At 26.3% G+C, this 125,189-nt stretch overlaps 3 protein-coding genes across 3 annotated transcripts; all 3 read left to right on the top strand.

Moving 5' to 3' along the window:
• The first annotated feature begins 30,800 nt into the window (after positions 1 to 30,800).
• LOC145833447 (sushi, von Willebrand factor type A, EGF and pentraxin domain-containing protein 1-like) lies at positions 30,801 to 52,278 on the top strand. Its single transcript, XM_082940622.1, has 11 exons — positions 30,801 to 30,837; positions 31,120 to 31,250; positions 31,375 to 31,526; positions 34,382 to 34,634; positions 34,864 to 34,985; positions 35,596 to 35,677; positions 37,836 to 38,030; positions 39,524 to 39,728; positions 51,168 to 51,320; positions 51,740 to 51,867; positions 52,160 to 52,278. Exons 2-11 carry the CDS (start codon positions 31,196 to 31,198, stop codon positions 52,276 to 52,278), a joined length of 1,464 nt encoding a protein of 487 aa, XP_082796748.1. The 5' UTR covers positions 30,801 to 30,837; positions 31,120 to 31,195.
• Positions 52,279 to 55,477: 3,199 nt separating this feature from the next.
• On the top strand, positions 55,478 to 84,606 carry LOC145833445 (sushi, von Willebrand factor type A, EGF and pentraxin domain-containing protein 1-like). The gene is made up of 24 exons (XM_082940621.1): positions 55,478 to 55,560; positions 56,242 to 56,348; positions 56,602 to 56,769; positions 56,935 to 57,111; positions 57,774 to 57,902; positions 58,069 to 58,230; positions 67,342 to 67,451; positions 68,184 to 68,337; positions 68,550 to 68,735; positions 68,950 to 69,086; positions 74,496 to 74,659; positions 75,416 to 75,552; positions 75,881 to 76,022; positions 76,211 to 76,306; positions 77,087 to 77,298; positions 77,486 to 77,711; positions 78,238 to 78,350; positions 79,323 to 79,409; positions 79,531 to 79,680; positions 79,816 to 79,941; positions 82,534 to 82,831; positions 83,221 to 83,560; positions 83,731 to 83,890; positions 84,386 to 84,606. The coding sequence occupies exons 1-24, from the start codon at positions 55,478 to 55,480 to the stop codon at positions 84,604 to 84,606; spliced, it is 3,885 nt and encodes a 1,294-aa protein (XP_082796747.1).
• Positions 84,607 to 89,518: 4,912 nt separating this feature from the next.
• LOC145833444 (sushi, von Willebrand factor type A, EGF and pentraxin domain-containing protein 1-like) lies at positions 89,519 to 116,722 on the top strand. Its single transcript, XM_082940620.1, has 34 exons — positions 89,519 to 90,030; positions 90,185 to 90,357; positions 90,703 to 91,045; positions 91,287 to 91,443; positions 91,672 to 91,800; positions 92,079 to 92,229; positions 95,313 to 95,480; positions 97,408 to 97,653; positions 97,905 to 98,085; positions 99,332 to 99,456; positions 99,791 to 100,025; positions 100,173 to 100,297; positions 100,536 to 100,709; positions 100,806 to 100,921; positions 101,285 to 101,446; positions 103,510 to 103,633; positions 103,741 to 103,966; positions 107,681 to 107,802; positions 107,872 to 107,978; positions 108,206 to 108,370; positions 108,669 to 108,780; positions 109,547 to 109,775; positions 110,128 to 110,255; positions 110,452 to 110,649; positions 111,062 to 111,180; positions 111,599 to 111,814; positions 112,375 to 112,496; positions 112,617 to 112,738; positions 112,848 to 112,974; positions 113,336 to 113,505; positions 113,739 to 113,914; positions 115,519 to 115,657; positions 116,046 to 116,237; positions 116,541 to 116,722. Exons 1-34 carry the CDS (start codon positions 89,519 to 89,521, stop codon positions 116,657 to 116,659), a joined length of 5,910 nt encoding a protein of 1,969 aa, XP_082796746.1. The 3' UTR covers positions 116,660 to 116,722.
• Positions 116,723 to 125,189: the final 8,467 nt, after the last annotated feature.

The raw sequence follows: 125,189 nt of genomic DNA, 5'->3' as shown, positions 1-125,189 counted from the left end.
AATTCGGGATATTATTATGGGAATCTTGTCAGGTAAATATTACAACTTGAAATTTGTTTTATTAGATAAAACACAAATTTGTATATTAGATACATTTGCGATGATGGTTATCATCCGAAAGGAAAAGATACAATAGTTTGCCAATCTGATCAAAGTTACAATTCAACTGACTTCAAATGCTATCCTAATAGATGCGTAAATCCACCTTTATTAAAATATGGAGATTTTAAGTTAATAAACAGAGCAATGGCAAATGTTAGTTTTATAAGTTTATGTATTTTAGCTTTGAATTCAAATCTACAATTAAAAGCTACTGTTTTATTGTAAGTTATAATCCGTCAAACTTATTAAACAATTTTGAAATATCTAGTTTAAAACTAACAAAAAAAGCTAAAGATGTTGTATATTATAGTATTTAGTTTATTAACTTAGTATTTTTAACCTATTGCTAAATGATGATATTTAAATTTATCTCTATAGAAAATAAAGTCTTAGTACCACATTGTAAGTCTTAATTAACTTACTAGTTTCAAATATATATAAATTTTCAAAAGTTACAGTTTAAATAATAACAAGCAGCATAAAAGTTTTAACGTTTTATTTTTTCCTTTAATAAGATTTTTTTTTGGATAGCAAAATATTTAACAACAGGGGAAACTATTTTAATATGTTGTACTACGAGCGTTCTTAATTATATTTTCGTTTCGCTGTCTTTGACAGTAACTTTTTATGAAGTCAATTAGTATAAAAAAAACTTTTTAAATTATGCACATGTATAATATTTATGGATATACGTAAGTAGTATATTCTTTGATTCGCAATTAAAATGCTTTTTAAGTCGAGCAAGTTTGAATACTTTATTATTTGTTACAATTATACATTAATTTTTAAAAATTAAAATATTTAATAGCTTTTGCCAAGCTGGTAAATGAACAAGTTTAACGCTAGCTTCTAAGTATCTGAAACAAAAGATTAGACTATTTTGTAGAAAAACAATTTTTATAGTCTTATTTACAAAAAAAAATGCTTTTGAATAAAAAAGAGAACTTTATTAAATAGCTTGTTATAAATTGAAAAAATCTTTTTTGCAGAAGTATAGTTATGCAAATTATGTCTATGGAGATGTTATAGAATACAGTTGTGACAAGGGTTTTTATATAGTTAGTGAAAACAACCGAAGTAAATGTGGTTTATCCGGGCATTGGTCTGATAATAATATCATAAAGTGCAAACCAGTCATTTGCCAAATTGAAACACCTGAAAATTCTGTTTACACGTAACTACTGTTCTTGATAACTTGATTTTCCTTAACACTTTTTTAGTTAAAATTTTTAATTTGTGGTCGCACCTTCAAATGTGCAATGTTTCTAAAATTTTAGAGGCAAATAAAGTTTTCAATAATAACAGTAGGTAGCACAAGGACGTATATTAGTTAGATATGTTAGTTGAACTTTAACTTTAAAGGTATAGTTTTATCAAACTCTAATCATACTAAGTTTAGTATAAATTTGTAAAAAACTAAAAATATATGAGATTTAAAGTTTTAATTTAGAAAAAATAAGTGTCACAGCCAGTTATAACGTTAATAGTAACTGTTTTTTTATTTCAGTTTTAAAAAATTCATAAATAAGTAGGTGACTTTATGAAATTTTATGCGTTTTAGTTTGAGTCTTGACACATTTAGACATCGAAGAACCTAAATATTGTTCTTAACTAATTATGTTTAAAATATAATAACAATCAAAAACAAAGTTATAAATCCCAAAAAAAAGTAACTAAATATTTTGATATACTTTGTTTATCACTAAGTTGCATAAATATAGTTTGTTACAGATTAAATTCGAAACAATAAATAAAAAGCAATATAAAACAAATGAAGTTTCTTGACGTAAATAAAAAACTTAGCTTGTTGATAAGTTTTTATTGAAAAGTTATTTGAAAAAGAAATTCTTTTGCAGTCTATTAAGTTTAAAATTATATAGTTTTAATTATAAGATTTTAATTATCGTGTTCATTTAATAATAAACAGGACTATTATAAAGACTTTTTTTAGAAAAACTGGTTTAAAATTGTATTTTCTCCTTTTTAGGATATCACAGGCTTCAAGTATCTAGATAAGAAACTAGTTAAAGTTAAAATTTCTAATAGATAGTAATATTGTTTTATAGCAGAATTGTTTAGAAAAAAAAAAACTTGTTGTTATACTTTTTTAATACATTCTTAATTAAAAAATCACAAACTTAACGTGAAACTCAAGCCTTTCCTCAACTAAAAGTTAAAGAAAAGCAATAAAACGAAAGAATTTTAAATTTAAGTATTTCTTCGAAAAGTACTTTTTCATACATTTGAATAACTTTTTTATAGCTTTTAGAGTTATTATAACGCAAATATTTATATAGTTACTATTGTTTTGCTACACAGTATTACTGTGCCTTTTATAAGAAAATTTAAAAACTAACTTTGAATAATAATAGCTTTTTTTAAGGTTTAAAATAAATGTAAAAAACTTTAAATTTGAGCATTAAAATGTCTTTTGAATTATATAAAATTAAAATTGTATAAACATATCAAAAGTGTTTATATATATAACATTAAGTTTTTAAATTAAAAAAATAGTAAGTTGTATTTATAAAACAAATATTAATATGATACAGTCATTTAAATTAATCAAAGAAGGAGTAAGAAAAAAAAAACCTTGTCAGAATAATTTTAAACTGCTTTTTAAACTTTTATAGTAAGTTGTTAAGTTTGAATGAAAAAATAAATAAAGACTATTTATGTATCAATGAAAATTCAATTAGTATTTTTATGTCCTGAATTAGATGTTAAAAGGTATACGTGGTGTGTGACTCGATAACTATAAAATTCTTTTTGCATCAAGGCCTAGGACCAAATATTTTGAGCGTTTTTTTTTTCATTCAATATACTACATACAATAGCTTTTTTTATGTTACAAACATACAACTTTAAAAAAATAAAATAGTTTTCCTTTATAATATTTTTCTTATTCTTTAAAACTAACAAAACATTTTGGAACTATTATATTGATGGGTAAAATTCCTTTTGTAGTTTCAAATTTTAATTTTTTAATAAAAGTTGTAGTTACTATAAAATTACAAAAAAAAACTGAGTCTTACAAAATATTTAAACTTCAACCTAATTTAAATTTTTAGTTTAATAGCCAGTGAATATGGTGATGGTAATGTTTATAGAAGTGTGTTAATGTACAGTTGCATTAAAGGATATAAAGTAAATGTTGAATATAATCGAAGTAGAATTTGTCAAGCAGATGGTACTTGGTCTGGTAAGTACATTTTTCTTTAGTCTTTTCATCAATTAAATTAATTAATAGTTTTTAGTAAAACGGTTTACTTTTAAAACTTATTTCTTTCACAGTAGTTATATAAGTTTTAAATTACTTTAAGGTAACCCTACTATATGCGAGCTCGTTGTTTGTGGAAAGCCACTACCTTCAAAACATAGTTTCCATATTCCTGAAAAATCTTTGTTTTATGGGGAAACAGCAACTTACCGATGTGCTACTGGATTTGAGTCAAAAAATGAGGCAGTTGTTACAGTAAGTTGACTTTTGTGATCATTATAATCTTCTACTTTTACTGCTAGACTGTGTTGGTCAGATAATATAGTCAGCTCGAATTACTTGATTGAGTTTATTCACTAGCACCAAAACTTATTAACCTGTATGTTAACGGGTAAAGATTAGCGTGCTAAGTAATTGAGTTTCTTGCTAGTAATACTAAAAGTCGGTTTCAAGGATTAGTACTTCTGATATCCTTGACTCCTGATAGCCCTTGACAAGACATTAAAAGGTATCCGAGTGGTGTGCGACTCAATAACCGAAAGGTGTTTCGTACACCAGACTCTAGGACTAAATATTTTGAACGCTTTTTTGTTCAATGAACTAAAAAATTTAAATAAACTAGAGACAAATGATTTAAATTTAATTTACAACCTTAATATAGTTTTGGTTACAAATAATTAACTTACAAAAATTTGAGACCTAATTTAATTAAAATATTTTTATTAAGCAAACTAGTAAAATATTTGTCAGTTAACCCTTATCAATTATTTTTGTTAGCAACTAATTATAAAATTAAATTTTGAGTAAGTGAACAGTTTTAGGTTTGATTAGAAATTACTTAATTAATAAATTAAGCTAAGTTAAGCATAATTAGTAAGAGATAGATTAACAGTTTATACTTACATTAGTACAAATTAATTAGTAATTTACTAAGATAAACATACGTACTAAAGAAAAAAAAACAATAGATAAAACAAAACAAGCGACAAACTAGATAAAACATTTATAAAAAAGGGTGGATCAAATCATACCAATTCGGTAATCCACAACCGTTTGGTAGGCTGAGACTTTTTCGTCCTATTAGGACTCATCAATTAAGTCACAACCGAAAATCCTGTAGTCGTAAATCTACAAAAAGTTTATATATGCAAGCATTATAGGCTATTAGGGCGGTTTTAGCTATTAGGGGACAATAAATAAAATGTTTGTAAATAAGTAAATGGTAAATAACTAGAAAATGGTTGAAATAGTTTAAATTTTTTTCTAATTTTCTTTTAAAACTAGTGTGTCAAAAAAGAATTTATTAACTAGTTCTAACTTGTGCATAAAGTTTTTTTTAAGTTTTATTATAATTTAAAAAATAAACAATAGCTAATCGATATTTCTAAAAATTATTTTAAAAAGCCCTGAACTTTTTTTAAAAGTTTTAAATAACTCAGAATTTAGCAAGTTTATATACAGCCCTACATCTTAAATAGTATTTTAATTTATTATACACTGTCTAGCAGGAAAATAAAATGTTAAAAATTAAATAATAAAAATAATAAATACAAATTACTTTTTACTACACTCAAATTTAATTTTTATTTAACGTTTTTTTTGTAGAAAGCTTTTAAACTAAAAGTCAAAAAAAAAAAGTTACACGTCACATTTTTGTTTAAAAGAAAATTGTTATTACATTATTTGCACTATTTTATGTAAAAATATTAATGTTTAAGAAGTTTTAAGTACAATAACCTATAGTACTTAAACAACAAATATTTTATATCTACTAAAATAAATAACTGTTAGTGTCAAGAATCTGGAGAGTTTACAAAAGCTCCAGTTTGCACTGCTATCAGCTGTGGGCCTCCACCTGTAGTGAAAAATTCAAAAAATGCTGTTATAGAAGATATGTATGCTATAAACTCATACAAATCCAATGTAACTTATATATGTGCTCAAGGATACTATCTTGATGGACCTGAGAAACTAGTTTGCTTAGAGTATGGAGACTATGAAGAACTTGGTACAGGTCAAATAACGTTTTTTTTATATTGCAGCTTTCAAATTCTGTTGTTATGTTTCATATTTCAGTAAATAACAAATATTGTTATAGTGAAGTTTAAATATTGTTATAAATAATTTTTTTATTTAGTTTATTTATAAACTGTATTTGTTAATCAAAACGTATTTAAGATTTTTTTAGTTTCTAAATTAAAGTAATTCTGTATTTATGTTTTTTTAAATTTTAATAAGTAGATTTGCATATTTAAATTAAAAAATATTTACTTATTAAATTCTTTCAAGACTTTTTAATGCAAACTCGGTTTCTAACTCAGTTTTTTTTTTGATAAATTAAAACATATAATAGTAGAAAATACATTTTATTTACTTATAAAAACTTAATTGTGCAATAGTATAATGTTTCTGATACAAGAAAATTTTTAGTTAATAACCATGAGTTTTATTAGGCAAAGTTACTGCATGAATAGCATTGAAAGTTTGTGTATGTTCTTATTAATGACCTGACTATCAGCACAATATAGTTTAGGTCGATTAATTAAGTATTGTTGTTGTTATTACAAAAGTTTTATTTTAACCAAGAACGTTTTGTTAACCTAATTTTTTAGTATAATAAAAACAACAATTTAGTACTCAAATACTTTATTTATTTGCAGTGTTTCATTGCTAAAAATTCATGAATAGCTCTATGGCGTCTGTAAAATATTAATATACAATTTAAAAAGTTTGAAAAATTATGTGTTTGTACATTTAATATATTTATTATAAATATTTATTTGTAAGTATGTTACCCATGAATTTTGTACTTCTTAAATGGTTTAAAATATTACTCATTATCAAATAGGGTCACAATAAGTACTAACTTATCAATACTAGATGCTATTTTATATAAACTGGTCACAAAAATTGAGCAAATGAGTATAAAAAAAAATACTGTTATAAAAACTATTATTCACAAACACAAAATACTTACGAGTATAAACAAAATCCAAAATAAAAGAACTTCAAATGATGTGAGAAATATAAAAAACTTAAACATTAAATTAACAACACGTATATATTGTTAATTAAAAATTAATCAATAACCACTTATTGAACACAAATAATTGATTTATTTGAGTTTAATAGTTATCTCTTGACTCTAAGTTATTTACTTTAGCTGGATTTTCTCACAACTGCCTTTCAAATTGTGTCAGCCGTATTTATATTGCTATTTTACATATCATTGCAGATGAAAATTTTGCATCAAACAATGTGCAAGTTGCATCAGAAATGATATCTGTACAAGTTAAAATATTCTCTTTACTCGCAAACTTATAAAAATAGAAAAGCAAGTGAAGCCGATATTTCATTAGTCTACTCTGTAATGATTACAGTAAATAATCAAGCTGTAAGATTTTATCAATCAGTGGATAACTAGATTAAAACATATAATTTAAGATTTTTTTAAAAAGCTTTGTAGTTCTATGGTGGTAAGAACCTGCTAAAGGTATAACATTTTGAAGTGGAAGTATAGAAAATTAATTTATAAAACTACAAAAATGTTCTTAACAAAAAATAGTTTATAAACAATAACAAACTAGAATTCAAAAATTATGCAATGAATATTATAAAAAGTTTTAATTTTATGTAAATTTAAAGAGAAAGTTAGGTCACACGATACATTAAACAACTGTTATAAAAAAGCATAAAAAATATTAATTAACACCTTTATACTGGCTCAGATAGCTATTTAGATCTTCAATAAATCTACACTAAAATGCATTACAAAGAAAATTAAATTAAACTCGGAATGAAATACTGTCATATTAAGCATATATATTATGAGATAGTAACTTAAATTATAAAATATAGATGAATTAATAGAAAAAAAGTATGTTAACATTATTTGAACATGATTAAAACCACGGTTTATTTGTTTGTTTGAATAGGGTTGTATATAGTTAAATTAATATGTCTGAAGCAGATATAAGAAGTGTCCTTGAAAACATTAAAGTTAGCAGAGCCACAAAGAGAGCCTGATACGACTTAGTAGAAAAAATGATATTAACATGAACTAAAGATTTTACCAGTAAACTTGAGTATTTTGAAATGAAGTATTCAGTAAATGCAGAAATATCAAATAACTCAGTTATAAAATAACATGACATTGTTAGTAACATCGACATTAAGTTGAAATTAGTAACAGAAAAAATAAATGCTGAAGCTGAAAGAAAATTAAAAGAAAAAAAGCTTTAAATATCATATTTCTTTAATATTCCTTAAAATTGTATAAGTTCATCAGTTTACACAATTAAAAATGCTAAAAAATACCTCAACGTAATTCAAGATAAATTAGGCTCTAACAAGTTGACGAAGGTTGAGCTAGATACTTTATACCAAGAAGGGTAAATACAATAGCAATAAAACAAGACAAATTATTCAGAAATACTGTACTGCTGCAAAACATTAACTTTAAAAACTGTATAGAAGAAGAAAATTACTCGTATCATAACTCTATACTAAACCCTTAGCCAAAGTGCAGGATCTCTGCACAGTTTTTTTTCTGAGAACAAGCAACGAACGCATCGCTAGTGCTTTGCTGCACAGGAAGTTTGTTGTTGAAAACCATAATGTCTGTCTACTAAATCTGTGTTGTGTAATCCCTTTGTCATTTGCAAGTAACAAATAAAAAGCTTACATGTTGCAATTAATAGGTGTTAAAAGCTAACTGATTATATTAACAATTGACACTCTGTTACCAACATTTGTCTTTGTAATGTATTCTGTATAGTTGAGTATACCAATGATGTGAGATCGTCATCCATGTCTTATTTTAGTTGATAAAGGGCGACTAAAACTATCATTGTCGTTAGCTAGATTTTTTGTTTTATTAAATGTATTATTTCAAAAAAAAACTTGATGTTGAAAAAAAAAATTGTTTTATAATTTTAGGCAGGTTAAAACCTCCCAGATGTCTACCAAAGCAATGTGAAAAGCCACCTGGAATCAGTCACTCAACTTTTGAACTATCTGATATAAGTTTAGGTTATGTATTTGGAAATAATGTCAAGTTAGTAAAAATTTTACAACACAAATATAACTAAATATTAACTAGATAGTTAATTTTAATTGATTTTCTAGATATACATGTAATAAAGGGTTTCACTCAATTGGTAGAGACACAATTGTATGTCAATCAAACCAAAGTTATAGTCTCACTAATTTCGAATGCGTTGCAAATTCTTGTGATAATCCACCATTTTTGCAGTATGGTAGCTTCAAGTTAGAGAAAAATTCAATACATCAAATGAAGGTTGTATTAAATGCTAAATAAGCATATTTTAAATCAAGTAATTCTTAGAAATAGAGTATTTTTATTTGAATGCCTGAATGCTACTTTATAAAACATCAGTAGTAATTATTTAAGATTTTATTGTAAAAACAAAAAAAAAAACTAATATCAAACAGAGTACTACTGGATACTTGTATGGTGATACACTGAGGTTTACTTGTGATGTAGGATTTTTTTTAAGTTTAGGAACAAGTTATCATTCAATAAGTTGTGATTTAAACGGTTACTGGACAGATAATCAAACAATGCCTACCTGTATGCCAGTAGTTTGTAAAATCGAAAGTATTCTAAATGGACGCTATGAGTTAGTTGAATAAGAACCGTTTTTATTTATAAATCTGTTATCTAGATTTATGTATAAAGACTATGATAACAATTTTTTATAACTAAAAATTTTGACACAGCACATTTTTAACTAAATCTTATTTAGTTTAATTTATTACTAGGATACTACAAGGGAAATTCGGTCAAAATAATGTGTACAAAAGTCTAATTACTTATGAATGCAACGAAGGCTATAAATTTAAACATGATTCGTTGCCAATACGAACTTGTCAATCGGATGGAAAATACACAGGCTTATTCTTGTTTTGCTTTTTACTTAATTATTATATGATAAAATCATATTTCTAATTTACTTATTGTCTTTAAAAAAATATTAATATAATCGTTAAAGTTCTTAACATCAGCGAATGGAAGTAAATACATATTTCACAGCAATATTTAGCTCAATCACTGTATAAATAATTTTCGTAGTTGGAGTCTATAACTTGCAGTTGATTGGGAACTTAAATTGTTTATTTAGCAACTAAAATCATTAAAAAATAGTATTAAAATTTTACAAATTTAATTATGAAAAGAGTTTAAAAAAAAGTTGTTTATTTTTAAAATTTATAATCAATTAGTCTAATAATTAAAAACCTATTGAACAAAAATAAATAGGTCAGTTACCACAGTGTGACTTAATTTTGTGTGGAGTAGCTCCAGATGTCGAACATTCTAGTCATGTTCCAAAAAATGTTGTCATATCCTTTAACCAAACTGTTTTTTATTCTTGCAATAAGGGTTTTAAACTAAATGGCGAAAATTCTACAAAGGTTAAAAGCATGTCAAGTTTATAATTTACTATAAAAATGTCTAACTTCTAATTTCAACTTCATATTTTTTAGTTAACTACCTGTAATTTAAGTATAGTTTTATTCAGTGCCAGCAATCAGGAGAGTTTACAAAACTTCCAGTTTGTACACCTATTAGCTGTGGAGAGCCACCAACAGTAAAGTATGCAGCAGAATTAAGTATTGAAAATAAGTATTTTATAAATTCTTACAAAACAACTATTTCATTTGCATGCATTGAAGGGTATTATCTTGAAGGTAACAAAAAATTGACATGTATGTCAAATGGAATGTATGGTGATATAGAAACTGGTAAGCTTTAAAATCACCACATAATTAATACCAAGTACCTTTGATTGAAAAAGATTGAAAACACTAATATTTTTATACAAAATAATGTGCTCATAAAATTTATTTGGTTTTCGAAGTTTAAATTTTAAACTGATACTTATGTATTTTTTACACATGCGTTATGAGCATTCACATTTATGTAAGTTTTAGTAATATAAATTAAAAAAGGTATAAATCAAAGAGCAATATACAAAAAAAAAAATACTGGTACGTTTTAAATTTTTTTACTAAAACTAGGTAAAGTTTCTAATGATCCTAAGTGTCTTCCAAAGTTGTGTAAAAAGCCTCCAGCTGTGAAAAATTCAGAATTTAAGTTGATCGAAAAAGAAAAGGGATTCATTTTTGGAAGCACTATTAAGTTTGTTTAGTTGTTTATAAACAGCTTTTTATCAAACTTTGTAGTCAACTTTATACTTGTAAAAAAATAAAGTACTTTTTTTTAACAGGTACATTTGCAATAAGGGGTTTTACCCGGAAGGAGAAAACACAGTTGTTTGTTTATCAAATCAAACTTATCGCTTTACAGAGTTTTACTGCAATCCTAACATGTGTCAAGATCCTCTTAATTTAAAATATGGAAGCTATAAATTAAAAAAAAATTTGCATGTAAGTTTCAATTATGTTTTTAACTATATAAATAATTAAAAATTAACTTATAATTTTCTTTACATATTTTATCAAAAGTTTTACCACTAGTACTGCTTGTATTGTTTAAAAGAGCAAACTCCTGCTTTTCTTATATGTAATCTAGATTATTGTTAGATCTATGTTTACTTATAAGCTATAGCATTTAAAGCAGCGTTTCCTAAATTAATTATCATTAATGATTAGGAAAAGTTTTCAAAAGTTTTGGTAAAAATTTGAAAAAAAATTGTCTGGAAAAAATTTATAATACAATTGTCCCTCCCCCCTTTGTTAGACATCGCTCGTAACTAGTTATTCAATAATTTGGAAAACCCTGATATAGTTAAATAATGTAATATTTAAAAGCATGTTGGTTTGATGTACTAACAAAAATCAGGGTCTAAGTGGAGAAAGTTTCATATATGGAGATGTAGTCGCTTATAAATGTAACAAAGGGTTGTTACTATCAGGTGATTCTGAGACTATCTGCCAGTCATCGGGAGATTGGTCTATAAAAGAACAAAATTGTATACCTGTTACTTGCGATCTACCAGATGTACCTAATGCAAAGCTAAAGTAATTTTTAAAGTTAATTGTATAACGGTTTTATTAAGTATTTTAATTAAGAATAACATGTGCATTCTAGCATACAATTTAGTATTTTCACTTAAATGTCAGCAACTAAGTTTTTTTACCTTTTGATATTGTGCTTGTATCTTTCGAGGATCTGAGTTTTGAATTTACAGTGTTAAAAATGGTGAGTATGGTGTTGGCACGGTTTATGGAAGTAACGTAACATATAAGTGTAATGATGGGTACAAATTAAAAGATGAGTCAAGTACAGTCAGAAAATGCCAAAATGATGGTACCTGGTCTGGTAAGTAAAAAAATATTAAAAACAATCTCAATAAAAAAACTATAACAGGTACACAGTGAGCCCTAATTGAATTAAACTGGAAATAGGGAATACAATTTTTTATGAAAATAATGTTTGTAAATATTCTCAATATTAAATTTTTTTTTAACCTATAACTCTATCTATTGAATTTTAAAATTGAATTAGTGTAGTAACTCTATAAAACGTTTTCGCTCTATAAATATTTTGTTTTCAAAATAGGTTTATTTTAAAGTTATAAAAGAAACAATTCAAATTTTATTTCAAATACTTTTTTGTGACAGCTTTGAAATCTCTAGTAGATGTAAAATTTAAAATTTTATGATTAAAAAGATCTCAATCTACTTAATTTTATTAATAAAAGTTCAATAAAGGATATATGTGCTGTCGCATCATCTAAAACAGTATATGGAAAGCATAAATAATTCTTAAATAGAAAAGTTGCTTTTAAAGACATCTACATTATTATAATCTACAACATCAAAGAACTATTTTGATATAAACATTTATGTTTTCTGAGATAGCGGGTTTTTCACAACCTTCGAAGGTTTACTAAGTTAAAGACAAAAAGAATTGATTTTGCAAAAAATAACTTTTTAGAAATTAAACTATTAGTAAAAATCATTAAACAAAACTTTAAAATATAATTATGAAACTATGAAAAGTGAATTAAGTCTTTTTAGTTTAAATTAACTTTAAAAGATTTAATGGTTTTTTCATGGTTCATTTTTTTAAATTTTGAAGACATCTACTTTTTTTTATGCAAAAACACTTCAAATTGCCTCACGCCAACTGGCATAAATTTTGTTGCAAACGGAATTTTATAAATTTGTTTAATAGTATATACACTAAAATTTTGGTTTCTGACTTTAAGTTTTTAAAGATTTTTTTTCTCTCTAGTTATGGGTACACTGTGAGGTAGTAAGCTTAAAAGTTACATTAACTATATTTATCGTTGTTTGAAAGTGGCTTAAAGATTTGTTCGACAGGCATACTTCCAGTTTGTGAACTTGTAACATGTGGTAAACCTCATGCCGTTAAACACTCTTCTTATCAACCGGTAGAAAATATAGTATATGGAAATACAGCTACATACGACTGTGATGAGGGTTTTCAAAGTAATAACATCATGACTGTTTGGGTTAGTATTTAAGTTGTTTTGTTGATGTAATAAAAATCTGAATTCTATGCATCTGCTTTCGAAAAAAACTCAACAATTTATTTTGAATATATCTTAATATTCATAAAAATCTAACTAAAATAAAGTGTTTTCTATAGACATTTTAAAATATTATAACTTACTGTATAAAATAAATTTTGGTTGTTTGAAGATGAAATACATTAATAAAGACCATACAACTATAGTGTAATATATCTTAACAGTGTCAGGAATCCGGTAACTTTACTGATTTACCACATTGCAAGCCAATTAAGTGTTCGTCTATACCGTTAGTCGAACATATTTTAGAAATAAACAATGTAGACAAATATGGAAGCAACTCATACCTATCTACTACATCTTATGTATGTGCAGAAGGATATTATTTGAAAGGAGCTAAAATACTAACATGTATGTCTAATGGAATGTTTGGAAATGTTACCACAGGTAGTAATTTCATCATTATCATAGTTTTTTTTTTTACATTTCTTTTAGTAGCTCAATTTTAATGAAAAATTTATTAATGTACATAGGATATTTGTTACTTTTGTTAGTTTGATTTTAAAACATTAAAAAAAAGTTTCAATAGCAAAAAAAAAAAAAACGTTTAGAAATTTCATGGTTTTATTTGAAAACGATCTTGTTATAAATATTTAATTTATATATATATTATTTTGTGTTTTAGGTGAAATTTTAGCCCCTCCTAAATGTTTGCCAAAATTGTGTGCACCTCCCTTAGTTTTAGATCATTCAACAAGTAAAATTTTAGAAGAAAGTGCTGACTACACATACCTAAGTTTGGTTAAGTAAGTCATTTAAGTCATGTTAGTTATTCGCGAGTTTTGTAAAGTATTGCGTTTTACAAAAAAAAATCCTATAAAAAACATATTTTATAGATATACTTGCAATGAAGGCTTCCACTCTGAGGGAAACGACACAGTTTTTTGTCAATCAGATCAAACTTACAGCTCTACTAACTTTAAGTGCTTACCCAATAGTTGTAAAAAAGTTCCTAGCATTTCACACTCCAACTTTGTATTAAAAAAAAAATTAATACATGGTATAAAGGTGAAACTGAATAACATTTTACAAACTATTCAAAATATAAAATTAGGCGTTTTCTAATAATGATCCTAGGAAAACAAGTTCACTTGACTATAAAATAAAAGAATTTTTAACAGTACTATTTGTTTATTACACTAAAACATGTTTCTGTGTGTTAACAAGTTGACGCACTTCAACTGAGCTCTGTAAAAAATAAATACTGTAAGGAAAGAATAAAAGCTAAACTAGGTGTAAATATGTGTTTATTAAAAGTAAGAAAGAATACTATATATTATTGTATCCAATATTTTTTTTAACAGTTTATTACTAACAAAAAAATGTTTCACTCCTATACTTGCATATAGGAGATCCTCAGTTGTTGTAAATAGGTCTGAAAAAGTTTTTTTGAACAAAATAAATGGAAGTAAAATAAAAATAAAAACTAATGGTTTAAAAATAAAAAAAAATCTTAAATATACTAAACTTGAGTAAAAATTTTTTTAATTTATGTTACGCTTTTAAGAATTTTGTTGGTAAGATAGACTAGAAAAAAACTATAATGCTATATACGTTTAAAACTTGACTCACATTGAAGTTAGTTGTCAGAAAAAAACACAAATAGAATACTAAACACAACATTTGCAATTGATAATGTTATAAACTCACTGTTGAAACTTAAGGATCAACATTTCTAACTTCGATTTATGACGTAACTATATTGTTGTTTAAATTAGCGCACAATTTGAACTAATATACTTTAGCTACAAATTTAAAAAACTTTTTGTTAAATTGCCTTTTTGAATAAAGATTATGTAATCAAAAGTTTTAATTTGGTTTCGTGTTTTGGTGTAAAAAAAAAGAAAACAATTTTTACATGGGCGATAAAAACTCTTTACAATTACAAATAATTTAACTTACTAATCAACGGGTGCTAGTTTAAGTTTTAAAGCAGAGCTTTTGGAAATGTGGACAGTTTGCAAATAGTTCGTACCTCTTATTTAAGTTGACTTTTTTCTTAGCATTGGCCATCTCTATTTTTTCTAAAATACAGGTTTTGCAGATGCTATGTATGCTTTTAATTTCCCCAATGTGGTGAAGGATGCTCCATTTTATGTCGTAGGTGATTTTTTAATGTTTCAAATGCCAAATGTATTTTGCTAGTTCGGTCCCGTTATCTTTATAATTTTTGAAACTGTTGTTGTGGTTGTACCAGCTATTTTTAAAAGTGTTTCCGGTCGAGCCAATATAATAATTTATTTCCTTTGGAGATGTTATCGTAGCTTTGTAGATAACATTTTTTTTAAACAATTGTTTTCCAAGGGGCATGAGTTTTTTGATCGGCAGTTGCAGGATGGGGTTTTAGTGGTGACGTTTTGTTCATCGGTTTTGTTGGTTTTATTTAGAGTTTTCTTGATATGTTTTGGTATTATTACCTTAATATTGCTCATACAGCTGTAAGAGAGTTTACAGTTATTTTTTTGTCTCTGTAAACTGTCTCACTGCTGTATGAGCAATATTAAGGCAATAATACAAAAACATATCAAGAAAACTCTAAATAAAACCAACAAAACCGAAGAACAAAACGTCACCACTAAAACCCCATCCTGCAACTGCCGATCAAAAAACTTATGCCCCTTGGATAACAATTGTATAATAAAAAATGTAATTTACAAAGCTACGATAACATCTCCAAAGGAAATAAATTATTATATTGGCTCGACCGGAAACACTTTTAAAAATAGCTGGTACAACCACAACAACAGTTTCAAAAATTATAAAGATAACGGGACAGAACTAGCAAAATACATTTGGCATTTGAAACATTAAAAAATCACCTACGACATAAAAAGGAGCATCCTTCACCACATGGGGGAAATTAAAAGCATACATAGCATCTGCAAAACCTGTATTTTAGAAAAAATAGAGATGGCCAATGCTAAGAAAAAAGTCAACTTAAATAAGAGGTACGAACTATTTGCAAACTGTCCACATTTCCAAAAGCTCTGCTTTAAAACTTAAACTAGCACCCGTTGATTAGTAAGTTAAATTATTTGTAATTGTAAAGAGTTTTTATCGCCCATGTAAAAATTGTTTTCTTTTTTTTTTACACCAAAACACGAAACCAAATTAAAACTTTTGATTACATAATCTTTATTCAATAAGGCAATTTAACAAAAAGTTTTTTAAATTTGTAGCTAAAGTATATTAGTTCAAATTGTGCGCTAATTTAAACAACAATATAGTTACGTCATAAATCGAAGTTAGAAATGTTGATCCTTAAGTTTCAACAGTGAGTTTATAACATTAGCAATTGCAAATGTTGTGTTTAGTATTCTATTTGTGTTTTTTTCTGACAACTAACTTCAATGTGAGTCAAGTTTTAAACGTATATAGCATTATAGAGTTTTTTCTAGTCTATCTTACCAACAAAATTCTTAAAAGCGTAACATAAACTAAAAAAAATTTTACTCAAGTTTAGTATATTTAAGATTTTTTTTTATTTTTAAACCATTAGTTTTTATATTTATTTTGTTCAAAAAAACTTTTTCAGACCTATTTACAACAACTGAGGATCTCCTATATGCAAGTATAGGAGTGAAGCATTCTTTTGTTAGTAATAAACTGTTAAAAAAAATATTGGATATAAATCTCCTTAAAGACATTTAAGTCGAGAACTTTAAATTGTTTAATTTAAAACAAGTTACATTAATATATTATTGTAGATGAATGGTTAATAATAGATACAATACAATTAATTATAAGAGCGTTATATTGTGACGTAATTATTGGATATTTTTTTACTTTTAACAACTATTTAATCTTTTGAATCAGTAATTCTTGAACTTTCATGTGCGTGCTTTACATTATGATTTTTTTTTTGTTTTTCAACTTTACTTTATCTAATTTAGACTTAGTAATTACAAATATTATATAGCATTATAACAGTCGGATATAACAATATATATTTTATCGATTGTTAACCATTAATCTACAATAATATATAAAATTTATATTTATTTTTGTAAAACACACGTATATACCTACTTTAGCTTCTATTCTTTCTTACAGTATTCAGTATTTAATTTTTTTACAGAGCTCCGTTGAAGTATGTTAACTTGTTATATGATATAAAGCATAAAAAGGATAACAATTAAATAAATTCAAATTTTTTTTAAATATTATAACAACAGCATTAAGATTGAATTAAAAACATTTAAAATAAATAAAAAACATTTTTCTTGCATACAAATTTGTTTTTTGTTTTATGTAAGCACAATTGTTGAGTATAAACTGTTACATTTAGCTTTTAAAAACTAAACTAGAGTGAAAACGAGTTTTTGTATGGTGACATAGTTGAGGTTACTTGCAATGAAGGATTTACTTTCAGTTCAAATACGAAACACTTTTTAATTAGTTGTGATTCTAAAGGATTTTGGTCAAGTATTGGACAAATTCCTACTTGTGAACCTAAAGTTTGTGAAATTGAATCCACACAGCATGCTAGACACGAGTGAGTTTAAAATAATAGTTTTTTTGATGAATATTAAGGAACTAATAATTTTATTCATTAATAAGTTTGAAAAGAGCAGTAGGACATCAATAAGGTACACACTTTAAGAGGTACGAACTAAATCTCAAAAATAAGTGTATTCAAAAATAAATGTTATTTTATTGGACGAATGAAGGTAAACGAATAAAAACATGGTTTTAAAATCATATAAATCAAGCAAAGTCTGTTTAGATCGAAATCTTTAGAAAAAAAGGGATATATTAGCTATTATTTGGTGTGAAAACATTAATTTTTCTCAAAACTGTAAGGTACAGATTTCACAAAGGTATGTACTTTTGTCTAGGTTCAAAAGGCGTACCCTATTGATGTCCCTACTGTAGTAGAAAACAAATAATTTTTAGTAGGTTTGTACGAGGAGTGTTGTAAAATTGTAATTCAGTGTTAATAAATTTCTATAAAATTTGTTAAAAATTGTTTAAATTATTAGAATTCTACAAGGGAAATATGGAAGAAAAAATGTTTTTCAAAGTGTGGTTACTTATGAGTGCAACAAAGGGTACACATTTTCAGAAGATTCGCTTCCGTTAAGAACTTGTCAGGCAAATGGAAAATATACAGGTAAAAAAAAAATTGAAACTTTACTTGATTAAGATTTTTAAAACTAGTTTTTTTTATTGTTATACTGGCTAAATTTTTACTTTATATCATGTTAAAATCTGTAGTTTTAATAATTATTAACAAAGCAGCGAGATGAAGACAGCATGTAATTTTTTTTTTCTAATGTATAATTAATTTACAATTTACCTAAAATGTTTTATTTTTAGGAGCTCCTCCTGTTTGCCGAAAAATTGTTTGCGGAAGTCCATCGAATTCAAAACATGTAACAACAACTTCAGTTAATAAAAAAATTTCGTACGGAGAAACTGCTACTTACAAGTGTGAAAACGGTTTTAAAAGTAATGACAGCATGATTGTTACAGTAAGTGTGAAAATCGCCTGTATTTTTTTGGATATCTAAAGTTTTATTAAAAATATAATTATTAGTATAAAAAATTATATTAATATTTTTCATTTGCTAAACTTAAATTTAAAAACTTAAGTAGTCGAATATGATGACTATGTAATTAGTAATTACTTTTTAAAATCGTTTTAGTGTCAAGAATCTGGTCAGTTTACAAAAATACCAGTATGTACTGCTATTAGCTGTGGAGAAGCCCCTTTGAGTTCTCATTCTAGTATTGAATACAGCAATGAATATGGCGCTTATACCTATATGACTAGAGCAAAGTATATTTGCAACACTGGGTATTACCCCGTAGGAGACAGAGTTCTGATATGTTTTTCAAACGGAAAGTATAGAAGTGCAAGCAACAGTAAGAAAGAAATAATAAGTAATTTATATAACATTACAATTGAAGAAATTATCTGTTTTATCTGAGCTAAAAGCAGCTCATTAGCACGTATTTGCATCGCATTAAAAAAATATATGTTAATTGCTTTAAGTAATGTAGCTGGTTTTTATTGTATATAAATGTACAAGTAAAGAAAAATTTTAGGTAATTCTTCAACTCCTCCGTCTTGTTTACCAAAGTCATGCACCTTACCTTTAGTTATTAAACACGCTACGTATAGACTTTCAAGTGGTAGAAAGAAACCTGTATATGGTGACATTGTAAAGTAAAAAATATATAACACTTATTTCAAAATTCTGAGGTTCTAAAGCAACTCATTTTTAAGGTACACATGCAATTTAGGCTTCAACCCTAAGGGAGATAATACAGTTGTTTGTCAATCTGATCAAACATACAACAAAACAAAGTTTAGATGTTTCCCTAACAAGTGTAAAAATCCACCATTGTTACAGTATGGTAGCTTTAAATTAAAAGAAAGGATGTTCAAAGAAGTATGATTTGAAAAAAAATATATTGTTTAACTTCTAGTATTTTATTTATATGTAATAAAATAATTGTACTATAAAAATAGGTAGGTGTTTGTTTTTCATTTAAAAGTTAGTACGTCAATAAAATTTCTTAAACATTTAAATGTTATACCAATTACTTATTCTACAAGAGTTTTTATCTTGCACTTTTTTGATAACAGTATATATTTTTACTATAGAATTACACTTATGCTGATTATGTTTATGACGACATTGTAGAATATACATGTAAAACTGGATTTTTTGCAAATCATAAAAATAACCAGTTGATATGTAATTCATCCGGCAAATGGTCCGACATTAATAATTTGAAATGTACACCAGTATCATGCCCCATAAAACCATATAAACATTCTACGTATACGTAAGTAATTTTTTTTTCTTAAGTTATAAACTTTTACATACTAAAAAGTAAAGTTTTAATACTTCTTTTCTGTATTATTAATTAATATTAAATTATGAATTTAGTAAAAAAAATTCTGATTTTTTACCAAAAAAAAAAAAGGTTAAAGGATGGTAAATATGGTATCGGTCCTATATATGGAAGTATTATAACCTACCGATGTAACAAAGGGTATAAATTAAGTAATAGTTCAGAATCTTTTAAAATTTGTCAGTCTAATGGTACCTGGTCTGGTTAGTTTAATATTATAACACTTTTTTTATTTTAGTACATTTATACATAATTTCATGGTTTTATAAAAATTAATAATTTTACTTTAGGAGTTGAACTTTATTGTGCTTTAGTCGAATGCGGTAAACAACCTGCAGTAGAACATGCTATATCAACTACTAATCATCGTGGAGTACATTTTTTTAACAGTACTATTTATTACAGTTGTAATGAGGGTTTCGAAACAAAAAATGAAACTGTTGTCCGAGTTAGTTTTGAACTAGTATGATTATTATTAAGAAATATTTATTTACAAATATAATTAAACTTTAAACAAAACTTATTTTGTTTAAGAAATAAGCTTTAAAACTAAATGTAAGATCTATGATTTAGTTTAAAGTTTTTTACTAATTATTTTTTTAATAAATGTTTAGTGCACAAGTTCGGGCCAGTTCACAAAACTACCACTTTGCACACCCATTACTTGTGGAACTGCACCTCAAGTAAAGAATTCGTACTTTCCCCTATATAATGACACTTATGCCGAGTATTCGTATCTTACAACTGCTGAGTATCAGTGCAATAAAGGATACTTCAATCTAGGTCCTTCAGTACTAATCTGTCAAAGTTCAAAAAAATATATGGACAAAAGTGGAGGTTTAGATTTTTGTAATATAACTGGGTGGCTAAAATAATAAACTTCTTGAGCTTTCATGCCAAAATTAAATTTTCTCTATTTGTAGTAGTTTAATTAGGCGTGTTTTTTGTTTATTTTTATTAAATCAAGTGTTTAAAGCTAAGTTTTTTTTTAGTAAAAGTAAAGAAAAATATCAAGATTAATTAAAAAAAAAAATTTTTTGTTAACATTGTCTTGGAGTATTATGTAAATAAGTATAAAATATTTTGGAAAAAATCATGTATTATGCTCGAATTTTGAATTTTTGTTATAGTCTGGCAGAAGGCATACTTGTATATTTATATATATATATATATAAAACAAGCCTTGTTTACAACTGACGATAACGCTTTGTGTTATGTAGAAGCCAACACCTTACTTGTATTATGCTATAGACCCACTAAAAACTAATTTTATTACTGAACTTAGTATATATACACCTATAATTTAAGTTAAGTACCTAAAAACAATATATAGAATAATTTTAAACTTAATGATAAGAGTTTGCAAACTTGAACCAAGTGATATTATTTACAATCAAAACAAAACACAAAAAAATTACTACAAATAAAACGAATAAAAAACATAAACCGCATATTTGCTTCAAAAACAACTCCCAAACTTAAATGTAACAAGTGCTGAAAGCCAAAATTAAACAATTCACGCGCTAAAAACAAGAGCACGTTGAACGAACAAAACGTGTTTACGGTAAAAAAGAATAGTGCCGTTAGAAAGTGACTTTATAATGCTGACTAGCGGTCAGTCGTTACACATTTTCTAACACCCTCTAATTCTGTAGATAATTGAGTTATAGAAGTTATCAGGCGGTACTAGAGTAAAGTGACTACTCTGAACAGTCTCATGACAACTATGCTTTTTTATTTCTAAATTCAGCAACCTTTAAACCTCCTATTTGAGATAAGAAGGGAAAAAGTTAAATCGATACCGTGGTTCAACAGCTGTGGTGACTAATAACAGACTTTGATCATGAAGTGTGAGCTTATATTTGTAGTATATAACTTTTTTTCAAAAACTTCTTCTATAATTTCTGCTGAGGTTGTTAAGGTTCTAGAACCACTTTGACCTGGTAGACTTTTAGCTTAAAAAAAAAACTTCTGAATGCGGAAATACACTTGACCGCAATTCGTTGATTCTACTACACTGCTGCTTTACTTTGTAAAAAGGTTCAAGCCATTCAGTTATATTGCTATCAAGTTTTTAATCTCCAGCTGTAAAATTGTAGATGGAATCAAAATTGTTGTAAACCACGTAGTACTTAACGCTTTCAGGAAAATTGTCAGGCGAATTTCAATCTAAAAATATATACTTAAATGTTAATCATCTTTTTTTATTTCTACCTTTTTAATAAAATCAGTACTAAAAAAACTTTAACCAAATTTTAAAGTTCTTAATTTCAATAATTTTTCATAATACTCTACGTTCTTTTTTCATTTACAAAAATATTTGAAATAAAATTCCATTTTTTTATTCCATTCTCCTTTAATATAAATGCTTATAAATAACTAATGCTAAAACTGTCGAAAACAACAATCTTAGTTATTTTTATTATTATTGGAGTTCATTGTGCGAAGATGGACCTTGACATTAAAACCTGAGCCGGTTAAACAATACACACGTAAAAAGAAACAAACAAATTACATTCAATGAAAATAAAAAAAACTAAACATAACAAAGTAAAAAAAAATTACAAACATTTAGCCTGTATGATCAAATATAACTTAGTATGCACAAAAAACAAAATAAATTTCCATATATAAACTTATATAACAGACATTTTTAAAAGGGGCTAAAGGACAGTGAAGATTTCTAAAAAAACTTTTCAATGCGAAAACACTTTAATCTAAGTATAAAACTAAAAGAAGTTATTTCAAGTCTTTCCAAGGGGCAATCTAGGGTCCGGCCGGATCTGGATATTTATTAAAATTTATGATTCAGCCGGATCCCAATTTTTTTTTAAAGTTAAGATTATTTACCAAATTGCAGCTAAAACCTATTTTCTCCCCGTTTTTAAGCTTTGACATAATAAAAAAAAAAAACATTCTACTGAAAATTTACGCGGGGTGAAGTATACATTGAAAAAATTGTTTTTAAGTAAGTAATCTATGTTTCACACATTATTCAAATAACTAATGAACCCTTTAGGTTAGTGGTGGACAACTTTTTTAGTCAGCAGGTCATATTTAATAAAAATTCCTTTATTGACTTGTTAAAAAAATTAAAAATAAAATTTTTATATAATCAATAATTAAGATTACTTTTAAACTCTGGATTACTTTTCCAGTCACTGAAAAAATTTTGTTTTTTGGTCCAGCTAGGTTCACTTATTTGTACATTTATCATTTTACAACAAAAATGAGATATAAAAAGATAAGACTGTAAATAGTTCAAAAAACTTTAAGTTTATGTTTAATTTAATTATTATTATTATGTAATTTAAAGTTTTAATTTTGTAATCCTATTATTTTTTTTTCTATTTAATTATTATCTATAGTGAAATTTTAATTCTTAAATCCTCTTTAAACTTCATAAGCTGCTAACTTTCTGATTCTTTTGTTCATATGCTTACTTTTGATAAAACTAAGCTTCTATAATAAAATAAACCTTAATCAAAAATTTGTCTATCTTTAAGCATAATTTAAAATATTTTTTCTTTGTAAAATACAATCATCTAGTCTAGAGTTTTCAACTGAAGTGGGTACTATATATAAAATACAACTATTTTAAAATACATTTCTTATTTCTTTAGTGTAGAAATATTACCTTCTAATAAAGTTGTTTAATTGTTTAAAATAACTAAATATATACTGTATTGTTACTTAAAATTGAACTTATTCTATTGCAATATATCTTTTTAATCTTGTTCAATTGAGTAATGATTTATAATTTGTTTTTTTTTTTTTTGGTGTTGAGATTTTATATTGAGAATGTTCTTTAAATGAGTGTCACCAAGGTATTTCTAAATTTGTTAGAAATTAAACTTATTTTAGTATTTATAAGTTCGAGATTAAAGGGACAGGTGAAAAAATTACACATGATGTAACACACTCAAATTTGCCCAGAAAACAACTACCCTTGCAAAGGGTAGGGTTTGAAATTGAAGTTATATACAGAGTTGCCACTCGTTTTTTCAAAAATTTTTCCAGGTTTTTCAAATTTCTTCCAGGTTTTTAAAAGTACACATTTTTGGGTCTATTTTTAGTTTAAAGTTAAGTTTAAGGTAAGAAACTGTGTTAATTAGTATAAGAAGACTGAAAAGATACTGTACAGTTACTTATAATGTGTTTTTTAAGTAAAAAAAAATTTGGTGATGACAATTTTTTTTTATCTATATGATAAATTTTTTTAGTCAAACCGAAATTTTACTACTGAACATGTTAAAATTCTTAAAAATTCAAGGTTTAACTGGGTTTTTTGTTCAAAATTCCTGGTTTTTTTCAAAATTTCTTAAATTCCAGGGTTTTTCAGGTTATTTTTACCTAAATTGTCAAATTCCAGGTTTTTCCAGGATTCCAGGTAAAGTTGCAACCCTGTATATACGTTAAGAAAACTTTTAGAAAATAAATCATAGTTTCCACTGAAATTTCAGAAAAATTCTAAGATAGTGATAAAAAGATTCTAGGAAAATTCTAAAATAATTATGATAGACAACTTAATTTTTTATAAAAAAATTATACCTAATTAAGTTTTACTCAATTTTGAAAGGTTTTAACAAACCATGCATACAAAATATGTTTATATATTTTATGGGTGCACGAATATTCAAATTCGGACAATTCAAATTCCAACAATTCAAATTCAAAAGAAAAATATGAAAGGGCCACTACTAAAAAAGTAATGTATATTTGTCAAATATAAAAAATACATATTTAGGTCCTATCAATATCTACAAGCCATTTTTCAATTTTGCAAAACATTAAATATTTTTTGAGATATGGCTTAAATAAAGTAAAAAACATAGTTATTTTTAGTAATTTTAAAACATCTTGAAACATATTTAAGATTTTGCAAAAAATGAAAAAGTTGCATGTAGATATTAATAAGATATTTTTTAATTTTTTCAAACTTATATTACTTATTGAGATATAGTCTTTTAAATATTTTTCAAGAATATGAGTTGTTCTAATTTGAATAGTCATGTAACCATATTTTATGATCATGTTGTGTTAACAAAAATTTATTTATATACTCCGTATAGATCGTTAGAGTTAGAGAATAAAGTTTATTAAAACACGGTGGGTCACTAGTTTTTTGAGAAATTTCTCCCAGATTTTTGAAAGTAAACATTTTGCGTTTATTTTTAAACTAAAGTTAAGGTTAAAAACTGTGTCAAGTAGTATAACAACATTAAAAAGATATTGTTAAGTTACTTCAAGTTTGTTAAAAAAAAATCTTTTGATGATGTCAACATTTTTTTAAATCTTTTTGAAATATTTTTCATGTCAAACCAAAATTTTACTACTTAAGGGCATAGAGAGGTCCACCTTGATTTTTACAAATTGATCTTATTTTTAGAGTTTTATCTGAGCTATCAGACATTTCTAACCACTTGAAAAAATTCAAAGTAATTTTTAAGATATGATCGATCAAAGTTGGTGACCTCAATAGGTTCCTAATAGACGGTGCAAACTAAAAACGCAAAAAAGACCATTTCACTAAAAATCTATCTTCCCTTCATTTTTTCAGTAATCTTCTTCAAACTTTCACAAATAGTCTATTAAAAAGTTTTAAAAAGATTGAAGGCAAGAATTTTTTTAACTTTAAAAAATATTTTTTTTATTATAAAAAACGTCTGTTTTTTCTATCTAAAACTTTTATTTTTTAATATTTTTAAAATCGCAATATTCAAAGTCTTTTAATATATAAAAGGAATGTTTTCTAAAAGTTTGAGGTCTCTAGCTCAAAAATGAAGGAAAAAATAGATTTATAGTGTTTTTTTAAACTTTTGAAAAAATTGACCCAGAAAAGTTTGTAGTCCGTAGTAGAAACTTTTTATAAAAATTACAATATCTCAAAAGTTAATAAGATTTTTTAATACTATAAAAACTGGTTTATAGTTTGTTTAATTTAGTATAATCATATTACTGTAAGAGCAGCATGTATTCAAATGGTGTCTATAAATTTTTGTATATGTAGGTAGGTAAAATTTTAAAATACTTGCTTAACTGTTTTATTGATTTGTAAACTTGTTTTTTGATTAAAAAATTAATAAGTTCAACTTGCAAATAATTTTGTTTAATTTAAGTTAATTTAATGAAACAATATTTAAAAAAATGTTTAAAGTGAAAAAATGAGTTTAAAAATTTGCTTTTTTACGTTGCTTATGGATCAATATTTCAGAAATTTTTGTTTGAAGTTTAAAAAATCAACTTTTAAGAAATAACTTGTATAAGATGAATTGATAAAATACTTTCTATTAAAAAGACTTTGAAGATGTAGTATATACAAATAGTTAAATAAAAATTAAGGAAACTAATTTGTTTTAAAAGTTATTGAATTTTTCAACTTATTTCATTAATTGTAATAATTTTACTTATATTATTGAACAAGAACTTTTAAATAAGATACTATAAGTTTTGTAAACATAAACTTAATATTAACACATTTTTCATTATTATCCTTTTTCATTCCTGTTTATTAGTTATTGATGTTGTTTTAATTTATGTGATAGGTTGTTTTAAAGCGTAAAGCTATTTTATGTTGAGCTAAATGTTATAGTCATCATAGGATAAAAAAAATTTAAGGTTTTGAAAAAAGGGGTTTTTATTTTCAACAGTAAAATTTTTTTCCATAAGCTTATAGTGTAAAATCACTTCTAGCTATAATTTAATGGCTAAAAGCTTACTTATTGCTACCTTCAAAAAAGCCATTTTTTTACAAAGATTTAAGGCTTTATAGCTACTTATGGGAACAATAACTTTTTCTTTAAATTATCTTTTCCATTAACAACCCAGTTGAAGTGTTTTGATTCGTTAACACACAGAAACATATGTTGTTACAATAAAGGAAGATTACTGTACAATTTGTTTTTATTTATACTTATGGGAACGGTAATTTACTGTTACTCCTAGCCCTTACCCTCGGTCGGTAACTGTTTTTAATATTATTTTTTATACTATTATTATCTCGCTTGCCCTTACCCTCAGTCGGTAGGTTTTTTTTCTTTTTAATTATTTTATTTTTATTTATTAATTATTTAATTTTTTTTTTTAATTTTCACTGTTACCCCTAACCCCTACCCTCGGTCAGTATTTTTTTTGTTTTTATTAATTTGTCTTTTATTTTTATTTTTTCTGTTTTTTTTATTTATTTTTCTTCTGTTTTTTCTACTCTCGTACAAAATTGACCCTATGTGCAAAGTTGTCTTCGTACAAAAGTATCTTCGTGCAATTTTGTGCCCTCGTGCAATTTTGACCCGTTCCCATTTTCTACACGTATATTTTTGAGACAGTACAATTAATTTTTACTGTTTCGATTACGTACTTTAAATCAATTTTAGTTACTTATTAATACTTTAGTTTAATCAAGCGCTTAGATGTCTTACAACTATTTTCTACACTTATTTTTTGATAAAGAACAATAAAATTTTACTATTTTGATTAATTCTTTTAAATCTATTTGATAAATATTTAGAAGGAACAGTTCCTGTTTGCAAGCCAAAACCTTGTGATGAGCCACCTGTTGTTATGAACTCAGTTCATGACGGTAAAGAAAAAAACCACTATGGAAATTTTATAAAGTAAGTTCGTGTTATAATCGTTTTAGTTGGAACAAACATACTTAGTTTAGCAATGTTGTACTAGTGATTTTGTTATAGTGACTCTTAGCCCTGACAAAACAAGCTTAATAGCTTTAAAGTGTCTTGAAAATTTAATGTTATTTAATTTTTCTCGTTTAAAACTAAGAATATTTTTAAAGGTATACTTGCAACAACGGATACTACTCTGAGGGAAACGATACAATATTTTGTCAACATGACCAAAGTTACAGCTTTACTAACTTTAAATGTATTCCTATTAGCTGCGAAAGTCCTCCTGTGCTAGAATATGGAAGCTTTATTTTAAACAGAAAATCAGAAAATTACGTATGCCCACTTGTTTTATAATAACATTTGATATATATTTTTAGAATTCTCTTAAATTTTTAAAGCTAAAGCTATTGTGTAATGAAAATAAATTTAGCCTACCTAACTATTAATTCTAACTACGTTTTACAAAGGAACAGGTCAAATATGCACGAAAAAATATTTTGCACGAAGGTTCAAAAATGCACGAAGAAACACTTTTGCACGGAGGGTCATTTTTGCACAAAAGTAAAACTAAAAGATAAATAAATTAAAAAACATCAAGAAAAAAAAGAAAATTAATTAAAAAAATAAATTAATAAAAAAAACAAAAAAGAAAAAAAGAAAAGCTAAGGGTAAGGGGTAATAATGATAGTAAAAAATAAATAAATAAACATATAAAAGAAAAAAAAAGAAAAGAAATCAATTCATGCAAAAGTGTCTTCGTGCATAATTGAATCTTACCCATTTAACAAATGATTTAAAAACAACTTTAAAATTTAATAATGTAATATGGTAATTTTTAATTAAATAAAAAAAATATTTGCTTATTCAAACTAATAATTTGTAATATATAATACATAAATTGAAGTAAATTAGTTACTTCGAAAAAGGAATCAAACAATTTTTTTCAAAAGATCTTTTATTATTTAATTTTTACTAGCTTTTTTTTACATGTTAGTGTATTCTAAAACAAAGATTTTACTTTTTTAAACAGTTTCTTTTTTAGAGTTTAGATTCTTTAAACTCATTAGTATAGTTCAAGTAGAAAGTTTAGTTATAAATTAATTATTTTACTGAAAAACACCAAAGCTTATTATGTTATTGAAAATTGTTATTATACTTAAGTGGTAGCTTATAATAGAACGGTTGTCTAAAAACCTGGAATTTGGCAATTTAGGCAAAAAAAAAAAACCGAAAAACCTTGAGTTTCAGAAATTTTGAAAAATCCTGGAATTCCGAACAAAAATCACTAAAAAGCTTGAAAAGGCTGGAATTTTAAATTATTTTTACATTTAATGTAATAAAATTTCAAATAGTTACAAAGTATATTAATCTTTTTTTTTGAACATTTTTAATTTGTTTTGAAAAACACGTTTAAAGTGGTTTAAAAGTATCTTTTCAATATTATTTTACTATTTAAACAAGTTTTTTACCTTTAATTTAATTTTATAACTAAAATAAGTTAATAAACTTGTTCTTTAAAAAATCTAGAATTTTTTTTAAATAATTGGCAACGGTAGTAAGTTAAAGAATTGTAAGTTTAAGAGAAATGATTATCTGAATACTTGGTCAATCTAACTTTTGGGACTTTTTTTTCAGAAAGAACCGATATACGACTTGATTTTATGTTAGAACTTTAGATTGCTTTGGTATCACTTAGTATATCTTATTAAAAATGCTGAAAATGTATTTGTTACTAGACTTCGTTAAAGTATATAGCGAATAAAAAGTTATGTTATATATAACTATTATATAGTATGAGAAAATTGTTATACTAAGGAATAAACTAATAGTAAAACTATAGTATTTTTTAACTTGACTAAAATAGAAAATTAAGGGAAAACATTTAGTTTGAGTATAGAAAATATAAATAACTCTTAACAATGCATATGATGTTTTGCGATTTCATGTCTAAAAGTTGAACTAAAAGCCCAAATTATTGTTAACAGATTTCTAGTCATTACTGTGATGTTTAAACTTTAAAAGTACTCTTTTATTGTTTTAAAGCACTTGTTGGTTTTCTTTACGACAGATTTTCAATTTATTAAATTAAACAAACTAATAAACTGTATGTAAACGGAACACTTAATGTCTGACAATAAAAAAACATATTTTATTTCAAAACGAATAATTGATACAGTAGACTCTACTAAGTAGAGACAGCGAGGTTGGCACTCAATGGTTTGCACTTTAAGAGGTACGCAATAAATTTCGAAAATGAGCGGAATCTCAAAACTTTTTGAATGGTTTTTATAACATGCTATTAAACAAATGAAATTAAATAAACAAAAAAAAGTAGTTTGATTTATGCAAATATAAAAAAAAGTAACCTTAAAATAAATTCGAATAATTTGTAAGATGATATTATCTTTATATAGTGAGAAGAGAGTAAATTTAGTGTTAAAGCTGTAAGGTAAGCAATTCATGTAAGGTACGCACTTTTGCCTAGGTTCAAACGTCAGACTGATTAGTTTTTTACTTCAATTAAAAAGAAGAAAACTTTCACATCTAACTAAATGTATTTTAAACTTTACTGCTGCTCAAAAGAAAAACAAACTTAATTAGATTTTTGTGCCGTCAAGTACATAAAGTTTGGTTTAAAACATTTACAGATAAAAAATAAATGTTGTCCTGAATAGGTGTAATTTCGTAAAAAAATCATTTATTATTAAAAAATTCGCACTTCTAAATATAAAAAAAAAGAAAATTGATTAAGAGCTCATGTTTTGCGGCTAATACAAAACTTTTTTTTTTCAATTCCACTAGTAACATCGAATAGTTAACACCTGACACCAAAAACTTTTTTTTTTATTAATTTCAATGCTGTTAAAAAATAGTTTCATTAAGTAACGTCTAGAAAATTTAAGACAACAACTAAAGAAAAACTTCTAAATGTATAAAAACTATTTAGCTTCTGGTGAAAACAAACAAATCAATACAAGTTACAAATGCTTCAAAATGTTCATCCATATTAGAAAATTTAGTCAAAATTTTAAAGTGTGAAAAATAGTTGTAGTTTAGACAGATTTAAGATAATTAAATTTAAATTGGCATTTTTTATTTGGTTAAGAAAGAAGCAGTTTGTATTTTTACTTGTTTTTAGTACTGTTTTATTATTATCTACTCAATTTTAGTTGTACAGGACTTTTAGCAATATTAACATAAAAAAAAATTACAAATAAATAAATAAAAAAATCATAATCTGTTTTTCAAAATAACTTTTTAATGCTATATATATTTTAATTTTAAAATAAAAACTCATACTCGACCAGGCTGATTACGTTTTTGAAGATGTTGTACAATATAGTTGTAACACGGGTTTTATTATGGTACCTAAAGAAAATACATTTAGCTGTGATTCAACCGGTCATTGGAGTATTAAGAACCATTTTAAATGTGAACCAGTTGTGTGTCCAATCGAAGAAGTAAAACATTCGATATATGAGTAAGCTTTTGTAAAATATTTATGACGAAAGATTTTGTTCTTCATAGAATTAAAGCTGACATTTATTTGAATTTTTTTTGATATTAAATAAAACTAAACTGTTTCATAAATTATATACAAAACATTGTTTTATATCTCTGCAACTTTAATTGACTTCACAAAAATTTAGTTTAACCATTAATTAAAAGAATAAGATTTAAGAAATTAATCATTAGATTTTTTATATTTAGTTTAGTCACATTAGCTATCATAGTTACATGCATTGAAAAGGTATTGATTTAGACTAGAGGATAGTAAGTACGGTGTTGGTCCAGTTTATGGGAGTGTCATAAAGTATGAGTGTAATGAAGGGTATCATATGAGTGATAAATCAAACAAAGCTAGAAATTGTCAAGTTGATAGTACCTGGTCCGGTAAGTAATTTTAAATACATGTGTTTTTTTTTAGCTTTTTTATTTAACAGAGCTTCATTTTCTATAAAAAATCACTTAAACTCTTTTTAAAGTAAATTAATTTTTATTTTATCTTCATTTACAGGAAGGTTACCAATTTGTGGTATTATAACTTGTGGAATCGCTCCGGATGTCGAACATGGAATTAGGCTTAATAATGAAAAGCTGACTTACAACGAAACTGCTTCTTACAGATGTCTTATTGGATTTTTCGCGTACGACACGCTATCGGTTAAAGTGAGTGGGTTTAAAAAGTTTAATTGTGTATTCTGCTTCTGTACTTTTCAAGTCTTTGTTCATGAAGTTCATACTTTGAAAAAAATTTCATTTCAGAATTAGAAATTTTTTATGGAAGTTAGATTTGGTTCAAAAATAGATATAACTTTTATTTGAGAAATTTTTATTAGAACTATATATCTTTCAAAAATACTTTTTTAAGATTTTGCCTTATAGTAAATTTATTGTTTCGACATTTTAATTTACACATAAGGGCTAAAGAAACGACTATATGATTTAATATAAAAGCTGCAAACAAAGAATAAAGTAGTAAAATGTGTAAAAAAATGACTGTTTTATGGGAGCCGATCATTTAAAATTCAATCAGGGTTGCCAAAAACCTTGGAAACCTGGAAAAACCTGGAATTTGAGAAGTTTTGAAAAAAAAACTGAAAACCTGTAATATTGAACAATTTTTACATGTTAAGTAGTTTAATATTTTATTTTGTGTAAAGAGGTCGCAATTTTATGCCACCGAAACCGGTCGTGAAAAAAATATTTAATTTGCACACCTCTATTTACATGTTAAGTAGAAAAATTTTGACTTGAGACGAAACATCTACCATATAGATAAATTTTTTTTGTCATTATCAAAAAATTTTCATTAAAAAACATATTTGAAGTAGTTTTACAGTATTTTTTTATGTTTGATGTATACTATTTAACACTGTTTATTACCTTGAACTTGACTTAAAACTAAAAATAGACCCAAAAATGTGTACTTTTAAAAACGTGGAGAAAATTTGCCAAAAACATTTATTTTCAATAATTTTAAATTTTTACTTTTTAACTTGGTCATTTAAAAGTTAGTCATTTAAACCTGATCATATTACAGGGTTCGTGCGCGTCAGGCTAAATCAGGCTAAGTCAGGCTAAATCAGTTTTTTTGAAAAAAGTTGGAAAACGTCAGGCTAAATCAGTTTTTTTATTTAAAAACTTAAGAATCTCAGTTTTACTCAGTTCAAATGCTTGAAAATTTTTGTTAAAAAAAAATTGAGAAATCGTTTTAAGATGAAATTGAGATGTGAATTTATTTCTAAATAAAGAGTTAGTTATTAAATTCAAAATCAGTCAGTATTTGTAAAAATAAATGCTTAAAACCTTTTGTTGAATCTCTGAAAATTTTTTTAGAACATTCAATACTTTGTTTTGAGTAGATTATATACGTCATAATTATGAAAATTCATAAAAAAAATACAGTTTTAACATTACAGTTTAGTTCAACAACTTAGCTGTTTGTTTACATCGGCTATTTTTTCAGAGCTTAGTTGGTTGAACTGTTTTTATTTCTAATTTAAAGGATTTATACCAAATACTTTTAAGATTAAAACTCTTAGCAGTTTATTTATATATTTTACTATTTGTTTAAAGTTATTGGAGATATTCACAACACTAAAAATTAGCTTTAAATATAAGTACAAGTTTTGTTGGAGTACAAATTTTAGCTACAATTCATTTTTCTTTACAACAACAAAATATTTAAGGGTTTTTTAATTTAAGTGTAAGCTTTTTAAATCTGATATGACATCAACAATCACTATATTTATTTAGAGTTTAGGATTTATAATTATGTATCAATTTTAAGTACTAGCCAAAATACTATAACAAATATTTTTTTTACTTATTTTAATACTCTTGTAAGCATTTCATTTTAAATTTTAATAAAACACGACAATGCACGTTGATTTATTATAAACCTTCTGTTTAAAATGTTTTTACTTAGTGCTTAATTAAATTGAAAATTTGTGTTAAGTTTACACTAGTAATAGATTAGATATAACACGTATGATAAAACTTATCACTGAATTTGTTATGATAAGAGCATAGGGAAGGGGGTTCAGTCACCTTTTTCACAATTTAGTCTAATTTTATTGAGATGTAACTAAGCTATGAGTTGCTTTTTGCAGATTTTTAAAGCTCAAAATATTTTTGAGATAAAGCTGATTGAAGACGGAGACTACAATAGTACTAATCAAGACCCCACAATACCTAAAATGACTTCTGAAAGGGATTTTCCTTACTTTGAAAAAATGTCAGGCTAAGTTGGTCTCAGTAAGGCTAACTGAAAAAAATTTCGCGCACGAACCCTGATATTAACTTGATCATTTTTAAACTTTTTTTCATTGTAAGCATAAAAATACAATTAGCAAAAGCCAGCTAAAACTATCTCGAAAATAATACAGCTTGTTATTTATATTAACTCAAATTTATTTTTGGTTAAAAATTTTTCCAACCTTTTTTATTATTTTTTTTTCTCACACTTTATAATCAATGAGAAGATTGGTGAAAGACAAATAGAGCCTAAGCTTGGACTTACGAATGCCATGAGACAACCCCAAGTTTACATAAAGGTTTGATCATGTCACTTTGATCATCAGACAACAAGATTTCGATAGACAGGTTTTTTTTGAAACTTATCAGTCAAGACTGATTAACGAAGTTGTAAGATCAAACCTTTATGTTAACTTAAATTTATATGTATCTTATTTATATCTCGACATAATTCTAACTCCTTTTTATTTCTTATATGATTTATAAATTTAAGTATTTTTTAGTTAGATATTAATTTAAATTCAATTTACATATATTTTATATATAAAAAACAACTATTTTTCAGTTTGCTTACATCTGTTTTAACGCATAAATTCGCATTGTATCGAATCCCTTTTTTAGCCAAAAAGCTGTATAAATTATTATTGCATATACTTTACTAGAAGTAAAGTAAACTCATTCAAAATATACTTGTGTATAAAGTTTTAAAAAAACTAAGGAAAGTTGTGTATAACGTTTAAAAAAACACTACAAAATTACTATAGTGTCAACAATCGAGCAAGTTTACAAAAACTCCTTCTTGTCTACCTATTAGCTGTGGAGAAGCACCACTAGTAAATTTTACAAGTGCGGTACTTTATCATGACAAGTTCGGTTCAAAATCGTACATGACGACAGCTACTTACGTTTGCGAAGTCGGATTTGAGCTTATTGGTTTTTCAAAACTAGTTTGTGGTTCTAATGGAAAGTATAAAGGTAACCCACCCGAGTGTAGAATCATCACTTGTCCAAACCCCAGTTTGTTTATTTTAATTTTTAAGGTTTATAACTAGAGTTGTTTGAAATGAACTTTCAAAAGACGTAGTTAAATTATCTTATTATACATATTCTTTTTTTGTCGTTGTTTACTTTAGCTAGATAATTAAAGGAAAATGACTATATATATTTTTTTTAAACTTAAATGATGGTGTAAAAATGAAATATTGAGTTCTGGGATAGTTGAACTCCATTTATTAATATTAAATAGATGAAATAAGTCATGGTTTTGTGACAACAACGGTTGCTCAGGGCATTTATCCGAAACTATACGGAATAGGGAAACATGCTCCTAACACTATTGCTATGTATGTCTGTGAGGACGGTTATCAGGCTAGTTAAATTATGTAGTTTTATTCAATATATACTTTTTAAATACGGTTATAAGACAACTAAAATTAAGACAAACTATTCTGAGAATACAAATTCTTTCAAAAAGTTAAAGATTCACATCTAAAATATAACATAACTTTGAAAAAAATTCATAAGGCAAAAATTATAAGTTAAAAAGGTCTAGTTATTAAGATTAGATTTGAAAAGTATATATAAAAGGAAAAAATTCATATTGCTAAAAATTGCCATAATTTTGTGTGTCTTAAATATTTTTTAGCCTTACCTCAAAAATTATTTTTAACTTGAAAAAGAATAAACAACGTTCGTGTAATGTTCTACTTGATAAGATAATGATAATAAAAATAATCTTTTAAAAGTATTTATTAAAAGATATAATTCAAAATTACTCAGAATTATTAGAACTTCAAGTGGATAAATTTCCATTGTTAGAATTTAAGTTATCGTGCACTTTTTATATACTATTTACAGCTACTTTACCATTGTTTTTAAAAATTAAACATTTGATATGTATATAACTGATTAATATTTTAATTGTTTTAAGTGTGAATTTATAATCTTTAGTTTTTGTTTATACATGTTTTATTTATAGATTGGATCCGTTGTGAATGAGATAACAAAAGGATTAAATGGAAAGAATGAGATAACTCTAATACTTCAAGATCTTAGAAAAAGTGCGTGAAAGTTTCCAAAAACAGACAGCTTTAATCTACTTATTTTTAATATCGTTCAAAATTATGCCAATAAATAAATATCCTTAAAAATCAAGTACAGAAAATTTGAAATACCAATAGAATTCTTATAAAAAAAATTTGATAGGTAGTTTTGAATTATTGAATTAAAGGTACTTATCCTTATTTCACTTGTCTGTTTCACTTGTCTTCAGTTTATCATTGAGTTAGTAGTTTATTTTATTCACCATTTTTTTGTTACAAGTAAGTTTATTTCATGAAATCATTTGACACGCAAGATACTTATCATCTTTAGCAGTAATTTACAACATGTATTAAAGATTTTTTGTACTTATCATATCTGAACTGAATTGAGCATAAACCAATGTAGAACTTCTTTAAAGGTCAGAGTAAACTGTTGCTTTGTGAATGATGTATTTCGAACGGCAATTGCCCCCTTTTTAAGTCATATTCGCAGCCACCAGCATTATTAAATTGACTCTGAATTTAATTAATATTTTAAAATCATGATTATTCTGAATTATACTATTTGGTTGTGAGCCTTAAGGGTATAAGGAGGGTAAACACTTTTTTTTTTCCAAATTTTGTCTTGTTTTTTACAAAACTAGATAATCTACTTAAAACTTTTACCTCTTGTTAACATTCAAAGTAATTTTTGATGTATAAGCGATCAAAGTTAGAGCATTTCAATAGGTTCTTAATGAGAGGCGGAAATTAAAAGGGCAAAAATAGACTATTTTACTAAAAATATATCTTCTCCTTCAGTTTTTAGAAGCTGTCTTTAAAGTTTTTCAAAGTTATCTTAAACAAATTTTAAACAACTTGTAGTAAACAGATTTTTTTTTTGTAGAAAAATATTTTATTAATATAGTTGTTTGTTTCGTACACACTTTAATTTTTGCACTAATATGTGTTCTGTAAAAAAGTTTTAACAACGTCTTTTTTTTTTTCTTTGTGAAATTTATGTACAAATATTATTCATTTTGAATCTAAACAGATAAATATTATAGAAAAAGGTATATAAACGTTTGTACTATTTACTTTGAACCTTACATTTTGAAATGAATTATTAAAGCCATTAAATTGGGCTATGTGAAAATTGGCTTAGTTTAATTGATTCCATTATATTTATAAATCTTTAAAAAAAAGTAAAGTTTTTCTTATGAATATATGAAATATTGTAAATTTAAAAATGTAAAAAACTGTGGTTTATTGTATAATAATTATATTTATTTGTTCATCTTTAATATAACAAAATAGTTTTTTTTCCATAGACAGCTGTTTTAGCGCTAAACGCCTCTTCCAGCAAGGTATTTTATTCTAAAAAAAGGATTTTTACAAGTACATAGCATAACAAAAATTATATAAAATTAGATTTTGCGTAACAATAACATAAGTAGGACATTTCAAACAACATTCAGCTACGTTATCAACACAGTTTTTAAATAAATTTGATTCGGTAAGGCAAACCACCACTTTGTAATTCGTTCCTTTTTCTTATAAATTCCGACTTTTTATGTTTAAAATCTCTATTTTTTTTGGCTTACATAATTTACACATATTTTTAGAGCTGTACTTGTTTTTAGTTCTTTCTATTGTTTCCTAATAAGTTTAAAAGTTAATTCTTTTTTTCAAGCCTCTATGTGTACTGCAATACAGTTGTGGACTATTAAGATATGCTGCATTAAAAATATAATAGATAAAATTTTAATTTTATAGCTACGTAATTTGTTTATAACAATATACTGGACTACAATAAAGCTCTATACCTATTGGAAGTCTTCAAAGTTTGTCTTACATACAAATATTTTTAAAATAAATCATGTAAATTAACTAACATAAAAAATAAAGTTTCATACGGAGCGAAAAAACTAGTTTCAAACTAGTTCTATTTAAATAATTTAGTCTGTATACTTTTGTTTGGTCAGAAAACTTTTTTAAGAAATTTTAAATTAAAAAAAGTTTTCAAAAGAAAATTTTTGGTATGTTGATGTCGATATTTTGTTGTAATTCTAATAGATCTACATCACAATTTTGTTTAGTTTTAACTGTTTTTATAAGATACTAAATTTTGCATTACTTTAAGTATATTATAAAATTATTAACTTATATTTCCGATCTAAGTATTACAAACTATCAGGCTTTTTGACTTCTACGCAAAGAGAAAAGCTGTTAGAAGTTGTAAGCAGCATAAACGATGATGATTACGATGTAGCGATGCACAGTATGCGTAGCTGCCTGGAAAATGGATCTTGGGATATTGATAAGCCTGAATGTGTACGGATGAGTTGTGGTAAACCGAAAGAAGTTTTAAATGGAAAATTTAATCCATTAGGTATATAAATTTATTTTTACTTATTTTTTTTTAATCAACTCAAGTTTTAAACTTTATTAACAAAACAATGTTTCACTAGTTTTCACTAAGTCAAATAATATCATCAGTTTGATAAAGTCTGTAATTTTATTTTATATAAACATGCAAGAAGACATTAAGCAGAACTTGAAATAAAACTGGCATTTTTGTGTTAAAAAAAAACAAACAAAATAAAACTTATAGTTTAAAACTATCAATTTTGGAAAATCACAATATTACCTGGTTAGTTCGTGCTAAGGTTATAAAAATGTAAGCTACCTAATTATATTATAAATTAAAAAACTTATAACATTAAACACACTTGCAATTAGTAGGCTGGTAAAATTTGTGAACAACAAAAAAAACTCTTGCAACTAAAACATTAAAATGGGTTACATGACAATTCAAATTCGGACTACTCAAATTCCGACAATTCGAATACTTAAAAAAATATTTAAAAGACTATATCTCAATAAGTAATACAAATTTGACAAAAATAAAAAATAAATTTTTAGATCTTATTAATATCTACAAGCCACTTTTTTCATATTTTCAAAATCTAAAATACTTTTCAAGACATTCTAAAATTACTAAAAATAACTATGTTTTTTTCTTTATTTAACCTATATTTCAAAAAATATGTAACGTTTTGCGAAAAGAAAAAAATGGCTTGTAGATATTAATATAACCTACATTATAATTTTTATATTTAATAAATATACATTACTTTTTTATTTGTGGTGGTTCCTTTTTTTTTTAGAATTTGAACTGTCGGAATTTGAATTGTTCGAATTTGAATAGTCGTGCACCCATTAAAATGAATTACTGCTTTTATCGTTTAAAAATTTCTACTATCGTTTTGTGACGTAATTATAAGTTTTGCTCAAAAAATCTAACAATATTATAAATTTGAAACTTTGAAACTGGTTACTTTATCAGTTTTAATATTTGCTTGTACAACTTAAAATAGGATGGCGTTTATCTAATTTTCTTAAGTTTTAGAATAAATATTTTTAAAGTGAACATATGAACACATTAACTCATACCTTTTATTTAATGAAGTTCCACCGTCAGCGTTCGCTATTTGCTATTTATAGATTTAGTGCAAACAAATGAAACATTGTTTTGTTAATAAAATTTGAATCGATCATTCTCCTTATTGTTAAGTCGAGAATTTTATTGTGATCTATAAAGTAAAAAATAAACAATTTTATATAATTACAATTAGTATAACTAATATTTTTCCTTCTTTTTGAGATTTTTTTCGGATAGTTAATATGTTTAAACTTTTGTAAAAATAAGTATAATTAGTAATTATAGTTTTTAAATGGGCTTATCAAAGTACTACTTTAGTTGACATACAGCTATATAATTTTGAAATAATTTTAAGCAAGTAAATTAAAAAACTAAAACTGTACTCCCAAGCTAAGAATATGAAGACAGACTAACAAGATTTTAAATTAAATTACTTTTAGATGCAGGAACCCATCCAGTTATGTATCAAGGGACAGTACAGTATGAATGTGATGTTGGTTACTACGTAAATGACCCAATCCATCAAAATTTTCAAGATTTATCTGGAAGCGGTCATAATTACGAGAGTTTTACATTAGACGAACCATATACTAACGTTATAGCTTCTGTACCATGTGTTTGGGATGAAGTTATACAAGATGTTAAGTCAGTTTAAGCGATTAAGTTATTAATTTAAAAAAAACACAAATTAAAAATCTAAAATATTTTGTACTCTAACAGTGTTTGACTAAAACAAGTTAATGAAGGTGCTAGTTCCGTATCCTTTTTGTTGGAATACTTTATAACCTGAGTTTTAAGTTTTGTTATAGAGAGGTTTTAGATAAGAAAAGCATATGTAACTTATGTAGCAATTGTAAAAAAATTATATTATATATATATATATGTTAGTAATAAAAACTAAAAACTTTAATTTTTTTAGTTAAAATGTTATAAGTAATATATATAATTATATATTTTAATAATAAAGCCCTCTAGGTGGGCTCAGTGTGAAAAATTTAATTTATTAAGTTAAATAACTTAATTCTATATATATATGTATATATATATATATATTTATTTATTTATTTAATTATATAAAAACTATAATTCAAACAGCTGTTTCACACATTGAAATGTAAAATTTCATGTGATCTTCAGTGAGTTGTAGTTTATTATAATAGTAAACAGAAATTTCGATTTTAGAATTTTTTATGGTAATTATGACGTAGTAATGGTACAGTTTATTGTACGATTAGTTGAATTTGAAATACGCTGTAAATGTTATTCTATGCTTTTTAGGAAAGTTTAAAAAGGTTATTTTGGAAAAAATGTTTTAAGCTATTAGAAAAATTTTTTAGGCTGTTGGGAAAAATGTTATAAAATGCTATAAAATACTCGTGTTTGCCGCTTCGATTTTATTTTGTTTTAATATTTAGTTGGTTTTAATTTTGTTAAAAAAGTATTTTTGATAATGGATGCATATGTTTTGTCTTTCGCTTTTCATATTTTATAGCATTTTATAACATTTTTCCCAACAGCCTAAAAAATTTTTCTAATAGCTTAAAACATTTTTTCCAAAATAACCTTTTTAAACTTTCCTAAAAAGCATAGAATAACATTTACAGCGTATTTCAAATTCAACTAATCGTACAATAAACTGTACCATTACTACGTCATAATTACCATAAAAAATTCTAAAATCGAAATTTCTGTTTACTATTATAATAAACTACAACTCACTGAAGATCACATGAAATTTTACATTTCAATGTGTGAAACAGCTGTTTGAATTATAGTTTTTATATAATTAAATAAATAATTATTAAGCTCCAATTTGATTTGTCGAGCACTATCGATCAGAACTTTGTATAAAACCTTTAATATATATATATATATATATATAAAATAAGGTTAATGTTTAAACGTAAACACTTTCAACTGAGCCCACTTGAAGGGCTTTTAAATAATTTATTCAAATGGCGATTTTAAAAATTCTGGAACATATATTTCACAAAGCTTTAATTTTTCATAAAGCTTTGATCATCAGCCAGTTAAATTCAAAATACAAAGCACTGTACTAAACAAAGATACAAAAGTTATGCAAAAAAACAAAAAACAGTATGACGTAATATTGTACATTACAAATATTCAGTACAAAAATCGATCTACCTTCTAACTAATTAAACAACTAAAATTAACGAAAACAACAGTTAATTGACTATAAAATGCTTCAAAATTTGTTGTGTTTTAAAAGAAGCTTTTTTATATGTCGACAAGACGATATAAATTCGCTTCGCTTATTTAAACAACCTTATTTAAGTTAAGCTTATTTAAGAGTCACTATTGAATCACCAATGTTGACGACTGACTACCTGGATGTGAAGCTCAACTTGCATGATCTCTCCTATATGCCTTATAAAAAGAAAAACGCAAAAATTATGTATATAAATAAATATTCTAGCCACCCAAAAAATATTATAAACCAAATACCAAAAATAATTAATAAACGTTTAAATAAAAGATCAAGCAACGAAGAAAACTTTTTAAAGACAAAACAAGATTACGAACTAATAATGAAAAAATGCGGTTACAATGATAAACTTAATTTTGAAACAACGGAGCAAAAAAACAAAACGACCAATAAAAGTAAAAGAAAGCGAAATATAATTTGGTATAATCCCCCATTCTGTACTTCAGTTAAAACAAACATCGGCAGAGAATTTATAAATCTAGTAAAAAAACATTTCAACAAAATTAACCCATTATCAAAGATATTTAACAAACATAATATGCGAATCAGTTATTCATGTATGGCGAATTTGGAGAGATTAATCAAGTCACATAATCAAAGGATTTTAAACAAAAGTAATTCAATCAAAAATCAGTGTAATTGCGCCGGTGGCTGTAAATACAATTTGAAAGGGGGCAATTGCCGGTCAGAGAACATTATTTACAAGGCAACAGTTAACTCTGACCTTGACAAGAAGTTCTACATCGGCCTATGCTCCACTCAATTCAGATTTCGGTATGCCAACCATAAAAAATCCTTTAAAGGTTGTGTATACGAAAATGAAACTGAGCTTTCGAAGTATGTTTGCGGCCTTAAGCGCAAAAACATTGATTTTAAATTAACTTGGGAGGTGATAAAAAGAGCACAGCCAATAGCAGATGGTAACAACCCTGTTTGTAGGCTGTGCTTAAAAGAATCAACAGCCGTTATGTATGCGTTAAAAAAGGAAGGTTGTTTAAATAAGCGAAGCGAATTTATATCGTCTTGTCGACATATAAAAAAGCTTCTTTTAAAACACAACAAATTTTGAAGCATTTTATAGTCAATTAACTGTTGTTTTCGTTAATTTTAGTTGTTTAATTAGTTAGAAGGTAGATCGATTTTTGTACTGAATATTTGTAATGTACAATATTACGTCATACTGTTTTTTGTTTTTTTGCATAACTTTTGTATCTTTGTTTAGTACAGTGCTTTGTATTTTGAATTTAACTGGCTGATGATCAAAGCTTTATGAAAAATTAAAGCTTTGTGAAACATATGTTCCAGAATTTTTAAAATCGCCATTTGAATAAATTATTTATATATATATATATATAGAAATAAGTTATTTAACTTAATAAATTAAATTTTTCACACTGAGCCCACCTTGAGGGCTTTGTTAATAAAAAGGTTTATTTAAAGATGCAAAACTCAAAGAACTCGAGTTTCGTGATTACTCACTCATCAGCTTTAAAACAAGTTTAAAATAAAGCACAAAACAAAATCACTAATGAAGATAAAAAAAAATTTTCATAAATAGATTATGTTAATCTATTTATGAAAATTTTTTTTAAATCACAAAATCACTAATGAAGATAAAAAAAAATTTTCATAAATAGATTATGTTAATCTATTTATGAAAATTTTTTTTATCTTCATTAGTGATTTTGTTTTGTGCTTTATTTTAAACTTGTTTTAAAGCTGATGAGTGAGTAATCACGAAACTCGAGTTCTTTGAGTTTTGCATCTTTAAATAAACCTTTTTATATATATATATATATATATATATATAAAATAAGGTTAATGTTTAAACTTAAACACTTTCAACTGAGCCCACTTGAAGGGCTTTTAAATAATTTATTCAAATGGCGATTTTAAAAATTCTGGAACATATGTTTCACAAAGCTTTAATTTTTCATAAAGCTTTGATCATCAGCCAGTTAAATTCAAAATACAAAGCACTGTACTAAACAAAGATACAAAAGTTATGCAAAAAAACAAAAAACAGTATGACGTAATATTGTACATTACAAATATTCAGTACAAAAATCGATCTACCTTCTAACTAATTAAACAACTAAAATTAACGAAAACAACAGTTAATTGACTATAAAATTCTTCAAAATTTGTTGTGTTTTAAGAGAAGCTTTTTTATATGTCGACAAGACGATATAAATTCGCTTCTCTTATTTAAACAACCTTCCTTTTTTAAAGCATACACAACGGCTGTTGATTCTTTTCAAAAATTCTTTTTTAAATGTTATATTCTGTTATCAAATAGTGAATTAGCACACTAAGTTTATTTTACAGTTCAAAAATACAATACGATATAAAAAAAAGACACTCACACACGTGCAGGTCAGAGCTCAGAAAGGTTTGGTTGATCAATAAGTCACTAGATTTACTCGGGTTTTGGTTTCAAAAGAACCAAATCGAGACTAGATTGAAACTGATAGCAGTCGTCTAGTGATAGTTTCTAAAGCCGGTCGTCGTCTCTTGTTGAAACTGAATCACTTAGTCAAACGTCTACGCGGAATGCCTAAGTGCAAAAATGCCTCTTGGCTGAGTGTGAATACTAAAAGCCTTCTGTGAGAGCTTATACGAAATGCCTAAGTGTAATGCCTACGCCCTTCTTGCGACGTTTGTTTTTGTGCGATTTGCTTCACGTAGAAAAAAGACTCCTCTCTTCTCTCGGAAAGCAGTGTAAAGCAGGCGCAATGCTTACAATGTGTCCATTAAAAATAAAAATTATTGCTATAGATTTTGTAGATGAATAATAGGTAACATACTTATTGTTAAATCAGACTGTTATAAAACTATATAATATTTGTAATTATAGAATCTAAATTAAATAAATTAAAGTAAAAATATAAAATAAGATAACAAATCATAATATAAACTATTTGCATGAACTTGAAGGAAGTACTAATTCTAAAGATTTACAGGTTACTAATCATTGAAAAAAATGTAGTTAATAATTACGTCACAATATATATGAACATTAGGACTAGCTAGATAATTTATACTACAGAGTTAGATAACTTATTACTTATGTTTGGAAAAAGTAGTAGAGCGCTTTAATTTGAAAAATTGATATGTAATCTATTGTGAATAAAAAGTAAAACAACAAACTTTAGTTATTGAATAAATAAATTAAACAAAAATAAAGGCAATAAAATCCACTTAAACTTAGTATAATGTATATTTTATTTATTGAATGTTCATAACGGTTAAATTTTAATTATAACAAAATTAAAGTTAGATACAATTAAAAAGCAGATTGAATTCAAATTAAAAATTAGAAATTTTTAAAACAAAGTACAAAAATCAAACTTGTTATTTTGCTTTCAAAGTCCTGACCAATAATTAAGTTACAGCGCCATACAGAAAACAACCATGGCTTAAAATACATGTGTAATATACAATAAGTAAAATAAATAATTAGATATTGTTTTAGAAAGGAGCAGTCGGATACCTAAATTAAAGATCTTATACAGATGTTTGAAATATTTAATAATTAAACTATGTTACAAATTACGGGTTTGTGTTTAATATGAAAGTTGAAATGTAAAACACAAAACAACAAGGTGGTTATATGCTAAGTATAAACCTGCAGTAAAAAGGCCTCTAGCCGTTCTATTGGGCGTAGTAGGTAAAAAAGCACGGTTTATCTGTAATTTAAGTACAGGTTTTCAATTAAACTTGGGACTTAATACATAAAAATATGAAAAATTATATTCGATGAATTAAATAAATATATAGAATGTCGGAAAATAGAAAGTGAAATGTATGAAATAAATATATAAAAATAAATAAATAAGACTATATTTTTTTACTTAGGATATATTATTATATTAAGATGTATATTAAGTGAGTGTGTGTATGTAAAGGTAAATGAAAAGTGAGAAAGCGCCAAGGTGTTATTTGAAGAAGAACCGTCGGTTGTATACACAGTTGTTTGAAATTTCAAGTCTTTTATTTAGTAATTGTTTACTATCTTCTGCAACAACTGCCATTCGTTCAAGGTTGCATATTTTGCAGATCTTGCTCGTGCTACTGATGTTATTGTTGGCTTGGTGAAGGATGCTCCATTTCATTTCTGGTTTGGTACCATACCTGTCAAAATACTGCCAAACAAAATCTGACAATCTTGTGTTATTCTTTTTATTTACATGCTTAAAAATATACTTATGCCCAGTGTATTTATCTTTAAACGACCTCCTGTCGAACCGATATATAATTTATCCTTGTTATTATTATTAATATTATTATTTTTACAAAACCAAACGATGGTTTAAAAAATCTACAAGTTTATTGCATACTTTAGTTCAAATCGATTTCGGACAACAGTCCTTCTATAGTGAACTTTAAACTAACAGAACTAAAACACATTCATATTATTGTTTTTATTTTTATCATCACTATATATATATATATTAAAGGTTTTATACAAAGTTCTGATCGATAGTGCTCGACAAATCAAATTGGAGCTTAATATTTATTTATTTAATTATATAAAAACTATAATTCAAACAGCTGTTTCACACACCAAAATAACCTTTTAAACTTTCCTAAAAAGCATAGAATAACATTTACAGCGTATTTCAAATTCAACTAATCGTACAATAAACTGTACCATTACTACGTCATAATTACTATAAAAAATTCTAAAATCAAAATTTCTGTTCACTATTATAATAAACTACAACTCACTGAAGATCACATGAAATTTTACATTTCAATGTGTGAAACAGCTGTTTGAATTATAGTTTTTATATAATTAAATAAATAAATATATATATATATATATACCACAGATGTTTTTGTGTCAAAACTTTATTCCGACTAACGGCGTTTCACTGCTCTCAAATAAATTTAAGAACAGATCTACGGAGTCTATAAAATATTAACACACATTAGAAAAAAAGCATGTATAATTATGTATAGTGTTTATGTGAGTAGTAACTATAAACGAACTTTATGGTTTAAAAACAAAGTTTGGAATAAAAACATAAAAATATAAAATTGTCTACAAAAATACGAATTTAATAAAAGCACAGTAACCTCAAAATAGCTTTAAGAATAGGTAAGTTTTTAAAAATGAAAATTAAATTAAGTTGTGCAAAAATGTTACGTTATAATAAATTTAACAAAATAATTAACAATTTATGCAGCTTAAAAACATGAAGTATTAAATTTGTAAATGCCGTTAGTCGGAATAAAGTTTTGACACAAAAACATCTGTGGTATATATTCCGATAAATTTAGCTTATCAGGATCTCCAGGATTTAACGCCTTTTAACGTTACATCTTATATATATATATATAATTTTTTGAAATGTACGATTTTAAAAATACTGAAACATATGTTTCATAAAGACAAAAAAGATTGTCTTTAATCTTCAGCCAGTTCAAATTTAGAATAAAAAGCACTTTTGTAAACAAAGATGCAAAAGTTTACAAAAAAACAAAAAACAGTATGACGTAATAATTGAACATTGTACATTACAAATATTCAGTACAAAAATCGATATACCATCTAACTAATCAAAAAACTAAAAATTTACAAAAACAACAGTTAAGTGACTATAAAATACTTCAAAATTTGTTGTATTTTATGAGGAGCTTTTTCATATGTCGACAATACGATATGAATTCACTCCTCTTATTTAAACAATCTTCCTTTTTTAACGCATACATAACGGCTGTTGATTCTTTTAAGCACAGCCTACAAACAGGGTTGTTACCATCTGCTATTGGCTGTGCTCTTTTTATCACCTCCCAAGTTAATTTAAAATCAATGTTTTTGCGCTTAAGGCAGCAAACATACTTCGAAAGCTCAGTTTCATTTCCGTATACACCACCTTTAAAGGATTTTTTATGGTTAGCATACCGAAATCTGAATTGAGTGGAGCATAAGCCGATGTAGAACTTTTTTTCAAGGTCAGAGTTAACTGTTGCCTTGTAAATAATATTCTCTGACCGGCAATTGCCCCCCTTCAAATTATATCTACAGCCACCAGCGCAATTACACTGATCTTTGATTAAATTCTTTTGTTTAAAATCCTTTGACTGTGTGACTTAATTAATCTCTCCAAATTCGCATTACATGAATAACTGATTCTCATATTATGTTTGTTAAGTATCTTTGCTTTAAATATCTATAAATGTATATATAAAATAAGGTTATTATTCTAACTTAAACACCTTCAACAGAGCCCACTTGAAGGGCTTTTAAATAATTTATTGGAAAAGCACGATTTTAAAAATACTGGTACATACGTTTCATAAAGCCAAACGCTTTAATCATCAGCCAGTTCAAATCAAAATAAAAAGCACTTTACTAAATGTAAATGCAAAAATTATGCAAAAAAATTACGTAATATTGTGTATTACAAAAATTCAGTACAAAAATCGATCTTCAATCTAACTAATTGTTTGATTAGTTAGATGGAAGATCGATTTTTATATATGTATATATTTATATACATTTATATCACAGATGTTCTTGTGCTAAAACTTTATTCCGACTAACGGCGTTTCACTGCTCTCAAATAAATTTAAGAACAGATCTACGGAGTCTATAAAATGTTAACACACATTAGAAAAAAAGCAGAAAAAAGCATGTATAATTATGTATAGTGTTTATCAAGGTAGTAACTATAAATGGACTTTATGGTTTAAAAACAAAGTTTGGGATAAAAGCGTAAAATTATAAAATTGTCTACAAAAAAAACAAATTTAATAAAAGTAGGCACCAACCTCAAAAAGCTCTAAGAATAGGCAAATTTTAAAAATGAAAATTAAATTGAGTTGTGCAGAAATGTTACGTCATAATAATTTTAACAAATTATTCAATAATTTATACAGCTTGAAAACATGAAGTATTAAACTTGCAAGAATATATAAGTTTTGTGAAATAAATTAGTACATAAATAGACAGAGTTATTTAAAGTAGAATCGTCGGTTATGGGGACAGATATTCGATAAATCTTGCCGCTTATTCAGAAGTAGGTCTTTATCTTCTGCTGCAATTACTGCTCTTTCTGTATTGCAAGTTGGGCAAATTCTACTTACTCCGTTGGATGTATGTTTTATCTTTGAAACAATACTCCACTCCATGTTTGGCCTTTTACCGTACCTGTGAAAAAAGCTCCAGACATAATCCGATAAACGCGTGCTTTGTTTTTTATTTATATTTTTAAAAGTATGTTTATGATTAGCATATCTATCCTTGAAACTACCTGCTGTACTTCCGATATAAATTTTATCTGGGCCCTTACTTTCAACTTTAACTTTATAAATTACATTTTTAATTAAGCAATTACCTTTTAATGGGCAGTTATCTTTGTTTAATTTACGGCAATTACATGTTTTAGGCATATTACTTAACTTATTACTATTAGGGTTAGCTGGTTTTGAATATTTATTTATAGTTTTATTGTTATGCATTTTGCTTATACTTTTAGCGCTATTATCACTTACTTGTTCTAAGTTTTCTTTTATCATTTTAGAAATACTTCTAGTTATACGTTGATTATTATAATCTACATTATTGTTAGTATTATTGATATCGATATTTTCATTATCATTAATATTAAAGTTATCATTATAGCTTATATCTTTAATGTTTAAAGTTTTAATATGTTTTACATTATTGTTACCATAATTAAAATTTTTACTATTAGGATTATTATTATTATTACTGTTATTAAAATTATTATTATTATTATTATTATTACTGTTATTATTAATTTGATTAGTATAATTAGAAATATTGTTCATATCTACGTTATTACTAACTTTATTACTAGAGTTATTATTTGTATTAGCTTTGATATGTCTATTTTTAAAATTTGAAATTACTGTTTTGTTGTGCGATTGTATTAAAGTTTTAACATTACTCATGCAACTATAAGAAATTTTAACTGTCTTTCTATTAAAAATTTTGTTATAAAAGTGGCTATCGGGGAAGTGTTTATCGACTAGCTTTAAAAATTCTTTACCTAAGTTTATATTAACTGAAGAGCAATATGGAGGATTATACCACATTATATGTCGGTTAAACCGCGTATAATGTGGTATAATCCTCCATATTGCTCTTCAGTTAATATAAACTTAGGTAAAGAATTTTTAAAGCTAGTCGATAAACACTTCCCCGATAGCCACTTTTATAACAAAATTTTTAATAGAAAGACAGTTAAAATTTCTTATAGTTGCATGAGTAATGTTAAAACTTTAATACAATCGCACAACAAAACAGTAATTTCAAATTTTAAAAATAGACATATCAAAGCTAATACAAATAATAACTCTAGTAATAAAGTTAGTAATAACGTAGATATGAACAATATTTCTAATTATACTAATCAAATTAATAATAACAGTAATAATAATAATAATAATAATAATTTTAATAACAGTAATAATAATAATAATCCTAATAGTAAAAATTTTAATTATGGTAACAATAATGTAAAACATATTAAAACTTTAAACATTAAAGATATAAGCTATAATGATAACTTTAATATTAATGATAATGAAAATATCGATATCAATAATACTAACAATAATGTAGATTATAATAATCAACGTATAACTAGAAGTATTTCTAAAATGATAAAAGAAAACTTAGAACAAGTAAGTGATAATAGCGCTAAAAGTATAAGCAAAATGCATAACAATAAAACTATAAATAAATATTCAAAACCAGCTAACCCTAATAGTAATAAGTTAAGTAATATGCCTAAAACATGTAATTGCCGTAAATTAAACAAAGATAACTGCCCATTAAAAGGTAATTGCTTAATTAAAAATGTAATTTATAAAGTTAAAGTTGAAAGTAAGGGCCCAGATAAAATTTATATCGGAAGTACAGCAGGTAGTTTCAAGGATAGATATGCTAATCATAAACATACTTTTAAAAATATAAATAAAAAACAAAGCACGCGTTTATCGGATTATGTCTGGAGCTTTTTTCACAGGTACGGTAAAAGGCCAAACATGGAGTGGAGTATTGTTTCAAAGATAAAACATACATCCAACGGAGTAAGTAGAATTTGCCCAACTTGCAATACAGAAAGAGCAGTAATTGCAGCAGAAGATAAAGACCTACTTCTGAATAAGCGGCAAGATTTATCGAATATCTGTCCCCATAACCGACGATTCTACTTTAAATAACTCTGTCTATTTATGTACTAATTTATTTCACAAAACTTATATATTCTTGCAAGTTTAATACTTCATGTTTTCAAGCTGTATAAATTATTGAATAATTTGTTAAAATTATTATGACGTAACATTTCTGCACAACTCAATTTAATTTTCATTTTTAAAATTTGCCTATTCTTAGAGCTTTTTGAGGTTGGTGCCTACTTTTATTAAATTTGTTTTTTTTGTAGACAATTTTATAATTTTACGCTTTTATCCCAAACTTTGTTTTTAAACCATAAAGTCCATTTATAGTTACTACCTTGATAAACACTATACATAATTATACATGCTTTTTTCTGCTTTTTTTCTAATGTGTGTTAACATTTTATAGACTCCGTAGATCTGTTCTTAAATTTATTTGAGAGCAGTGAAACGCCGTTAGTCGGAATAAAGTTTTAGCACAAGAACATCTGTGATATACATTCCGATAAGCTTAGCTTATCAGGATCTCCAGGATTTAACGCCTTATAACGTTACATCTTATATACATTTATATGTACTAGAATCAATTATTAACTATGAATTTAAGTTAACATACTTCTTTTATTAAGATAGAAGTGAAAATTTAAAAGTAAAAATAATAAAAAATAGATTAATAAACAAAGTATATTTTATTTCAGATTTGAATTTGAAGCTTCGTGTAAGCCAGTCCCGTGTGCAAACTTTGAAAAACCAAAATTTTCTGTTATGCACATTGTAAATAGACCAACTGGTGAAGACAGTGAACACCTCTATGTTTATGGAATGTCTGTTTATTTCGAATGCGAAGCAGGGTTCGATATTATCTGATTTTTTTAATGCTATTATCTAGCAATTATCTGAGTCAGTATCTCTAAGTGTGCATATGTGCTCAATATTTTGCAAAGCGTGTAAATTATATTACTTTACAGAAAAATTTTGATGAATAGTTAAAATATTTCCTAAATAATCGTTTAATATTGTATAAAGTGTTTTCTGAAGCAAAACTTTAGATAGTTCATGACAGTTTTTACAAATCAAGAATATTTAATAATATATTTTTTTAATTCAAAAAGTAATTTTTATAAGTAACTTACTGTGCACAGCATCTGAAATCTTTTTAATAACATATGAAATTTATAGTTAAATCAAGTACTTAAACTAAGATTTTTATTTATTTTAGTTATTAGTTTTATTGCTAATTCTAGTTATAAAAAAATCTATTGAAATTTAGATACTACCTGCAAGGAATGTCAATACTGCATTGTTCCGAAAAAGGTCAATGGGAGAACTGGCCTCCAACTTGTGAACCAGTTAGTTGTGGAGAATTACAGGCCCCTGAACACGGTGAACTGATAGGCGGTAGAAATTTTGTTTTTCAAGAACGAGTACTTTTTTTGTTAGTTTTTACTAATTTAAAAATTTTTCAGCATACTTTAAAGTAAATTTTATTTTAACTGTTATATCTGTATTTTTTTTTTATTGAAGCAAAAAAGTTTTGATATGAAAATGTTTGAGCAAAAAAAAGTAATACGATCAATTACAAAGGATTTTTATTATCGAACATTTAAAGTCTGAATAATTTAAACAGATTGAATAGTTCATTGTTTTACATTTTAATCAAAGTAAAGTAAAAAGTTATTATTAAAAACAGTTGTGATAATGGATACTTTATGGTTGGATCATCCTCGACAGTTTGTAATGAAGATGCCTCTTGGTCTAATGATCCTCCAGTATGTAACCCGATACCATGTGGTAGTCCAACTAGGGTAAAACATGCAACTTTTATAAGTGACTCAAATAGTTTTGGTGGAACTGTCATTTACAAGTTAGTATGGGTTTGATTTTATAAAGCTGTAGGAAAAGTAATACTTATGATATAAAGATAGCTACATAAAATACGAGTCATTACAAGTGTTTAAACTAATTACAACATAAATTACAAATAAAATGATTGTTTTGATTGTATAAATAGTTTTTTTTTCTAATTGGCGTTTTTTTTTGTTTTAAGTTTCTGTAAGCTGCATAGTTAACAAGCTTTGTTATTTTTTGGTTTTAGTATTTCCCATGTAAAGTATTTTTTGTCGGTATCTTATTTGCTATGTTTTTATTGTCTGTTGTAATAGCTTCTTTGTTGTTCCGGTATCTATTTTTATATTAAAACTAGTCACGTAATTTTTCGTTATGTTTGTTGTCTTTATTGTAGTCTGAGATTGATTGCTAAGCAGTTCTTATTAAGTGGAAATTCTTAATTTATTTTTTAGGGTTAGGTTGATTAAAATTTTGATGTTGTAATTAAAATTTTTGTTTTCCATGCAACTGTAAAATAAATATAACCTATTTATTTCAATATTTGTTAATGACGTTGGGTAATGTCAAATTGATTATTGACTAGTTTTAAAATTACAATATATTTATTTTTTACCCTAGTTAATGAGTACGGCGGGTTAAAATAAATTATAAATGTATACAAAAAAAAGTATAAAATTTTTATTTGAGATTAAAGGATTGAGGGCTGCATGGTAGTCTTGTTTTATGCGCTTAAAGGATCCTTCTTTACTAGGTTATTCGTTTAGTGTTTTATTAATTGTTACAGGTAGTTTTTTTAAGATTGTTGTTGGTAATTTCATTGGATGCTTATATATAAAATGTCTGAATTAGGGTTTTTAAGTGGTATATACTTATATGTTTGAGAGCACAAGGGATGATGATGTACTTAACGGTCAAAGAAGAGGTTTGAATAGGATAGTGTGGTTTGCGTTAATTCTGTATTTTCTTGTTTAAAAGTACAATAAGCATCGATTTTAGTCAGCGAGTCAAGTTAAACGGTAACATTTTTTAGATAGGCAGAGTTTTAATAAAATAAAAAGTGTTAGCAAATCGCACATTTTTAAAATATTGTACTATTAAAACAAAACAAAAAAGCTATTAAACAAACTTGAAATCGAATAATATGTAAATCGTTATATGAAATAATGTTTTTCGTAAGAAAGATTTTTAGTTTGTTATACAAAAATAAATATAACAACGTCCATAGTTTCAGTAGATCTGCACAGTAAACATTTCTATCATAGTTTGATAAAAATGCGAATTAATAATGTGAAGTTTTTTTGTAGTAGTTTAATCATTTGTTTTATCAACAAATCGTTTTATCGAGTTCAATTTTTTTCTGCTAAATATTTGCATTGTTCATATTGTGAAAATATATGCTTTTAGAAAAAAAAAGACAAGTGCAATGTGCATTTTTAACCGCTCGATAGACGTCTTAAAATATGCCTTATGGCACCCTAAGAAACTACAAATTGCATCCTAATGTTGTGGAAATTGGCAATAAGGAAAGTATAGAATAAAACTTTTAAAGTTAAGCATTTCAATCTTTGCTAGTAAAAACTTCTTCAACAAGTTTTATCTTTACTAGCAACCGAGTAATAAGCATTGTCGTTTTATAAAATTCATTACGCTACTTCTACGCAATTGCAACTTTGATTGTAGACTCACTGTATCAAAAAATTTTGTTCGAAAAACTTTTCTGTTTGAATTATAAATGTAAATGTAGCAAAAAAAAACTAACTTTAAGTTAAACAAACTCGTTGAAAACATTTAGTAAATGAACCCATTAAACTCTATTATTGATTTTTCAATTATTTTTGAATTCATTATTATTTTTTTAGTTTTTGACAGATATTTTCTTGATTCATACTACTCTAATCGATAATGTTAGAGATTACAAGCGTTAGAGGACGCCATTCTAATCCTCCGGTAACATATTTTAGTCTTTTGATAACACAATGTTTTAGTCAGATATTTTGTTCAGCTTTTGATAACTTTTCGAGTTTGATACTAGTACCTTAAATATTTTCAGTCGTTGGTGAACGCGTAGCGTGCTTAGTAAATATCTTAAAGAGAATACTGGCTGATAAAGGCTTAGGTTTCTTTTAAGTAGAACTCATAGTTTATTATGAGCTAGATCTGTCGGTAATAGTCAAACTAGAAAGTAATTTTGAAAAACAAAATACGGAATACTATGTACTTAGGTTATATATACTTTTTTTATTTAAGTTAAACCTGTAAATACAAAATAGTTACAACAATCAGCACTTTTTTACAATTTAACAAGTGTAGCGATATAAAATTTACTTACATTTTGTGCAGATCAGAGCTTGTAGGTCGCTTGAACGGTTCCTTTTTAATAAACTGAATTCAAATTGCTTTTGTATCTTTTCGCTCTAAAGTCAGTTCAAAAGGTTATTCTAATCGTATCAAACGACTTAAGGATGCTTTACTTAAACAACAATTAAGTTAAATACTTAAAAAGGGTCGTTTTGGTACTTAGAATAGACTGAGCTTTATTGGTAGTTATTCAACATGGTTTTTAGTATTCAAAATGAAAATAAGGATATTTTATTAACTCGTTTAAAATCTAGTGTTGAGATTCGAGTTAACAGTAAATTCACGTTTAAAAACCTAAGACTCCTGGGTTGAACAACAGTAATTGTTCATGCGTCGAGATTAAGTTGTTTTTGTATATCAACCAGACGGAAAATGAACATTACTAAGATTTTTATCATACTTTAACCTATGACACATAAGTTGCCAGTTACAGTCTACATCTCTAAAAAAAAAAGATACCACGTACTTGCAAACGCTTTACTAATTTTTTTTGTCGTTAAGTCAAAAAAATTCTAAAAAGTGAGGTTTTTTCACATAAAGAATTAAAAATGCCAGTTATTTTTGGCTGTTTTTTCTCAGAACGAAAGGCAACGCTTACAACTTAATTAATTTTGTTAGCAAAAAAAAAACTTAAGTTTAACTTAAAAGTGTTTTCAAAACTTTAAAAAAATTTAGATGTGATGAGGGATTTATTAGCAATGGGACCAATATACTTAACTGCCATAGTGACGGTTTGTGGAAGACTAATGATGACGTCTCGACCTTACCATTATGCATTCGAACAAATTGTAAAAAAATCTATATGAATGACCATTTGTTTTATGACATAACATACATTCCTGGGGATTCAGAATCTATATCTGAAAGTAAAAAACTCAGAGAGCTGTTAGTTATGATAAAAAGTTATATTTTTACTGTTTTTATTCTAAAAATGATATTTAAGATTTTAACTGTTCAAAATTTAGGTTTAATTGTTTGCTAACAAAAGATCCTAGTGAAGTAACTTCACTGGAATATAAATAAAACCAAATTATACAGTAATCTTAGTAGGTAGAATAAAGGAAGATTACTGTATAATTTGTTTTTATTTAAGATTTTATGTATCTTCAAATAGAATATACATCTACATAGTTTTTAGGGGTACACATCAATTAAAACTCTGACAACTCAAATTCTATTATTTTAGGTTATGATAATTCTGAGTTTTTTATTTAGCTCTTATAACAGTTTTTTTACCCTTATAATCTTATCAACTAGACCTTATTGTAGGCTTTTATCTATTTTAAAATTTTATTTTTGTTTTAAGGCGTGTTTAGAACAAATTTGGAAAGTTACTAGACTATTTTGTATTAATGGTGTATCATCTTTTTTATTATTTTTATTTTTTTTTCATTTTAATCTTATTTAAGAGACTTAACGGTACTTAAATTATTTTATTAAAATTTTAGATAAATATTTGTGATGTGGCCTCTTGAAAATTTTTATAAGAATCAAATTGTCTTGTAACCTGTTTCAAGTTTTTTATAATTACACTGTATTAAATACTAGTTCTTTTTTTTTTTGCAGTGATATATTACCATTTGAGACCAAAATATCTTTTAGCTGTGAAGTAGGTTATGAAAGTTTTGCAGAAGAAATGAATATTTCCTGCCTAGCAAATTCTAGTTTTTCAGGTTTTAATAACAATACTTTAGATTGTTAATTTTATGCATATCAATGATTAATTTTTTCAGTACTTTACTTTGCTAAAATTAGCAGCTAGAACTTAATAAACCTACAATGTAATATATTCATTATTAGCTGTTAATTTTATGCGATGGCTGTAACTGAAAAGTAACCTTTAAAATTATAAATTAATTTGGTTTTTTAGAAAATAAAAACAGAATACTTTTTTTTAGTTGTACTATTTACTTATACTTAATATAGCTCCCGTACCTACTTGTGTACCTAAAGACTGTGGAGAAAAACCGAACGTTAACATCAACCAGCAAGTATCAGGAGATAAAACAACCACCTTAGGGAGCAAATTATTATATAAATGTGAACATGGGTATTATCCAAAAGAAAACTTTGTTGTACAATGTACTAGTGAAGGTTTTTTAATTAAAAAATTAAAGTATATATAACAGTCTGTAAAATTTAAACATATGATGTTTATACTATTTAATTTTTTTACACATCTTTAACCTAATTAGATTTAAGACTAAAGAAAAACTTCAATTATAACAATACTACAACTACTTATAAATCAACGAGCAGGTAAATGGTCTCATGAAGAGGTACCGATTTGCGAACCAGCTTATTGTGGAGAGCCACTTTCACCTCAAAATGGTTTTTATACTGGTTTATATCATTATTTAGATGGTCTCGTAACGTATACGTGCAATCCTGGATACTATCTTGTTGGAAATTCAATTGTAACTTGCACTTCTGAACGTTCGTCATCAAATATAGTTGTAAACTTAACTTATATACATAAACTTGTCAACTTTTTATAAAAAAAAATGTTAGATAATTTTTATTTATATTCCAGTGAAGTTACTTCACTAGGATCTTTTGTTAGCAAACGATTAAACCTATATTTTGAACATTTTTATTTATATGTAAATTTTCTTCTGAAAAACAGTAATAAAACAAACCTTTTTGAAAAGTTTTTTATAACTTTAAACTAGAAGCAATAGTTCGGTTTTGTCAGCTGTAGCAAAACAATACTTTTTACTTACATGAGTGTTATAAATAATGTATTTTTTCTACATAATTAGATAGATTGTAAACAGAACTCTTTTAAGTTCGAAAATTAAAACTAGTAAATGTTGAAATAATAAATAAGTGATACGTAAAAATAAATGTTGTCTCAGTCGTGAGCTTGAGTCTAGTGCTTGTATTGTTTATAAATTAAGGTAGAATCTTTATTACATACTTCTAACGCATGAACTGTTTTCTTTAAAATAATTTTCAAATTTTTTTCATAGAACAATGGAATAGTACAGTACCCTTTTGCCAACCAAAAAACTGCGGAAAGCCATTAGAAGTAGAAAACGGCAGTTTTGAAGCGGAGAGTACTTTGTTTAAATCTATAGTGGTATACCATTGTTTAGATGGATACTACATTGATGGTGAGGCGGTTATTGAATGTATTGAAACTGGAAAATGGCAGTTTGTAGCACCTAAATGCTTACCAGTTAATTGCGGTGATAATAGTGAATTGGTAAATGGATACGTTCAAGGTTTTCAATCGTTTTGTTTGAATTAATTTTTGAACCTAACTATTATTTTTTTAAGTGTGTACAATAACTAAGAAAACAACCTTTATGTTTTTTTTCCTAAACAATTTTCTGTTTTAAGTAAGTGTTATGGCATACTGTAAACACACTTTAAGTTTTACTTTGACAGGAGAATCTTTTGTATTCAATTCTAAACGAATGTATCAGTGTGATGCAGGTTACAATTTGGTTGGAAATAGCTCCATTATTTGCCAAGCTAACGGTGAATGGTCTAGTAAAAAGCCAGTATGTGTTCCAGTTGATTGTAGACAACCGGAAACAATATTAAATGGTTTTATTCTAAACAAGGTTAAAAAAACTACTTTCCAAACTAAAATAGAGTATCAATGCAACATAGGATATAAAGAAATAAATGAACTCTTAACGATTGAGTGTTTGGTTAGTTAAAAAAGCTTTACTATATTTATATAAATTAGGTTTTATCGGTAAATGCAGTAGAATCATTTAATATTTTAGATAACTTCGACGATTACTAATTTTTTTACATAGATTGTAATTATAAGTAAGAATACTTTAATGTAAGTTAGTGTTTTTTTTTATCAGTTAATTAGTAAGAAATTATCAAATTCTTTAATCGTAATATTACAGCTTTAAAAAAATAAAGAGTTATTTGAAAATATTCAATTTATAAAAATAATGACTTATTTTGAATTGGTTTAAATATTTTTCACAGTTTAAAAAAGTTCCTTTAAATAAGATTTCAGCTAAACACAGAAGACATATAAAATATTATTGAGTTAATAAAATCAGTAATTCAGAGTTAATTTTTAATTTATTAAAAAGTTTTAAATACAGCGGATGGTTTAGAGTTGGTTATCATTTGACCTCAATATTAATATTTATCTAGTAATGAAGATAAAATAAACCATGTAAGATATCTACGATGGTATATTCTGTATATTTGGAGTAGCTATTTTTTTTAACAACTAACACCAGAAGCCATATAAAGTACATTAGTTTACTGATTTTCCATAAGAACTGCGTAGCAAATAAATACCACTCAGTTACAATGTAAATTGTTATTGATGTCATTTTAAATTCAATTCAATGGCACCGATAGTATTAAACAAAATCTTTAATTTTATGGATTTTTGATTAAACGAGAACAGTTTGTAAAAGTTACACAATTTAAAGTTTAAAATCTTAAAGTTGAAAATGATTTTTAAACAACAATTATCCAATTCAATATATAAAAATATAATGAAATAAAAATAAATAATAAGGTACATGAAAATAAATTAAATAAAAACAAACAATCCTAGTAAATAATACCATTGAGTTTTGTTATGTAGAAAAATTAAATATTGATTAAAATAAGAACCTAAAAAAAATTAATCACTGAATATATCCAGAACTTTAAAGTCGGTTTCAATACCACAGTTTACAATAGTCTAAAAATTAAAATAAAATATTATAAGTATTCATATAAATATTGTAGATCAAGGTTTCTCAAACTTTTTTTCAGGAGGTTACCTTTAAAGAAATTAAAAAAAGCTATAACCCTTTCCGACAAGAATTCTAAAAAAAACTACTTTTAAATACATATAATATTTTTTTTGTTCTTTACCATCAACTATAGAATATCTAGTGTAAGTTTCTAATTCTGGCTCCCACTTTTACAGCTTATGGCCCTGCTAAGTTGCGGAAATTTTCCAAAAATATCTATTAAATTTCAAAATTACCTTTAATACACCTAAGATCTCTTTTTTTTATGCTCTTCACCATCAATATTTAGTGATTTTCGAATTATGGCGACATATCTCCTTTACTACTAATTCCCCCCTTGGTCCCTTTGCTGCTTATGGCTCCCAAGGGGACCGTATGGCTAACTTTGGAAAACCCTGTTCTAGATGCATACCCTTAAAGAGTTTAAGCATCTAATATGTTGTACACGCATTAAAACCACCATTTAAAAGAGTAAAAGAGTATTTGAAAAAAACAACTTCTGATCATGGTATAGGTTGCGTCAAATTTAAAAACATAAGACAAATGTCAAAAATTTTTGGTTATAAATTAGTGCAGAAAAAAGTTATAAACATGAATCAATTTTTTAAATAATATTTTTTTAAGTTTTAAATGAACAATTGATAATACTGGTACTATCCAATAATGTATATAATTTTTTCTAAAAAAAATAGCTTTTTTCCATTTATTTCTTCTTGTAAAAAGAGGAATGTAGTTTTTACAACTCTAATAATTTAAAAACTTTTATTATATTGTTAGCAAGTTTTTGTTTTTAAATTTTGTTCCTTTTAGAATGTTGTGAGTGAGCTTAACTTGAAACAAACCTAAAATAAAATAACATAAAATATTATGCGTTTATCAATAAATTCGTAAGTAAGCTTTTAAGTGCATTGTTAATAGCAAATCTAGTTAAAATAAGAGTAGGAAAAGCAAATTTTTATTCATCATTTTGTTACAGTATTTTTTTACTAAAACTAACTCTATTTTTATACTAATATGCTAAAACTGGTATACTAAACTCTATATTTAATAAAGAAATCATAAATATAACCTAACAGGAAACTTCTTTATGGAGTTTGTATCCAGAATGTACTAGAGTGGTTTGCGGAGAAATTTCTGCTCCTGAAAATTCACAAGTAATTATAATTGACTATATATCTCTCAGCTTTTAATACTAACATATTTAGTTCGTCTGACAGTTTATTGTGTCTGTCTGATATGTTAGTCAGCTCAGGATTACATGCTTGACTATTTTTATTAGCATCCAAAGCTTTTTCAGCCATCTGCACACGCATAGTGTGCTTAGTCACTAGCTTCGAAAGGCTAGAGACTGAAAAAGGTATTGATTTCTTACTGCTAGTGCTCATAGTCAGTGTCAGAGATTAGTACTACTGAACGAGTTAAATTAACTATTTGACACTTTTAAGTCTGTTTTATAAAAACCTTACTATATTCTAGTTTACTAAATAAATATTAGAAATATAACTTAGTAGATTAACTAGATTAAACTGTTGTCTGTAAACAAATGCGCATTAGCACTTACAATTCATTTTACAATATAAACAAAATAAGATCATTAAAAAAAAACGCTGAAAAAAAAAAAATGTTATGTTGAACAAAATCAGTAATGCACGCTTATCGACGTAAAGTCGAAAAGCGCTCTGCTAAAAATCCAAATGTACGCGAGGTCAAGAATCTAAAGCAATGGCCAATAACTAACTACGCTTCTCTCGCGGTGTTAGGCTTTTTATACCGTTTCCGCGGTTTTCGCGTGTGTAACAAATTTCTTTAGCACGAGAAAGCAGATATGCTTACAACAACACGTTATCAGTTTGACTTCGTTTTTAAGTTTTAATTACAAATGGATTTAAACAGGTAGCTGGTGTTTTTGATGGTGTTTTCAAATTTGGTGATCAAGCTAGATTTTTTTGCAATAAAGGTTTTGACTTGATAGGAGATGACACCCTGACGTGCACAGAAAATGCAGAATTTGATAAGTAACTTTAAACAAACATTGGAATAGTATTACTATACTTAAACTATAAATTTTTATATCTTTTTATTTTTACTTTATAGACTAATATTATATTATATTATATAGATACTTAACAGTAAGACCTTTATTTTCTATTACATTACTTGTACAAACTAGATCAAAACCTACATGTGAGATAAAAGATTGTGGAAGATTACCTAACTTGGAGTTTTCAGAACAAGTAGCTAATGGCACAACATATGGATCATCTATTGTGTATACTTGCATTGAAGGGTTAAGTATTTGTTCTTTGTGATGTTTTTAAAGTTAGATTTTTTAGTAATTTTTGACATTTTTTAGATACAATTTAGTCGGAAAAAGTAAAATAACGTGTAAATCAAACGGATTTTGGGATTTTGATTTGCCGGTTTGTAAACCTTTAATTTGTGGTGAGCCTTCAAAAATAGTCAATGGAGCAGTTTTTTATGAATCTGAAGAGTTCATGTCTTTAGCTTATTATCAGTGTGATTTAGGTTATTTAAAAGACATTTTTTATGTTATTGTTTTATAATCTAAAATATCAGATTACTAGTACTTTAGATATTTTACTTTTCTTCTAGACCAGAGGTTGGTACGCCACGACCCTTGGGCTAGATCCGACTCTCTAAGCTAAGTTATTCGACCAGCGTCTTATTTATTACTTAAAAATACGAAGAAAATTAAATTTTGTAAACTTAACAAAAAAGAAGGTATTGGGCTAGTTTCAGTTTTCTTTAGTAAAAGTTTCTTATCTAATAAAAAATTCCGTTTTTAAAGATATTTTAGAAAAAAACAGTGGTCAACAAAGTACTTGTATGTTATATCTGGTCTGTAACTTATAAAATCTCCAGAACGCTTATCGGAACATTAGTTTTATATTAGAATAAACAAACTTTAAATTTTCTTTTAACTGTGTAATAATAACTTAAGTATATAGCTATTACTTATAATTAAATACTTATAAAATATTTTAAATGTTAGTTTTTACAGGTTAAAATTAAATTAAAGGTTTTACATGTTTTAGTATGGGCATGACGTTAAACTGTTCTGGTGTATGACTCGATAACCGAAAGGTTTTTTGTACACCAAGTCTTTTGACTAAACGTTTTGAGCGTTTTTTGTCGTTCAATAAAAATAATAAATGTGCCATAGTCTATTATTAAAATAGATGTGTATGCAAATCGAAATTGTATTTAATTACTACAATGTTTTAACTAATAAATTAACACCAAGTAAAAGCTTTGTAACACTGCATATAACGATATATGTTCGAATAAATAGTAGTTTCATAACAAAAATCAAATGTTTTTTACAAAACTGTTAAATAAAATTAGTTACATATAATGCTAAAAATAAACATACACATAATGATTTATAAAAAAAAAATTGTACAGTAATCTTCCTTTATTGTACCAACATATGTTTCTGTGTCTTAACGAATCAACACACTTCAACTGGGTTCTGTAAAAAAATAATTACTGTAATGAAAGAATAGAAGCATAGAATAAAGTAGGTGTATACATGTTTTCATTAAAACAAAATATTTTTTACAGATAATAGCTAATAATAGGTAAAATACTTAATATTAAATCCGACTGTTATAAAACTATATAATATTTGTGATTATTAAGTCTAAAATAAGTAAAGTAAGCTAAATTACACAACAAAACAACAAATCATAATATAAACAAACAACTCACGTTAATGGGAAAGATAAATGATTCAAATTTTACTGTTGTTAACTAATGAAAAAACTTATAATGATTTATATTTATCATACGAAAAAGTATTTTCAAATTTGCTTACAGCTATTTCAATACTTAAATGCGTCTCATCAGAGAAAAAAAATGGTTTATTAAACTTATTATAACTCTTAAATGCTGTATTTGTGAAACTTATAGAACTTGAAATTGTTACAAAACCATAACTTATAAAAATTGTACTTACAAAAAGTTATTTTATACCGTAATGTTGATTGATTATTTATAAGTAACTACTAAGAAACATAATTGTTTATTATTTAATGCAAAACACATATAAAAGTAAAAATAAATTTAGTTCATATATAAAAGTATCTTGAATAAGCAACAACTTATTATTGTTAATGCTTATATTTTTTACATCCATTTGGAGCAATTATCAAAAAAAAGGTATTAGTTATTGCTGCAAAACGCAGCGAAAAAATTGTCAGCAAGATTAATAAATAGTTTTCTTTTATTTAAACTATGTTTTAAGCTCTGCAACATTTAAGTTGCATTAAAACATTTTGACTCTATACAAACAAAAGAAATATTATAATGTATAAACAGTTTAAGCAGAAGACCTAGGTCTTTTTTCCAACCTAAAAATAAATAAAATTTTCATTTACAAATTAGAGTAGCATTTAGTGTAACTATTTGTCCTAGTAATTTTTTTTTAAGTTTTTTCAAATGAACGTGAAAGAAGTATTAGTTCAGCTTCATTGTGCCGTAAGAACAAATTTAGAGATTATTAAGCTACTGAAGGTGGTCAAATATGCAGTTTATAGTATTATTAAAAGGTTTGAGGATTTTGGTATATTCTAAAACAGTCTTAGTAATAAAAGACGTCGCCATCTTCGATCATATAATAATATTAAAAATGTCAATGAGTTAAGGAGAGATCTGCAACGCATATGGCTAAATATAGTATGTAAGTGTGACCTCAATAAGAATTTTGTTAATGATCTCAAACTGCTTCTCTACAAGGTATAAAAGGAATAATACCTTACACTTTTCCAAAAGCAAAAAGTACTTGGGAGAGCAAAGATTTATCTTAACCATTTGAAGACTGACACGACAGAGCTAGATTTCGTTTGATTGAAACAGAGTACGCCAGGGTTTCCCAAAGTAGGCCATTTGAGAAGTTCTGGGGTCATAAGCTGCAAAGGGCATTGAAAATACCGACTTTTCTTCTGTTTTGTACAACTTTGTCTCAACCAAGACAGTCTTAAGTCGTTACATGTATAAAAACAGTTTTCTCAAATCTAAACACTGAATTCAGAACGAGTTAGCTTTCAAATTGTTTTGAATAGTAAAACGTTGAAACGCATGAAGTGACCGTTTTTCGTAACTGATTTCTGACTTCAGTAGGAGTAACCGATATACAAAAGCAGTAAATACATCTAGTATGTAAGCCCCATCCAAGCGACCTCTAAGCTCTGACTTTTATAATGCGTGGGCTTATTTTTTAAAGCAGCATTTATTAAATTGTAGATCAAAAAATTGAGACATAATTTTCCTTAATTATTTACTATTTTCAGATTTAACACAGATAAATAAAAAATTGTGCTATTAGTACTAGTATTTCGTTTCTTATTTTATTTTTGAACAACTTTTTTCCGGTAGATAACTTATTTAGACAATATAACAAAACACATTTCATTATCATTTATTTAAGTATTTTCAAGTAAGGTTTATCAAAAATTGTATCTTACTAAATTTAACTGAATTGAAACTGAAATAAAATTACATTGTAATTAAAACAATGAATTCTAACGAATATAAAATAACATTAATATCATAAGTAGATTTTAAAAATTAGCTAAAATGCTTTTAATTTTTGTTGTTAGTTTTTATCGTTGGTTAACTTTAGTTTGGTTTTAATCACTTTTTTCACAACCTTATCTTAATTTTTAGAGTTTTAACTAAGCTAAAATCTGCATTTTACAGATTTTAAAAATTCAAGATAATTTTTGAGATATATTCGTTTAAAGCCGGAGAGTACAATTGGTTCCTTATAGGAGGAGAAAACTAAAACAAAAAAACTTTTTTTTTAAATTTTTTGTCATAAAGTTTTTATCGTTTAGTTATGACATATTTTTCTAAATATTGCATAGGTTAATTTCCGAAAATTTGAGGTATTTATCACAAAAAACATAGGAGGAGTAGATTTTTATTGATTTCTACTTGTTCGCTGTTTTAGTTTCTTCTCCCATAAGGAACCTATTGTACTCTCTGACTTAAACCAACTATACCTTAAAAACAAGTTGAGGAATTCAGAAAACCTAGAAAAAAAGATAAAACCTGTTAAAAATATTAATTAAGTAAAACTTAAATACAAACAAATAATTTTAGTGTAGCTCTTCAATTTCAATTACTCTCTAACTTAAACCAACTATATCTCAAAAAAATTGACTTTTAAAAATCTGTAAAATTGTAGCTTAGTACTTTTTACAAGTTGTAAAATAAGTGATTTACCCCCCATATGGCCTTAACGAAGTCGTAAATTTGTAGCTATTTAAGATGATTTGAGAGAAGGGCAACTAACTTAATCAAATGATCTAAGCAACAAAAAAAATATGATAATATAGTTAGCTTAACATAGTGTTACTTTAGTTTATTTTCAATTTAAAATTAGAGATTTGAAAAAAAAAAATACTTTAAAAAACTTGTAATAAAACCAGGTATATGGGGAGGAATTCAGAAAATCTAGAAGAAGATCATAAAACCTGTTAAAAATGTTAATTAAGTAAAACTAAAATACAAACAAATAATTTTGGTGTAGTTTTTTTTTTAATTATATACTTCTGATTTGATCATAAATTTTTAGATAGCAAAATTTTAAGAAGTTTTATTAAAAAAATAGTTTTGTTACATTTTAGTTACAGTAGCGGTTGACAGCCTTGTATTTATAGCTGACAAAGTTTTCTAGAAAAAGTGGCTTGCGGGCCGAACTGTATCAAAACAACTTTTTTGCGGGTCGTACTTTTTTAAATTAACATAAATTGATTTTTTATTTTTGCAGTTTTGTTATAAACAAAACAATGTTTCACTCTTATACTGGGATATAAGAGATCATCAGTTGTTACAAATAAATCTGAAAAAACTTATGAACAAAATAAATGGAAGTTATACAAAAATATTTTTAAAGCTAATTAATTATAGAACTTTGAGTTGTTTGATTTGCAGCAAATTACAATATAAAAATATTAATTTATAGTAAACTAAACTATAAAATACTTTATTACTTAAAAAGATAGTTTTTAGTAACCAGAATAAAAACACTATTTCAAACCAAATCTGTTATAACCTATAATAATAAAGAACTAGTTATTTAGAAATATAAAATTAACAGCCTAATTGTATGGTTTTACCACTTTTTTTTTTCTTTTTTTAAGTGTATTTTACTCGAAAAGTACATCGCTGACCGCAGCGTTTTTCAGTGCGTACCGGAGTTTTCCGACCACTGAGTTAAAAGTAAGTAAATTTAAATTCCGACATTTCAAATTTGAAAGTAGTTAGTTATTGTTAATTACGTGTTGTAATAAATGTTTAAAAAACATTAACATATTATCTTAGGATTATTAATAACTATACCAACATGAGCATTTTGTTTATTTTTTTCTTAGATATTGGCAACAGAATAAAACTTACTTCAATCTGCCTATTCTTAGTAGTTATGAATTTGTAATTTAGTTTTAGTTTTTATGATTTTTTTACCGTTGTTCGTTTATTAGTTAGACCTACATGAGCATTATTATTTTTCAAATTTAGTTAAATTTTAGAGATGTGGTCACTTAAGAGAATTCGAATAGTCGATAAGCGAGTTTAAGCATGATATTTTTTCGAACGTTTTTGTTTACATTCATAGAATAAGTAAATTTTGTTGTAACGTCTCAGAAAACTATTTTTTTGATAGAAAGTAAACGTTTTCACCAAATTATCTATCGAAAGATTCTTTTTTAGCATTAACCGTAAGTAAATTCAAATATATTTCAAATATAGTTCAAAAAAATCTCTTGATAATAAAAAAATGTATTATATACACTTTTATTCTCTTTTAGTTTTTTAAAATATATTTATAATACCTTCTGATACAAAAATATGCAACTAGTACTTACAAAAAATAATATCCTTAATATACAAATTGCATTTATTCTAACAGGTTATTGGTTGTCTGGATCAACATTGTCTAGGTGCAGTGAAAATGGAAAGTGGTTGTACAAAAACATGACAACTCAAAAACTCAATGGTGTAAAACCTAACTGTATCAAGGTAATAAGATATAGTAATATGTTTATAACACTGGGAAAACATTATATGTTTATATTTTGGACTTAAAGTTTGCAGTTGTTTATATATTTAAAGAACAATATGAAATATAAAGGTCCGATGTGCAACGCCATTAAGTATAGAAAATGGCTACTATAATGATGTCATTCATTACCATAGTGATTTAGTTTTTTACAATTGTCACGAAGGTTATCATGTAAATGAAAATTACACCGTTGCTTGCACATCAGAGAGAGGAGATATGAAGGTTAATTAAATGAAAACTAATCGACTAGTTCTTAACTTGCTTAATCACAATTTTTTTTCTAGACATTGCAATTTATAGCTAAATATTGTTTAAGATGAAATGTACAACTATTGTAATAAAGTTAATTTTTGCTTGTTCTACTTGTTATAAAGATAACTCTACTTTTATACTCAATATTTTTAATGTTTTTTATATTTTATTAGAAAATGAAAATTGTAAGCTTTTTTTAATAGTGTTTAAGTCAGCTCATTAAAATATTTCGGTTAATAAAGCACATTTTGAATACTTGTATTATTTAAAGTCTTTGTAAACAGACAAAATTAAGAAAATATTCTTTACTTTAATTTTATTTTACATACGGTAGTTATTGATCTAATTGAAGTAACATTAAATTTGAAAAAGTTGATTTTAAATTTTCTTAGTAATATTAGCAATAGCTAAATTTTTCTTTCAATGCAACTCTTAAGGGTACGTATAAGGGAAACCTCCCTACTTGCAAGCCAATATCATGCGGGGTTCCTCCGCCTATTTACGACGGGTTATACAGGACCAAAGGCAGTAATGTGTACTTGGATCAAGCAGTTTATATTTGCTATGACGGTTATTATCTGAATGAAGAAGGTAAAAATTACAATTATACTTTTAAGTTCTATGCTAGTCTAACTACTTAGTTTACAACTATATAAAAACTAGTAATACAATTATTTATACATAAACGTTTATATTAATATCTGGTAGCTAGAATTTTAATATTTACATTGAAAATGTTTAATTTGTTTAGTCTTAACTTAGTTCGTATTTTGCTATTAAATTTATAGTTTTTATTTCAATAGACATTGTACGTTCAACTGTAACCTGCCAATCGAACAAAAAGTGGTCGCCAGGACCAATTAGGTGCCTACCAAAGAATTGTGGACTACATCCACTTGTAAATCATGCTACTCTGAAAAATAGTAATCAATCGACTTTTTATCTAACGAAACTTAACTATGAATGCAACGTTGGATACTACCTTGAAGGTTTAACTTTACCTTTAACTTAACTTTTACTATTTGTATTAGTTTTTATCTTATACCTTAAGTTTATTTATTTAGAATTTACATAAACATACTTCATAAAAAATTAATAAGCCTTTTTTTAACTTGATTATTACTAGAATTTCTTTCAAAACCGTCATCAGCAAGCAATATTGTTATATTTATATAGAAGAAACATAGTTTTTTATATACACAGGTAACGGTATAATAAGTTGTGAAAAAGACGGTAATTGGTCTAATGTTAAATGGAGTTGTTTACCAAAAGATTGTAGCGAACCTAGTATTTTGAAACATGCTTTTGCAAATTACACTAGTACTACTTATATGTCGAAGGTTAGGTGTTCTAAATCAAATATTAGTGTGTAATGCTAATATAATTAGCGGTTTTTTACATAACTTAATTATCAGTTAACACGTATGCAATTTATGTTTTTGAGAATATAGTTAAACAACAAACAAAACTAATAGTTTTTCAAGTTTTTACTCACTCGTACATTTGGTGTTATTTTTATTCTGTTGTTGGTACTGTATAGATTATAAAAGGTAATAATGGTCTAGCTCTAGCTGTACTACCCATTAAGTTAGCTCTAGTTATATCGACAGGATGGCTAAAATTTATTGAATCCTGGAATATTATGATAATTTAAGATCTAGGTGAGAAACATTGAATATAATACATTTTTTTAAACCATTCAGCATTATAAGATTTTAAACATCTTTGAACTGTATAAAAGCATTATTTCTAAAATTTATAATTTTTCTTTTTAAATTCATTTCTTGAATTATGAAATTATACTAAGTTAGGCTATAGGGGATCGTACTTAATTTTGTTTATTTTTACTTTAGCTAACATAAATATTATTTACAGCTTAACATACAGGTTGCCCAAAAAGCCTGGAATTTGACAGCATAGGCAAATAAAAAAACAGAAAAAATTGGAAATTGGGAAAGTTTGAAAAAAACCTGGAATTTTGTACAAGAGTTGTTAAAAAACCTTATTTTTTTAAAATTTTAGTTTTTTAACAACTTTTTTATAATAAAAATTCTATATTTTATCATTTATAGACTTAAAAAAGTATATGCAAGTTTTTAATTAGTAACATGTATTTATATTCAGTCATCAAGGCAAAAAGATTGGTATGTAATTCAATATTTAGTTTACTGTTTTCATAAAATTTCATTGTATTTTACAGGAGATAATAAAGTTTTTCTATGTTACGATTTTAATTGCACTAAAAAATTGTTGTAAAAGTTTAGTGTTAAGTGAAACAAGTAGAAATACAAAACAAATTGAAAGTTATAATAAACTTTATTCATTCATACTTTATAAAGTTTATTTAAGTTCTTGTTTTCATTTTTGTTTCACTTTATATTAGTTGTTGCAAATTTTTAATTTTTTTTGATTAAATAGGTTGATAAATAATAATAAAAAATTAAAAAACTAAATCTTACAACAAGTTTTAGCTACCCCGAGGGCGAATTCGGAGGGCTTTTTTGCGTTAATATGGCCATTTATATTACAGTAGACTACCGCTTAAGTACGCACTTTTTTTGGTACGCACCCCGCCTTAAGTACGCACTTATCCAGAAAAACAAAAAAATAATTTACTTTTTTTTTTACTAAAAAACCAAATTTAAGAGCTAGTTTAGAAAATCTACCTTCTGGACAAATACAGCATTTAAAAGATTTAGTGTCACTGTGAGTTGCTTGATGTTGAACTAATGAACATTGTAGAGCAAATTTTAATAACTATGTTAACAAAACTAGAAAAATAAAAGTTTTAAAAATACAATTCAATCTACATTTTTAACTGTGCCATTATATGTACAAATTTATTTATCAAAATAAAGGATGTTATATTAGAACTTCTAAAAAATTCCAGTTTTTTTGCTTAATTTTCAATCATCAAGTTTTTCCAGATTGTTTAAAGTTTCCAGGTAGAATGGCAAACCTGCTGAGTTAGCCTGAGAGTTTTACAGCTTTTAAACTAGGGTGAGTAATACTGAGTAGTCTAAGTGGCCTGAGATTGTGACAGTCCTGTTATTAAATGTTAATAAACTAAACACTTATGTAGTGGTTGCAGAAAAGTGAGAAGAATAATGATGTTTGAGCTGTAATGCTATAAAATAAATAAATCTAGATGACAAATTTAAAAAAGACCTACAAATACAACAAAATAAAGTCATAATTTAATTTAAATGTACACACATTGATGTTTTGAAAATGTTTGGTAAACACAATGTAGTTTGGTACTTTCCCTCTAACAAAACAAAATATGTGGCTAGCTGTAAGAAAGAAAACAAACAACTAAATTTCATATTATACTATGTCGTCAAAGAGTACGCACTACCCGTGCTAAGTACGCACTTTTTGGTCGGGTTCAATTTGCGTACTTAAGCGGTAGTCTACTGTATATATCAACATAAAAGTTTTTGAACAATCTTACGAGAAGAACTTTGAAGAAATTGATTTAAAATAATAGTACCAGTTGCAAAAGAATAAAACAAATATAAAATAATAGTAGTACTGTATTGTTAAAAAGTTTAAATCTATAAAAAAACAACTTTTTTTATTTAAGAATAGCTTACGACTAAAATGGTCAAAAAATGAGTGTAATTTCAAAAACCTGGAAGTAATTCTGAAAAACTCGGAAAAAAATTTGAAAACCTGGAGAATTTTTGTCAAAACGAGTGACCACCCTGATAATAGGCTAGCAGAGAAATCAAAATATGCTTTATAATAACTATGATAGTAACAACGCATATATAGTAACAAATATATTTAAGTAAAGCACAAGGTCTTTTATAATAGGTTCATTCATTCAGTTTGGCCATTCTGAACATAGTTTTAAGTAGTTTTTGAAGTAAAGTAAGTCAAAGTTGGTGAGTCCAACTTGTTTTGTAATCAAAGTGCGAATTATAGTATAAAAAACTATTTTTTAATCAAAAGTATATGTTTACGTGACAATTCAAATTCGGAGAACTCAAACTCCGACAATTCAAGTTCTTAAAAAATAGTTGAACAACTATTTTTCTGAAAACATAGTTTTTTTTAAATAAAAATTACATATGTAGATCTTATTAATATCTACAAGCCGCTTTTTATTTTTTGCAAAATCTAAAATATTTTTTCAGATATTTTAAAACTACTAAAAATAACAATATTTTTTTATTTATTTAAGCCATATCTCAATAATTATTTAATGTTTAAAAAAAAAATGGCTCGTAGATATTAATAGGACCTTCATATATATTTTTTATATTTTTCAAATATACATTACTTTTTTAGTTGTGGTCCTTTCAATTTTTTTTTTAAGAATTCGAATTGTCCGAATTTGAATAGTCGTGCACCCTAAGTTTATTATTAAAGCCATAAAAATTTAAGTTCTACAATTTATAACCAATCTTCTTCAAAATTTCATGTTTTAATTTTTAATAAATTAAATGCCTTTTAATTTACATTTACAAAAAAAAATAACTTTGGGGTTTTATCTTACGGACCGTGAGCTGGAATCGGTCCATTATAAAGTAAGTCCAGCTCACTATTTATTTGCTAATTGCAATTATTAAATCGTTCTTAAAAATATATTGAAAAAGTACGACAACAAAAAGTAACAATTGTAATAAAAAATTGATTGAGTACGAACTGCAGTGCTAATTTAAAGATTTTGGTTGTAAGTTTGTTGTAGCACATATTAAAACTTTTTTTCAATATAAGTTTACAAAAAACGGTATGTGAAAGTCTATATCTAATAAACCCGGTCCGTTACGAGTAAAAAACTACTTCTCTAGTCGTTTTGCCACATCTAGGCTACCGAATAGAGAAGTTTCCAAGTGCTAATTAACAAGAACTTCATGAAAAAAAGTGCAGGTTTCAATAAAACAAAACATTTTAGCACTTTGAAATGTTTTAGTAATTACAACAAATAACAGGGTTCGTGCGCGTCAGGCTAAATCAGTTTTTTTCAAAAAAGTTAAAAAACTTCAGGCTAAATCAGTTTTTTTATTCAAAAATTTGAGAATCTCATTTTTTCTCAGTTCAAATGCTTAAAAATTTTTGATTAAAAAATATTGAATTTTTTTTTTCAGATTAAATTGAGATGTGAATTTATTTATAAATAAAGATTTAGTTATTAAAGACAAAATCAGTCAGTATTTGTAAATATAAATGCTTAAAACCTTTTGTTAAATCTCTAAAAAATTAAAAAAAAAATTCATTTTTTTGTTTTGAGTAGATGATCTGTTTTAATCTCTAATTTAAGGGCTTTATACCAAATACTTTTTAAATTAAAACTCTTAGCAGTTTATTCATATATTTAACTGTTTGTTTAAAGTTATTAGAGGTATTCACAACACTAAAACTTAGCTTTAAGATATAAGTTCTAAATTTTGTGGGAGTACAAATTTTAAGTACAATTCATTTTTGCTTACAAAAAGAAAATATTGAAGATTTTTTTTTAAATTTAAGTGTAAGCTTTTTAAATCTGAAACGACATTAACAATTATTGTATTTATTTAGAGTTTAGGATTTATAATTATGTACCAATTTTAAGTATTAGTCAAAATATTATAAAAAACATTTGTTACTTATTCATGTTATGTGGAAGTGTTTCATTTTAAATTTTAATAAAACACGACAATGCTCGTCGTTTTATTATAAGTCTTATGGTTGTAATGTTTTTACTTAGTGCTTAATTAAATTGAACAATTGTGTTTAGTAATATAAATTAAATTTTTACACTAGTAATCGAATAGATATAAAACTTATCACTGAATTTGTTATTTTAAGGGCATAGGGGGGTAAATCACATTTTTTACAATTTAGTCTTATTTTATTTAGTTTTAACTAAGCTATGAGTTGCTTTTTGCATATTTTTAAAGTTCAAAATATTTTTGACATAAAGCTGGTTGAAATCAAAGACTACAATAGTACTGGTCAAGACCCCCCAATACCTAAAATGACTTCTAAAGGGAATTTTTCTTACTTCAAAAATGTCAGGCTAAAATGGTCTCTGTCAGGCTAAATGAAAAAAATTTCGCGCACGAACCCTGAAATAAGCAACTTTTTTAAATAAGTTAAAATTTGAACTAAAACGGGGCAAGAAAAGATATACATTGAAATTCAGAAAATTAAAAATTTTTTTAATTAATTAAGAAAACTTATAAAAATTTGTAAAACTTGAAGGAGTATTAAAAAATTTATTGACTACCCTCTAACCTGCAAACTTAAAGCTTTACATTTGTTTATTATAATAATTAATATGTTTGTTTTATTAATATACTTGTCTTATTAATTTTTGATTAAGTTTTTTAATACATACAACTTATGTAATAAGTATCGAAAACAAAATTCATACGCATATATTATTCTATTTTATATTTAGTTTTAAAGATTAGTATATAGTAAGTAGAACTTTTACATTTTTAAATAATTTTATTATTGTACTAGTTCTGCTCATTATATATAATGTTATAGAAAAGTTTTGTTTACATTGATAAAGCTGCTATTTAAAGCATTTTAGCAAAGTAATACCAGTTTTAGATATTAGTTGAAATAATAAATGAAACTAGTGTTTAAAAATTGTAGAGAAACAAAAAAAACTGCTTGAATTAGTTTTTATTTTAAATTTTTTATTCTCAATTTAATTTTTTTTTATAAACTTAAATAACTATGCTTTACTTATTTTGAAGCATACCTCATTCAATAAAGTTCCCAAAAAACTGATAGCGTTTGTTCATCAGGTTTCATATAAATGTAAAGAAGGATTCAAAATAAGCTCAACAGCTGATGATGATTTACTAATAACCTCATCTAGGATTGAATGCTTATCATCAGCCAAATGGCAGAAAATAAACTTTGAATGTCAACCAATTAAGTGCAATGCTGAAATTTATCTTAAAAACGGGTTTAAATTGGCAGCATAAAAATAAAAATAAAATTATTGTTTGAATAAAAATTGTATGCTTCAGTTGTTGTATTAACTTATGTAAATAAATAAACTAAATATGTTTATTTGTGTTTTATTATAAACTTAAAAATTTCAAAGTATCGTCCATTAAAAACTTGATAAATACGAGCTTCTGTAAATAAGTTTATTGGTGTAATGATTTAATTAAAATTACTAGTAAAATTTAAACGCTTTGTTGTAAGTTATAACTGTAAAAAAATTAAGCTTTCAAATAGTACTCCTTTTTCTATTTATAGGTCCTAGCTTATAAAATATAAAACAACAACTCACTAATTATGAGTTATAAGCTTTATAAAACCATTTACTATTACTATAATTTTTCAAAGATTATTATTCTTATACTAATTTACTAAACATATAATTACAAATTTAAAACAAAATATTGATTAATTAAACTAGTTATGGCTAATAAAGATTTGTTTTATGTGCAAATTATTTTTAAACTTAATACTTGTTTAAATTATTTTTCTATCAGTTATAAGATACATAAAGTAAAAAAGTTTGAAAAAATTACGTGTAGAAATTTTGTTTATACTTTCATAGACATCTAAAATTTGTTCTTTTCAATTTTTTAGTTATGCAATTTTTATTACACTAATATTATTTAACATTTTATAGAAATATTTTTTCAAATAGAGAACGCTGAACTTTAATAGAAAGTTATTTTCAATATTGATTTATTAAACTTTTTAGACAAGTATCCTTTAAAAGTAACTGGAAGGAGTTCATAACAAGCACAAAAAGTTTGTTTTATAAGGATGAGATCACATTTTTTTGTGATACTGGTTACTATTTAAGTGGTGAACAATTAACTACTTGCAAATCTAATGGTTAGCTTGACTAAATTTTTGAAATATATGTCAATTTCCATTTGTAGTAAATTAAATTTAAGAAAAAGCAGTTAATTTTTGTATACCAAAGTTAAAAGTGTGATATTTAAACCGATCATTTATGGCAAATAAAGAGAACTCAAACATAAAGTTTTAAATAAATTTTGTTCCAGGGTTTTATTATAAAACATGTAATTTAGGTTGCATCAATTTAGTATTAATTATCAAAATTATTTAATAAAGTTTTTATTTACAGTTTCAGTTCAAGAAATAAAATAAATTGTTTTTTTTTTTTTTCTACTACATGTTTTAACTTTTCCGAATACAGGAGTTTTAAGCAAAAAGTTACCTAATTGCCTTCCTGTTTTTTGTGGAATTCCGCCAAATTACCTGAATTCAAAGGTCATGTACGATGGTACAACATATCTTCATAATGCAACTTACACTTGTAATGAAGGATATGCTGTTAAGTGAGTACTTAATAAAAATTAATCTTTAAGTTGTATAAATTTTCCTTCTATTTTTAGTTATAGACTCAAAACTAAATAAACTAAACTTTTATTCTTTTAATACTTAATTTATTTTTGAAAATGAAATTTATTTATTGTACTAACTAGGTAGAAAATAAAAAAAATTAAATACTTTAAACTGTTTTTAGTCCAAACACGGTAGCAGAGCAAACAGTAATTAAAAGTAAGTGCTCATCAGAAGAAAAGTGGACAGAAGAAGTAGGAGTTGTATGCAGCAAGATTAAGTGTGAAATAGCACCAGCTTTAGAAAACGCTGTAATTATAAACGGTAGATCTGAGGTTTACACATACCTACACAAAGTAATTTATCAATGCAACAAAGGATATGACGCTGGTCCTAAGACCGTAACTACTACTTGTCAAGTGTGTTCTATTTTTTTTTTTTAACATTATAAAACCTCAGTTTCGTTCAATCTAATTTTTAGTTATTTATATCTCTGTAAAAGTGTAAAACAAAATATATGTTTATTTTTCATTGTATTGTATTTTTAAACGCTTTAGTATTTTTCATCTTCCTATTTTCAGTGTATCTTGACTAAAATTATAAATTAGTAGTTTTGTGCAGGCTAATAAGCAATTTACTACGTTGGAGCCTTGTAAAATAATTTCGTGTAAAGACATTGTGTGTCCTGGGTTGGCCTACTGCTTCTCAAAAGGTAGCAATTACAATGAAGGTAGTATGAATATAACATGTAAGCCTGGCTATGAGCTGGCTAACAACGTTGTAACAACTAATCTTAAGTGTAGTTGGAATGGTTTGTGGATACCAAGTTCAGGAAATAGATTGCCAGCAGCTGATAGTATGCTTTTATAATTTTTATTTACAGTTGATAAGTTTGAGTAAAAGTGCTAAAAATACAGTTATTTTTTTATATCGGAAAATTTTTACATGAAAATATCATACTAAATTTAGTAACAAAAAAAAGATTAAATTAATTTTTAATCATTTTAAATGAATTCAAACTGCCATATACAGGTTTAAAATGTAATCCGATTACATGTAGCAAACCTCCAAAAGTTGCTAACGCTTCCTACACCTTAGACTATAAAACAATGAAATATCTTACGGTAGCAAGTTATAAGTGTAATGACGGTTACGAGTTATCTAAAGGATCTATTAATGATCTCGTTTGTAGAGAGAATAGACGTTTTGGTGATGGAGGTTTACCAAAATGTGAAAGAAAAAGCTGCGGTGTTTACAAGTGTCCTCTAAACAGTAAGTTAAAAGATTACTAAAGATATTTCAATCTAAACTTATAGATATAATACTTTTAGTTTTAGTAAAGTTTGAGAACAAAAATATTTTGTTAAGTTTTATAATAAGTATACTCAAGTTTTGTTTAAAAAGTAATTAAAACAGAATGTACTGTGTCATTTAGTTATGCATAATTAAACAATTGTAGCGATATGTAGTGGAAATGGTCAGTTCTTCGGTGACATGATAAATTTAGACTGTTCTATCGGGTATCAACTCACAGAAAACACGACTCATGATGTTGTTCACTGTGGCACAGACGGAAAATGGACAGAAGTTTTACATACGGAAATGCAAGTGTGTTCTCGAGTAATTTGTGGAAAGTTCCCTAAAGCTCAGCATGGAACTTTTAAAAATTTGAACACTTTCGATAGGTTAAAAATGTTACCTTGATAAAAATATTATCATAGTTTACGAAAAAGTTTTTCTTTTTTTAGTTCAGTTAATACAGCATAGATAGAAATATTTTCAAAAAGCTTAAATTTGTTTGGTTTTATGTGACGAAATTATAATGCTACAAACTTACGAGCAGTATTACAAGATACAAAGATACATTGACATTAGAATGTGATAAAGGGTATTATACTGAAGATAAAGTTGATGTAAAATGTAAGGAAAATAAAAATTATACAAAAGTGAAGGCAATTTGTCTACCTATTGACTGCAAAATTCCATACAAGTTACTGCATGGAACTACTGAATATAATAAAAGTTATTATTTTATAATTTTATCACTGATGTTGAAATCTAAAAACTGTTTTATTTTTTATCACTCAAGATTTACTATGATATAAGGTTATTTTTTACTCGCAATTTATTTGTTTTGTCCCGTAAATAAAAATGAATAAAAGTATTTTAATGAAAATAACATGTTTTGTTTTTAGAAACCACTTTTGGTAGTACCGTTGAATACTCATGCAATAAAGGATTTTCTTTGATTGGTTCAAAAGTAAAAACTTGCGACCACAAAGGAACTTGGGTGGATATTTTTAAATCGGCCGTTTTTGAAAATGGTTATTAGTTTAATTTTATATACTAGGTAGAAAAATTCTCTAAAAAATATTTTAGTCTAGTTAAGGATATTCATTAACATCTTTACTATATATTATAACTACTTTTATATAGTCTTTTTAAGTAGTTGTATTTCAAAATTGTACTTTAAATTACTTAGCCCTTCTACAAAATAATAATCAACGACTTAAAAAGTTTAAAATAACCAAGTTCTTTTTCAACTACAAAGTTATTTTGCTAATACTAATCATAAAAATTTTGTTAAAATCATTTATGTGAAAATAAAGAATAATAATATTTATAGAATTCTTGCAATTATTTTTTTCAGCGTTTATAATGTTTGATCTATTTAAGAAGTATTTAATAATTAACATATCTAAACTAATAGTAAAGCTGTTTAATAGATTTCGTATGTAAAAACAATTTAAGTATTAAATTGAGAATGTCTTTAAAATTTCGATTTGAACCACAATGTCTAGAATTCATATTTATAGGCCATTAAAGTTTTACAATATAATTACAAAGAATTTCGAAAAAAAAAACTAAATATTTGTAGACTAATTTATCAAAATACGTAATAATCCAGTAAACATAAATAAGCAATCAAAAACATAAAACATAAATCAATAAATATATTAGTTTTAAGTTATTGCAGTTGTTTAATAGTATAAAAACTATACTATTCCTTCGAGTAGTAAACTTTATTATTATATTCTAACAAACATTTATCACCTTTTTTACCAATAAAATTGAGTTGCCGTTTTATTTAAAAAATTTTATTTCCTTTTATTTAGTTTGTCGGTTTTTTTTAATAACTTTGCAATAACTTACATGAATGATACTTAGAATCATGGTGCTCAAAAGTTTATGTTTAAGTACTTTTATATTTTGATATAAGTTGTTAATTGCATTGACATAGAGTTGCAGAAAGTGTTATGTTATTTTTCACTTAAAAACCTACATAAATATTTCAGACTTAGGTTCAGGTAATTCAGGGTCAGGAAAAGAAGCTGGAAGTGGACAAACTCAAAATCTCAACACGTTTATTGCTGAAACAGATGGTTTTTTTTTTGTTCTCATAGATAAATTATAGTCGAAGCGATTTTTATTTTCTGATTTTTTACAAAAAATATAGCTTTAAAAACAAATTACATAAAATACTATATAATACTAAAAATTAAGATTCAACGGTTTATCAACAACCATTTTGCCAACCAAATCCTTGTGGTGTTGCACCAACAGTAAAATATGGTAAATCATCAACTGGTTTAAAAACAGTTTTTTACAAAGAAAAAGTTTATTATGAATGTGAAACTGGTTTCAAACTGTTTGGTTAGTATACTTCCTTTTTTTTATGTTTATAAAATATTAAAATTCAAAAGCTCGTTTTCTAATCCTATTGAATTAATTTGACAATATTTAATTAGATGTGTATTGAATCTTATTTTTTAAAATTTGCTTTTAAAGGTAACAAGACTGTTATTTGTCAGTCGAGCGGTAGGTTTGGGGAGCCGCCTTCATGCGATCCTATAAAATGCCCAGTTGCTCCATTACTCGACAATGGAAAGATTTCTAATATTAAGAAAATGTATAGTTAGTTTAACACTAATCATTCTAAACTGAATATAAACGTGATTTAAAGACAAGCTACAAAGTTAAATTAGTGTTTTTATTTGCTTTATCATATTCAGTCAAAGTTAAATGCGATTCATTTTAACATGATGTAAAGTAAAGATTAATTTAACTATTATTGATAGAATTATTGTAGCTTTAGTTATTTTACAAAGTTTTTATACATTGCATTTAAATGCGTGTCTAAACAAAACAACTTTTTAAAACAAATATTTTCATGTGAAAAAGAATATTTTTTATAACATTTTATCAGATAAGTTGTTTAAACTTTTATCGCTTAAAAAAATAAAAAAAAGTGTATTTAGTGTATAATATGTAACTATTTTTCTTCAGTTGTTTCTACATAGAGCAAAAAAGATGAACTCAGAGTTTTTAAACTTCCTATTTAAATTTCATGTTTACTTATTTCTACAACTTATTATTTGTAAAGGGTTAATAAAGGAAAAAACATTTTGTTCTTCGACTGTAGACATACTCTAGTACAGTGGTCTTCACTCGTGTGCATAGAAACTAATTTACTGAACACAGACAAATTAGTAGGGTGAAAAAATATTTAACGATGTTTCTTTTGTCGTTTTCTAATATAAATAGCAAATTGTAGCACATGTTAACAACTTTTCACAACTCATTTATATTATTGAACCCCAAATCATAAATGTATTACATTTTTTATGATTTCAACTTTATATATTTTAAATGCGCAGAATTCATTTCCCACTAGTTTACTTTGAACAGCTTTTGAAAAGATTTAAGACCACTGCTCTAGCACATTGAGATTTAAATTTTAACCGTTTAAGAAAATTAATAAATGCTAAAGTAAAATTGTACAAAAAAACAAAATTTAACTCTTACAGTGTAAAGTAGTAAAACTAAAGTTTCTACTTTCATTATTTATTTTTGCGAACAAAAATTTTGTATAATATTTAATGATTTAAAGCGATCTAGGGTAACATAAAAAATCATTCAATATATCTACTAAATGTTTTTCAATACAATACTGTTTAAAATAGGGATCGACGACGTACGGCCAGTAACAAAAATATTTGACCTGCGCCGTGTTTTTAGCTTGAAAACATACTGTGGTCTTTTTGGTAACAATTTTTTTTATTGTGCTGTTTATTTGATTTATAGGTTATATTAGAACTTTTTAAAGGACTATTTTATTGTTATTTATTTTTAAAGGGTATTTTTTTTATACAAACATTATGATCAAATATTTTCAATGATTCTCATTAGAGCTTTACCAGCAGATTATGGTTCTCTTAATTTACTTGATAAGTATATTAACAACATAAAAGATATTCTTGGTAGAAATACGTACCAAAAGTTTCTCGTTAATGTAGCAACTATCTTCTACAAAGTGAACTTTTTTGATAATATCTAAGCCTTACGGATCGGAAAGATTACATGTGGTATTTAAGCTTCCATACGTACTACGCAGTAAATCCTACTTAATGACAAACAAAGTAAAATTGTTAAAAGAGTCAGCTTGTTATACAGTAAAACCTAGAGTAATTTTTGTATCTATGCCTGTTATAACTCTCGAAGTAAAATACGCCGTATCACTCTTTGACAATAGATGTATTATATACAAGTTTGATTGTTCCTGTGACAAGATTAACATTGGAAGAACCATGCGTTATTTTAAGATCAAAATCAAAAAGAATTTTTTCCAAGGTGTGTCAAAAGTCATATGACAGGCAAAACTTTTCAAAAACCAGAGCAGTGATAAATATTGCGAAATGACAAGCAGCCAACATTTAATAAAAATACAAAAAACAATGGATAATATAACATTTCAACATTTAGTAAGCGTGGAACTAATTTTAATCTTATAAAAGTAGAAGCCATTTAGATTCACTTTTATAACCCACTAGCTATGCAAGTAGAAAGATGTTGTTATGCTGGTAAACTATTTCAAAATGCTCTATTTTACTATGTATTTTACAAATTTATTTAGCATTCGCACTCTTTAATTGAAAAATAAAACTAAATTTTGTTTTCCTTTACTGATTTTGTTACAATACATCTATGTTTGCTGTGTAATTATTATATTCAATTTTACCTTTTTGGTGTACGTTTTGTTAATTATATTTATGTTTATTTAGAAAAGAACATTAGTTTTACATTAGTTTTCTTGTTACTGTTCTGCTGGTAAACCCTCATGAAAAGTAATGAGTTATATTGGTTTTAAATATAAAGTTGTAAAGTTGAGTTTGGTGTTGTATTACTTTATTAAATTGGAAAAATGAATGTTTTTGTAGTAAATTTTTTCATAAATGCAGTTCCGCTAGAACATTTTTGAACAAGTCCGGTTACATAATATTTTTACTGGTAAATCTAGCCCGCCGATTAGAAAAGCTGCAAACACCTAATTCAAAACAATTCTACTTTTACTTTTTGATCCGCTGCGTTTTTACTTTTAAAACTTGAATAAAAGTACATAGTTAATAGTGCTGAGAGAAGTCAGAACAGAGTAGCTTATATATTTTTAAATTGTTTTATGTTTTAAAGTATAATTTTCTTGTTTAGATTATTTCTATTTTTAAACAGATCGTATCCACAACGGTTTAGTTTTTAATGATGAAATTACTTACAAATGCAACAATGGCTACAACTTTGATATCAAAAACGCAATATTTAGAGATGTAATAGTTTGTACCGAGTTCGGTATTTGGGACTCTAACTCACCGAAAAGTTGTCATCGCATTAGTTGTGGTCCGCCTCTTATATTAGAAAATGGACAAGTAGATACAATAGAGGGACAGCTTTTTGGAGATATAGTTAAGTACAGTTGTAGTTATGGATACTACATGGTCGGAGACAATAAACTTGTTTGTGGTTCAGATAGGTTAATTCTTTTATTAACTAGTATTTGTATAATGTATTGCGAAGTGTTTTATTCTAAGTGTTTGAAAAAATTAAATCTTACCTAAGGTGTTGTAACTTATTTTTAGTATGAACAATAAAAATTTCTAAACTTATGTACATATAAGGAGTCGAATTAGTTTTTTTTTAACAACTGAAAACAAAACAGTTTTCTACTCCTTTAGTGAACTATAAGAGATTTTCAGTTGTTAACTAAATCTTATTAAAACGAAATAAAATTATATCTATAACGGATTTAAATTTTTGAAGAATAGCTACAAAAAGCTACTTTTGACTAAACAAACACTTTCTTGAATAAACATTTAGAATTTTAGCTTATATAATGCTTTTAAACACACCTTCATTTAACAGAAAATGGATTACTGCAAACTTTCCAAAATGTCTTCCAGTATCATGCGGACATTTAAAAAGTATTGAAAACAGTAAATTTTTAATAAATAATGATTTTAAAACTACGTACAAGAACCAAGCGAAATTGCGTTGCAATTTAGGCTATGAACTTGAAGGAACTAAATATAAAGAAACGATTATAACTTGCAGTGGAGAAGGTATGTGGTCCCCATTACCACTATCTTGTATAATTGTTGACTGTGGTAGACCAGTTGATATAAAATTTGGAAGATTTCAGGGAAAAAAATATTCTTTCGGTGAACAAGTCATATATTTTTGCAATGCTGGTTATGAGATTCAGGTTCAGTTTATTTTTCTTATTTAATTTAGTTTTCTTTGTAGAATTATCTTTTTTTTTCTTGGTTGTAGCGTTCATGTAACTGTTTTAATTTTTTGTCTGTAAGAAGTTTAATAAATCATGTTGATAAATGTATACTTATAATGTGTATTCTTAAATCAAAATAAATTTAGGGTAATTCAACACTAACCTGTGAAGCAGACAAATACTGGAGTTCAAAAGCCCCCTCATGTGAGCCTGTTGATTGCAATAAAGTTCCCGGTGTTGAACATAGTACTTATGTTGACCGAAGTCTTGTCTACCCACAAAACGTCACTTACACATGCAATGAAGGTTGACCTTTTATTAAAGTTTTTTTTATGTTTTTTTATTTAAAATTAGTTTTTATTTAGCTGGTTTTTTTAACTGTTCTACTTAATATTTCAAAAAGTATTTACTTTTATAGATTTATGAAACCAATTTGTTTTTTCAAATAGAACATATAAGTTAATAATCTTTGAAAAAATAGTTTGAAAGCAGTTTAGCTTATCCATGTACTTTTAAAAATGTGCAACATAAATATTTCTTATAAAAGAATTTTTTTAATAACAACTTTTTTTGCTCTTTGTAAATCTGAAAAAATAAGAACCAAAAAGCAATCAGTTTTATAAAGTCTTAATACTAAATAACCTAACAGTTAGATTCTTAGATTTTAAAAAATTATCTTAAATAACTGTTAAATAAGTATAAAAACTCTACAGAAAGGAAAGCAAAAAATTATATAATTCTCTAACCTTTGAGATAACCAAAAATCCATTCACTTTTTTCTATTAAATTTTAAAATAACAGGTTATTTAATGGAAGGTCATGCAACTTTGACTTGTACGTCAGAAGGTGTTTACAATTTTCCAGCTCCTATATGCTTACCTATACATTGCGAAAAACCCCTTGTAAATCAAAACTCTAGTATTGTTCAGAAAAAAAATACATATGTCTACGGGAACTCAATTGAATTTCAATGTGATGTTGGTCATGAAATGAAAGGTTGTTTCAAACCAACGATTTTTTAAAATTAGCTAAATACTATTTTTTAAAATTTTAGAGGCTCTTTAAATTTTTTATTTTCATTTTAGATATATCATTAGTTAAAATATACTTTTCTTCTAACTTTTGTTATTGATTTAACAGGTAGTTCAGTGCTACAATGTTTGTCAAATGGTAGGTGGTCAACAATTTCTCCATTTTGCATACCAATTTCTTGTAACAAACCAACTGGAATTGAAAACGGGCATGCTGAAAAAGAGTCAAATACTTACTTAAGCACTGTAAAATACGTTTGTGATAAAGGTATGGAGTTAAATTTTGAGTAGACACAAATCTAAAAGGTTTTTAAAGTTCGAACTTTCTTCACATAAATTACACGAATATTAGACAAGTTTAATTGCAATTTGTTAAACTTATTTCCTTTTATGAATTTATACTTCAATAGCTTATTTTACAAACTAAGTTTCGGTCAAAGACACCTCGTCAGTGCTTAAATAAATCTAAAAAGATATGTGACAGTCATGGAAAATGGCATTTAAACAATTGAATTAAGATAAAACCAAATTTTTACTCAAACTTTTTTACTTTAAAAGCTAAACAAATCAAATTTTAATATTAAGACTGAGTTTAAGGTAAAGTTTAAACTTTAGTTAAGTTTTAGGATAAATATAACAACAATAATGATAATAATAAAAGCTGTATGTAGCTTTCTTTTTTCTTCTAGTTAATTTACAAAGTAAAATTGCTTAAGCAAAAATGTAATTAATAAAGTGAGCTTAAAATTGAGGTGAATTTTAAAGTAGCTTATTTTAATCGTGATGTAACTATTGAAAATTTAAACAATCTTGTGCTTGCAATAGCTATGAAAATTTGAAATCCCGCCCAAATTCTTTGTATAAAAATTTATAGATAAAACAAATTTTTACCTAAAAAGAAAACAAGTTAAATTACAATACTAAGATTGAATTTGTGGAAAAGTTTAAATTTTAGTTAAGTTTCAAAATCAAAGAACAACACAAGTAATAATAAAAATCTGTATTTAGCTTCTTATTTTCTTCTAGTTGATTTTCAAAGTAAACATTGCTTAAATAAAAATGTAGTTAATAGTAATAAGTGAGCTTAAGTTAAGATGCATTTTAATCAAGGTAATTTTTATTGTGACTTGAATATTAAAAATTTAAGTAATTTTGTGCTTGTAATAGTTATGAAAATTTGAAATTTTACTTGAATGATTTTTATAAAAAAAACTTTTAGCTTTAAGAAGATAATAGCTACACAAAAGTTAAAAAGCACGCATAAAGCCTGTATTACGGGTAGCTTAAGTTTTGAAGTGGAGTTTTCGGAAGTGCGGGCAGGAATAAAAGAGCTCGTACCGTTTGTTTAAATTGTCCCTTCTGTCTGCTTTAGCGATCGCGACCTTTTCTAATATGCAAGTACTGCAAATGCTTTGTGGGTTTTTGGCTTTGCCAATATGGTGGATTTTTCCCAATTTATTTTGTAGTCAATGTTGTTATTTTTAAGCTGCCATATATACTTCGATATTTCTGTTCAGTTCTCTTTATAGTTTTTAAAGTCACTAACATGGTTGTACTATCTTTTTTTGAAAGTTCTACCCGTTGAGCCCGAATAGTTTTTTGTTTCGTTATCCGATCTGATTGTCACTTTATGTACCACATTTTCAACTAAACATTTATTCTTAAGGGGACATTTGTTTTTTGTTCGACAGTTGCAAAGTGCTTCGTTTTGTTCGTCATTTCTTGTTTTTAAGTATTTTCGATTATGTTTTTGGATTAATTTTTTAATATTGCTCATGCAGCTATATGAAATTTTACAATTATTTCTGTTTATTATTTTGTTTAACTTGTGGTCTTCTTTAAAATGTTTATCTATTAGTTGCAGAAAAGCTTTACCTATATTGGTTCTTACTGATTGACAGTAGGGTGGGTTGAAGTAGATTGTTTTTTTATTCGTGCTGGTTTTTTTTTGTTTTGGTGGTTTGAGTATTCAAGTTTGTATTTGAATTTTGAGTTGGTTAGAGCATTCTGGTATCTGGTTATTTATTCATTGAAAATTACTTCGGATTTCGAGAGTCTATTGAGTTTTTTTTCGATCATTTATGGTAGGTTTTTTTTGATAATGGACGGGTGGTTCGAACACTTGTTAACCCACCCACCCACCCTACTGTCAGTCAGTAAGAACCAATATATGTAAAGCTTTTCTGCAACTAATAGATAAACATTTTAAAGAAGACCACAAGTTAAACAAAATAATAAACAGAAATAATTGTAAAATTTCATATAGCTGCATGAGCAATATTAAGAAATTAATCCAAAAACATAATCGAAAATACTTAAAATTAAGAAACGATGAACAAAACGAAAAACTTTGCAATTGTCGAACAAAAAACAAATGTCCCCTTAGAATAAATGTTTAGTTGAAAATGTGGTATATAAAGCGACAAACAGATCGGATAAGGAAACAAAAAACTATTCGGGCTCAACGGGTGGCACTTCCAAAAAAAAATGGTACAACCATATTAGTGACTTTAAAAACTATAAAGAGAACGGAACAGAAATATCGAAGTATATATGGCAGCTTAAAAATAACAACATTGACTACAAAATAGATTGGAAAATTATCCACCATATTAACAAATCCAAAAACCCACAAAGCATTTGCAGTACTTGCATATTAGAAAAGGTCGTGATCGCTAAAGCAGACAGAAGGGACAATTTAAACAAACGGTACGAGCTCTTTTATTCCTGCCCGCACTTCCGAAAACTCCACTTCAAAACTTAAGTTACCCGTAATACAGGCTTTATGCGTGCTTTTTAACTTTTGTGTAGCTATTATCTTCTTAAAGCTAAAAGTTTTTTTTATAAAAATCATTCAAGTAAAATTTCAAATTTTCATAACTATTACAAGCACAAAATTACTTAAATTTTCAATATTCAAGTCACAATAAAAATTACCTTGATTAAATAGCATCTTAACTTAAGCTCACTTATTACTATTAACTACATTTTTATTTAAGCAATGTTTACTTTGAAAATCAACTAGAAGAAAATAAGAAGCTAAGTACAGATTTTTATTATTACTTGTGTTGTTCTTTGATTTTGAAACTTAACTAAAATTTAAACTTTGCCACAAATTCAATCTTAGTGTTATAATTTAACTTGTTATCTTTTTAAGTAAAAATTTGTTTTATCTATAAGTTTTTATATAAAGCATTTGGGCGGAATTTCAAATTTTCATAGCTATTGCAAGCACAAGATTGTTTAATTTTTCAATAGTTACATCACGATTAAAATAAGCTACTTTAAAATTCACCTCAATTTTAAGCTCACTTTACTAATTACATTTTTGCTTAAGCAATGTTTACTTTGTAAATGAACTAAAAGAAAAAAGAAAGCTACATACAGCTTTTATTATTATTATCATTATTGTTGTTATATCTATCTTAAAACTTAACTAAAGTTTAAACTTTACCTTAAACTCAGTCTTAATATTAAAATTTGATTTGTTTAGCTTTTTAAGTAAAAAATTTTGAGTAAAAATTTGGTTTTATCTTGATTCAATTGTTTAAATGCCATTTTCCATGACTGTCACATATCTTTTTAGATTTATTTAAGCACTGACGAGGTGTCTTTGACCGAAACTTAGTTTGTAAAATAAATTATTGAAAGCATAAATTCATTATTTCTTCTCCAGCAGTTGAGATCTTTTATTTGTTTTCTTAAAACCAAAACATATAATATCACTTCCTTTTATGAGAGATATTAAAGTTTAAATGGCACTCAGAATTTTTTAAACAAAAAAAAAACGAAACAAAAATTTAAACTATCTACCACAGGATTTCAAATTGTAGGAGACAAAACTTCACCGAATTGTGATATTAATAAAGTATGCATGAAGTGTATGGAAAATAAAATTTGGAAAAATTTCAATGGAACATCAAAAAAACCATATTGTGAAAAAATCTATTGCAATGATGTGCCTGTTGTTCTAAATGGGTTCGAACTTATGTAAAAGATATATTTATAAGTTAATGTATTTAAGACTTAGAATGTTTTATTGAAATTATAAATTGAATATTAAGTGTCTAAATCGGGGTTTCCAAAACTTATTTTTTTAATCGCTCCCTTGGCAGAAGTTTAGAAAATAATCGCCATCCTTTACTAGTTCATTACCATTTATTTCTCTTTCCTCTGATAGTTAATTCGCTCGTAGACTATATCGCCAAACCCTGATCTAGATGATAAAAAAGATAGCTTAAGTAAGGTTAAACAATTTTTACTTGATATAGTACTACAAAAAGCTGCAAAAATATTTTTGTAACAAATTGTAAAGTAATTTATTTCTATAATGTTAAAAAAAATTGAAAACTTAAAGTAGGTTTTTAATTGTGACTTTCTCATGCTGCTAATTATTTAACAAACCAAAAATTAGTTCATGTATTCAGCTTTTTGCAACTTATTCAGCAAATGATTATGAAGTATTTTTTTTTTAAGTTATTTATTTTTACAACTAAAAAGTGCAGAATTTTATTAACACCAGTTTAGATCATTTGCTTACTACTTCTTTATTTGTTATGTGTATTTTATCATCAAGTTATTTGAGAAATATTCAAAATTCAGCTTGAAAGATGTTATTTTTAGCCCAAAAGCTAGCTAAATTACACTTTAAACCATAAATTAAAAAAATAATAATTAGTGAAAAATTGCTCTTTTAACTAAAAATCTCTTTTAGTATGTAGCTTCTAAATTATGAATATAATATTGTTAAACCCTATAAATGGAAAAAATTGCTAATTTTTAGCATATAGTTGTTTTTTTATCATACACTTGATGTTAATAATTTCAAAAAAATATATACCTGTAAAATAACTTGATTCATAAAAACAGAAACTTCATAAAAACTGGTGTTAGATATATGGATATGGCACTTTACACATGCAACAGGGGATTTGAGTTTACAAACCCTGATATCACTAATCTGACTTGCAATTCAGACAAATCTTGGGGTCAATCTAATTTTGAAACTTCCTACAACCCTGAATGCAAAAGAAAACTATGCGGTCAACCGCTAGCTTATGAAAACCATGTAATCAAAAAAATTAGTTCAGCTGTAGTTGATCAAAAACTTCTATACTATTATGATGATATCATCGCTTATTCGTGTGCAACTGGTTACGTTTTTGATCGTAGTATAAAGGAAGTTCCTACATCTAAGTGTGGATCTGAAAAACTTTGGTCTCTCACTGAGGTGCCGAGATGTGTTCCGATTAAATGTGGGCATGCACCTCCTCGGGTACATGGAAGTTTTTTCAATGTTTCCAGTGTCAATCGTTCTTTTTATTATCAAGATTTTGTTGAGTATAAATGTAATCAAGGTTATGACAACCTAAATGGTAACAATGGATTTGAATCTATTAGTTGCACCGCAAATGGGTAAGTTTATTTGAGTATGACAATGATGTGTCGAATATTTAAAACTTCTAAGGATTGCATTTTATTTTTATAAATTTATTTGATCTTTAACTCAATCATTTTTTAATATTATTCAACAAAAAACTTCCTTTATGTAAAACTTATAAAATAAAAGGACTTTTTCTAATTCTCCCTCTGAGTGCTATCCAATGTTTTGTCTTGTAAACGGATTAAGAAGTAAACAAGAAATTTTAAAATCTCATATGAACGAAAAAATTTTTGGAGAAGGCAAAGTTGGTGACTATATCGAGTATTTTTGTTTTGAAGGATATGTAATAGATGGACCTTGTTAGTTTTTATTTTATGTACGAAAACTTTGAAATAGACTAAAATTTGCTTTAAGATATACAAAAGTAGTAATATAGATTTATAGCATATTTTATAGAATAAAACTTATAACTTATAATACAATAGTAAACAGAAAAACTTTAACACTTTAATTTTACATTTTTTCTACGTTTATACAATTTATTAAAATAGTCATCATAGAGGCAATGTTGCCAAAAACAGCCGAAAAGACCAAAACTTATCAACAATTAAAACTAAACATTTGTAACTGCGAAAAAGACTAAGTCTATGGCAACTATGATGTAGGTATAAACTTTTATATGATTGCTAGTTATTTTCTAATAGTGAAGTCAATTTGTCAACCTGACCTTACTTGGACTAAGAAACCTGTTTGCAATCCGGTCAAATGCATTAGTCCAATACTCGTGCCGTATTCTTCTGTGAAGTTTAATATACATGTTACAAAGGAGGGAGGCCTTACAACTAAAACACATCTTAATCCGGATTATGTGTTTACTTATGGAGAGCAGATTTACTATGAATGCAATCACGGGTATCACGATATTAAAAAATCTAAAGTTCCTATCATATGTGATGTCAGAGAGCCCGGAAGTTTGATTGGTCAATGGAGCAATGAATTTCCAACATGTCAACCTGTTAAATGCTTTGAACCTTTATGGAATTTTGTGTAAGTTTCAAACGACATATAATACTGGTACTATACAAAACTTACTTGAGCTACTTTAAATAGAAAATTCACTGCATTTAGATTTTTAAGTTGTAAACATTACAAACGATAAATTCAAAAAACGGTTTTACTACATTCTAAAAATTTTACACTATTTTTAAAAAGTTTATATGACTAACGCTGTATATGTTCATTTTACTAAGTATTTGAATAGAGTTTAATAATATTTTAATTTTTTAAGGATCAATTCTCGCATCGATATTTCAGTAAACAAAAGTGCTACGCCAGTCTTAAATGATCTCCTACTATTTCAATGTGAGCAAGGCTGGAAGACATCTACTGAAAAAAGAAGCTATTATTTAAAATGTGAACCTAATAATAAGCTTATTAACCAAGGGGTTTGTTTAAAATTTATATTGTATTATAGGTCTAAAATTCTATTGAAAAACACCTTAATATATTCCTTTTTGATAACTTTTATAAAATTTTGATAACTTGCGTAGTTACAAGTAGTTTATTTGAAAATTTGCACTTGAACTAAGTTAGCTATCATGCATTGTGGGCTAGTTCTTACTTAACTTTAACGTTTATTACCTTTTTTCGAAAGCCATTGGTAATTTAAACAGAAATTAACATATTACCCAAATGTTCTTAACGAAAAACTAAATGGTTGTGCTTATCCTATCTCATGTGGAGTTGTTCCTAAAGTTAAACATACTGGAATTACAGACACTGAAACGGAACTTACTGTCGGAGTTAGATATTTTTTGTAGTCTTTTTTTTTTAGTTTATTTTTACATTGTAAATATGTGAAGAAAAGTAATTCAAGATTTTTTAATTTATCACACTGTTTTATATTTATGATTTCAATTTAAAAGGCACTAATATTTTGATTTGTTAATCTACTTTTGTTTTTTAACTCTTTTTTTGTTAAGCACAAAAAATTATATATCTATTTTAGTTTTGCCATAACTTGTAATTCTCTTTTTAACTTGGAGTGGCTTTTGTCTTTTAACAATTTTTTAAACGGTAGCAAGATTATGCATATCTATGTGACGAAGGCTACTATTTCGAATCATCATTCTCAGTAGAATGTATGCCAGATGGAAACTACAGTAAACCTCCTGTATGTAAACCTATTTCATGTGGAGATCCTAAAAGGATACCTTTTACTAAAATGGAAGGTTTACTCTTTATATATTTTTTATATAACCTAATAAGTGTATAGAAAGTACTTAAAAATGTATTAAGTTTTTTTTACTTACTTAGTAAGTTATAACAGGAATCTTAAAAGAATATTTTTAAATTTTTGTTTTTTTTGTAATTTAATAGCGGCTTCACTTGCTATTTAGTTTGTTTGAGCCTTGCGAGAAAACACAATCTGTCAACTGGAGCAGAGATCTTTTTCTGATGTTATTTTGTAACCCTGCCCTGTATGGATGGGCTACTTTTAGACAGGGAGCTTAAGCTCCTCTTATATTTATTATCAATTTTTTTACAGCCAAACGCTTAGAGCGTTTGGTGCTGGGGGCCTGACCAATATTTCCCTGATCTATATTTGATAACTGAAATAATAAATACCAAGAAATATAATATAGATACATAGTCTTTAAAACTTTATTTTATAGTTTTAAATTAAGTGTAAAACTGTATAAATTCAAAACAACTAGTTCTTAATTTTTAAGACAGTTTAATATTTTTTGAAATACAACACCAAAATGAATAACTTATCGAGCTGCAAATTCTATAATGTAAATTCTCAAATTCAAAATACATTAACAACAACTCTCAAACAATGAAAACATTAACCGCCAAATGACGAAAATGGCTAAAACTTAAATGTAATTTAATAACAGGGTAAATTTGTTACAATTTGACTTATTGCATTTCGTCTGACGCAGTGTTGATTCAAACTACCTACTTATTATCATATACTGAAATGTTCAATCATGTGTAACTTAACTGCTTGCTGACGACGGTTTCAAAGTACTTCAAGCAACATAATGAGTGTAAAATAAAAGCTTTACTGAACTTTTAAAGTGTAATAGTTATATGTTTATATATAGCACTTATACTTAATACATTTGTTAAAGTTTAGATGTTTTAATATTCTAAATTATCTTTGTATTTGTAGTGTTAATCCATTATTCTGACCTTCTAATACGCTTCTCTTCTTTGTCGGCGCGAGAGCCGATCGATACTGCAGCTGTCTAATCAACCAGATTGGCAGATTGGTGACCATTTTTTTCAAGGGTGTACTAATCTGTTTTGACATATTTGTTGTCTACTAATATAAACTAAAAGCCTATGTTTCGAAACGTAGTCTAAATAAAAGCTAAACACGTACACAAACTGTTTAATAAGTTGAGGCTTAATAATACGTGTAAAATATTTAAAGTCAAATTTGTACAAATAAAACTTTAATAGACAACTACATTAAGCAATCAAATTTATGTTACTCAATTATGGCGCCAAATTCGAAATGTTTGATGATAGTACAGAAGAATGTAGTCTTAATGCTAGACTTAAACTAGTCGTTGACAGCTACCTTCCTATGCATACCTAATATGGTCTTTGCATAGCACAGTTGATGTTGGGTTTTCAACAAGACGGTTTCCATCGGAGTGGACTGATTCTAACACTAAACTATGTATATAAATTAGTGATCTACCGTATCCGGATCCAACCAGATCTCATTTTTTAAAAATATCTAGATCTTAGTTTGGAAAAAAAATCGGATTTGGTAGATTACTTATATAAACGTTTGAACTAACATGAATTTTTGTTTTTGTGTTGTAAAAAACGTTAGCGTTCCACATATTTTTCGCTTATAATCTAATTTGTGCATTTATAAATAGTTTGTTAATATTTTTTTTAACTTGTTGGTACTATCCAGGAACGGAGCTAGCTCAAAAAAATTACGAATCTGCAAAAATTTAAAACATCTGAAATGACGCGTGATAACGTCCTAGCAGGAACAAAGCAATTTAATGTTCCTCTAATTTTATTGAATTTAATATGAGAGTATGCAGTTATGTTGGTACTTAAAAATGAACGGAATGTTGAAGTATGATTGGTAACTGTATACAAGGCGATTTATGTTGCTAAACACCCCCTACGATTCTGTAGCAAGTTACAAAAAATACTAAAACAACTTTTAATAACCCGGTAAGATACCAAGATTTACGCTTGGAAGCTACAAAATTTACAAAAGCCTCATTAGAAGCTTGCATCACGTTCTTCACCTACTAATTGACACCAGATGACCTAAAGATAGAGATTTGAGTAAATTTTGCACAAATTTAAAGTAGTTTTGACGAGTTTTACCATAACACGGGATCAGTCTTTGTAGGCTACGAACAGCGGGCTTTAGGTAATGCGTAAATGTTAATTACAACCTCGCAAACCACGCTATAACACATATAGAAATAAAATACGCAACATATTAGGCTTGCAGAAAAATCAAAATATGTTTCATAAAAACTTTAGTAGGACCAATGCATTTATAAATTGCTTCTTTTATAAAAGGTTCATTCACTCAGTTTGTTGTGTCGAATTTACATAAATCAACATTCAAATATAAGTAATAATCTAAATCTTTAAAGTTTTAGATATTAGTTTAATATACATTAAAAATGTTGGTTTTTATAAATGAAAATCTTGATTTTTAAACAGAATAAGTGAAACTTAAAGAAAGTTCTTGCTGTAAATGTATAAAATAATTTTGTTTGTTGAAAACGATCTGTTCATAAAAAATTAATAGTTTTATTAACTGTGTAGTGTTAAGATAAACTCTACTATAAAAAAATTACTATAAAACAATTTAAAAAGTTTAAACTAAAACTTATTTTGTACACAGAATTTAACTTAAAAGTTTTCGTTAGTATCAAACATGTTCCTTTTCTAAAAGTTGAATACTTATTAGATATCTTTATTTCTTTAGTGTAATTTTGTTGTAAAACTTTTTGACAACATTTTAAAAAGAACATCTTTGACTTTTTATTGCAAAGATTTTTCAACTTATTTTAAGACGACTTTTTTTGAAAAACTTATACTATATAGTAGTAGTTCAAAACAAAATCGTTTTAAGTCATTTTATATATGCTTGTTACTAATTTAACTTAAAAGTTTAATTAATGTATTTTGCTTAACTCTAAAAAGGACTTTTTTATTAGTAAATAACTAACTTATGTAACTTACTCTATTTTTTTTAGTTTATAAAATCTAGTTAGAGTGTAATATATTCTAACGAAAATAAGATTTACAGTAAAAGGTACGACATTAGACGAAAAAGTGATTTACACTTGTATAGAAGGGTTTTACAATTTTACATTTGAATCTAAGTGCATGGCAGACAAACATTGGTCCCCTATTGAAGGTTGGTGTAAAAGAATAAGCTGTGGAATACCTAAAAAAGGTCCATTCGCTGTAATAAGTTAGTTTGAAAGTTAGTTTTGTAATCAACTAAAGCTAGTGAACAAAGTTAGTTGAAATATTGAAATGCGGTAGTATTAAACCAATTAAGATATATGCTTGGTTATATATGTTTTGCGGGCCTGGCGGTTATTGACTATAACGCGCTAATATATAGAAATCCTAAGGTTAATTCTTAGCTAATATTTAGATTGACTTAGATAATTAATATAGTAGATTTATAAAGTTTTGACTACTTATGCAACTGTTTTATGAAAGTATTTTTAAAGGTTGTAGATAACTTATACTACTTATATATCTGAAATCAAGTCTGCAAGTTAAAATGTATTTACAATGATTAAATGTGCGAAAAAGTACAACAAATTGTAATAGCAAAATAATACGAAATAAAGTAATTCGGCTTAAAGCCTAAGTTAAATACAATCGACATCGTTACTAGTAACGATGTTTAACAAATAACATCAATAAAATGTAAAAAACAAAAGCTAAAGTAAAAGCAACAGCAATCTCGTTCAAACGAACCGAGTAATTTTAAACATAAAATAATTCGAGAGATGAGAATAAAAGAAGACGACACTTTACCGCTAAGATTACAGTATGTATCATAAAGTTTAAATATTTAAAAAGATTAACATATGAATAGCTTTTAGTTTGATAAAAGTAATTCCGAAAAAAATCTATGGTATTTAACATTATTCTATTTATATTTTTCTAAATTTTATTACGTAAACAGTGTTTCGCTAAAAAAGAGCTCATCGGTGCTTAAACTAAAATTCTAAAAATAATATGTATGAAAGTCATAAAAAATTGATATAACTTAAAGGATTAGTCAAAATACCAGTGTTTAGTTTAATATTTGATGAGCTTTTCGAGCAAACCACTGTAATCCTTGTAATCCTTGTAAAAGTAAAGATATTTCAATTGTGTTTTTTCAAGCAACAAAACGTATAAAAGTATTTAACATTATAAAAAATAGTAACAACTCGATTTCTACATCTAATTTAAAAATTTTAATTTTACCCCAAATCATACTTATTGGATTTTTTTAAAAACAAAAATAAACTAAACATTATGTATGAAAAACATAACAATAAAAATTTGTTTTGTCCACGATTTTGACAACCGCCGTTATTTTGTTACTCAGAAAATTTTGTTTTAATTAAACTAAAAGATTAAACCAGACACGTTTATAAAACTCAGACAAAAGTGAATAGTTTAGCTGTTTAGAGAGGTAGTGCCTTCGTGTGCACGTTGTCAAGTTAAGATTAGATTTTTTTTGCTAAAACTTACTTTTTGTAATACTTTAATTTCTAAATAATTTTACCGAAATTTCTTGGTCTTTTTTACTTTAAAATTACGCTTAAATTTATCAAAACTTAAAGAACAAAGGTAATAAATTAGGGTAAGTGTCAAAATTGCACAAAGGGACACTTTTGCACGAGGCGTCACTTTTACACAAAGACACTTTTGCACGATGGGCACTTTTTCACGAATGGTCACTTTTGCACGGATTGACAATTTTTCACAGCATCAGTTTAACAAGCGGTTTAAACTTAGTGTCAGCTAATTGGTAAGCGGTTCCTGCTGTTTGCTTGAAGAACGGCTCGAAACGATTGTATTGGTAGTTTACTATCAACGTTACACCTTACCCATGGTCGTTAAGCGGTTCCTTTGCCTTCTTAAAATTACGTTTTTTTAACATTTTAGAACAATCCTTTTTATCGCGTACTTTAACTAGCTTATACTAATTATGCGAAAAAAATCATTGATTTACGTTTTATAAAAGCATTGTTTCTCTTCATAAACATAATGCATAATTAATTGGTTCTAATTAGTTCTAATTTTTAACTAGTTCTAAATATAAAAGTACTCATTTAAATATGCTTCCACTGTGTAAATATTTTTTTTATTTTAAGTAAAATTTACAGCATACGAAGGAACGCTTTATAACGACGAAGTTTTATGTTCATGCAAGAGAGGTTTTGAAAAAGATTTAGAATATACCATAACATGTTACTCTAAAGGTTTTTGGTCAGATATTTGTACTGGTTGCAAACCTATAAAATGCATAGAACCAGCTGAAATCGAAAACGGAAGCTTTTTTGATATTAACAGACGAAATAGTTTTGATGATCACGTTTTTAATGACTCAATAAAATATAATTGTTTCAAAGGTTTAGTTTTATCAATTTTTTTTTAATATTTTGGTAAAAAAAACTATGTTCGATTAAATCAATACGTTTAAACTTTTATTTTAAATACAACACTAATATACAAACCTCAAGTTTTTTTTTGTTAACCTTTATCAAAAGTATAAACTGTATAATTACTGTGTAAAGTTTTACATTAACATAAACTACTATATAAACTGTAAGTACTTATTTTGGATACTTAATATGTTTTACTAGTTTATATATTTATTTAGGTTTCTTCTCTGAAGATGTTTTGACATCAACTTGCTTATGGAACGGAAAATGGTCGCTTGATTTCGCACCCGTTTGTAAAAAAGTTTCATGCCCAGTTCCTAAAATACAATATGGGTTCGTTACGAATCTGGTTGACCATATCCTGTTTGAAGAAGAAGTTGTTTATGAATGTGATACAGGGTGAATAAAACATTTTATATTAAATAAAACTATTAGTAAAAATTAGCGGTGTTATTCATTAGAAATCTTATAATTCTAAATAAGATATTTATAACTTAGGTGAAGTAAAACAATTTAAGCTATAATGTTTTAAAAGTTTATATTTCAAATGTTGAGATATCTCAAGTTAATAAGTACTAAAATATATAAACATGATTGTTGTGTATTTATAAGGTAATGACACCAAAAACAATTTGAAACATTTTCGATTTATTAAAAGCTAATAACTTTTTTCTATGCTATAACTAGCGAAGAACTACGGTGGTCAGAAAAATGTAAGAACTTCAAATAATAATAAAAAACGTGATTTTTCTTTAAATGTAAATATACACATATACATGTTTTTTTAGAACCGCGTTGAACTGTGCTGGTTATTGCGTAGATACACTTTGTAAGTTTTTATTTAGTTGAGTATTTTTCAAATTGCTGTAATTATGTTCTAAAAAACATTTTAGTTAGGATCTTTTATACGCAAATATTATTAACACTAAACATTTATGAACATTTAGTTTATCGTAGTAGTTATTTAATTTTTAAAGATTTTTATTATAATCCTCTGCTGTTTCTACTAGTGCTGACATATTTGGGTCGTCTAATAACACATTGTATCGGTCAGGTACGTTAGTCAGCTCAGGATTACTTGCTTGTATACGTTTACTAGCACCAAAAGCCTTTTCAGCCGTTTGCACATGCGTAGCGTGCTTAGTAACTAGCTTCTAGAGGCTGACAAAAGCTTGGATTTCTTGCTGCTAGTACTTAAAGTCTGTATCAGGGATTATTAATAATGAATGAATTAAACTAAGTAATCTACAATTAAACCTACTATATAAAAAAAGTTACTATGGCCTAGCCTATCAAACAGGTATTAAAAATATAACTTTTTAGATTAAGTTGATAAAATTTTAAGTATTAAACAAGCACGAATTCAGCACTCAACTTTTATTATACTATGTAAACAAACTACCATCTTAGAAAAGAATTCTAGAAAAAGAGGTAATTAGTATCTCGCTGAAGGAAAATCTGAATGCGCGCTTATCGACGTAAAGTTGAAAAGCGCTCTGTTCAAAAAATTCAAAAACACGCGCTTCTCTCGCAGTGCTCGGCTTTTTATACCATTTCTGCGTTTTTTCTAAGTTCCTTCAGAATCAGACATGATAAATATGCTTATATTATTTTATCAGATATAATTTCGATAATAAAATCATAGGTACGAAGCTAAAAACAAATTAAAAACTATTTGCACTGCTTTATCCACACTTTCTCACGAACCTATTTGTTTACCGAAAGTATGTGGTTATTCTCCCAAAACTCGCCATGCTGCAGCCACAAATGGTTTGTGTGATACTTTACTTTTTTTTGTTTGGTGTTATACACAGAAGTTTTAGAACGATTTTTACTTGTTTCAAGCTAATAATTTTGAATGAATCGTTAAAGATTTAATTACTTGAGTATGCTTTGAAAACTTTTTTTAAAACTTGCATGAAGCTTATACCCTAAATTGTCTTAATTTTTTATAATAAAATAAAGTTTTTTGAAAAAAAAAAGTTTTTGTTATACTTTATAATTTTTCTCTACTATAAACTAGTAAAATATACGTTTTTAACCATAATCTGAAATCTTAAATAACTTAGAATCTAAAAGCCTTTTAAAAAACTTTTTGTTTCAGATAACTATGAAAAGTATACATATCTTGAAACTTTAAGCTTTGAGTGTTTTGCGGGGTATAAATTAGCTAATGGTAAGCATTTATACGATGTTACTTGTGAAGCAGATGGTAAGTTTACAAAAATGCCTGACTGTTTACCTGTATCGTGTCCCGAAATTAAGAAAATTGATAACGGAAATGCATCAAATTTTACTGGCTTTTATATGGATAAAATTGAATTTACTTGTTATGATGGGTCAGTTATTTTTTTTTAACTATAGTTTTTTTTTTTTTCTTTCAGATTAAAAATGGTTCAAAAATTATATATACTTCAAAAACCTCTAATTTTAGCAACGATACAATTAATTATATAATCATCGAATTATGAACAATTTTGTATCAGCTATAAGTTACACGGAGATTCTTCAATAACTTGTAATGAAAATAGTCAATGGTCAGCTTCTGTACCGAAATGTAGTCCAGTTGTGTGTGGTCGTGGTCCTTCCATAGAGAATGCTAAGATTGATGGTGAGCAACAAAAATATTAAACTAACGCACAAACTTTGTATTAAAAACATTATTAAGCTAATTAAAACCACTAATTCAATTGAGTAAAAAGCGTATGTAGTAAACTCGAAATTATTAAGTCAAAAGGAGTTAATTGGATTTAGATAAAGACTAACAAAATTATATATAATAGTGAATTTATTTAACAATGTTTTATTTTGTACACACGCGTAATTAAATTAAAGAAATTTCAAAACAGAAGACAAAATCTATGTTTATTTGGACGAAGCAAAGTATAGTTGTGTTGAAGGATTTAGACATTCTGAGTCTTCGTCCAAAAAAATCAACTGTTTAAGCGATGGAAATTTTGACCAAAAACAAAAAATAACTTGTGATAGAATATCATGTACTGATCCTTATCTTCCCCAATATGGTTGTTTTTTTGTCAAAAAAACTCTAAGATTATTAAGTTTAAAATCTTAACATTTTAAAATGTATTTATAATCTTAAAATATTTCTAACATGTTAGCTGAAATTCTAAGCTTTTTACTTGATGACTTTCTTTATGAAGATTCAATATCTATAAAATGCCAAGATGGGTACAAGTTAAATATACAAAACAGTAAAGTTGATGCTAGTTGTACTGTTAGTTGTTTCAAATATTAATTAATTCAAAGGTATTTAATTTAAATAGTTTTTCTTTTCGTTCTTAACCTAATCAAACTACCTATCAAAGCATAATAAGGTATGATTTTAAAAAATATTATATGTTTTTTTTAGTTCTAACTTTTATTTAAATTAAATTATAGTTTAAACTATTTCAGAATTTTCGTTAAAAGCTAAATAAGAGTACTTTATAAGAGTACCTTTTTTTTATAAGTTAGCAACGGTGTTTGTTTTATTTTTTACATTGTTTCAACTATTTATTTATAAAGCTAACTAAATATCTGCCTTTTTTTATCTTTTACACCTTCTTTATTTAGTCGGTACCTATATTAAAATACTCAGGCTAGTGGAAATTGGTCAAATGATTTTTCAAAAGTAGAATGCTCACGAGTCCTTTGTGAACCCATAGTACCAAGTGATCATTTGGGATTAATAAAAAACAACAGTATTGTAAAATTTCAAGATACAGTCTTATTCAAATGTGAAAAAGGATATACACTAAATGTTGTTTCTTAGTCTACCAATTCTTATTCAATTTTTAGTTTTAAATTATTGATGTTTATTTTTCGTCTAACGCTTGATTTAAATTTAAAAACTTAGGTCCCTAAATAACTTAAGTAAATAGTTTTTAAAAATAGTTTCAATTTAGTAAAATCATCTCTTTTAAAGTTTTTAAAGCTTAAAAGTTTAGTTATTTATACAAATTTTTATTTTTAAAGTTGTTCTATAAAAGTAGTAGTTTGCTTTAAAAAGATAAGATATCAAAATATACTTTACTAAACACAAAAAATTTTAATTAAAATATTTCTTCTAGCAAATAATTAAATCTATCTTTACGACTCAATAACTGTGGTGTACGACTCGATAACCGAAAGGTTTTTTCGTACACCAGGTGCGTAGACCAAATTTTTTGAGCGCTACTTTATCGTTTAATAAACAGTATATATAAAATAAGGTTATTATTCAAACTTGAACACCTTCTACAGAGCCTACTTGAAGGGCTATTAAATAATCTATTAGTAAAAAACGATTTCAAAATCGTACTTTTCCAATATATATATATATATAATAAGGTTATTATTCAAACTTGAATACCTTCTACAGAGCCCAATTGAAGGGCTTTTAAATAATTTATTAAAAAAGTACTTTTCCAACAAATTCTATATATATATTAAATAAGTATATTATTCAAACTTGAACACCTTCTACTGAGCCCACTTGAAGGGCTTTTAAATAATTTGTTGAAATATACGATTTTTATTTTAAATTTTAACTGGCTTAAGATTAAAGACAATCTTTTTTGTCTTTAAGAAACATTTGTTCCAGTATTTTTAAAATCGTACATTTCAATAAATTATATATATATATACCACAGATGTTTTTGTGTCAAAACTTTATTCCGACTAACGGCGTTTCACTGCTCTCAAATAAATTTAAGAACAGATCTACGGAGTCTATAAAATATTAACACACATTAGAAAAAAAGCATGTATAATTATGTATATTGTTTATGTGAGTAGTAACTATAAACGAACTTTATGGTTTAAAAACAAAGTTTTGAATAAAAACATAAAAATATAAAATTGTCTACAAAAAATACAAGTTTAATAAAAGCACACTAACCTCAAAAAAGCTCTAAGAATAGGCAAGTTTTTAAAAATGAAAATTAAATTAAGTTGTGCAGAAATGTTACGTCATAATAAATTTAACAAATTAATTAATAAATAATGCAGCTTAAAAACATGAAGTATTAAATTTGTAAGTGTTTGTGATTGTAAATGTGAATGTTGTGAAATAAATAAGTGCATAAGTAGACAGAGTTATTTAAAGTAGAATCGTCGGTTGTGGGGACAAATATTCGATAAATTTCTGAACAAGCGGCAAGATTTATCGAATATTTGTCACCACAACCGACGATTCTTAATTAAATTTTCATTTTTAAAAACTTGCCTATTCTTAGAGCTTTTTTGAGGTTAGTGTGCTTTTATTAAAATTGTATTTTTTGTAGACAATTTTATATTTTTATGTTTTTATTCAAAACTTTGTTTTTAAACCATAAAGCTCGTTTATAGTTACTACTAACATAAACACTATACATAATTATAATTGCTTTTTTTCTAATGTGTGTTAATATTTTATAGACTCCGTAGATCTGTTCTTAAGTTTATTTGAGAGCAGTGAAACGCCGTTAGTCGGAATAAAGTTTTGACAAAAAAACATCTGTGGTATATATTCCGATAAGCTTAGCTTATCAGGATCTCCAGGATTTAACGCCATTTAACGTTACATCTTATATATATATATTTATGTTTAGCTTGCAATTTCCATTCTAATTTTACATTATTATCTAGCTATGCTTTAGTATTAATAATAATTCTAATAAAATACATAAGTTGGGTTTTCGTTTTTTTCTAAACTGTTTAAGTATAAAATAGTTTATATTACACAAATTTTTATTAAACTTAATTTAAAAGATTTTACTGAGTTTCAATTTCTTAAAAGTTTAATAAAAATTACAAAAAAAGTAATGCCAAATTAATCTAAATTTTTTTTTTTTTTTTGAAAAGGGTATAAATCAAGTCACCTGTCTTGCTAATGGCTCATACGACAGCGAAATACCATTTTGTGAGCCGATTTCATGTGGTTTACCACCATACATAGAAAACACGATTGCTAGAGAAAATGAAAGAGGTAACTTGACAGAATTATTAAAAAATAATAATACTTTAAACATTTATTTTTTAAATAATAGATAATTATACATTACTTTGAAAACAAAGTTCTAAAACAATTTCTAGAATACAAGTTAGATGAAGTCGTTACATACCAATGTTTAGCTGGTTACCAACTCAAAAATAGTTCTTTTAGTCAGTTATCATGTGGTTACGATGGATTTTATATTGGAAGCGATATTGTTTGCGAGCGTATCAACTGTGGAAAAGCACCATTTGTACAAAATGCATTTTATGAAAAAAATGACTTAGTTTTGTTTGAAGAAATTGTATCTTACTCTTGCAACGAGGGGTAAGAATTATTTTTTATTAAGTGTATTACATTAGTGTGTTGAAACAATTTTAGTTGTTTTATAACCCTCTGATTCTAATAACTGATGCGTCATTCCGTAATAGTTTAACTTAGTCTATGATGATTATAATATTTACTTAATATATAATCTTTTTATTGGCTAAAAATTATTTTTTTAATCTTAGTGATTTCAACGTATACTTTACTATATAAACTTAATATAGAACAAAATACGATACACTAATTTTATCAATATTAATTTACTTAACTACGTTCTACTGTTAATACTAAAAGTATAGGTTCGGCACTCATTGTTTATTATACAATGTTACTAACAAGCGATAAAAAAATAAACTCACACACATGCAAGTCAGAGCTCGATGGTTTGTTTGCAGGGCAACTTTTACTAAATGTATTAGCGTTTGTTTACATTCCTGAGCAATTCTTACTGAAGTCAGAGCCAAGCTAGGACTGAAGCGTTTGAAACGTCTAAAAGTCCGCTTTGGTTGAACTACAATAGAAGTTTCTACTTGAATAACGGTTGTTGAAAAACAACGAAAGCTGGAAGTAAATTTAGACCAAATATACACTTGCTTTAGTTTTTTGGCAATTCTTACAGAAAAATAACTGACTGTAGAAGTGTAGAGCTCGAATATACAGTAGTAGCGATCAACGAAAGCTGAAAAGTGTATTGAGTGACACTTGCTTTCGTTTCTCGGTGGTGTTTGTTGAAGTCAGTGGACTACAGTGTAAGTACAATGCTGAGTAACAGTCGCTAAAAAAAAAAACGAAAGCTGAACGCGTATAATCGCTAAAATACAATCTAAGTGACTTTCACAACTATACCGAAACACGTTCTGGTAAACGTTTTTCGGGGTTCTGTTTGTTACTAAGTCAAACAATACACAATTCAAACTAAAAATAGTGAAATTTTGTTCCTAAAAAATCTAAAAAGTGCCTGCTAAAACAAAAGAGCGTTTGCTTTAATTGTAACTAATTGTAACTATTCTTGCCAACAATGATAGCTAGCCGAAACGAAAAGCGAATAAACCTGCAAATGCAAAGCGCACTCGTTTTAAACAAAAAGCTGCGACGCTTAACTACGACAAAAATTTTAACATTTTACTCAAGAATATTCAAAATCTGCGCTGAAAGTTTTAAAACTGTACGCAAAAATATTCATAAAACTGCAAAAAAACTCCCTTTTCAAGCCGCGTTCGGTTTTATATAGTATTAACCAGGGGCGTCGCGTGGGGTGTTGCACTGCCGCAACTGCACCACCTTGAAATTTTGTAAGAAAAAAAAAAAGTATCTGTAGCGTTTTCGTTATTTTTTAGAACGAAATCTCTTTTAAAACTCCAATTTTGAAAACGACCATTTTGCCCACTTCACTGCCGCAAACTCTTAGCTGACTGCCGCAAATGAACTCAAAAAAGCAAAATTTCTTCAAGAATTACCGCAAAATCAATATCTTGCGGTAAGTAAACTAAGTTGAAAATTCCCTAAAACAGGACATGCTTAAGTGTCATCTACAAGCTATTGTAAACATAAAATAAAAACAAAGCTAAGCTACTGCAAAGGATTAAACTTGAGTTTATATACCCACATGGTTTTTTTTAAATTTAACAGATCACTTCTATTAAAACTGGACAATAAAAGAACAAAACTTGTCATGAATTAAATATTTTGAAAAAAAAAAGATAAGAACCTTAAATCACTAAAGTCTAAGAAATTTGATTTTTTATTTTAATCTGCATACATAAACTTAATTATAATTGATTATTGTTATCATAAAATTAATAAAATATTTAATTAAATTATAATTAAATGTAAAGTTTAAGTTCTGAAAAAAAAATAAGAAGTTTATTATTAACTTCTAGTTCACTAGAAAAATAATTTAGACTTATATTAAATGAAAACTAGTATTATTGAAACAGTCACATATTTAAATAAAGTAAATAGCCTTAACTTAGAAACTTTGATTACTTAGAGTAGTTTAAAATTTTAGGAAAATTTAGTCTACTTTATATGACTTTTGGTTTAATTTTTTCATAAACAAAGCAAAAGTTTTAGATAAAATTGTTGAAAAATGGTTGCCTTGCCTCATAATCAGGATAACTTAGAAATGTTAAAAACTCAAGATGACCCAAGATAAGTTAAAACAGACCAAATTATAAAAATATTCAGGCTGACTAAAGCAGTTTTAGTTTTTTACTCTGAAAATAACAAGCTTATCTAAAATTAAAAAATAAGTGTTTTACCCCTATGGCCACATGAAAACTAACAAACCAATTTTTTACTGCTATAAGGGTTACTTATTTATAAATTATCTTTAAAATTCTGTAAAAGTTCAACAGCCTCACCAACTAAACTTTAAAAAATTGGGCTCCTGAGAAAAATACTGTAATCAAAATGAAAAACATATTAAAATTAAATAAAGAAAAGATACCCTTTTAAACTATTGAATTTTAAACCTCCAAAAAAAACATTAAAATTAGAAAAAAAGTTAATAAAAATCTTAATGTTTGTAAAAAAATAAGTGCAAAATAGTGAGGGGTAAGGGGGGGAAGGTTTATAGGCACTTTTTTACATTTTGTTCTTATTTTAACTTTTTCAAAAAGCTAATAGTTACTCTTTAATAAACTTGAAATTTCCAATTAAACTTTTAGTTACAACCGGTCAAAGCCAGAGAGTACAATGATTTATTATATAAGGAGCAAATCAAAACAGCAAAAGAATACAATTTTACTGAAAACCTATATTCTCCATCATTCTTAAAGCAATTTTTATCAAATTTTTTCATCCTAAGTTTTATAAAAATTGTTTACTTTTGTTGAAGAGAAATTTAAAATTTTTAAGTATCAATATATATTTTTATATATACAAAAAAAAACTTTTGTTATAACTTTTTTTTTCTTAGTGTTTCAAATATCTATTTCAGCAATTTGTTTTTTTTTATAAAAGAAACATCTAAAGATTTTGAGGCCAACTTATAAAAAAAAGGATATGATTTTAGTGATTTGATTTATTTCTTGTTTGAGTTTATATTATATTAATAAGGATTCCTTTGTACCTCTGACTGTGAGTTACCATATCTCAAAAGTTAATATGAATTTTTTATATTGATAAAAGATGAGTTGTAGTTAAATTAAAACTTTATAAAATAATTTCAGTCAAATAATTCTAAAGTAATTTTTTAGGGCATAAAAGGGGGGGGGGGGGTAAAACATTTTTTTAAGCGCTGTTTTAGTTTGTGCCTCCCATGAGGAACCTTTTATTGCCTTTGACTTTGACCAGCTATATCTCAAAAAATATATTGAATTTTTAAAATCTGTAAAAAGTTATTTTCTTAAATAATTTTTTTTTTAAATAAATGTTTTATTTTTAAACAAAATTTCCCAAGTTACATTAGCAATTTAATGTAATTGTTGTAGAAAAAGTTCTTTATTTAAGATAAAAAAAGAGTTTTAAAGAAGGGGATTTTTTTTTTAATTCTGCACCACCTAAAAAAAATACCACGCGACGCCACTGGTATTAACCTGGAGTAAAAAAAAAGTTTTTAAGTCTCTCGGAACAAGCAGATAAAGCTTACAGTTTACTGGTTTTTCATGTAATTTTTGTTTTTCTTTAACTTACAACTTTATAAACTAAACTACATCTGTTTCTTTATTTTTTGATAAGTTTTAGTTATAAAATACGTGAATTTTGTTACAGGTTTGAAATAAGTTCATTGAATAACTATTTATTGATTTGTACTGCAAACGGAAGTTTTGACAAAAAATTGCCAACATGTAACAGAATATCTTGCCCAGAAAAGCAAAAATCATATAACAACAGTAATATGTTTCTAATTTTTAAGCTTAAATTATTAGTTTAAAAACGCTTTAAAAATTAAATAAAAACAGTGGTGTATGATTGCAATGGGTCAGAATACGAACATATTTGTGTTATAACGTGTCAAACTGGCTATTTATTCAACACAGCACAAACGGATTTAATTATTACTTGCCAGGTTTTAATTTTTTAACTAAGTAAATTATTAAAACCGTCTTTATTCTCTATAAATGTTAAATACAAATTTTCAAGCTAATTCTAAAGTTGATTTAACTGTTTTCTAAAGTTCTAAGTATTTCACAAATGAAGTTATTTTTATTTTCTAATGATATTTATTTTATGCTTTAGAAATCTAGTATATAAAACCGTTGTTAGTTCTGAAATTTTTAGTTGACTTTATTACAGTCTAACGGCGAATGGACAAGTACAGGCTTAAAAGAATGTAAAATTGCAACTTGTGATAAGATAATAACAAAGGACAAAAATCTTCACATAAGTACTGCTGTTGATAGGTTAATGATATACCTGACGAAATTGACTTTTTCGTGTAGTAATGGATACTATCTTATTGTAAGTACATGTTTTTAATCATATAAACTTTATTCTTAAGAGTTTTAATCTTAATAATCTTTAAAATACTCGTTTATCTGTACTTAATCAAATTACTAGCAAAACAGCTTCTTAAATTGATTAATATAAATTAAAAACTAACTACTATAACATTAGGTTGTTTCGCTTATATAGATAGCTAGACATTTTAAAAATATATTAAAAGATATCTACCCTTAAAAAACTGAATAAAAGTTAGTTAAATGTCTTTTATTTATGTAATACACTTAGATTTATTTGTTTTAATACATGGTAATAGGGTGAAAAGTCAATAACTTGTCAAGCAAATGGTAATTGGTCAGCGGAAGTACCTTACTGTGAAGCCGTTAAATGCAAAAATACAATCGATTTAAAGAATGGTATACTTACAAGTTTGTGAATTTTTACTTAATCAAGTTGTATAATCATTACTTAATCTTAGTATTATTTTTGAAGTATACGTACTAGGGTGCTTATAAAAATGCAACCTTTAAGTTTTCAGCAAGAAAAAATTATTATTTGAGAAACATCACGAAAATACCCCCTAAAGTTTATCTGATTTAAAAAAAAATAAATGGAGGCTGTTCTTAATTTTCTGAAACAACCCCAGTGTAAGCTGTATAGATCCCAAAAATGCAACTTTAGAGATTTTAGCTGAAAGTAATTTAAATGTGGCACTTGTGTCACAACAACACATTGTGCGGAATTTAAGACGATTTAGTTTAACGGTGGCACTTCTTGATTTAATATATTTGTTTATCTTTTTTTGTAAATCTTCTAAATCAAGATGGATCTCCATGAAGTTTCCTGATTTTTTTTAATTCTGCATAATGTGTTTTTATGACATTTTCCACATTTTAAACAATTTTCAGCTTAAAAACTTTAAGGTTATATTTTTGTGTCAAATACAGTTTACACTGCGGTTGTCTTCAGGAAATTTAAAATAGGCTCTTTAAAAGTTTTTTTTTCAAATCAGCTAAATTTTGCATAAGTATTTTTTATTTTGATATTTCCAAAATGTAAACAATTTTCTAGCTGAAAACTTAAAGGTCAATTTTTATAAGCACTTAACGGACACTTGCACCGTAAACCACTAATTTCAAATAAAGAGTACTAAAGTTTTCAATCAGGAACTTCGTACTAATTATTTTTTTTAAGCAAATGATCATGTGTTTGGAGACAAGGCCATTTACGAATGTAACAAAGGATACCGTTTGGCCGAAGAAAATGTTTGCTGCCAAACTTGTCTAAGTGATGGAACTTTCAGTAACGAATCGGTCACTTGTGTTAAACAAGCTTGTAACTCGCTTCCCTTAGTAGAACACGGTAGTTTCTTAGACAAGAGTTACTTGTTCGGAGAGACTGCAAAACTAATTTGTGAAGAAGGGTTCGTTGTTTTTTTTAATGTAATTTTATAGAGTTTGTTCTTTACTTTTTGATTTTGTTAAGATAACTGTTACATCTATTATTTTCGCAAAATTAAGGTAAATAGTAGTCTACTAGTTATACAAATAATTTTGTTGCAATACATTCAAAATTTACTTAAAATTAATTGAAATAAATTTTACACTCAGTTTACTTAATAAAATTATTACTTTTTCAATACATAATTTACTAATAGTTTTTACGAATATATTTGTATAAACTAATTTATAGCTTCAATAAAAATTGTTTAAATCATAAACAAACATTATTTATTAATCAATTTTCACTTAACTACTTCCTAAAAATTTAAACAGGTTTAAACTAATTGGAAACGCTTCAATTTTGTGTGGATCAGACGGAAACTTTATTTTAAATACTAATTTAAAATGTAAAATCATCAGTTGTGGTCCTGCAATTGAAATATCTCAAGCTGAAATTATAAGTAATTTTTGTACTTTTATCTTTATATTTATGATTTCAAATCACAAAAAACAACACTTAATAAAAAACGAGTGTCGCATGGAATGTTGTTGATAGTCTTGCAGTTCAGTTTAGTGCTAATATAAATAAAAAGAATAACAGTATATACTATCTTTTAAATTAATAAATAGATAGTTTATTCTAACATTATGTTACAGACAAAAAATCAGAATACCTTTTCGGTGAAAATGCTACTTATAAGTGTATTAATAACAACCGAATGCTTGGATCTTATGACGTGGACGAGTCACGTGAAATTAACTGCAACTCTAATGGACTATTCGATATTGATGATATCAATAATACTCGGTGTATACCTACAACTTGCGATCAAGCTGTACCGCTAATACCAAACGGTCAGTGTGTAGAAAAATAGCGTATTTTATTTAAAACAGAAGCAAAAATAACGTAATCGTCCTAGTAAGTAGACGTCTTTCAGGTTCTTAATCAGTAATAAGTTATTGTTAAGATATTAAATAAGTCTATTATGTTTCCATCTCTCCTTTTCTACCATTTTATATCCCTTTTTGATCCCAGCAAATCCTGTTGGTGTAAAAGGTAACAAGTATTTACATTAAACATTGACAATTTTGTCAACTATATAATGAAAAATATTTGTGTTTAAACTTCATAGCTATATTATTTAAACTTTGATGTAAAAAAGATTTATTTTTTACTTTAAACGATGAGATTAAAAAAATACTTTTTTTTTATAAGGTTTAAAGCTAGTCAACAGAAAATTAATGAAATATGTTAAATTTTTTTTAGGGGAAATTCTATTACCAGAACTTAGCAAAGTATTTGTTGGAAGTAAAGTTGTTGTCAAATGTAATGATGGGTATCGTATTAATGGTAGTAAAAAAAAATCATTTGAATTACTTTGTCAGGTTAAATATGTTAAAACTTGTTTTATTGAAATTTCGTATAACAGCTTTGTAATAACAGACTTTTTTGGTTACAGTCTTCTATGAAGGTATTTAGTCTTGATGTTTATATTTCTAAACTCTTTTTAGATAAAATATATATTTTTCTATCTAATAAACATAAGAAAAAAGTTATATAAGATTACTACCTTTGAAATTTATAGTGCATGAAAGTTTTATTTTCTTTTAGATTTTGTTTAAATTTAATGAAATTTTCATTACAATTTTAACTATCATTTTAAAGCTTTTTACCTAGTTAAAGCATAGATTTAGATAACTCTATTTTTTTATTGTTTTTAAATGGCTAGTATATATTGAATCATTTAAAAACTGTTTGTAAAACTTTTTAACCAATAAAGATCCTATACTTGATTATAAACAGAGAAGTGGTTATTACAACATCGAACCAACGACTATTACTTGTGAGCCAGTTAAGTGTAATCCATTAAAACACTTGGTTAATGGTGAAATAGACCTGGAATTTACAATAAAGCATCAAACTAAATCTTTACCTGAAAGAAAGTCACTTTTTGTATCAGAAAATTTGTTTTTCCCTTCACTAGTAACTTATAAGTGTGATTTAGGATATGTTCTAATGGCTAGTTTACTTCTTGTTTTAATGATTAGTTTTGCTGGGTTAAATTTTAAGTTTATTACAAAAGTTTTTATTATTTAATTATATACTAGCAACACAGGTATTGAAGATATCTTAAAGGGTTTGTCTTCACAATATGCACTTGTGCACACTAGTATGTGTAGAAATTATTATTTTGTGCACTAAAAAATTTTAAACTGTAAGGTTTTTTTTTAAATGGTGTTTTTTTGGTCTTTTTCTATTACAAAAAAACTAATTATAATATAAATTAATTGTAATCATCAAATTGTTTGTTTTTGAACACACTCAAAAAATATAGTCTAGTGTGCACAAAATTTAATTTCCAGTAATTTATTCTGTACAGCTTTTAGAAATTTTTAAGGCCACTTATCTTAAAAAGTTTAAGTTAATTAGTATAAAATGTTTTGTTTTAGTAAAAAAATAGTTTACTAACAGTCTTAAATCACTACTTGCTAATACTGTATTAATAATTAAACACTAAGTTTTACTTTTCATCAATTTAGACAAGAAACTGTTTTAAATGCAAAATAAAAATATAACAGGGGTTATCAAAGCGTCAATGTCAAACTGATGGTAGTTGGCGTGGTGACTCGCCATTTTGCCAAATTATTGATTGTGGTAGATTACCTCGTTTGTTAAATGGTGTAATACAAACTCCGTATTAGTTAGTTTTTTATAATCGTAACAGCCTCATGTTTTTATATCTAAGTTAAGTTGATAAATAGAAAATAAAAAAGTTATTTTGTTTAATCTAATAATATTTACAAGTTTTTTTTTTTCTCAGCACAACTGTAAACAGTGTAGTTTATTATAAATGTGATCCTGGATATAAAGTTAAGGGGAAAAAATCTACAAGGACTTGTGAAAACAACGGGTCATGGAGTGATAGGCATTTTTCTTGTTCACGTTTGTTCTAAAAACTTTTTTTTAATAAATTTTGATAAGACCTGTCACGTAAAAAGTTTTTTAAACTTTTTTAGCTATGTAAAAAATGACTTTATAAGTTTTAAAACAGCACTATCATGTGGTAAGCACTATGAAATTAAATATGGTAGACTTTCGAAAACTACAAGTTTATACTTTGGCATGACAGTTGTTATTACTTGTCTTAAGGGATTTCAAGCACAAGGTACTACAACAAGGTTGCTTTAAATTGTTTGTACATTTGACAAAGTTTAAACTAAAATGTATGTATAACAAAGTACAAATACTAGAATCTAAAACAAGGCTAAAAAAATTGTAAGTATTTAAGGTTGAATATAGTTTGACGCTAATTACTAATCTTTTTTTTATGTTTTACCATACAAGATACACTATAAGTAACTATTTTAATAGTTTATTTTTCTTACTACTTGATAAACTTACTTCTTTTTGATTAGCTTATGAAGAAGTATAAAGTTATTTGATTTACATTAAGTTCAGTTTTAAATTATAAAAAAATAAAACCTTGAAGTTTATAGCTGTTATAATACAAATTAACCTAAAACACGCTACTTTTTACAGACAATGTATGGCAGACGGAAAATTTTCAGGTAATTTCAAGGGGTGTCATCCAGTTAGCTGTGGAGTTCATGAGTATGTAATAAACGCTAACGTTTCAACAAGTGATAAGGAAGTGTTTTTTGGTGAAGTTGTGCACATAAGCTGTATTGAAAATTCAATAATTGACAGTGGTTTGTTGAACTTTTTTTGTTATCTGTTCAAAAAAAAAGTACTATTCTTGTTTAACTAACACAGTTTAATAATTTAAAATTAAAATTTTATTTAAAATGCCTAACCAAAATGTTAGGGAAATAGTAAGAAGTAAACAAGAGGTATTACAAAATACTTTTTCATTTTTAGTTTTTAATCTTTTTTCATCTTTAAAATGTAAATTTAGTTGTTTTAAATTAACGATTCTAATCAGGAGATACAGAAAGGCAGTGTGGGGCAGACGGTAAGTTTACTGGAGAAGAACCAGTTTGCTTGTATGTAGTTCAAGGTAGAGAATTGGAAATTGACGCTGCGGAAATGCTAAAAGCCGGTGTTGAAATTCAAAATATCTGCCTTCCTCCAAACGGGCTTGTAGAAAGAGATTTGGTTGTTAGTATGCATATATTTTTTTTTATATACTTTATTTATTGAAACTTTTTGACACATCAACATGCCTAAAACACCTATATATTAACACAAAGAATAGAAAAACATTGTTGTACGTGTAACCCATAGATGTTGGTATACTTAATTTGTTGGGCTACTAGTCGTAATTAAATCCTTACTTATTTGATTACTATCTTTTAAATATAAGATGCTAATTTTTATAAATCAGACAACACAGTTTGAACAACAATGTATTTATTATAAAAAAGAACCACAAAACACTATTATGAAAACTCTACTTCAGAAATTTAAGTTACTTTTATAAATCAAATGAAAATAAATAAAACTTTAGGTTTAAGTGAAAATTTAACAATTTAAGTTCAAGTGAAAAATGCTTTTAAACCTTTAATTAATGTCAGAACTATAAAATATTTAGAGAACTATAGAACAAATGAATATTATTTAAATAATAATTCTTATACTAAAACCATAAAAGTACCCTAACAGATTTACAAGCAAATAATGCTATAAAATATATATCTAATTCTTAGTCTCTAGATCTTATCAACAACTGTAATAATAACAAATGTAACTAGAAAGAGCTATTCAATATTATGATTGAGTGCACAAATCCATATATGGTCATTTTGTCTACTAAAACTACATATTCAATATTCAAATATTAAATGAAAGTTAACGCAGCAGGTTCATTACATAGGAAGCTCCAATTGAGTTTACGGCGGTTAATTGGAAAGATTTGTTATGCTTGAAAGTTTTAAGTACTCTGATTATGTACTTGTCACGCCGTACTTGTATAAGTGTTTTCTGTTAGATTTTGAAAATGTCTATAGCGTATGTGTTTAGAATTCTTTTCTAGTGATTATTACAGTATATATTAAACAATCAAAACGAAATATTACTATAAAAAATGAAACTGAAAATGTTTTAAGCTATCGCCAGAAGCTTATCGGACAAGCTTTAAAATTTATTTTAAGTAATAATTAGTATCTTGGAACTTTTTTAATGATTTTTAGGGCTGTTGTGATTGCTAGTTTGAGCAAGCTATAAAACTAAAAAACCTAAACAATGTCTTAGAATATTTTATTATTATTTGGTCTTAAACACAAAGTTTATGTTTTGAAAATTCAGGTTTATCCATCTAGAACGCACTTTTTAGAAGTTAGTATAAACTTTATATAATAAACTATTTGAGAAAAAATGCTATTGAAAAAAATTCTCAATAAGTTTTTTGGAAAGTTTAAAACAGATGAACTATTACCTGTATTTCATTCAATAACTTTAAAGTTTTAGTTTGTTGTAGCCACAGATAGATCTTCAAGGCCATTTTAGTTAGTGAAATCCAAATGGAGTTTACTAAAATTATATCATTACAACTATCACAAACTATTTAAAAGCAAATTCGGACAAAAATTTATCAAACACAAACATATGATTATTTTACGACGAAAGACTTACTGAACACGAAAAATAATGCTGAAAAAAATTCGACAAAACTCTTGTTTTATGTTTTTAATTTTATGCTTCAATATAAGTTGAGATTGTTAAACAAATAAAAATGGTTTTGATGTTTAATTCAAACGTAACAGATAGTAGACCAACAAGACTTATATCTAGAAAATGAAACGATTTCTTTCAAATGTGCAGATGGCTACATGCCGTGCAAAGGGCAACGAATGAAGTCTACTTGTTTCAAAGGCAAATTTTTAGACATTCCATCCTGCAAAGGTAATAAGTTATTTTTATTCGTAGTTGAAAGTCTTATACTTTTATATTTATCTAGATCTTAAGAATTAATGCTATTACGTCAATTTTTAATAAAGCCTTAAAATAGTTTTATTAAATTACTTTACATATATTTAAATTAGTTTAGAAATTCTGAAATAGTAATAACAGTTTACACAGATAATATGATGGGCCGATAAGTTTGGTTTAAATTGCTTACTAATCGATGCAAAATATACTTAAAACAAAACAAATACTGATTTTACATGTGATCAGGTTTAATAATTGTTTATCAAACCTTCTTAAGAAAAATGTTGACACATATAAGTTTCTATTTAAGTAAACTGTATATGTTTTTTTAGTTTTAATTAATAAAGCTCTAATTCCTTAGCAATATGTCTTCACGAATGCTTGAACGGGGGGAAATGCACTCATCAAGGTAAATGCAAATGTCCTTTGGGTTGGTCAGGAAAACGATGCAACCACCCTATTTGTGTGCTTCCCTGCCTCAATATGGGACATTGCATTGAACCTTTTAAATGTGCCTGTCTTCAAGGTTGGGTAGGAAACAGATGCCAAAATCGTGAGTTTTTTTATTATTCTATCCAGTTAAGTGAAAATATGTTTAAGGTAGCATATCTAAAGCGTTTGTCGACATTTTTTAAATCAGCCTTTGGTATTTAGCTTTTTTTACTTTTAATTAGTAATAAAAATGAAGTGTTTTATAGTTTTTAAGCATCAAAGTTTTAAACAATGTTAACCAGTTTTAGTTTGCTTCTGCTGATTTCGCAAAAAAATAAGTATTATTTTTAATCAAAAATCAATAAAAGTTATCAAAAGTTTTATCAATTACCTTCAATCAATCTTCTTTTTTTCAATATTACAGCAATATGCGAGCTTCCATGTAAAAATGGAGGAGTATGTATTTCACCCAATAAGTGTCAATGCAAGTTCGGTTATACTTCACGTGACTGTTCAATTTCAGTACTTTCTGGCTTTTGGTAGATTTTTTAGATTAAAATATTATAAGTAATTTTGACTTGTTATCGTTGCTGTATTTAAAGTCAACTGTTATCCCATTAGTTTAAAAATTATGTTGATAATAAACTGTTTTTACTTACCAGAGTTTTTGTTTTATCTATACATTTTTTGTTATTTTCTGTTTTTGACACATAATGTAACAATTAAAAAATTTATAGAAAATACCTGCTTTATTCCGATTTTTTTCTGCACTCGCCAGCGGTCAAAAAAAACTTTTTTTTTAGCGAACTTTTAAAGTACAATTTTTGTAATTAAAGATAAATAATAACATGACTTGTTACAAGTAGTGATCTACCAAATACAAAAACTTTGGATTCGGCCGAATCTGAGTCTGAATCCAAATATTTTAATAATTGGAATCCTAAAGAATAAAGCTGCTTGTAATGTAAATAAATTACAAGTTTATAAATATATATTATGTTACTACTTAATTAGTAAATTAAGTTTGAACACTATTAAAGTATTAATATATAGTTACATTTTTATTTAAGAATAATTGATTTTAAAAGCGAACAAATAAAAGAATGTCTTGCTGAAAAAATAATGAAACTTTATACATAACTTAGTTTTAATATTTTGTTATCTATGCCAACAACATTAACAATTATTTGCATTTTTGTTATGCAAAGTATATAAATCATCAACTTTAATAAATGCTTAAAACAAATCAAAAACTAAGTCAAAACATTGTACGTTTAACTTAAGAACTATTTTTTATTGTGACCATTAACGAATTAGAACATAAACTTTTGCGAATATTTATATTTATAAAACAAAATGCAATTGAAAATAACATGGAGCCGTTATAAATTGAAATATAATACCAACTACAGTAAAAGCCTAAAAAAATAGAAATTAAAATTTTAATAACTTTTTTAAATTTCCTGTTGGATTACAAAAAATGTATAAGTCAACCTTAGCAACTTTTTTAAAGTATAAAACGAACTACAATTGCAAAAGATGTCTTTTTAATACTACAAAATACTAAACTTGTTTTTTCAAGTTTAGTGGAGAAATAAAAGTTATTGCCAGTTTTTAGAAGCAATCACTTACGCTTTTCCTCGTACAAATTACCATCTTCAGAAAATAATCTTTCAAAATACACATAAGGTAATAGTGCAGCAAGATTTTTCCTTGCTAAGCTAGCGAGATGTGGGTATTTTTTCTTGTTCAAGTTCAACCAGTTTAAGATTTTATCTTTTTCAGTTTCTGCATTCAAATACTCTATAGAAAAAAAAGCCCTTTATTTCTGCTTCAATTTCTTCATCAATAGGATCCTATTGCTTGTCCTCTTGTGTAGCTGTGTTTAATTTTATTTTGAACAAAGAATAGTAGGTTGAAAATTTATTCGGATCAAAATTTACAGAAGGTTGTGGTTTCTCTGGTGGCAATAAAGGAGAATCATCTTTTTGATCAGCCTCAAAAGAGATATGCTTTTTAACATTAAGTTTTAGCTGCTCTCTAATGTTATTTTTGAGGTAAGAAGGGAAAGCGGAAAGTCGATATCTTGGATCAATAGCTGTTTTGACTAGTCGTAATTTGTTTTCATTCATGTTTAAGTTGTTCTTATTGATAAAGAAAAGGGGTGGGCAATGTAACGCCCGCAAAGTTAAAATGACCGGCCTGCGACCGTTTTTTGAATTACAATAGAATCCGGCCCGCCGATTAAAATGACCAGCCGGCGATAGAAGTGTCCGGCCGCAAAGTTCAAAATTTTTATAAAACTTTGTATCGTATTTTTACAAAACAAAACTAAGATTTTGACATAAAAACATATTTAAATATGGCTTTTCAAATTATATCTACTGCAGGGTTGCCACTCTTTGAGCCAAAAAATCTTCCCTGAGTGACCAAAAATTTCCCTGAGTAACCTTAAATTTCCCTGAGTTTCCCTGAGTATTTTTCAAATCTTAAAAATATTTTTTCTCTTCTAACACAAATTATTAATACCTCATTCTCATTTTTCTTCTTTAATAATAAAAGGAAGGTTGTATGTGTATGCTTCTGCATTAAATTTATGAAAAAAACTATTTTCAAAAACTCAATCTTGAAAGGTTTAAACCAATTAAAAATTAAAAACTAAATTTTTGCACAACTTTGTGTAAACTTGTTAGTTAACTTTCTACATAAAAGAATAAAGTTTAATTTGTTTGACATTTTAATTGACAAAATTTAATTATACTATAATAATAATTTCACATGAAGAACTCACTTAAATGCATACATAATAACTTCATTATGACTTGTATGTCTTTCCTAGCAACTGTTCTGAATGCAGTAAATAAAACTTAAAAGCTTAACATTATTGTAAAAAAACCTGCAAAAAGAAAGTTTAAAGAAATAGCTAAAGAAATATCTCATATCAAATTTCAACTTAATACCTAACAACTGATACAAAATAATCTAAATTTTTTTTTTTTTTATGTCTTTTAGATGTTCCTACACAATCTATTTTAAATAACTGAAAACATAATTTTGATTTTAAAACAATTTCACATTACCTAATAAAAAAATCTTAATACTGTTTTTTTAAGTATGAAATTTCTAAGTTTTAATTTAATTTTCAAGTTTATTTGCGTTGTCCTTAGCAGCTATTCCTCTTGCTAATAATTCTTTCATTGCTTCTAAATCAGACTGTTTGTTGGCATCTGCAGTATATTTATCATAGACTTCATTCAAACATTTGAGTTGCTTTGTAAGTTTACTTTTTTGTTCTCCTAACTTGCTCAAAGCATCACTTTTATTTGGAACATTTTTAGCAAAGCGCTGTTGCTCAAGATATGCCAAATATTGGGCCCTAGAAGATTTTACAAATTTTAACAATTCAGAACTTAGTTCAACTGTGCTTGGTTCTAGACTGTTTGCATTTAGATGATCTTTGATCATTCTTCGGGACCTTATTGTCATATCTCCCATATTAGTTGATATTACTTCCTTATTTAAGCTAAAGCCCCGTTCAACACTTGCCTGGCCATTGTGAAGCACAAAAACAGCCTCAAGGACTCTTGTTAAATCTTTATACTTGCTTGGGATATTATTATAAAATTGGGATATTATATTAAAACATTCACACTAAAAAATTAATTACCATTACTGCTACTACTTTTGAAATTATTATTTATAAACAAAAATTTAACCTCTATTTTTTTAACAAAAGTAATACAACACTAATCTGTATGCATTTTAATTTTTTTACTGAAAACAAGTAGTTGTAAACAAATAACAAATAACGTTATTATTTAAAAAATAAGAACTAATAGTACAACATAGTTTTTTTTAAACTACATAAGTTACTAAAAATAAAAAGTTTATTAGAACTTTTCAATGAATAGTTAACAACAACTTTCATTTCTCTAAACTGTTTGATTTTACTTAAGTAAATATAAATTTAAAACTTAAAAAAACTACAATGTTAATACTAAGAATATTGAAGAACAAGCCGCAAGGTTAAAAAAATTCTAAATAACCACTTAAATAATAAAAATTACTACTTTTGAACAAAATATTGAAACTGGATTAACTAAACCTCATTCTAGAATTAAAAAAAATATTTCCCTGAGATTTTCAAAAACTTCCCTGAAATTTAGAGAAAAAATCAAAACTTCCCTGAGTTAAAAGAAAAATGCCAAAATTCCCTGAGTTCCCTGAGTGTGTGGCAACCCTGCTACTGATAAAAAAACATTTTTGTTCTAATAATTTGTGTATTTCTAACTTAGTTTGGATTTTTTTTTTTTCTAATTATCCAAAGCAAATTTTTTGTTAAAATCTGATGTTTTTACATACCAACCTTTGTCAATTACTATGTCAGTTCTATTTGTAGGCATTACATAAGCATTTAACAATCTATTATTTTTGAGAAAAACAATTACTCAGTTTCACCACAGAGCGGTATTTCAAATTGTAAATCTGTAGTAAAATAATAATGTTAAAAATTACAAACAATTAAAAATTGGTTTGAGTTAAGTTTTTCTACAAAAATAAAATAATTAAGAATTATATTGATGCTAAACAACCTTCAATTTAAAAACTATTAAATTATAGTCCATAAACAAATACAATTAAACCATGGTATACAGTGGGGTATTGATATCTAATGGATTTAAAAAGACAAAACCTTTACAGAGCTAGAAATTATGGAGTAGTAGGTTAATACTATTCAGTACATAGTTCTAATAGTAAATTAATAATGTAATAATGTTTAAAATAAATCCAGGGGTAAACACTAAAAAATTTATGAAAGCATTGTTGTTGTTAACACAGTTATATTATGATGACAAAGAATAAATTGGCTTTTTGTGGAAAGTATATAATAAGCTAAAAATATAATGAGGGTTAGATTTCAGATGTTAAATTTAAAAAATAAGATAAAATTAAACATATTTAGTTGTGAAAATAATCAAAGAGAGTATAATAAACTAATAATCTAACTCAAATTTTTTTTTTATTAATTCAAGTTAAAAACTAATAATAATAAATTACAACTAGAAATGGGTATGTTATAAAGCATGCACAATTTATTTAATGTCTTAGTAAAGTATAATTTACTAATAAACAGACTTGAAAAAGAGAAAAAAAAACAATTTAAGGCTGAGAATGGAAATACTATTATAATGCATGTACAAATAGTATAATATATTAATAAAATGTGAGATATAAACTATAAATATTCATTAAAGTAATGTGGGTATAGGGTTATCAGTTCGTTTCTATTGTTTAAGGTTTTTCTTTTGTCTGCTAGGGCTATATGGAGTCTTTCTAGGTTATATAAAGTGCACATCTTAGTATGGTTTGTGTTAGATTTTACTGATTCTACTATTTTTATTCAGTTGAGTATTTTATATAGTTACTGTATAGATCCCATAGGTGATTTGCAAGTGAGGTATAATTTTTGGGTTTGCTTTTAAAAGGTTTGGGGAAAGAGGTTTTGTGTTCATCATATCTAGACTTAAATGTTCTTTTGGTTGAACCAATGTAAATTTTGTGGTTATGTACGGATGTGGAAACCTTAGCTTAATATATGACGTTATTTAGGCAACACTTGTTATCCACGGAGCAGTTGGTTTTTGAACTACAATTACAAAGTTTATCGTTTTTAACTGATTTTTTCATGAGTTTTTTGTTGTGTGAATTTATAAGGGCCATAACATTTGGTGTGCAGCAGTATTATATTTTTATACAGTTTCTGTTAATTATTATGTGGTAGATGCTGTCTTTGTTAAAATGTCTAGGAAAAGTTTGCCAATTTTGGTCTGTACAGATTTACAAACAGATTTCATTTATTACAACCCCCCATTCAAATCTTTTCTGGGAAAATTGCTAAAATAAATTTACAAACCCACATTGACAAAAAAAGATCAAAATCAAATCTTACCCAATGGCTAAATTCTAAAGAAGTTATAAAGTAAATCAATAATTTAAATTTTAAATCCCATAAATGCTTCAATAATTTTGATATAAAAAAATTTAACCCTTCAATAAAAAAAGAACACCTCACTAAAGCTATTAAATTTGCATAAAAGTACATAAATTTTAACAAACAAGAAATAGACACCCTTATGCACACTTGCCAAACTATTATATTTTATAACAACAGAATCTGCACCAAAAAATCAACTAACAATAACTTTGACATAGCGATGGGTTCATTCCAGGGCGCCGAGGTCTGCGATTTAGTAGGCTTATACATTCTAAGCGAAATATCCCCATCAAGGTCCATCAAGGCTCATATAGAGATGATGGTCATGCAATTATAAAACAATCCTCTGGAACCAACCTTGAAAAAAATTAAAATTATTTAAAAATCCCTTATAAAAAAAATATCTTCAATAGGCTTTGAAATTACAATTGACATTGGCAACACTAGCACAGAATTTCTTGACGTCTCCCTGGACCTATCCCTAAACACCTACACTCCCTACCGTAAACCTATTTCCAGATCAACAACAGTTCCAACCATCCTAAAAAAATACGTAACAATATACCAAAAATGATTGAAAAAATATTATGCAAACTATCTGAAAATAAAGAAGTTTTTAATAAAATCAAAGGCTTATATCAAAATGCATTAAACAAAAGTATTTTTAAATATAATTTAACCTACAAACAATTTAATAGTACAAACATTAACAAAATTAGAAAAAGAAATTTCATTTATTAAAACTCCCCCCCTTTTGTAAATCTGTACAGACCAAAGTTGTCAAACTTTTCCTGGACACTTTAACAAAGACAGCATCTACCACAAAATAATTAACAGAAACTGTATAAAAATATCATACTGCTGCACACCAAATGTCATGGCCCTTATAAATTCACACAACAAAAAACTCATGAAAAAATCAGTTAAAAACGATAAACTTTGTAATTGTAGTTCAAAAACAAACTGCTCCGTGGATAACAAGTGTTGCCTAAATAACGTCATATATTAAGCTAAGGTTTCCACATCCGTAAATGACCACAAAATTTACGTTGGTTCAACCATAAGAACGTTTAAGTCTAGATATGATGAACACAAAACCTCTTTCCCCAAACCTTTTAAAAGCAAACCCAAAAATTATACCTCACTTGCAAATCACCTATGGGATCTATACAGTAACTATATAAAATACTCAACTGAATAAAAATAGTAGAATCAGTAAAATCTAACACAAACCATACTAAGATGTGCACTTTATATAACCTAGAAAGACTCCATATAGCCCTAGCAGACAAAAGAAAAACCTTAAACAATAGAAACGAACTGATAACCCTATACCCACATTACTTTAATGAATATTTATAGTTTATATCTCACATAGGTATACATTTTATTAAGATATTATACTATTTGTACATGCATTATAATAGTATTTCCATTCTCAGCCTTAAATTGTTTTTTTTTCTCTTTTTCAAGTCTGTTTATTAGTAAATTATACTTTACTAAGACATTAAATAAATTGTGCATGCTTTATAACATACCCATTTCTAGTTGTAATTTATTATTATTAGTTTTTAACTTGAATTAATAAAAAAAAATTTGAGTTAGATTATTAGTTTATTAGTTTATTATACTCTCTTTGATTATTTCTCAATTAAATATATTTTATTTTTACAGTAACGTCTCGCTTATTTACGCACATTGTGTCTACAGAAAAAGTGCGTAAAGATATGAGAGATCGTAAAGATACGAGAGGTACCAAATATACCTACTATAATGGCTGTTTTTTGATAATGCTTCTAGTTAAAAGCATACTGGGGACTTTTCCACTTATAACAATTTGTTTATTTTATTTGTATAATTAAAAACAATAGATAAAACTATACATGAATTAAAAACAAAAGTTTATATAAAATAATAATAATTGTAGAAAATTTTTACTAATTTTAGTAAAAAGTAGATTCTATCTTTTTCTTTATTTATATGTGACTTATGTGTTACTTAATATTTACATTGTATTCTAGTAAGCAAGTTCAATTTATACTTAAGCTCTTAAATTAAGTTTACAATTAAGAAATGGTGAAGTGTCTATATTAAAATTTGTTGCAATAACCTTTTACAAAAACATGCATTTGGTGCTGTAATGGATTTCTTCTTTTAAACAAGCATATATAAAATATAAGAAAAATGTTGGAGTAAGTGGTGCTGGTGAGCATTACAAAGAATTGAAGGCAACGTGCAAAAAATTTCAACACTTGCTGTGTTACAGAAAATAAACTTAAACTAAAAAAAAGCGTCAAAAAAAATTAGTGATAATTTTACTAAAAAAAAACAATTGAGTTTGTGTTAAGTGTAAGCTCTATAATTATTATGTATCACTGCTACTTTTTGCTAGGAAGTTATATTAGATTTCTTTTTTTGATGTTTATGCATATATAGGGTAAGAGTACTATATTATTTATTTTTGTTTTAATATTTCATTATTTTATTATACTTTCATTATTTAACACAGTCATATTTCTTTTAGAACTTTAACTTAATCTTTTATTGTTAACAAGTTCTCAATTAGTCAAGGAACATAAGTTTACAAGGTCTAAATATATAAAGAGGTAAACTAACATTAAAAAACATACTTTTAATTAGAAATAAACAATAAACCTAGTTTGTGCAATATTAAATAAAAATATTATTTAAGCTTTTAGAATTCTAAAATGCGTAACTAAACGAGAGTGCGTAACGTCACGAGTGCGTAAATATGCGAAAGGTTACTGTATCTTAGTTTTTAAATTTAACATCTGAAACCTAACCCTCATTCTATTTTTCGCTTATCAAATACTTTCCACAAAAACCAATTTATTCTTTGTCATCATAATATAATCATTAATTACAACAATGCTATCATAAATTTTTTAGTGTTTACCCCCTGGTTTTATTTTAAACACTATTACATTTTTAATTTATTATAAGAACTATGTGCTTAATAATATTAATTTACTACTCCATAATTTGTAACTCTGCGAAGGTTTTGTCTTTTTAAATCCATTAGATATCAATACCCCACTGTATATTATATATTGTTTA

The sequence above is a fragment of the Thalia democratica genome, chromosome 4, assembly GCF_965202585.1.
Source record: "Thalia democratica chromosome 4, ktThaDemo2.hap1.1, whole genome shotgun sequence".
Taxonomy (NCBI): Eukaryota; Metazoa; Chordata; class Thaliacea; order Salpida; family Salpidae; genus Thalia; species Thalia democratica.
The sequence above is the reverse complement of the archived record's forward strand: the minus strand, read 5'-3'. Positions and strand labels throughout refer to the sequence as shown.

Excerpts from the sequence above, each read along its gene's own strand:
- LOC145833444 (XM_082940620.1), top strand. The coding sequence starts at position 89,519 with ATGGCACTTTACACATGCAACAGGGGATTTGAGTTTACAAACCCTGAT. Across the intron at positions 91,444-91,671 it reads ATAAGCTTATTAACCAAGGG|AAATTAACATATTACCCAAA; the intron begins GTTTGTTTAAAA and ends TAATTTAAACAG. Across the intron at positions 100,026-100,172 it reads GAATTTACTTGTTATGATGG|CTATAAGTTACACGGAGATT; the intron begins GTCAGTTATTTT and ends ATTTTGTATCAG.
- LOC145833447 (XM_082940622.1), top strand. The coding sequence starts at position 31,196 with ATGAGTGATAAATCAAACAAAGCTAGAAATTGTCAAGTTGATAGTACC. Across the intron at positions 34,635-34,863 it reads CATCACTTGTCCAAACCCCA|ATGAAATAAGTCATGGTTTT; the intron begins GTTTGTTTATTT and ends AATATTAAATAG. Across the intron at positions 35,678-37,835 it reads ACTTCAAGATCTTAGAAAAA|GCTTTTTGACTTCTACGCAA; the intron begins GTGCGTGAAAGT and ends ACAAACTATCAG.
- LOC145833445 (XM_082940621.1), top strand. The coding sequence starts at position 55,478 with ATGAATGACCATTTGTTTTATGACATAACATACATTCCTGGGGATTCA. Across the intron at positions 76,023-76,210 it reads AATGAAGGATATGCTGTTAA|TCCAAACACGGTAGCAGAGC; the intron begins GTGAGTACTTAA and ends AACTGTTTTTAG. Across the intron at positions 82,832-83,220 it reads CTTGTTTGTGGTTCAGATAG|AAAATGGATTACTGCAAACT; the intron begins GTTAATTCTTTT and ends TTCATTTAACAG.